General features: G+C 47.4%; 1 protein-coding gene across 1 annotated transcript; it reads left to right on the top strand.

Annotated features, from left to right (window-relative positions):
• Positions 1-36,947: 36,947 nt before the first annotated feature.
• On the top strand, positions 36,948-85,751 carry LOC146347836 (complement factor H-like). The gene is made up of 9 exons (XM_084851482.1): positions 36,948-37,108; positions 48,475-48,645; positions 49,853-50,041; positions 54,780-54,962; positions 55,759-55,971; positions 69,744-69,911; positions 75,764-75,964; positions 83,418-83,603; positions 85,575-85,751. The coding sequence occupies exons 1-9, from the start codon at positions 37,045-37,047 to the stop codon at positions 85,667-85,669; spliced, it is 1,470 nt and encodes a 489-aa protein (XP_084707608.1). The 5' UTR covers positions 36,948-37,044; the 3' UTR covers positions 85,670-85,751.
• The last annotated feature ends 20,461 nt before the right edge of the window (positions 85,752-106,212 follow it).

Below are 106,212 nucleotides of genomic sequence, written 5' to 3'. Positions count from 1 at the left end.
TCCGTACGCGCTTTTTTTTTTTTTTTAGTCACCCATGAAAGGCTACGTGATGATGTACGTAGCCTATCACAGGGCCTTTTTTTTTTACTTTTTAGTTCGCGGCTGGGCGAGGCGAGGAGCCTCCTCCCCGGCCTGAATTTCGGCCGGGCGAGGCAGGAAGCCTCCCCCCCGGCCTGAATTTCAGCCGGGCGAGGCGGGAAGCCTCCCCCCCGGCCTGAACTTCGTGGGGGGAGCAGCGAAGCGCCTCCCCCCCACCACGAAAAGCTTCGAGGACAGGTAAGGGACTTTCGTGCACCCCTAAAAAATAGTAACATTAACAAAACACTGTGCAATTTCCTAGGGCTGCGCATGGACCTCCCAATCCACTTTAGATGCCACTTTGGATCGTCCTAAGCGATCCAGATCCACTTTGTACAGATTCGGACCCCTCCCGCTCTGACTCGGGTCTGAATCCGAAGCGAGATTCGGATATCCAGATCACCCATTTTTGGCGTTTTCCCATTGACTTGCATGGGAGCATAGAAATGGTCATAAATTTTTCAGTTTTTATGATACAGGCATGGAATTTGGGGATCTCCCCAACCCCCTGTAGAGGTGGCCACCTGCAAAATTACAGAAAGTTGGTCCAGTGGGTTTTGTGCTATAAGGAGTTAAAATCTGATGTTTTCCAAAGAAACTCTCAAAGGAAAAAGCTGTAACTTCTCCCTGTTTCCACACATACACGTGACACCTTGGCCTCTCCCAGCCCCCCTCGAGATCATAGCACCCCCCAAAGCCCAGGCAGTTTGACCCACTGGCTTGTGTGCTAGGTGCTGGTGAAATTTGACTTTTCCCAGGAAAACTCCCAAAGCAAAGAGCTGTAACTTCTCACTGTTTCCAAGCATGCATGTGACATCTTGGTCCCTCCCAGCCCCCCTCCAGGGCAGCACCCCCCCAATAGGGATGGGGGAGAATTTCTCCCTGAAACTTCGGGGGGTCGAGTGCCAAGGCATTCAGCCCCCCGAAATCACTGGTGAAATTCTCCGCCCCCCCGCCCCACCCCAGGATGGGACTTACCTTTCACAAATGTCCCTCCCGGCGGCGGGTCCCGGCGGCGGTTCATCGGGTCTTCATCAGGGGCGGGGGTGGCAGCTGGTCTTTTGACCGGCTGCTGCCGCCGCCATTACAAGTGCAGTAAAAAACAACAACAACAACCTCGTGATAGGCTACGTAATGATTAACGTAGCCTATCATGGCTAGATCTCCAAAGTCAGCTGTGATAGGCTACGTTAATCATCACGTAGCCTATCACGGGTGACTTTGAAAAAAAAAAAAAGCACGTACGCAATAGGGATGTACGAAAGTCACTTACCTGGTCTCGCAGCTTGCTTCGCGGTGGGGGGGAGGCGCTTCGCTTCTCCCCCCGAAGTTCAGGCTGGGGGGGGAGGCTTCCCGCCTCGCCCGGCCGAAATTCAGGCCGGGGAGAAGCGCCCCGTCTCCCCGGCCGTGAACTTCAAAAGAAAAAAAAAGAAGCCCCGTGATAGTCTACGCTATTTGCGTTGCCCTTATTTTCACCGTAGTCTACTTAAATCCTTACGTAGACTACAGGGACCAAATAAGGAATGTGAATGGCGGCTCCCTATGGGGGCCACCATTACCATACGCGCGTCTTTTTTTTTTTTTAAAGTCACCCGTGATAGGCTATGTGGCAATTAACGTAGCCTATCATGGCTGACTTTGCAAATCTAGCCGTGATAGGCTATGTTAATCATTACGTAGACCTATCACAGGGGTGTTTTTTAAAAAAACTTTTCTTGTAATGGCAGCGGTGGCAGCTGGTCGAAAGACCGGCTGCCGCCCCTGCCTCTGACAAAGACCTGCCAAACCGCCGCCGGGACCCGCCGCTGGGAGCGACATTCGTAAAAGGTAAGTCCCATCCCGGGGGGGGGGCAGGGGGTGGCGGGGGGGTGGCGGAGAATTTCTCCCCGAACCTTCAGAGGACCGAATGCATTGGCACTCGCCCCCCCGAAGTTTCGGGGAGAAATTCTCCCCCATCCCTAGTACGCAAATGGCAGCCCCCATAGGGAGCCACCATTTGCGTTCCTTATTTGGTCCCTGTAGTCTACGTAAAGATTTACGTAGACTACGGAGAAAATAAGGGCAACGCTATTTGCGTTGCCCTTATTTTCGCCATAGTCTACGTAAATCTTTACATAGACTACAGGGACCAAATAAGGAACGCAAATGGCGGCTCCCTATGGGGGCCGCCATTTGCGTACGCTTTTTTCCCCCAAAGTCACCCGTGATAGGCTACGGGACGATTTACGTAACCTATCACGGCTGACTTTGGAAATCTAGCCGTGATAGGCTACGTTAATCGTTACGTAGCCTATCACAGGGGTGTTTTTTTTTTTTCGCGGCCGGGTAGATGGGGCACTTCTACCCGGCCTGAATTTCGCCGGCGAGGGATGGGGCGCCTCCCGCCCAGCCTGAATTTCGGCCGGGCGAGGCGGGGCACCTCCCCCCCTCGCATGAACTTCGGGGGGAGAAGCGAAGCGCCTCCCCCCCACTGTGAAGCAAGCTTCGAGGACAGGTAAGGGACTTTCATCCATCCCTACCCCCCAAAGCCTGGGAACTTTGGCCCACAGTGGCTTATGTGCTAAGTGCTGGTAAAATTTCACTCTTTCCAGGAAAACTCCCAAAGCAAAGAGCTGTAGCTTCTCCTTGTTTCCATGGATGGGTGTGAAATCTGGGCCCTTCCCAGCACCCCTCAAGGGCATCCCACCCACCAAAGTCCATGCACTTTGGCCTACTGGCTTGTGTGCAAGGCACTGGTGAAATATGAGATTTTCCACAAAAACTCAGAAAACAAAGAGCCATAACTTTTCCCTGTTTCCACAGATGTGTGTGAAACCTGGGCCCCTCCCAGCTCCCCTTGAGGACATCCCACTTGCTAAATTCTAGGCATTTTGGCCCACTGGCTTTTGTGCAAGGCACAGGTGAAATTTGATTTTTTTCCCCAGGAAAACTCCCAAAGCCAAGAGCTCTAACCTCTCCCCACCTCTGCCCCTGCCAACACCCTGAAGATGCTTCATATTGGCTAGATTGCTTTGCCACACAGTAGACTGTTATTGGAATAAGAAGGTAATTAATAAATACTAAGTGTCTTGTGCTTTTTCAACACTGCTTTGAAATTTGGACGTATAGTATTGGTGGAACTACAACCTAGCACACACGCACACACACACGGACACAGACACACAATAGCTAAAGAAAAGAAGAAATACCTCAGCAAATAAGGGGTGTCTTTAATTTATTGTTTTACATTTCATGTTCTTTTATGGAAGGGAGGCTAACCTCAAGAAATACAGGACAGTGCAGGCAGTAAGATAAGAGCAGAAATAAAACAAATGTTAACCCCCCTCTTCTTTAATTTCTGTTTGGGGAGGATCAACAGAGAGAGGAGACACAGACAGTTCACTTCAGCATGGTGGTGGTGGGGGACAAACAGTGCATAGGCTGCTATAATATGCCTTTCTTTCAGAATTTAGAAAAATAAAAGTAAATGATTGAATATGACTTAAAGGGGGGGGGCATGTCCAGAAGTCAGTGTTTGCTTTTAAAAATCAAAATAAGACTGAGTTTTTAAAAATGTAAAAGAGGCAGAGTTGACAGACAAAAACAACAAGGAAATAGAGTGGAGAAAGCAGAAGTGAGTGACGGTCGACCTTAAATAACAAACACAGCTTTTTCTGGAGTCCAAAATCGAGATAAACAAACACAGGAAAGGTGGGGGAGGAGAGAGCATAGCAGTAACAACTGAGAAAAAGTTAGGTTCATTTGAAAAATTATGGAAAGGAGAGATGAATCTAGGGATATCACAGAATTCCGCCACGGATCTTGGTGAGGCCGAATGCCAGTGCATTCGGCCCCCCAAACTCCGTGGCGGAACGGCATGCCACCCCCCCACCCCCCTGCGGATCCCCCCCAGGACGAGACTCACCTGGGGCAGATCTTCCAGGTGGCGGTCGCTCCGGCAGCGGCAGCCGGTCTTCTGACCGGCTGCCACCGCCACCATTTCCAGTCCAGGCTTGTGTAAAAAAAAAAAAAAAAGACGTGATTAGGGATGGCAGAGAATTTCACCATGAATCTCGGGGAGGCTGAATGCCAACACATTCGGCACCCTGAAATTGTTGGTGAAATTCTCCGCCGCCACCCCACCTCTTCCCGGGATGGGACTTACCTCCCTCGAATGTCCCTCTCGGCGGCGGGTCCCGGCGGGTGTTCGGCGGCGGTTTGTCGGGGGCAGGGGCGGCGGCTGGTCTTCCGACTGGCTGCCACCGCCACCATTACAAAATAAAGTAAAACAAACAAACACCCGTGATAGGCTACGTAATGATTTATGTAGCCTATCACGGCTAGATTTCCAAAGTCAGCCGTGATAGTCTACGTACATTGTTAAGTAGCCTATCACGGATGACTTTGGAAGAAAAAAAAAGCATGTACGCAAATGGCGGCGCCCATGGGCACCGCCATTTGCGTTCCTTATTTGGTCCCGGTAGTTTACGTAAAGATTTACGTAGATTACGGCGAAAATAAGGGCAACGTAAATAGCGTTGCCCTTATTTTCGCCGTAGTCTACGTAAATCTTTACGTAGATTACCGGGACCAAATAAGGAACGCAAATGGCGGTGCCCATGGGCGCCGCCATTTGCGTACACACTTTTTTTTTTTTGACTTTGACTTTTGAAATCTAGCTGTGATAGGCCACGTAAATCGTTATGTAGCCTATCACGGGTGGTTTTTTTTCCACTTTTTATTTCGTGGCCGGGGAGATGGGGCGCTTCTCCCTGGCCTGAATTTCGACAGGGCGAGGCGGAGCGCCTCCCCCCCCGGCCTGAACTTCGGGGGGAGAACCGAAACGCCTCCCCCCCACCGCGAAGCAAGTTGCGGGACCAGGTAAGTGCCTTTCGTACATCCCTAGACGTGATAGGCTACGTAAAGATTTACATAGCCTATCATGGCTAGGTTTTTTTAAAAAAAAGATGTTATAGGCTACGTAAATCTTTACGTAGCTTATCGTGGTTGGGTGGGTTTAAAAAAACAACCACCCGTGTACGCAAATGGCGGTGGCTACGGCCGCCGCCATTTGCGTTCCTTCTTTTTACCATCTTAATCTACGTAAATATTTACGCAGACTATGATGGCGAAAATAAAGGGGAGAACAAATACTGTAGTGAGCAGTAATTGCGTCCTCTTTCGATTTTCCGTTTTAGCCTACGTAAAGATTTACGTAGGCTAAAACGGTGAATGAAAAAGGGACGCAAATAGCGCCCGCTACACTATTTGCATTCCGCTTTATTTTCGCCATCATAGTCTACGTAAATATTTATGTAGATTTAGATGGCCAAAAAGAAGGAACGCAAATGGCAGCGGCCATAGCCGCCGCCATTTGCATATGCGTTTTTTTTTTTTTTTTTACCCAGAGCCCTCCGTGGCCAGAAATCCGGCTGCAGACGGCTCTGGCCTGGCCGGGCCGGGCCTGGCTGGCTGCTCCGTGGAGCAGCCGCGGAGCACAGCCAGCCATTCGAGTATTCCAGGGGGAGGAACGGAGGGCCTCTCCCCCGGCCAGGATTCTGGGGGGAGGGACGGAACGCCTCCCCCCCCCACCATCAACATAATCTGCGAAATGCAAGGCACTTTCATACATCCCAAGAATCTAATCAAATACAAACAACAAATGAGTCAGAGGTAGAAGGAAATAGGAGAAGGCAGCTGGGAGAGGTGCTGCAAAAGACAGCACCTCTCCATCCAAAAGGGGATGGAGTAAGGAGCGAGGAAACGCTCCCAGTACAACCAAGCTGTTTCCGTTTAATTTAAATTTTGAGGAAAGCCTAATGGCAATCAAAATCAAATGAATTGAGGGAGCGACTCTTGGAAAGCACGTGTATGTACTAGGGATGTATGAAAGTTCCGCCACGGATGTCGGGGAGGCCGAATGCCAGCGCATTCGGCTCCCCGAAATTGGTGGCGGAACGGCCCGCCCCCCCAGGCCGGGACTTACCTTGGGCAGATCTTCCTGGTGGCAGCAGCTCTGGCAGCGGCTCCAGCGGTGGTTCGGCGGAGGTTCGGCGGCGGCTGCAGCGGCCAGTCGTCTGACCGGCTGCCACCGCTGCCATTTCCAGGTTAAAAACAAAACAAAACAAAAAAAGTGATAGGTTACGTAAAGATTTACGTAGCCTATCATGGCTAGATTTTAAAAAAACACCGTGATAGGCTACGTAAATGTTTACGTAGCCTATCATGGCTGACTTAAAAAACACACAAAAAACCCCGTGTGTACATGGCCATGGCCGCCGCCATTGCGTATGCGCATTTTTTTTTAAAATCAGCCGTGATAGGCTATGTAAACATTTATGTATCCTATCACAGCTGACTGTAGGGATGCAAACGGCAGCGGCTACAGCTGCCACCCTTTGCATCCCTGCTAGCCAGTGGCCGGATGTCTGGCTGCTGGCGGAGCCGGCCGGTGGCTCTGTAGAATTGCTGTGGAGCACAGCCCGCCGGCCAGCATTCCGGGGAGGAGGGGGAGGAACAGAGCGCCTTCCCCCCCACCGTCAGCATAATCCCCGAAAGGTAAGTGATTTTCGTACATCCCTAGTATGTACACACACACACTCTCACACACGCTTTTTGCGTTCCCCTTATTTTCGCCATCTTAGTCTACGTATATGTTTACGTAGACTAAGATGTGCCAAAATAAGGAACGCAAATGGCGGCGCCCATGGGCACTGCCATTTGCATACGCGCGTTTTGTTTTTTTAAAATCTAGCTGTGATAGGCAACGTAAACATTTACGTGGCCTTTCACTTTTTTTTTTTAACCTGGAAATGGCGGCGGCAGCAGCCAGTTGGAAGACTGTCCGCCGCTGCCGAACCGCCGCCGGCGCCGGAGCCGGAGCCACCGCCGCCAGGAAGATCCATCTAAGGTATGTCCCGTCCCGGGGGGGGTGGGGGGAGGTGGGCCGTTCCGCCACCGATTTCGGGGGGCCAAATGCGCTTGCATTCGGCCTCCCCGAGATCCGTGGCGGAACTTTCATACATCCCTAGTTCTGGCTGAGAGATCCTATTTGCCAAAGCATACTCCCCCTTCTCCTGCGCTGGCCTTCCCCCCTCCCCCTCCTGCCCCTCCACATGAGCATTCAGAAGTGGATACATTTTGGAGACAGCCTGTCTTGACTGCTCAGGCATTAAGTAAAGCTCTGAATATATGAGGCAGAGGAGGCGCTTCGTGGGTGTGGGGTGCTTCGCCCTGGGGCACCTTGGTACTGCTCTGACCCACCTCATATCACAAGGATTTTGCTCTGAATAAGCCCGCTTCACCTCATTATTTGGGCTTTGTAATGAGGCGGTGCACAGCCCTACAATTTTACCCACTTCCCAACTGGGTTACTATGTTTTAAATGGTGGACTACCCTTTAAAGGGTGTTTTAAAGGGTGGAGCACCAGGTGAGCCTCTCTGGGGAGAGCATTCCACAGATAGGGCACTACCACTGAAAAGGCCCTCTCTCTTATAGCCACATTCCTCACCTCATTTAGTAGGGGCACCTGAAAGCTCGCTCGGAGAATGACCTTAGGGTCTGTGTAGATAGATACAGGAGATGTGCCTTCTGGTAACCAGGCCCCAAGCTGTTTAGGGCTCTAATGTTAAAACCAGCACTTCTACCTGGGCCCACAAATCGACTGGCAAACATTGCAGTTGGCAAAGTACTGGCATAATATCACTGAATCAGTTAACAGTTTAGCCACGCTGTTTTGCACCTACTGAAATGTCCAACCTGTTTTAAAGGTCAGCCCTATGTATAATGTACTGCAGTCATCCACCACAGCAGAGACGATAACTTTTTAGCTGGCCCTTATAGCATATCAAGTTGTTCTTAATGGCACAAGAGCAGGCTGAGTAGGATTACTACCTGGTGGACAAAAAACAGCCAAGTCTAGTCCTCTTCCTCTCCTGGAAGTGTGATACACAGAAACTGGCAGTTAAAGCTTTTCAAGGCATCAAAATACGCTTTATCACCTGCTAAATGCTCTAGATCAAACGGCTGTTAACAGCTGTTAACGGACAGCTGACACAGCTAGTTCAAAAATGCTTGTAACCTTGATAGGCAGGGATATTTTAAATTATTCTTGTTGTTCTTTGGCAACAGCACACCAAATTCAGGGCTATTGCTTTAACCATGGCTGCGCTGCCAGAATTACAACACAAAACCCACAAACCTTTTGCAAACATTCCCCATGGAGTTTCAAAGTTCATATACCTCATTCCAGTAATTCTCCTTCTTGCCAGGTTGTTATGTCAAATAACAGCAAAGGAGCAATGACATTGGGCTAGAGGAGGAAACAAAGAATACATACCTTAGATTGTTGGAAGTGAGGATTCTGTGGTACAAAACAGCTATAGGTTGCCTGAAGCGCTATGAAGAGCTGGCTGGTCTGTCTTGTCCCATTTCTTCTGTGGACATGCTGTGCCTCCCAAAATGGTAAGTTATGAATGGAGACAGGAAATTGTTGCTGCAGTATTAGATGATGGGAGTTAAAGTGAACTGCAGAAACAAAAGAACAGCAACAAAAAACACCGGTCATTACAAGATGCTCAAAATTTTATTGCTTATAAAAATGACACCTGTTGAACTCATTACTTGAAGCTCCAAGGGATTCCAACATTTTTTGGGCCCATGGGCCCATTTAAAATTTTGAAAAAGTGTCCTGGGTGCCACCACAAATTGCCATGGGTTGTGTGGCCACTCTGACCATCCCCCTTTTATGTGTGTATAGCTCTATCCATGTGAAAGAACTTTGTGTGTGTGTGTTGGAGGGTGTGTGCTCTCTCTCTCTCATTCACTCCCGGGCGGCTTCTCTCTTTCTCTCCCCTCTCCACTCTCACTCTGGTTTCATTCTGGGTTTTTCCTGTGCCTTTCCCTCTGGCTTTTATCTGAGCTTTTTCCTCTCCTGCCCCTTAATTCCCCTCCACCCTAGGGATTTCCCATCCTCCATTTTCCACACATTTTCCATCCTACATTTTCTCATACAACCTTCCCAGGACTTTTCAGCCCCCAAGCACATTTCCCACTGCTCTTTCCTGGGATTCCCCTAAAATCCTGGGATTCCCACATACTGTACACCTTCCTCACCACTCCCTGCCTGGCATTCCTCAGTCCATGCCTCAGATTCCCCACCACCCCATGAGCCATCCTCAGCTCCCATATGCTTTCTCAGCTCCCGCCTGGGGTTCCTTTCCTCTGTGCACCTCCCCACCCCCCAGATTCCCTCAGCTTATCCAGTGATAGAGGACTATGCTTCTTTTCTGCAAGGGATGGAGGGCACCCTCCCCATCTGGGTTCACCTGGCACTCACCCAGCCCATGGGCCTCATCACACAAGGCTAAAAGTCCTGCAATTTACTGGGGCTTCTGCTTCCAGAATCTTTGTGGGATTAGATCAGGTCCTTTCCACATGGCTTTAAAAAAACCAAAAACTAAACTTCTCAATGAGGTCTATTACAAAGCCACTAGGTGGCGCTATTGTTTTATTTGCAATAAAAGCAACTTTTAAAACTACACCCTCATTTATATCGACTCCATGGTGGGAGGAGGGAAAATGCCGGAGTTTTGTCATCATGGAAAACAATGCAATAGAGCTCACAAAGAGCCGGAGGTTCCCCGGCGGAGGGCTGCATCATGTACAGCACCCACAAACTTCTCTGCAATCTCCATAGCAGAATAAAAGCCCAGTGTGAAGGAGCCCCATGCCCCCACTCACGCCCATCTGGACCCACACTGGAGCTCCATGCCGCTCTCAAAGCTGCCCGCACTCTCCCAGGTGGCCTTGTCGAGCACCACAATCATCATTTTTTGAAAAATAAAATGGTGATCGCGAAAAAGCACATATTTGCATGTGTGGTGTACATCCTCCTCCTCTGTTTTTGGGTAGATGGGTGTGCTGCAGAGCAAAGCTAGGGATGGACGAAAGTCCCTTACCTGTCCTTGAAGCTTGCTTCGCGGTGGGGGGGAGGCGCTTCACTTCTCCCCTCGAAGTTCATGCGAGGGGGGGGGAGGCACCCCGCCTCGCCCGGCCGAAATTCAGGCCAGGCAGGAGGCGCCCCATCCCTCGCCGGCGAAATTCAGGCCGGGTAGAAGCGCCCCGTCTACCCGGCCACGAAAAAAAAAACACCCACCCCCGTGATAGGCTACGTAACGAGTAATGTAGCCTATCATGGCTAGATTTCCAAAGTCAGCCGTGATAGGCTACGTTAATCATTACGTAGCCTATCACGGGTGACTTTGGGAAAAAAAAAGCGCGTACGCAAATGGCGGCCCTCATAGGGAGCCGCCATTTGCGTTCCTTATTTGGTCCCTGTAGTCTATGTAAAGATTTACATAGACTACGGCGAAAATAAGGGCAACGCAAATAGCCCCCAAGCGTTGCCCTTATTTTCGCCGTAGTCTACGTAAATCTTTACGTAGACTACAGGGACCAAATAAGGAATGCAAATGGTGGCTCCCTATGGGGGCCGCCATTTGCGTACATGCTTTTTTTTTTTTTCCTCAACGTCACCCGTGATAGGCTACGTGACGATTAACGTAGCCTATCATGGCTGACTTTGGAGATCTAGCCGTGATAGGCTACGTTAATCGTTACGTAGCCTATCACGGGTTTGTTTTTGTTTTTTTACTGCACTTGTAATGGCGGCGGTGGCTGCCACCCCCGCCCCGACGAAGACCCAACGAACCGCTGCCAGGACCCACCACCGGGAGGGACATTAGTGAAAGGTAAGTCCCATCCTGGGGGGGGGGGCGGATAATTTCACCGCCGATTTCGGGGGGCCGAATGCGTTGGCATTCGGCCTCACCGAGATTCATGGAGAAATTCTCAGAAATTCTCCTCCATCCCTAACTCTGGTTTGTAACCACCCACCAGTTTTCTCTCTTTAGAAATGAGGCAATTTTGAGGGCCGTGGAAGGCACTGACAGACATTGTCTGTCTTTACCCCGCCTCTGTACCCTGACAGGGTGTGGGTGGGAAAAAAATCATAAAGTGTTTGTGTCCATGCTCCAGGTATATCTCAGCCATGATGAGGTGTGGATTGCCATGCAATGTTTCAGTCCTATCTCCTGAATCTTGTTATTTTTTAAAAATCCATATTTTTATCCTTACATCTTTTGGGGTTAATTCTACCTCAGCTGGAATTACCGGAAACTGCAAAGTCATGCACATAAGATGTTTGGTGTCAAAGTCTCCACATCAAATGTTATTTAAATTTATTAGGGCACAATCCTATGCATGTTTAGACAGTAAAAAGTCCTATAGTTCCAAGCAACTTCAGTGCTGGTAGATGTAGATCTTCTTTTCCATCTAAACATTCACAGGACTCTTAGTTATTCTTCATGTGTACAATTGCTTAGCCCAGAAACTGTTCTTTCCATTTCATGTCTATTTTTATTATAAATAAATTATGTGATTTCCTTAATATCACCATAAATGATATAAGGGGTCAGTAGCACCCCACAGGTTTACAAAATCCTTTTATGAACCTTAATTTGCAAAACATTCCCTCCCCAAGTTAGAACTTTCCTTGTGACTTAAACAAACCATTATTTCATCATAGCTATTGTATCCCACAGAGGGCCTTCTCTGTGGTGGCCTCCACTCTGTGGAACTCCCTCCCTAGGGAACTCCGCCATGCCCCCTCTTTAATGAGCTTCCGCCATGCATTAAAAACGTGGTTTTTCAAGCAGGCATTTGGGGTGGGTTAGGGTATTTTTATAATGTTTTAATGTAGAATTTTATTGTTTTAACTGTTTTGTTGTTGTACATTGCCCAGAGTGGCTGGGTGACCAGCCAGATCGGTGATTAATAAATTTAATAAATAAATAAATAAAAACCTACTGATCTGGTTTGGGGGGTCATTGCAACACCAAACAAATGAGAAACTTGCACCCTCACCTCAGCAGGTGGCCAGGCTTCATGGCAGCTCTTGGTCAATGACTTTTAGATGATCACTCTCCTCTGTTTGCACAAAAGCCTTTGCAAAAGGTTGTACTGAGAGCTTCCCTCACCCCCAGCAGCTCAAAACCTGGGCCAGACACTGGTTCACAAATCAACAACACAGTTTCATGTTTCTGGACAAAATATAACAACTGATCACCTTTTCACCAGTACGCCACTAGCCATGGGCTAGCTAAGAAAAACCTGGCTCTAGTTGGCACACTGAAAATCCAAACAAACCAGAATTTCCCACCCAGATCCTTGACCCAAAATCCAGATGTGTCAACAGCAGCCTATGCGATTTGACACCAATGACTTTTCTGCAACCATATTGCTTGACTGCAAAAGGAAAGTTCTCAACAACACCATGTTGTTGCTTTTTTACTTGCAAATATAAAATGTGACATCTTACCTTCCCCCAAGTATTTTATTTTAATGCCTTTCTTTGGGTACATTTCACTCCCAAACTGGATTGATACAGCATATTTTCTTACTGAGAAAGGGTTGTGCTACTGTCTTCAATTTAATGTATTGCATTTGTGTTTTATATTTTGAATATTTCTTTTTTTAACAACAGCAGTTTGTAATATTGTTTTTAAAAGTATTGATACTTTCCTGTGAGTTACTTTGTGGAACCTATTTGCCTGGAAAAGCAGGAGATATATATCCAGCATTATATTATCAGGTTAAAAGCCAATGCTCTAAGGGCATTAAGAAGAAGTAGAAAATAGTAAAGACTATTGGGGCAGTATTTCTCAGACTGTGGGTTGCCTCCGCTCCATTATCCCCATGTGTCACTGGCACAACATCCCAGGAGGGGGAGAGGATTCTGCAAAAAACAAAACAAAACAAAACAACAGCAACACACACACATCCCTTCAAAAACAGAAAACAGGAGGAGAGACAAAGGGTTGCAGCCATGCGCATTGCTTTCCTAATGAGAGAAAATGAGGTATCTTCTTCTGGTAGGTCCTAGTGGACACCACTTGCGGCCGTAAAACCCTTAGTTTTGCCATTTACAGCTGCATTTGGGTTAAACTAAGTGTTTACGGCTGCAAGTGGCATCCACTACGCCATTTGTGGCTCTATTCCTCACAGTGATACAGTAATGGCATCCACCATTACCGTATCTCAAGCAGTCCGGAGCCGGCGTGCCATTCTGGAGGGAATCCTTGGGAGGCGGAGGTAAGTGATCCATTCCGCCATGGATTCTGGAGGCCACATTCAAAAGAACCCGGCCTCATTTGGGTCTGCAGCGGAATTCTCCACCATCCCTACTTTTTACCAAAGCCTTTGAGGGCTAAATGCATTTCCTAGCACATTGTTTTAACTGTTTTAGATTTACATCTACGCTATTTGCGTTCCCGTTATTTTCGCCATCTTAGTCTACGTAAATGTTTACGTAGACTAAGACGTGCCAAAATAAGGAATGCAAATGGCGGCGCCCATGGGCGCCGCCATTTGCGTATGCACTTTTTCCCCCCTTTTAAAACAGCTGTGATAGGCTATGTAAACATTTATGTAGCCTATCACGGTGTTTTTTAAAAATCTAGCCGTGATAGGCTACGTAAATCTTTACGCAGCCTATAACATTTTTTTTTTAAACTGGAAATGGCGGTGGCAGCAGCCGGTCGGAACACCAGCCGCCGCCGCCCCCGCCGCACCGCCGCCACACCGCCACCGGAGCCGCCGCCGCCAGGAAGATCCGCCCAAGGTAAGTCCCATCTTGGGGAGTGGCAGGGGGGTGGCAGACCGTTCTGCCACTGATTTCGGGGGGCCGAATGTGCTGGCATTCGGCCTCCCCGAGATCCGTGGCGGAATTTTCTGACATCCCTAATCAATTCCGAACTTAATCGTGAATTTGTAAAATGCTGGTCCAGGCTCACTAAATAGGTGAGCGTTATGAAATTCGGTGACATCACTAGTCCAAATAGGCAAGTCCAATTCATGTACGATTTAAGATATCCATGTTCCTCTGTGACCCATGGGCTTTCTGCTACCTTTAAGCTTCCCATTTGTCTTCGACATCAGTCTGGAAATATTTGTGTATAATACCAAAGTTTTGATGAGTAGACCAACTCATCATTCTTACTGTTTTATTAATTACTAGGGATGTACGAAAAATTCCACCACGGATCTTGGGGTGGCCGAATGCCAGCGCATTCGGTCCCCCGAAAATGGTGGCGGAACAGCCGGCCACCCCGCCCCCCTGGGACGAGACTAACCTTGGGCGGATCTTCCTGGCGGTGGCTGCGGTGACAGCGGCTGCAGCGGCGGTGGCAGCGGTGGCTGGTCTTCCGACCGGCTGCCGCCATCGCCATTTCCAGTTTAAAAAACAAACAAACAAAAAAAGTGATAGGCTACGTAAAGATTTACGTAGCCTATCACAGCTGACGTTTTTTTAAAAAACTACGCTATTTTTAAAATAAAATAGATTTTTTAAAAAAATCTACGCTATTTGCGTTCCCTTTATTTTCACCGTCTTAGTCTATGTAAATGTTTACATAGACTAAGACATGCCAAAATAAGGAACACAAATGGCGGCAGCCGTGGCCGCCGCCATTTGTGTACGTGCGTTTTTGTTTTTTTTAAAAGTTGGCCATGATAGGCTACGTAAAGATTTATGTAGCCTATCACAGCTGACTGCAGGGACGCAAACGGCAGCGGCTACAGCCGCCGCCATTTGCGTCCCTGCTAGCCAGTGGCTGGATGTCCAGCTGCTGGCAGAGCCGGCTGGCGGCTCCGCAGAATCGCTGCGGAGCACAGCTGGCAGGCCAGGATTCCGGGGGGGGGAGGGACGGAATGCCTCCTCCCAACCATAAACATAATCCGCGAAAGGTTTTTCGTACATCCCTTTCATACATCCCTATTAATTACTAGAAAGAGGAAAAGACTGTAGCTGCCCGCCCACTCTTCAGAATGGAGACATTATTACCTTATCTCAGAAGGAGTATGCTTCTGGCTTTTTGGTAGAATTTAAATGGCAAAGACGTTACACAGGAATTTAGGGATGTCAGAGAATTTCGCCACGAATCTCAGGGTGGCCAAATGCCAGCGCATTCGGCCCCCCGAAATTGGTGGCAAAATGGTCTGCCACCCCCCCGCACCCCCGGGACGGGACTTACCTTGGGCGAATCCTAGGGATGTACGAAAGTCACTTAACTGAACCCGAAAGTTGATTCGCGGTGGGAGGGCGGCGCTCCGTCCCTCCCCCCAAAATTCTTGCCAGGGGGGGAGGCACCCTGTCCCTCCTGCTGTGAATCCTGTCCTGCCGGGATGCAAATGGCGGCGGCCGTAGCCGCCGCTGTTTGCGTCCCTGCAGTCAGCCGTGATAGGCTACGTAAATGTTTATGTAGCCTATCATGGCTGAGTGAAAAAAAAACAAAAATCACCGTGCGTATGCAAATGGCGGCGGCCATGGGCGCCGCCATTTGCGTTCCTTATTTTGGTACGTCTAGTCTACGTAAACATTTACGTAGACTATGGCGAAAATAAGGGGAATGCAAATAGCGTAGACGCTACACTATTTGTGTTCCCCTTATTTTCACCGTAGTCTATGTAAATGTTTACATAGACTAGACATGCCAAAATAAGGAACGCAAATGGTGGCGCCCATGGGCGCCGCCATTTGCGTACGCGCAGTTTTTTTTTCTTTTTCACTCAGCCGTGATAGGCTATGTAAACATTTACGTAGCCTATCATGGCTGACTGCAGGGACGCAAACGGCGGCGGCTACGACCGCTGCCCTTTGCAGCCCTGCCGGCTAGGATTTGGGGGTGGAGGGACAGAATGCCTCCCCCGCCGACCAGAATTTCGGGGGGAGGGATGGAGCGCCTCCCCCTCACCGTGAATCAAATTTCGATACAGGTAAGGGACTTTCGTACCTTCCTATGATGGACATAAAAGATCTTTTTGTGACAATGGGAACTCGACAAAAGTGCCCAATTGCCTAGGTAAGAACAAAATATAGTGGCCATACAATTTATATGAATTGTTTAAAAGTATCATTTCTAAAAAGTAATTGCTTTATTTCTAACTTCTGACTTGTACAGGGGTAGTTTCATTAATTCTGCAGAATATAGCATTATGGCAAGGCACATGGGGTGAGGAATTCCCAGGTTATAACTTACCTGCATTATGTTTGGATTTAAGCAAGACATGGTTCCCTCGGCTTCAGTCCCCCATCTATACGATGAATATAGTAAGAATCCTGACATACCTGTCAGAGAAGTTGTAAGGACTTCTGTAACTATTTATGTAAGGTACTTTGAATAATTGAGAAGCAATACATGAATGCCAAATATTAGTATATCCTTTGCAAGATAACTTTCTGGATCTATCAACACGAAAGACATATGTTGATTTTAAACTACCTTAATAGTTATGACTTCTTCCCAGGAATCCTGTGGAAATGGAGAATTCTTTGTTGCTTTTTAAAATTTAAAATCAATACGACTTGAGCAACCTGAAGAGTTCTGTACAACATGTATATGAACCTATAATCACATTCCATAATATTTCAGTAGTCCAATTTGGCAGTATGGAGTTGTATCTAATATTAGTCCTATTTAGAGTAGACCCATTGAAAAGAATGGGAATTCTGTTAGTCCTTACTAACTCTCTGTTGGGCTAACATTGGTTACAACCCAAAATGAGCCTGGATATGGCTGTCTTTGCTAACAGAACTAATTTTCTTTCTCATCACAGAGCCCTGCGTAATCTCATTGTCTGAAATGGAGAGCAAGAAGATAGAGGTGAAAGGGGGTTTGGATGAGAGTGGGTCTCAGAATATGCACCTCCGACATGGTAATTCTGTTGCGTTTACCTATAATTCAGGATACATCCTTTCAACAAATCCTTCCCAATCTGCTTTTGTAATCCAGTGTGATGGAAGGCCAGTTGTGTTCCCCGAATGCAAAGGTAACTCAAGATGGTGTGGTGTGACAGGGCCAGTCCTGACTGACTGGGACCTTGCAGGGAATTGTCACATGTCTCTGGGTATTCTGTAGTTGAATGGTAATTGCAACTACTTTGAGAAAAATTCCATTAGCAAAAACCCTTTCAGTTTAACATACTGGGTTAAGTGCTTCCCATCTTCTCTCATGCTCTAAAATGCTGGGGAGTTACTGCTGTTAAGGGCCATATCCTTATCATATATAAGCCATTTGGATGTGGTATGATATCCTATGCTGTGGTTAGTTAAAGTTTCCCCACTGTGTTGGAGCTAGATGACTTTCAGCAGCAGCAGCAGCAGTAAAGTGATGGCTCTAAGTCCCAGATTTGATGTTTTCCTGGAATAGGCAGACAGAGTCTATGCAACTGAGCCTGAGGCAGAGTTTCTAGTGAGAGCTTCATGAAATGCTTCATCTTATATTTGGCAAAGCCTGAGACATTTGCATGGCATGATAAATTTCAAACTGAATTCAGCCTTTGGCAACTATATTATAGTTGCATGTCTTGGACAGCATCAGGGTTTCCTCTTTCTCTCCAACCTTTTTTATATTCCCCCATAATTAACTCCCACCAGTAGTTAATGGCATCTTCCATCCTAATCATAATCAGTACGAATATGAACACATCATTCAAATATAGTGTGAGGCTGGGTATTAGCTTCCAAGAGCAGAGGAATTGGCTGGTCACCTGCTCCTATGTATGTATGTATGTATGTTGCTTTGTCTTCACAGTTTCAAAACCCAAACATTTAAAAGGTAATGCAGTCAGTTTGATTGTTTATGAATGAAATGCCCCTTGGATGGATGTGGAGGGAGGGCCTTGGACTCCTATCAATTATGCAGAAGACCAGGGCTGTGTGTAGAGATGTGTGTGGTCTCTTTGATGAATGCTAGGTTATCCTCTGTAAGGTAATGGCTGAGATTTTTTCCCATTCGAATGGGAGAAGGTAGAGATGCAGGGCACAAATGAAACAACCCCACCTCGTTCCCATGCCTGAAGGTAAGTGTTATAAGAACTAGGGCTGTGCATGGACCCCCTGCTCTGCTTTGGATGCCACTTTGGATCTTCTGAAGTGGCCTCACTCCACCTTGGACTGATTCAGACCCTCTCCGCTTTGACTCACATCTGGATCCAAAGCGGGATTCAGATGTCCAGATCACTCATTTGGGGAGTTTCCCCATTGACTTTCATGGGAAAACACAAATGTAATGTAATGTTTAATGTAATGCTTTCAGTTTTTATGATACATAGATGAAATCTGGAGAACTCTCAGCCCCCATGGAGGGGACTTCACCTGCCAAAGTTCAGACAGTTTGGCCCAGTGGCTGTGCTAGGTGGAGTTAAAATTTTATTTTATTTCACAAAACCTCTCAAAGCAAAGAGCTATAACTGTTCACTGTTTCCACAGAAGTACTTGAAACATGGGCCCCTCTCAGCCCCCCTGGAGGGCATCCCACCTGCCAAATCTCAGACAATTTGGTCTGGGATGTCTTGTGCTAGGCACAGGTGAATTGTGCTGTTCCCAGAAACTCAGACCAAACTCAGAAGGGATAGTGTGTTGAAGTGGAGGTCACTATCCCTAATCTCTGCTGTATGTTTCTTTGAAGTGCAAAAAACAACCCTTATTCAGAGGAATCACAGTGTCAGTCTCTCTTGGGCTGAATACACACATTATCTGGCAGGCAGGCTGGCAGAGCTTTTTTTAGTGATATGCTTCTTTTTCTAGCACACACAAAATGAATATTTTATATTATTTTAGATTTAATTTTTTAAAGGAAAAAATAAAGTTCAAGAAATACAGGAGGGTGGTGGGGTGGGAGGATAAAAGCCAAGAGCAAGCAAAGAATAGAACCCCCCTTTCTTTAATTTATGTTTTTTGAGCATCAAGCCAGAAAACAAACAGACAGTTCACTTCAGAAGGGGGGGGGGAGAGAGCCAAATAATAAGATAAGGAACAGGTAGGCTGATATAGTAGGGATGGCAGAGAATTCCACCACGGATCTCAGTGAGGCTTAATGCCAGTGCATTCGGCCCCTCCAAATCTGTGGTGGAACGGCCTGCCCCCCCGCCCCCCCCGTGGATCTCCCCTGGGACGAGACTTACCTGGGGCGGATCTTCCGGGTGGCGGCAGCGGCGGCAGCGGCTGGTCTTCCGACTGGCTGCCGCCGCCACCATTTGCAGACTTGTGGTTTTTTTTTTTTCCAAGACATGATAGGCTATGTAAAGATTTACATAGCCTATCATGGCTGGGTAGAAAACAAAACAAAACCGCGTATGCAAATGGCAGCGGCTATGGCCACCGCTATTTGCGTTCCTTATTTTTGGTGTCTTAGTCTACGTAAATATTTATGTCGACTAAGACGGCAAAAATAAAGAGAACACAAATAGCATAGCAGGTGCTATTTGCGTCCCTTTTTGATTCGCCATTTTAGCCTACGTAAATATTTACATAGGCTAAAACGGCAAATCAAAAAGGGATGCAAATAGCGCCCGCTACGCTATTTGCATTCCCCTTTATTTTCGCTGTCATAGTCTACGTAAATATTTACATAGACTAAGACGGCCAAAAACAAGGAATGCAAATGGCAGCGGCCGTAGCCGCCGCCATTTGAGTATGCGTTTTTTAATTTTTTACTCAGAGCACTCTGCAGCTGGAAATCCGGCTGCAGACGGCTCTGGCCTAGGCCTGGCCGGCTGCTCCGCAGAGCCGCTGCGGAGCACAGCCGGCCATTGAGGATTCCGGGGGGGAGGAACAGAGCACCTCCCCCCCCATCGAGGATTCCGGGGGGAGGAACGGATCGCCTCCCCTTCCACCATAAACATAATCCGTGGAAAGGTAAGTACATTTCATACATCCCTATGATATAGTAATATTTTATTATTTTAGAATTTAGAAAGAAGAAAAAACTAAATGGTTGAATAATAATTAAATAGGGTGGTGGTGGGGGGAGCAAAGGCACAAACCAAGAAGTAAAGGTTTCTTTTTAAAAACCTAGTGAAGACTGTGTTTTTAAAAATTTAGAAAAGACAGAGTTGAATGGAGAAGAACTAGGAGGACGGAATAAGAAGCTGCAGTGAGTGCCAAACTTAAAAAGCAAATATAGCCCTCTCCCGAGTCCTAACTGACCACTTCACACAATGAACAATTGAATGGTGGGGGGGAGGGAGAGCAGGAGAGCAAAGGAACGAGCCAAGAAGAAGCTAACTAGTAAATATTTTTTAAAAAATCTAGAAAAGACAGATGTGAATGGAGAAGGAAGGGATATAAGAAGAAGCTGCAATGAGTGCACGCAGACACCCTAGCTCTAACCACGCAAACTCAGCCCTCTCCCAACCAACCACCCTGTACAATGAACAAACACAGCCGTTCACCAAACTATATATATTCCCCTCCTCCACCATTGTCTCTGATTGGAGACTGCTGGCTTAAGTTCAGCCCTAGAGTTCCCATTTGCCAAAGCACACTCCCTCCTCCTCCTCCATTTGCCTTCCCCCTCCCTCCTCCTTCTCCTCCACTTGCCTTCCCCCTCCCTCCTCCTTCTCTTCCTGTCCCTCCGTGTGATCTTTCAGAAGTTGATAAATTTTGGAGATAGCCTATCTGGGCTGCTCAGAAGGCTTAAGAAGAGCTATGAATCTCCAAGGTGGACGGAGATTCATGGTGGGGGAGGGAGGCATTCCATCCCTCCCCACGGAATCCTCGACGGGGGGGAGGCGATCTGGTCCTCCCCCCCAGAATCCTCGATGGCCAGCTGTGCTCCGCAGCAGCTCCATGGAGCAGCCGGCCAGGCCCAGGCCACGGCCGTCTGCAGCCGGATTTCCGGCTGTGGAAGGCTCTGGGTAAAAAACAAAAACAAAACGCGTATACAAATGGTGGCTACGGCCGCCGCCATTTGCTCTCCTTATTTTTCGCTGTCTTAGTCTACGTAAATATTTACGTAGACTAAGATGAAGAAAAGAAAGGGGAACACAAATAGCATCCTGGGTGCTATTTGCGTTCCCCTTTCTTGTCTTCGTCTTAGTCTATGTAAATATTTACGTAGACTAAGATGGTGAAAAATAAGGAACGCAAATGGCGGCTGTAGCCGCCGCCATTTGCGTATGCGTTTTTTTTTTTTTACCCAGACGTGATAGGCTACGTAAGTCTTTACGTAGCCTATCACATCTATAGGGGGGGAAAAAGAAAAAAAACACAGACTGCAAATGGTGGTGGCGGCAGCCGTTCGGAAGACCAGCTGCCGCCACCGCTGAAGCCGCCGCTGGAGTCTCCGCCATCCGAAACATCCGCCCCAGGTAAGTCTCATCCCCGGGGGATCCGTGGGGGGCAGGGGGGGGGCAGGCCATTCCACCACGGAGTTCGGGGGGCCGAATGCACAGGCATTCGGCCTCACCGAGATCCGTCGCGGAATTCTCTGACATCCCTAGTACACAGGCATACCGCTTCTGGTACTGGAGGCAGCACATAGCCATAAAGCCTAGTAGCCATTGAAAGCCTTCTCCAGGGATTTGTCTAACCCCCTTTTAAAGCCATCCAAATTGGTGGCCTTGGGGCAATGAAAGGGGAAGGCAACAGTGCTCTGTGCGGCTGCCTGCAGAGTCCCTGAGAGCTGAGAGAGGGATTTTTGGCCTTGCTTTGTTGTTGTTAACTAGGGATGGTAGAGAATTCTGCCACAGATTCCAGTGAGAATCCGGCCCTCTGGAATCCTTGGCAGAATGGCCTCCTGCCCCCCCGCCCCCTGCGGAATCCACCAGGATGGACGTTACCTGGGGCGGATGCGGTGGATTCGGCGGTGGCGGCGGCGGTTCTGCCGGCGGCAGCGGTGACTCCGGCGGCGGCTGCAGCTGGTCTCCTGGGTAGCTGCGGCTGGGCTGCTGCGGCTGCCATTGCCGTCCTTGCAGCTGTGATAAGCTACTTAAGAATTTACGTAGCCTAAGACGGCTAACTCTCCCCCCAAAAAACCCAGTGTACACAAATGGCAGCGGCTACGGCAGCCGCCATTTGCGTTCCCTATTTTTCACCGTTCTAGCCTACATAAATATTTATGTAGGCAATTACAGCAAAAAAAAAGGGAACCGCAAATAATGTAGTGGGCGCTATTTGCGTTCTTTTTCCCCCCGCCGTTTTATCCTATGTAAATATTTATCCTACGTAAATACTTACGTAGCCTATCATGGCAGCCTGGAAGGATGCAAATGGCGGCCGCTACGGCGGCCGCCATTTGCGCCCGCAGCAGCCCGTCCGTGGATGGCAGTCCAGGTGCAGATGGCCCTGGCTGGCTGCTCCGCGGAGCCGCCACGGAGCAGAGCTGGCCGGACAGGATTCTGGGGGGGAGGACTGGATCGCCTCCCCCCCCGTCGAGAATTCCGGGAGGAGGGATGGAGCGCCTCCCCCCCCAGCAGATGCCCCGACCGGAACCAGGTAAGTGTTTCGTACAACCCTACTTTTAACAACAACAACAAAAATAATAAGAATAAGAACAACAACTCCTTGCTCAGCTTTCAGGCACTAGGGATGGCGGATAATTTCTCCCCGAATCTTCGGGGGGAAGAGCGCCAACGCATTCGCCCCCCCAAAATCGGCAGTGAAATTCTCTGCCACCCCCCCACCCCCCTGGGATGGGACTTACATTTGACGAATGTCCCTCCGGGTGGCGGGTCCCGGCGGCGGTTCGTCGGCCTTTCGTTGGGGGCAGCAGCCGTTCGTCTGACCGGCTGCTGCCGCCGCCATTACAAATTGTAAAAAAACCCCAAAACCCCGTGATAGGCTACGTAACGATTAACGTAGCCTATCATGGCTAGATTTCCAAAGTCAGCCGTGATAGGCTAAGTTAATCGTTATGTAGCCTGTCACGGGTGACTTTGGAAAAAAAAAAAGCGTGTACGCAAATGGCGGCGGCCTATGGGCGCCGCCATTTGCGTTCCTTATTTGGTCCCAGTAGTCTATGTAAAGATTTACGTAGACTACACCGTAGTCTACATAAATCTTTACGTAGACTACCGGGACCAAATAAGGAACGCAAATGGCGGCGCCCATAGGCCGCCGCCATTTGCATATGCTATTTTTTTTTCTTTTCAAAGTCACCCGTCATAGGCTACGTAACGATTTACGTAGCCTATCATGGCTGACTTTGGAAATCTAGCCGTGATAGGCTACGTCAATCATTACGTAGACTATCACGTTTTTTTTTTTTTACCCTTTGTTTCGCAGCCGGGGAGACGGGGTGCTTCTCCCCAGCCTGAATTTCGGCCGGGTGAGGCGGGAAGCCTCCCCCCGGCCTGAATTTCGGCTGGGCGAGGCGGGACGCCTCCCCTCCCTCACCTGAACTTTGGGGGGAGAAGCGAAGCGCCTCCCCCCCACCGTGAAGCACCCCTGCGAAAAGGTAAGTGACTTTCGTACATCCCTATCAGGCACTCAAGCAGGCAGCAGCACTGCAAAGGGAGGAAGTCCTGGCCAAGTTCTCTAGGGGGCTTTCCAAGCAGCCCAAGCAGCCAGAGATTCTGCAAGGAGGACAGAACAGGGGGAAATGGTAAAAGGAAGTGCGCACCCCCCGTCAGCCGCTTCCTTACAGTACGGTAAGCGCTGGAGCTGTGCACCCAGAGCAAATTCTCTGAAATTCTCAGCATCCCAACGAAAGAGGCAGACAACGACTGCCTCTTTCTCAGGCAAATGAAGAGGTTGCCGAAGGGCAGGCAGGGTTTCAGCACAGCACTGATGTGTACACAGTTGTACACACACGTGCTTTGTTCTGCATTTCACTTGAATGTGTAGAGATCATGGGCAGGGACAGCTGCTATGATACTCCTCTCAGGACAGAATGTGCATTCTGTCATCCATGACTGAACATCTGAAAAGCCCTAATGGTTGTCTTTCTCTCTGGTAACAGTTATTGAGTATTTATTCTGCAGAGCCAGGGGAAGGCATCATTTGGAAAAGGCCTTCTTTTTTGCATCATTTCCACATGTAGATACAAGTACCTGCAGAGAGCCCCCTGCGGTCAACAATGCTGATATTCTGGATGGCACAGCAGAGGTCTATCTGCCTGGCCACCGAGTGTATTATGAATGTGATGAAGGTTTTGAAATGTCTGGATCAGCCACTAACACCTGTGAAAATAAGGAGTGGTAAGAACAACCAAGGTGTGAAGGTAGGAATTTGTATTTCAAAGGATGAATTCCAGATCCTATCACTCAGTGCTGAAGGTAAGCATGGATAACACAAATAGGGACGAATTTGATGGAACAAGATGAGTACTGGTGTAGCCAGTGTGGTGTTTATAGGGATGTACGAAACACTTACCTGGTTCCGGTCGGGGCATCTGCTGGGGGGGGGGAGGCGCTCCATCCCTCCCCCCGGAATCCTTGACTAGGGGGGAGGTGATCCGGTCCTCCCCCCCGGAATCCTTCTCGGCTGGCTCTGCTCCATGGCGCCTCCACAGAGCAGCCAGCCAGGGCCGTCCACAGCCGGACTTCCGGCTGCGGACGGGCTGCTGTGGACGCAAATGGTGGCGGCCATAGCGGCCGCCATTTGCGTCCTTCCAGGCTGCTGTGATAGGCTATGTAAGAATTTACGTAGCCTATCACGGCATGCCCCCCCCAACAAAACATGGCATATGCAAATGGTGGCGGCTACGGCGGCCGCCATTTGCGTTCCCTATTTTTTGCCATTCTAGCCTGCATAAATATTTATGTAGGCAATTACAGCGAAAAAAAGGGAACTGCAAATAGTGTAGTGGGCACTATTTGTGTTTCTTTTTTTTCACTGTGAAAGCCTACGTAAATATTTATGTAGGCAATTATGGCAAAAAAGAAGAAGAACACAAATAGCGCCCACTACGCTATTTGCGATTCCCTTTTTTTTGCCGTAATTGCATACGTAAATATTTACGTAGGCTAGAACGGCGAAAGATAGGGCATGCAAATGGCTGGCTCTATAGCCCCCACCATTTGCGTATGCAGGTTTTTTGGGGGGGAGGTTAGCCGTGATAGGCTACGTAAATTCTTATGTAGCCTATCACAGTTGCAAGGATGGCAATGGCGGCCGCAGCAGCCCAGCTGTGGCCGGCCAGGAGGCCAGCTGCCGCAGGAACCGCCGCCACTGCATCTGCCCCAGGTAAGTGCCATCCAGGGGGATTCTGTGGGAGGGGGGAGGGGGGGCAGGAGGCCATTCCGCCTAGGGATGTACGAAAGTCACTTACCTGAACCCGATTCAGGTAAGTGGTGGTGGGGAGGCAGTGGGGGGGAGGCGCTCCGTCCCTCCCCCCAAAGTTCTGGCCGGGGGAGGCACCCCATCCCTCCCCCCTGAAATTCTGGCCAGGGGGGAGGCGCCCTGTCCCTTCTGCCACGAATCCTGTCCTGCCGGGATGCAAATGGCGGCGGCCATAGCTGCCGCCGTTTGCGTCCCTGCAGTCAGCCGTGATAGGCTACGTAAATGTTTATGTAGCCTATCACGGCTGAGTGAAAAAAACAAAAACAAAACCACATGTACGTAAATGGGGGTGCCCATGGGCGCCGCCATTTGCGTTCCTTATTTTGGCACGTGTAGTCTACGTAAACATTTACGTAGACTACGGCGAAAATAAGGGGAACACTGGAATTCTCTGCCATCCCTAGTGGTTAGAGTTTTGGACTGGGGCTCAGGAGATCCAGGTTCTAATCTCCACTCAGCCATGAAGCTCACTGTCACTGGATGACTTTGGGCCAGTCACCGACTCTCAGCCTAACATACCTAACAGGGTTGTTGTGAGGATAAAAACGAGAAGAGGAGGATCATATAAGTGGCCTTGGTTTCCATGCAAGAGGAAGAAGGCAGGATATAAATGTAATAAATTAATTGCTTTCCCAAATTCTGATGGCCAAGGCACATTTTCTTAATTTCCCAATTAAAACAGGAGGCACACTTCAGTATTACAACCCAAAATGTCTATTTGTAGAATACCAAGGATGAGAACTAGCCACCCAGAGAGGAGCTCACCCCCTGTGTGATTCATAGTTGTAGGTGTGCTTCCTTTAAGAGACTTCTGAGTCTCTTAGTTGGAAGGGATTGAATGAATCATAGCCAATGCAGATAGTCGTCTGATTTTACTAGTAATGTGGGACAAATGTCTACCATACATCAAGGTGACATTCAGTCTAGCCCAGAGGTGGGCAACTTGTGGCCCTCCAGATGTTTTGGCCTACAACTCACATCAGTCCTAGTTAGCATAGCCATTGGTGAGAGATGATGGGAGTTACAGGTAGGGATGGGCAGATTCCCTACCTTTCATCCCTGCTGGAAATCCACCCGCGGGGGGAGTCGGTTCATCCCTCCCCCTGGAATCCTCAGGAGCCGACTCTGCTCCATGGTGATTCCACGGAGCTGGCCACCAGCTCCGTATTGTTGGCAGCAAATGGCGTCCACTACGCCATTTGTGTCTGTGTTTTTTCCTGCAATAGGCTAGGTAGAGGGATCCTTTCTGCCACGGACTCCAGGCTAGCCTATCGCATGAAAAAAACAGATGCAAATAGCGTAGTGGACACCATTTCCAGCTGTAAAGCCCTTAGTTTAACCTAAGTGTAGCTATTTATGGCTGCATTTAGGTTAATCTAGAGCCTTACGGCCACAAATGGCATCCACTATGCCATTTGCGTCCAGAGTTGCAACTCAGCCAGCCATACAGCATGGCAATGGCGGCCATATTGCCAACGATATGGAGCCAGTGGCCGGCTCCATGGAATCGCTGCATGGAGGATCTGGCTGAAGAAGATTCCAGTGGGAGGCAGAGGTAAGGGATCCTTTCCGCCATGGACTCCAGAGGCTGTATTCTTTTGAATCCGGCCTCATTGGGGTCTATGGCGGAATTCTCCTCCATCCCTAGTTACAGGTGAAAAACATCTGGAGGCCCACAAGTTGCCCAGCCCTGATCTAGCCCTGTGCAAGTGTTCATTCTACACATGTGAAGGCTAAAAATGGGGAGGGGATGGGTGTGTATGCAAGCTCCACCCCCACCCCATATCCTCATCCCTTCAATCTTCAACCTCCCACATTCAGAGGTCTGAAAGGGGCTTTTTACTCATGTTGATTTGAACATGAGAAAAACATAAAGCCCCCTTCAGACCTCCCACGTCAACAAAGAAGGGTTGGGGTCTGAGCAGGCTGCAATGAGGATGTTAATTGAGGGACTTGCAGGTATATATACATCCCTTCCTCAATTTTAGCTCCCATGTGAGAAGGCTGAATGACTGCCCTGCAAAGGGCTTCTGGTGACTATGGATGTGAGATGACTTTATGATAGTATCTCATAGGAGGAGGCCTTATCCATGATTGAAACACAAACATCCTTCCACACAATTTGTTCCTTGTTTGGCTGAAGATTGCATTACATAAACATCATCATCATCATCTCATTATAATGGCAAATTGTACTGGCAATTTAAGGGGTTGCCATTAGATCTACCATGACTCCAGAGATAGCCAAACTTTTATATGGAAGACCAAACACATAAAAAAAAACAAACCCAACCATTTTTTTTCAATTGTTGCATGTGCTTGTGGTTGCTATATTGATGATGTATTCATTATATGGCAAGGGGATGAGGATTCTTTAAACAGGTTTTTGTTTTTAATGGGTCAGTCCCAGGAACATGAACATACATTTTGAGGTACAGAATGATGACATCATTATGGTTTGAGGGGTGTGTGTGTGGTGTTTTGGACTAAGGAAGGCGTACATTTAAGTACAATTAAAGTTCAATTTAACATTGAAAATCTACAGATAGGTGTTTCTCTCTAAGAGTTGCTTGTTGCATCCTTATTTTATCAGATACATGTTACCTTTGAGGCAATTCCTATGGCTTAGGTGGATTTTTTCTATTTTAAAGGAGGACAGTTCATAGGCCTCCTGACTACCCAATTCTCTTCTTGTGTGGTCATCTCAGGAACATTATTATATCAGCTACAGAAAAAGCTCTGAATTTAGAAAGGAATGCTATTGTAAAGAAATGACCAAAGCAGTCTCATAACATGCTCAATGCAGCTTGAATTTTGATTATCTGAGTAAATCTCACATAATCACATAATTGGGGGTTGGACTCGATGGCCTTGTAAGCCCCTTCCAACCCTACTATACTATTCTATGATCTTTACAAGAGGGTGGGCGACCTTTTTCTGTCAAGCACCACATTCCCTTGTAGGTAATACGTTGTGGGCCACATGTTGGTAGTGAACAGGGGCAAAGCCATGGTTGGGCATGGCCAGGGTCAACAGTGGGTGGGACACCTGTTTTCACTTCCTCTTCCTGCCATCATGTGTTTTTAAGAGTTATTTTTAATGTGGATACATGAGTCACTTGAGGGACCAGTAAAACAACAGCTGGTTTGCCATCTTTCCTGCTAGCCATATCTCATATTTTGTCCCTACCCTGCTTTTTCCTGCTTCTTCCTATGTGCAATGATGGGAACAGGATAATTCCCAATCACATGGAGAACGTCTACACCCAGACAGCTCCCACCACCACCACATCAGTGATCCTTGTTCATTCACATGTACAGGCCTGCTGTGTGAACTGAGCAGCTTATTTGCCTGGCTCATGTGCAGAATCTGGTTCAGGTAGGCTTTCCAGTGGAGGACCCTATTAAAGGGAAAGCCTGGCTACAGGATCAGAGGCAAAAGCTCCCGGGCAGTTGCTAGAGCTGCAGGCTCTTTGGGGTTCTATTGGACCTCAGTTCAATTTCCACTTCAGGAACTGGCTGGACCTTTCCCTGGCAGGAGAACTGCTGGTGTCGAAGGTATGTGAATGGGGAGGTGCATCTTTCATTTCAAGACATTGCCTTGCCCTGGGCATAGGAAGAGAGACTTTAAATAAGAAGAGGGCTTTTCTCTCTTTTTTTATTGCTTTTACCAAAAAGGAGACTTGCGGGCTTTTGTTCTGTGTGTGTCTTGGGTGGGGTGGGGTGCTGCTTTCAGACAATAAAACAGGATTTTGCATTACACCCTTAAATGATCTCCTGATAATAGCAGCCTTTTCAGGAACCTTTCCTCCTTTCCCCATAGAGAAGAAATGTGACACACTTGTGGCCTCTCACTTGGGTCAATAGGAATTTCATTTGTGCCTGTAACACTAACATTGGGGTTCCAGATAGCAGCCTGTAGTTGGAATCTAACCTGCAAGTGCTCAGTCCATTGTTATCTCCCTTCTATACAGGTTGACTGAGGGGCAAGTCTGGGTTAGGGTTAGTGTTGACAGGGGCTTTCTCCTAAGTACAGGTGCATTGGGTTGCAGCCTTAGTCAAGAGCCTCTACCGTGAAGGAAGCCCAGCCAATTCCCACAGCTTAGACAGCATCTTCTCTTGTGACATCTTTTGTCTATTTTTTTTAACATTTTGTAAGAATGTAATGGAAACCAAGTACATTTCAGGGCATCTTTCAAGGACTGTTTTATCTACCACTTCAGATGCAAGATGTCATCCTCCACCTCAAATTCCTAATGGTTGGTTTATGGGTTGGAAAAAACAAAGGTATTTGCCTCTTGAGAAGGTGCGCTATCGTTGTCTGTCACAACACAGTCTTTTTGGACCTTCTATAGTAACGTGTTTGAACAAACAATGGACAGAAACACAAGTTTCCTAAAAGTGACAATACAACTGGAAATTAACATCTTCTATTTTTACTTTGTATGGTCTTGCATGATGTCCTTTTAGAATGTGACCTCCCTGATTTTTAGTAATGGCTACAGCAGGCCTGTTCAGTGTATGCTCCACTAACCTGAAGGCAGTCCTCTCTAGGGATGCACAAAAGTCACTTACCTTTTCGAAGGGTGACATTTGCAGTGGGGGGGAGGTGTTCCGTCCCTCCCCCCGAAATTCTCTCCGGCCAGCTCCGCTCCATGGAGATTCTGCAGAGCCGCTGGCCGGGGCCACCTGCAGCCAGACATCCGGCTGCTGGGCAGCCTGCAGGGATGTAAATGGTGGCAGCCATAGCTGCTGCCATTTACGTCCCTGTATTTTGCTGTGATAGGCTACGTAAATATTTATGTAGCCTATCTGGCAAAAAAAGAAGAAGAAAAAATGGCAGACAAAAATGGCTGCGGCAATGGCGGCCGTCATTTGCTTCCCATTTTTTTTGCCGTTTTAGCCTACGTAAATATTTATGTAGGCTATTACAGCAAAAAGAAAAAAAAGAAACACAAATGGCGGCCATTATGCCATTTGCGTTCCCCCCCTTTTTTTTTTGCCGTGATAGGCTACGTAAATATTTACATAAATACTTACGTATATTTGCATCCCTGCATTAGCCGTGATAGGCTACGTAATTATTTACGTAGCCTATCACGGGTATAATGAGGAAGCAAATGGCGGCCGCAGATGCGGCTGCCATTCGCAAGTCAGTGCAGATGGCAGCCAGTAAGTGCTCCGTTTCGAGCACCTTTCGTGGGGTGGGGGGCAGGGGCTTTATTCCACCATGGATTTCGGGGGGCTGAATGCACTGGCATTCGGCCTCACTGAGATCTGTGGCGGAATTCTCTGACATCCCTACTCTTGACATAGCAGAGCACCAGGGATGCGAGGAAGCTTCTGGAAATCACCTTGCATTCTTTGCTCTGTAATCGCCTCCGTAATGATCTAGATCAGGGGTGGGCAGACTACAGGTTTGTGGGATCTAGTTTTTTTCTTTTTACTAGAACCTTGTGATGTGCCAACTAGAGCCAGGTGTAAAGGACATCCACTTAGAATTCAAGTTCTTTCCATACACTTAGAATTAAAGAATTCTGGATCCATGAATTTGTTTTGAGTATCAGAATGGAACTCAGCACAGAGTCATTCCAGGCATTTTGTTGTGGAGTCTTTTAGGAGTCATTTGGTTGTTGCCATTGTTACTGCCTTGTTGTGGCGAAGGGGCTTGCGTAACTCAGTGAAGCCATAAGCTATGCCGTGCAGGGCAACCCAAGATGGACAGGTCATGGCAGAGAGTTCTGACAAAACGTGGTCCACTGGAGAAGGAAATGGCAACCCACTCCAGCATTCTTGCCAAGAAAACCCCATGGAACGTATCACAAGGCTAAAAGAGATGACGCCGGAAGATGAGCCCCTCAGGTCAGAAGGTGTCCAATATACTACTGGGGAAGAGCAGAGGGTATTTCCAAGTAGCGCCAGAAAGAGTGAAGCAGCTGGGCCAAAGCCGAAAGGACACTCAGCTGTGGATGTGTCTGGTGGTGAAAAGAAAATCCGATGCCGTAAAGAACAATATTGTTTAGGAACCTGGAATGTAAGATCAATGAATCAAGGTAAGCTGGAGGTGGTCAAACATGAGATGGCAAGACTGAACATCGACATCTTGGGAATCAACGAACTCAAATGGACAAGCATGGGTGAATTTAATTCAGGTGACTATCATATCTACTACTGTGGGCAAGAATCCCTTAGAAGAAATGGAGTAGCACTCATAGTCAACAAAAGGGTGGGAAAAGCAGTACTGGGGTACAATCTCAAAAATGCCAGAATGATCTCAGTACGAATCCAAGGCAAACCATTCAACATCACAGTAAGTCAAGTCTATGCCCCAACGACTGAGGCCGAAGAAGCTGAGGTTGATCGGTTCTATGAAGACCTACAGCACCTTCTAGAACTAACACCAAAAAAAGATGTCCTCTTCATCATAAGGGATTGGAATGCTAAAGTAGGAAGTCAAGAAATCACTGGGATAACAGGCAGGCATGGCCTTGTTGTACAAAATTAAGCAGGACAAAAGCTAATAGAGTTTTGCCAAGAGAACACGCTGATCATAGCAAACACTCTTTTCCAGCAGCACAAGAGACAGCTCTACATATGGACATCACGAGATGGTCAATATCGAAATCAGATTGATTATGTCCTTTGCAGCCAACGATGGAGAAGCTCTATACAGTCAGTAAAAACAAGACCTGGAGCTGACTGTGGCTCAGATCACGAGCTTCTTGGTGCAAAATTTTGGGTGAAATTGAAGAACGTAGGGAAAACCACTAAACCATTCAGGTATGACCTAAATCATATCCCTTATGAATATACAGTGGAGGTGAGTTATAGATTTAAGGGATTAGACCTGATAGACAGAGTGCCTGAGGAACTATGGACGGAGGTCCGTAACATTGTTCAGGAGGCAGCAACTCAATCCATCCCAAAGAAAAAGAAATGCACAAAAGCCAAGTGGCTGTCTGATGAGGCTTTACAAGTAGCTGACGAAAGAAGGGAAGCGAAAAGCAAGGGAGAAAGGGGAAGATATATCCAACTGAATGCAGAGTTCCAGAGAATAGCAAGGAGAGACAAGAAGGCCTTCTTAAATGAACAATGCAAAGAAATCGAGGAAAACAACAGAATGGGAAAGACTAGAGATCTCTTCAAGAAAATTGGAGATCTCAAGGGAATGTTTTGTGCAAAGACGGGCATGATAAAGGACCAAGAAGGCAGGGACCTAACAGAAGCAGATGAGATTAAGAAGAGGTGGAAAGAATACACAGAAGAACTATACAGGAAAGATCTGAATGTCCCTGATAGCCATGATAGTGCGGTCACTGAACTTGAGCCGGACATCCTCGAGAGTGAAGTCAAGTGGGCCTTAGGAAGCATTAGTAACAACAAAGCTAGCAGAGATGACAGTATTCCCGCTGAGCTATTTAAAATCCTAAAAGATGATGCTGTGAAAATGCTGCATTCAGTATGCCAACAAATTTGGAACACTCAACAATGGCCGCAAGACTGGAAAAGGTCAGTTTATATTCCAATTCCGAAGAAGGGCAACGCCAAAGAGTGTTCAAACTACCGCACAATTGCGCTCATTTCACATGCCAGCAAAGTTATGCTCAAAATCCTACAACCTAGGCTTCAGCAGTATGCGAACCGAGAACTACCAGAAGTACAAGCTGGGTTTAGAAGAGGCAGAGGAACTAGAGATCAAATTGCCAACATTCACTGGATCATGGAGAAAGCAAGAGAATCCCAGAAAAACATCTATTTCTGCTTCATTGACTACGCTAAAGCCTTCGATTGTGTGGATCACAACAAACTGTGGCAAATTATTAAAGTGATGGGAGTACCAGACCACCTTACCTGTCTCCTGAGAAACCTGTACGAGGGTCAAGAAGCAACAGTAAGAACCGGACATGGAACAACCGAGTGGTTCAAAATTGGGAAAGGAGTACGACAAGGCTGCATATTGTCACCCTGCTTATTTAACTTATATGCAGAGTACATCATGAGAAACGCTGGGTTGGATGAATCACAGGTTGGAATTAAGATTGCTGGGAGAATTATCAACAACCTCCAATATGCAGACGATACCACCCTAATGGCAGAAAGCAAAGAGGATCTAAAGAGTCTCTTGTTGAGGGTGAAAGAGGAGAGTGCAAAAGCTGGTTTGAAACTCAACATTAAAAAAACTAAGATCATGGCATCTGGCATCACTTCCTGGCATAGAGAAGGGGAAGAAATGGAAGCAGTGACAGATTTTACTTTCTTGGGCTCCAAGATCACCGCAGACGGTGACTGTAGCCATGAAATTAAAAGACGCTTGCTCCTTGGGAGGAAAGCTATGGCAAACCTAGACAGCATAGTAAGAAGCAGAGACATCACCTTGCCGACAAAGGTCCGTCTAATCAAAACTATGGTTTTCCCAGTAGTAATGTATGGCTGTGAGAGCTGGACTATAAGGAAGGCTGAGCGCCGAAGAATTGATGCTTTCGAACTGTGGTGCTGGAGAAGACTCTTACGAGTCCCCTGGACTGCAAGGAGGTCAAATCAGTCAATCCTAAAGGAAATCAACTGTGACTGTTCATTGGAAGGACAGATCCTGAAGCTGAAGCTCAAATATTTTGGCCACCTAATGCAAAGAGAAAACTCTCTGGAAAAGACCCTGATACTGGGAAAGACTGAAGGCAAAAGGAGAAGGGGACGGCAGAGGATGAGATGGCTAGATAGCATCACCGATGCAATGAATATGAACTTGAGTACACTCCGGGAGAGAGCGCAGGACAGGAAGGCCTGGCGTGCTATGGTCCATGGGGTCACGAAGAGTCGCACACGACTGAACAACAACAACAACAATTGTTAAATATGCATTCAATGTGTGTGAACTGAACCCTTTGAAAATTATTTCATTTGTAGTAGCATTGGGTTATGTTGAAGAACTGTGTTTTTAGTGGTAGATCGGTGCTGAATCACTCATAGGAGTGCACGAAAGCCACTTACCTGGCCTTGCAGCTTGCTTCGCAGTGGGGGGGAGGTGCTTCACTGCTCCCCCCGAAGTTCAGGCCGGGCGGGGGGAGGCTTCCCGCCTCACCCGGCCAAAATTCAGGCCGGGAGGGAGGCTTCCTGCCTCGCCCGGCCAAAATTCAGGCTGGGGAGGAGGCGCCTCACCTCGCCCGGCCGCGAAATAAAAAGTTAAAAAAACCCACGCCCCCGTGATAGGCTACGTGACGATTAACGTAGCCTATCACGGCTAGATCTGCAAAGTCAGATAGGGGAAAGGCAAATAGCGTTGCCGTTATTTTCGCCGTAGTCTACGTAAAGATTTACGTAGACTACTGCGACCAAATAAGGAACGCGAATGGCGGCTCCCTATGGGGGCCGCCATTAGCCATACGCGCTTTTTTTTTTTTTTAAGTCACCCGTGATAGGCTACGTGATGATTTACGTAGCCTATCACGGCTGACTTTGCAAATCTAGCCGTGATAGGCTACGTTAATCGTCACGTAGCCTATCACGGGGGCGTTTTTTTTTTTTTTTTTACTTTTATTGGAATGGCGGTGGTGGCAGCCAGTCGAAAGACCGGCTGCCGCCCCTGCCCCTGACGAAGACCTGATGAACCGCCGCCGGGACCCGCCGCCGGGAGGGACATTCGGGAAAGGTAAGTCCCGTCCTGGGTGGGGTGCGGGGGGTGGGGGGGGCGGAGAATTTCTCCCTGAAACTACTTCAGGGGGCCGAACACGTTGGCACTTGGCTCCCCGAAGTTTTGGGGAGAAATTCTCCCCCATCCCTAATCACTCAGACATTCAAGTACCACTCTGCTGTCCTTTATAATCACCTAAGTGAAATTTTTATTTTATTTTAAACTTCTCATGTCACCAGGGCACATCATGCCTTACAAAAATGACAAAGGAGACAAATCTCAACAATGAGCACTTTACCATCTAAATTTCAGTAGTAAGGGGATATAAGAGCATGAGCTAGTCTGGATAAGACCAAAGGCCCATCTAGTGCATTGCCCTGCTACATAGAGAGGATAACCAGATGCTTTTGGGAAGCCCACAAGGAGGACAACACCTGGAGGGGAACAAGGCAGGAAAGAGAGAGGCAAAATTAATAGGGAATGCATATGAACAAATCATGTTACACATATGGACTTTGCTTCAGTTGCAGGTGAGAACCAGTGCCCAAGATGGTGGGAGGAAAAAAGATGTGGGATGGTTAGGCCAGAGACAAATAGGTCTGCCTGAAAAGAAGTGGGATTCCATCCCACCCAATTTTGAACCCTGGTGAGAACTAAGCCTCTTCATGGAAAAAGATTTTTAGAGGAATTGGAATTACTTGGATTTTCTGGGAAGGAATTTCAGGCAATTGGGGACACAAAGGGAGAATGGGCAGAGATGCTTAAGGAAGCAGATGACCTTCAAGCACTAACACCATGCAAAATTCTAACTTCTCTTAGAGTACAGGCTCTGCTAAAAAAATGGTAGGATTCTCTCGGAATTAGGGATGGGCAGATTACTTACCCCGTTCCGGGTGGAGGCATCTGCTGGGGGGGGGAGGCGATCCTTCCCTCCCCCCAGAATTGTCCCTGGTCACAGCCGGACTTCCGTCTGCTGCCGGGCTGCAGCCGCAAATGGCGTCCGGCGTAGTGGGCGCCATTTGCGTCCCTGCTCTTTGCCATGATAGGCTACTTGCGTTCCCTTTTTTTCGCCATAATAGGCTATGTAAATATTTGCGTATGCTGGTTTTTTAGGGGGGGTAGCCGTGATAGGCTATGTAAATACTTACGTAGTAAATACGTAAATACTGGCCGCTATGGTGGCCGCCATTTGCATCCTCAGCAGCCTGTCCGCAGCTGGAACTCTGGCTGTGGACGGCCCTGGCCGGCTGCTTCGTGGAGCCGCCGCAGAGCGGAGACGGCCAGGCAGGATTCCGGGGGGGAGGACTGGATCGCCTCCCCTCCCCACTGCAAATCACATCCGTGAACAGGTAAGTCACTTTCGTACATCCCTACAATGCACACCTGTTGCTAGGGAACATAGGTGGGAGGGTGCTGTTGCACTCATGCCCTGCTAGTGGATGTCCTGCAGGCAGCTGTTTGGCCAACAGAATCCTGAAATTATGTGTCATTTTTGTGTTGCTTTTAGTATTCAGGCCTGAGTGTAGCGAGGGTACCAGAGAGGAGTGCTGGAAGGGCAGACCTCCCTTTTTCCCTCTTCTCCATATGCTGGCCCTATGCCCAACTGGAATCTATGGGATTAACTGAACTCCCTCTGGTTTTGTACACACATGATTTATTGTATTTTATTTCCCTCCTTTTAGATGTCCCAATAGCCAGAGTTCTCTGGGTTGTGTACAAGTAAATTAAAATAATAATATAGAAACAATGATTAAAAACGGCACATAAAACACTATTCCTCTTCCTCTCCTGGAAGTGTGATACACAGAAATTGGCTGTTAAAACTTTTCAAGGCATCAAAATATGCCTGCTAATTGCTTTAGATCAAATTACTGTTAATGGACAGCTGACATGGCTAGTTCAAAAGTTAGTAGCCTTGATAGGCAGGGATATTTCTAATTGTCATTGTTGTTCTGATGTACAGTTGGCAACAGCACACCAAATTCAGGGCTATTGCTTTAACCACGGCTGCCAGAATTGCAACACAAAACCCACAAACCTTTTGCAAACGTTCCCCATGGAGTTTCAAAGTTCGTTGCCTCATTCCAGTAATTCTCCTTCTTGCCAGGTTGTTATATCAAATAACAGCAAAGGAGCAATGACATTGGGCTAGAGGAAGAAACAAAGAATACACACCTTAGATAGTTGGAAGTGAGGATTCTGTGGTACAAAACAGCTATAGGTTGCCTGAAGAGGTATGAAGAGCTGGCTGGTCTGTCTTGTCCCATTTCTTCTGTGGACATGCTGTGCCTCCCAAAATGGTAAGTTATGAATGAAGACAGGAAATTGTTGCTGCAGTATTAAAGGGGGGTGGGAGTCAGTTAAAGTGAGCTGCAAAAAACAAAAGAAGAAAAAACATACAAACACCAGCCATTGCAAGATACTCCAAACTGTATTGCTTATAAAGTGACACCTGTTGATCTCATAACATGAAGCTCCTAGGGATTCCAACATTTTGGGGGCCCATGGGCATATTTGACATTTTTTAAAAAGTGTCCTGGGTGGCACCACAAATTGCCAGGGGTTGTGTAGCCAATCTGAAAATGTTGGGAGCATCCCCCTTTTATCTCTGTGTAGCACTTTCTGAGTGAAAGGGATTTGTGTGTGTGTCAGTTGGTGGGTGTGCTCTCTCACTTGTTCATTCTCTGGTGTGCTTCTCTCTCTCTCTCTCTCTCTCTCTCACATAAAACACACACTCTCACTCTCCTCCCCACTCACACTCTAGCTTTGTTGTGAGCTTTTCCCACCCCTTTCCTTCTGGCTTTTGTCTGGGCTTTTTTCTCTCCTACACCTTAATCCCCTCCTGCCCCCCAGGATTCCCCATCCTCCATGAGAGTTTCTCACACAACCTCCCTGGGACTCCCCACCTGCAGGCACCTTCCCTGCGCCTCTTTCTCTGGGATTCCCTTAAACCTTGCATGGCTTCCCCAGCCCCTGTACACCTTCCTCACTATTTTCTGCCTGGGGTTCCTGAGCCCCCACCTCAGATTCCCCACCACCCCACAAGCTATCCTCAGCTCCTATGTGCTTTTCTGTGCCCCCACCTGGGGTTCCTCTCCATCCCTGACCAGGATTCCTCTGCCCCTGTCCACTTTCCTCACCCCATTCCACCAGATACCTTCAGCTTATCCAGTGATGGGGGACTATGGCTTTCTTCACATGGAGCTTTTATCCTGAGATTGAGATTGCTCTTTCATGGAAGTTTGCAGGCTCTTTACATGATGCCATGAACCGCCAAGGCATCTCCTGCACTAAATGCCCTTTGTTCCACTTTTAAATAGATCACAGATAATGAGCTATCAAATTACCCTGTTGTGTTCCACTTGAGTTCCCTCTGTGAAATGAGGCAAAGTGGCAAGAAGAGGAGGGAGATCATTGTAAGATAATGGAAGACTCAGATACAGGGAGAAGGAAGGGGAAAGGGGTGGGGGGAAAGGCAGCATGTGAAAAAGGGAGTCATTGTGATCCTGCATTTAAAATGGGAGCAGAAAGCCCTGTTTTAAATGCAGGATTTGTGGCTGGTGTAGAGATGCCCTATGTTTCTCTTCCCCCTCCATTTTTCAGTGGATAGATGTGCTGCACAGCAAAGCCTTAGCTTGTAGCCACCAAAAAGTTTTCTCTCTTTAGAAATGAGGTAACGTTGAGGGCTGCTATACAATGGCTCTCTCTGTACCCTGTCTCTGTACCCTAACAGGGCTGAAAAAAATAATAAAATATTTGTGTTTGTGCTCCAGGTATTCCTCCACCGTGATCAGGTGTGATTGCCATGCAATGTTTCAGTCCTACCTCCTGAATCTAGTTTTTTAAAATTGGTATTTTTATCCTTATAGCTTTTGGGGACAATTCTATCCCAATTGGAATTTAGGGATATGCGAAAGTCACTTACCTTTTCAGAGGAGTGATTTGCGGTGGGGGGGGAGGCGCTCTGCACCTCCCCCCAAAATCCTAACTTGGCCAGCTCCGCTCCGCTGCAACTCCACGGAGCCGCCGCCGGGTGCATTCACAGGCATGCGGAGCCGGCGGACAGAAATGGCAGCGGTTACGGTGGCTGCCATTTGCATTCCTGTTTTTTTTCCATGATAGGCTATGTAAATATTTACCTAGCCTATCACAGCAAAAGTCAGGGGTGCAAATGGCAGCCGCTACAGCATTTGTGCCCCTGTTTTTTTTGCCATGATAGGTTACATAAATATTTACATAGCCTATCACAGCAAAAAAACAGGGGCGCAAATGGCGGCAGCTACGGCAGCTGCCATTTGCGTTCCCTTTTTTTGCCGTGATAGGCTACGTAAATATTTATGTAGCCTATCACGGCCTCCACAGGGATGCAAATGGCATCCCTGCGTTAGCTGTGATAGGCTACGTAAGTATTTACGTAGCCTATCATGGCAAAAATGGGGAAGCGAATGGAGGCCGCAGATGCGGCCGCCATTTGCAAAGCAGCACGAATGGCGCCAGGTAAGTGCTCTGTTTCGTGCGCCTTTTGCAGGATGGTGGGGCGGGGGGGCTTCATTCTGCCACAGATTTTGGGGGGCTGAATGCACTGCCATTCGGCCTCACTGAGATCCATGGCGGAATCCTCTGACATCCCTATTGGAATTATCGGAAACTGAAAAACCATTCACATAAGATGTTTGGTGTCAAAGCCTCCACATCAAATACTGTTTAAATTTAGGGTGCAATCCTATGCATGTGTAGACAGAAAAGAAGTCCTACAATTCCAAGCCACTCCAGTGTTGGGAATTGTGGGACTTTTTTCTGTCCAAACAAATATAGGATTGCACCTTTAGGGCACATTCCTATGGGGATAGTCGGCTGCCTCCGAACTGCACTCCAGCCTAGGGATGTATGAAAGTAACTTACCTGGTCTCGCAGCTTGCTTCGCGGTGGGGGGGAGGCACTTCACTTCTCCCCCCGAAGTTCAGGCCGGGGGGGAGGCTTCCCGCCTCGCCCGGCAGAAATTCAGGCTGGGGAGAAGCGCCCCGTCTCCCCGGCCGCGAACTTCAAAAGAAAAAAAAAAAGCCCCGTGATAGGCTACGTGACGATTAACGTAGCCTATCATGGCTAGATCTGCAAAGTCAGCCGTGATAGGCTACGTTAATCGTCACGTAGCCTATCACGGGTGACTTTGGAAAAAAAAAAGTGTGCGTACGCAAATGGCAGCCCCCATAGGGAGCTGCCATTCGCGTTCCTTATTTGGTCCCTGTAGTCTACGTAAAGATTTACGTAGACTACGGCGAAAATAAGGGCAACGCTATTTGCACTCGGCCCCCCGAAGTTTTGGGGAGAAATTCTCCCCCATCCCTACTCCAGCCACGCTGCACTTGTGGCTAGATGGCCGATTTCAGCTGTCTAGCCAGGGTACCTTGGAGCTGAGGGGGTGGGGAGACCGAACGGTGCATAGGAAGCATTGTACCTGTGCTTCCACCCTCCCCACCCCCAGGACCCCCCTTTCCCCTGCTCCATGGTGCTCTCATGAGTTTAGAACTGGGGATGAACCGTGCTGACTACGAAGCAGTGGGGGAAGGGGCAGGGAGTCGGTTTTCTGGGAACTGGCTTCAAAGCACTGTCTGAGCTCGGTTTCCAGAAAATGAAAAATCCTATGGCCATCTAGCCGCTGTCTAGCAGCCATAGGATTGCGCCCTTAGTTATTCTTCATGTGTATAAATGTTTAGCCCAGAACCTGTTGCTTCCATTTCTTGCAAGAGGGTAAAAGTACAATATTTTGTCTATTTTTATTACAAACAAATTATGTGATTTCCTTAATCACCCTCCTTAGTATGTTTCTGCAGGCAGGCAAAAACTTTTTTTGTTCCAGTAGGCCTTTGGGGATAGATAGTCTGGACCTGTAAGGATATGATGGGTTGGCACTATTGTCTATATCATTGTTGTTTTTTTAATTCTCATATTTTATACAATCTTAATACTATTGATGATTTAATTATATTTTAAACTTTTGTATATTTCTATTTATATATTTTAATTGTACAAGTTTTAAATGTTGTAAAGCCACCTTGAGTTCCAGTATCGGGAAAAAGGCAGGATATTAATATAATAATAATAATAATAATAATAATAATAATAATAATAATAATATTAACCATAAATGGTACAAGGGATCAGTAGCACCCCACAGATTTACAAAAGCCTCTTTAATGAACCTTAATTTGTACATAAAAAATAAAAATAAGGACTTAGACCTTTCCTTATGACTGAACAAAACCATTATTTCATCATAGCTATTGTCTTCCACAAAACCTAATGGTCTAGTTTGACCACAATGGTCATTGTAACTCCAAACAAATGAGCAATTTGCACCCTCCCCTCAGCAGGTGGCCAGACTTCATGGCGGCTCTCGGTCAACGACTTTTAGATGATCATATTCCTCTGCTTGCAGAAAGGCCTTTGCAAAATGTTGTATTGAGAGCTTCCCTAACCCCCAGCAGCTCAAAACCTGGGCCAGACACTGGACCACAAACTAATAACACAGTTTCATGTATCTGGACAAAACATAACAACTGATCACCTTTTCACCGGTACGCCACTAGCCATGGGCTAGCTAAGGGGAAAAAAACCTTGTCTCTGGTTGGCACACTGAAAAAGCAAACAAACCAGAAATTCCCCCAGAGATCCTTGCCCACAAATCCAAATGTGTCAATAGCACCATGCATGGTTTGACACTGTTGACTTTTCTGCAACTATATTGTTTGACTGGAAAAGGGAAGTTCTCAATGAAAACATGGGGGCTGGGGTTACTTGCAGTTGGTGCCATGATTCTTAATTTCCCCGAAGTATTTCATTTTAATGCCTTTCTTTGGGTACATTTGATTCCCAAACCAGACTGATACAGTATATTTTCCTACTGAGAAAGGACTGTGCTGCTGTCTTCAATTTGTATTGTGTATGTGTTAAATATTTTGAATAGTTGTTTGTTGTGATAGTTTATAGTATTGTTTTAAAAGTATTGATAATTTGTGGAACCTATTTGCTTGGAAAGGCAGGATCCAGCATTAAACTCTTAGGTTTAAAAGTCAATGCTCTAAAGCCATAAATAAAGACGTAGCAAAGACCATTATGTAGGGATGGACTGGAGGCGGAATGGCACTTGGCTGCTTCTTCCCACTCAGAGCCGTTCGCCTCCTCCCTGTCCCTGCCAATTGCCTTGTCTTTAAAAAAAAAAAAAAAAAAGGTGATCGGGTGATCGCATGTGCCTATAGACTTATACGCAAAATAGAGCCGTGAATCTTGCATATAAGCCTATGAACATGTAGACTTATATGTAGGGATGGCGGAGAATTTCTCCCTGAAACTTTGGGGAGCCGAGCGCCAACGTGTTCAGCCCCCCGAACAAGTTTCGGGGAGAAATCCTCTGCCCCCCCACCCCCCCGGGACGGGACTTACCTTCGCCGAATGTCCCTCCCGGCGGCGGGTCCGGCCGGCGGTTCGGCGGGTGTTCGAGTGGGGCGGGAGCGGCAGCCGGTCTTCTGACCGGCTGCCGCCGCTGCCATTCCAATGAAAGAAAAAAAAACCAAACGCCCCCGTGATAGGCTACGTGATGATTAACGTAGCCTATCACGGCTAGATTTGCAAAGTCAGCCGTGATAGGCTATGTAAATCGTCATGTAGCCTATCACGGGTGACTTTTTTTTTTTAAAAAAAAGCGCGTATGGATAATGGCAGCCCCCATAGGGAGCCGCCATTCGCGTTCCTTATTTGGTCACTGTAGTCTACGTAAAGATTTACGTAGACTACGGCGAAAATAAGGGCAACGCTATTTGCGTTGTCCTTATTTTCACCGTAGTCTATGTAAACATTTACGTAGACTACAGCGACTAAATAAGGAACGTGAATGGCGGCTCCCTATGGGGGCCGCCATTAGCGTACGCGCTTTTTTTTTTAGTCACCCGTGATAGGCTACGTGACGATTAACGTAGCCTATCACGGCTGACTTTGCAGATCTAGCCGTGATAGACTATGTTAATCGTCACATAGCCTATCACGGGGGCGTTTTTTTTTTTTTAAAAAAAACCCTTCGAGTTCGCAGCCGGGCGAGGCGGGAAGCCTCCTCCCCGGCCTGAATTTTGGCTGGGGCGAGGCGTGAAGCCTCCCCCCCTGGCCTGAACTTCACGGGGGGAGCAGCAAAGTGCCTCCCCCTCACCGCGAACAACCTTCGATGAAAGGTAAGTGACTTTCGTCAACCCCTACTTATACGCAAGATTCATGACTCTATTTGCGTATAAATCTATGCGCACATCCTCCAGATCGCCTTTTTTTTTTTTTTTTTTAAAGACAAGGCAATCGGGATGCACAGGGAGGAGGCAAATGGCTCTGGCTGGCAGGAGGAAATGTAAGCACCCCCAAGCCAGCCCCCCCCCGAAACCAAGTGGAGCGGAACCGCTCTGGAGGATTCCCGGGGGGGGGAGGAACAGATCACCTCCCTCCCACGGATTCCCCACCGGAACAGACAGTGGGGAATCCGTACACCCCTACCATTATGGCAGTATTTCTCAGACCACTGTCCCCATGTTTCAGTGGCCCAAAATTCCAGCAGAGGAGAGGATCCTAAAAATAGGGATGTATGAAACCACTTACATTTACCTGTTTCGTAAGTGACATCCATGGTGGGGGGGGAGGTTCTCCGTCCCTCCCCCAAGAATCCTCCCCAGCTGGCTCTGCTCCATGGTGACTCCGCAAAGATGCCAGCCGGGTGCATCCGCAGCCGGACATCTTGCTGCAGCAGGTCTGCGGATGCAAATGGCAGCCAGTGTAGAGGCCACCATTTGCGTCCCTTCGCTATCACAGCTCAGCGAAGGGATGCAAATGGCGGCCGGTGTAGCAGCCACCATTTGCGGCTGCAGCCCGGCAGCTGCCAGAGCCACCGCTGCTGGAGCTGCAGCCAGCTAGGCTCCATTCCAGGGGGCTTCCGTGAGGTAGTGGGGTGGGTTGCTCCGTTCTACCATGGATTCTGGGGGGCTGAATTCACTGGAATTTGGCCTCCCTGGGATCCATGGCGGAATTCTCTGACATCCCTACCTACAAATAAACAGACCCAGAGGCATTTTCCTTCCAGGAACAGAGAGAAACAGTCATGAAAATTGCTCTCATAACTAGGCATGGCGGAGAATTCCACAATGGATCTCAGTGAGGCTGAATGCCAGCACATTCAGCCCCCCTGAAATCCATGGCGGAACAAAGCCCCCCACCCTGCGAAATGGGCCCGGAACGGAGCCTACCTTGGTCGGCCGTTCTGGTGCTCCTTGAATGGTGGCCACGTCTGCCGCCGCCATTTGCATCTTTCAAATGGCCGTGATAGGCTACATAAATACTTAAATACGTAAATACTTATGTAGACTATCACGGCTAATGCAGGGATGACATTTGTATCCCTGCGGAGGCTGTAATAGGCTTAGTAAATATTTACAAAGCCTCTCACGGCAAAAAAAGGGAACGCAAATGGCAGTGGCTATGGTGGCCGCCATTTGCGTTCCCTTTTTCACCATGATAGGCTATGTAAATATTCACCTAGCCTATCACAGCTAAAAAAGGAATCCAAATGGCAGCTACCATAGCTGCCGCCATTTGCGTTCCCTTTTTTTTTTTGCCATGATAGGCTACGTAAATATTTACGTAGCCTATCACGGGCCGGCGTAGGGATGCAATGGCAGCCCCTACACAGGACGCCATTTGCGTCCGCAGCAGCCTGGCAGTGGCTGGAGCCCCCACTGCGAGTTGGCCCGGCCAGCTGCTCCGCGGCCTGGCCATGGAGCAGAGCCAGTCGGGCAGGATTCTGGGGGGGAGGGATGGATCACCTCCCCCCACCTGCGGAACCCGGCGGAGCCAGGTAAGCGGGGTTTCATACACCCCTACTCATAACCAGGGAAAATAAAGGATCTTCTTTAGGGATGTCAGAGAATTCCGCGACGAATCTCGGTGAGGACGAATGCCAGTGCATTCGGCCCCCCGAAATCCGTTGCGGAATGAAGCCCCCCCAACTCATGAAAGGCGCATGGGACGAAGTCCCCACCGCCCCCAACCCCACAAAAGACACGTGAAACGGAGCACTTACCTGCTCCCATCTGCGGTGCTTTGCGAATGGCAGCCATCCTGCAGCCGCCATTTGCTTCCTCCTCTTCATAGCCATAATAGGCTACGTAAATACTTACTAAATAGCCATATTAGGCTATGTAAATAGCCATACTGGCTACGTAAATATGCTGGGTTTTTTTCCCCCTGCCATGATAGGCTACATAAGTATTTTCGTAGCCTGTTATGGCAGGGGGAAAAAGCCCCAGCGTACGCAAATGGCGGTGGCTACCGCCATTTGCGTATGCTGGCTTTTCCCCCCCCTGCCGTGATAGGCTATGTAAGTATTTAAGTAGCCTATCACAGCTAAATACAAGGATGGTACGACAGCCGCCATTTGCGTCCTTGCAGGCCTGCCCAGGGGGCGGATGTCCGGCTGTGGGTGGCTGGAGCCCGCTGGCAGCTCCGAGGCTTGGCCACTGAGCAGAGCTGGCCGGGCAGGATTCTGGGGGGGAGGACTGGATCGCCTCCCCCCCATCAAGGATTCTGGGGGGAGGGACAGAGTTCTTTCCCCCCAGCAGAAACAGAATGGAACAGAAGGTAAATGTTCCGTCCATCCCTAATCTTCTTCTCTCAGCAGTTCCTTTGCCTCTCTCTTCCTTTCAGGAGGGCTGATTAGGAGGGTATGAGTAGGGATGTGTGAATCAGCAAAACCAGAGCACACTGAAGTTCTCCAAATTCCATCTCAAACCTCGTTCTGACTGGAGTCCATATCAGATTGCAAACGTTGTTATTTTTCTTCTCACAAGAAAATCCACATGTATTTTTGTGCCCATTTTTCCAAATGCATGTCTCAAATGTGCGTGTTGTTGAAATGTGCACATTCCCATTGATTAAAGGGCATTTGTGCACATTTTTCAAAAGTATGCATTTTGTCATGCGCATTTTTCTAGGAATGTCAGAGAATTCCGCCACGGATCTCGGAGAGGCCGAATGCCAGCACATTTGGCCCCCCGAAATCGGTGGCGGAACGGTCTGCCCCACCGCCCCCCCCGGCACGGGACTTACCTTGGGCGGATCTTCCTGGCGGCGGTGGCAGCTTTGGCGGCGGTTCGGCGGCGGCCGGTCTTCCTACTGGCCGCTGCCACCGCCATTTCCAGTTAAAAAAACCAAACAAACAAAAAACGTGATAGGCTACATAAAGATTTACATAGCCCATCACGGCTAGATTTTTTAAAAAAATCATGGCTATCATGGCTGATTAAAAAAAAACCCAAAAACCACGTGTACGCAAATGGTGGCGCCCATGGACGCCGCCATTTGCATTCCTTATTTTGACACATCTTAGTCTATGTAAACATTTACATAGACTAAGACGACGAAAATAAGGGGAACACAAATAGCGTAGACGCTACACTATTTGCGTTCCCCTTATTTTCGCCATCTTAGTCTACGTAAATGTTTATGTAGACTAAGACGTGCCAAAATAAGGAACGCAAATGGCGGCGCCCATGGGCACCGCCATTTGCGTATGCGCGTTGTTTTTTTAAAAAAATCAGCCGTGATATGCTACGTAAACATTTACGTAGCCTATCACGGCTGACTGCAGGGACGCAAACGGTGGCGGCTATGGCCGCTGCCATTTGCATCCCTGCTAGCCAGCGGCTGGATGTCCGGCCGCTGGAGGAGCTGGCCGGCGGCTCCGCAGAATCCCTGCGGAGCGGATCCGGCCTGCCAGGATTTGGGGGGGAGGGACTCCGTCCCTCCCCCCCAGCCAGAATTTCGGGGGGAGGGATGGAGCGCCTCCCACCCACCGCGAATGTCACCCTTCAAAAAGGTAAGTGACTTTCGTACATCCCTACATTTTTCAAATTTATGCGTGCTATCCAATGCATTCTTTTTGGTCCATGAATCGCATTGTAAGCTTGGCTATGTACGGTCTGGAAGGTGCAAACTGGGTAAATCCTGATTAAAAAAAATGAACAGAAATGAATTTCTCATGCATCCACAGGGAACAGAGATACCCTGCTCTAGTTCTGTTCCAATGCCATGGTTGGATTAGTGCTAGAGATCCCAGGTCCCTATGCATATGTAGCGGTGGGCTGTGTGCAAGGATTCTTTGTGCTTGACTGCCAAAGAGATGGCTGTCAGTGGGTTGGTGGATGAGGAAATATGTACTGCTGAGCCAAAATATGAGTTGCTGAGCCACATATTACATACTGCTGAGCCAAGGCCACACACTTTGGTTGCCTCAATCACAGGTTGCAAAGTTCACCTCCTCTCCTAGCAATCCTGATACTGGTAGTTCTTCATTGCTGCTAGCAGCAACAGAGAAAGAACAATCTGTGTAAGGTGGAGAGGGAATGGGGAATTTGGGAAGCGGCAGGTGGGCTGCAGGGAGCACAGTTAAGGCCTAGTGGAGACTGGGTTGTGCACCCCTGGTGTGAAGACCACAGTTTCATGGAGGATAAGACTATCAATGGCTATATGCTTCCTCCAGTATCAGAGGCAGTATGCCTATGTACGCCAATTGCTGGAGAACATGGGCAGGAGGGTGCTGTTGCACTCATGGCCTGCTCGTGGGGTGGACTGAAGGCTGAACTAGGTGGACCCTTGGTCTGATCCAGCATAGCTCCTCTTGTGTTCTTAAGGGTGCAATCCTATCAGAATAGTTGGCTGCCTCTGAAGTTGGAGGAAGCTGACTATTGTATGCAGGGTGGGTGGAGCATGGAGGGGATCCTCTCCTCCATGCTCCACCCACCCTGCTTTTGTGGCTAGATGGCCCATTTTGGCTATCTGGCCAGGCCGCATTGGAACAGAAAGGAGGGATGCTGCACAGTACATAAAGGTAAAGGTAAAGGTGTCCCCAGCCAGTCGTGTCCGACTCTAGGGGGTGGTGCTCATCTCCATTTCTAAGCCAAAGAGCCAGCGCTGGCCGAAGACACTTCCATGGTCATGTGGCCGGCATGACTGAACACCGAGGTGCACAGGACGCTGTTACCTTTCCTGCCAAGGTGGTACCTATTTATCCACTTGCAATTTCTTGCTTTCCAACTGCTAGGTTGGCAGGAGCTGGGACCGAAGATGGGACCCCACTCCGTCACGCAGCACTTGGGTCTCGAACTGCTGTCCTGACGACTTTCCAGTCTGCAGTTCAGTGTCCTAACCACTAAGCCACCACGGCCCCACTGCACAGTACATAGGAAGATGTATAAGCAGATTCCATACTCTCCTCCCCTCCCTGCCCCCAGGAATGCTCCCTAATCACCTGCTCTGCACTTCATTTCCAAGAGCGGAGACCAGCAAGAACCTGCTGCCTATGAGGCAGCAGGGGAGGGGTTGGGGAGTGTGGCTCCTGGCAACCACGGTTGGACTGCTGGGTCCAACCTTGGTTCCAAGGAACTGGGAAATTCTACGGCCGTCTAGACACTGTCTGGTGGCCATACAATTACTCTCTATGTTCTTATTTAGTTCCTGAAATTTAAAATATAATCTTGGAAATGTTTGACATGCACTCAGTTTCAGAAATTTCAAGCTTTAATTATGCACTGTGCTCGTGTAACAATGAAAAAAGAAGTTATTGTGATGCTAAATATAATTGCAGTGTGTAAAGAACCACCTGATGTAGATTTTGGGGAAATTGTAAGTGGTGAGAAGACCGAGTATCTGGAAAGTGACAGAGCACAGTACAAATGCAATCCTGGATATAGCTTGGAAGGGAATGAATGGATAGTATGCAGAAGACAAAAGTGGACACCTCCCCCAAAGTGTTTAGGTAAGAGGATTAGAGGACACATTCTGTTTATTTTGAATGCTACAAACTTAAAATCAGAATGATATTCTGAAAACTTGTTTGCATGCAAAGTTGTTTTATCCTGAATTCCATTAATGGATTGTATCAAGAGGCAATTTTGGTAAGGTATTGTGGATGTGGGGCTCCTTGAAAAATCCACAGCGAACTGGGTAATTAACACTTTTGAGAAACATCTGGATCAGAGTTATTTAATGCAAGAACTACAGGGAGACAAAAAAAATTGAAAGCTGGACTGAATCTGGATTCACATCCTCTCTCCTCAAGGTGTCTCCTGGTGTCAGTTTCATAACTAGAAATACCAGAAAATGGCTAAGGTTACTGGGTAAATGAAGAAAAGAATGGCCACAATCCAGCCACATTCAGGCTGCAATCTGGGAGTAAGCTTCACTGAACTCAGTGGGACTTACTTCTGAGCATATATGTACTGGGTTGTGCTGTTAAACACTTGTCCCCAATTGGGAGGCAACAATTTTAACAAGTGGTATTTTCAGTGCAGCTCTTTTTGTCCATTCATGGCGGGGGGGGGGGGCAAGTGAATGCCTCAAATAAATTCCCTGGAAAATAAGGAAAGTATAGGAAACATTCCTCAGAGTATTGTGGGAGGGCGGTTGCCATCCCATACCTTTTAGGACAATGTGCCTCAAGGTTTTCTTCTATTCTTTCTTTCTACATTTAAACAAATCTCAGTGGTTCCTCATCAAAACTGGGAAGACTCTCGTTTCCACAGCACCCTCCTAAATTCCTCACACTATCTATTATTTTTTAAACCAGAGTGGAAATTGGGATTGGGACCAAAGTATTGGGGGAGCCTTTCTGTGATCCTGATCCCTATTGTCATTGTCCTCCCCCAAACCATTGCAATTATACTAAGGCACGGGGTTCCCATTGCTGCCAGGTGGAACAGCATACAATCTAATATATGGATTTCAGTATAGCATTTATTGAGTAGGGCACTTATTGGCCAACAGCTAATCAGCAGACATTTTCATCTGCCAAAGGCCAGATTTCAGACAGTCCTCCGAATGCAAATAGGGAAAACCCAATGTAGTACTATGTAGGGAGAAATGAGCCCCATGATGATTGCTGCCTTATGGTTTTCTTCTTCTTCTTCTTCTTCTTCTTCTTCTTCTTCTTCTTCTTCTTCTTCTTCTTCTTCTTCTTCTTCTAGCACCCTGTGGTATTTCAAGAGAAGAGCTAGATGCAAAAAACCTGCTTTTGTCTGGAGGCCGCAGACATGCACAATTGATTCAGAATGATCAAACACTGCAATTCCTTTGCAGGGAGGGATACATGCTCACACCTCCTTCAGTCAGAAAGTGTATCAATGGGCACATGGATTTGCCATTCTGTATCACTGGTAAATATGCTGTAAATATTGAAAAATTCCTCATGGATTATTTAAACACTGAAAGGGCCTGATTGCAGGTTTAAAGCAGGTGTTTCCAGGGCTCCTTTTCTCCTTTACTCACAGAGTCCCTAATTCTTTTGAAGGAGATGTCATACCCCTTTGAATTGCTACTATCACCGTATAATTACCCAACTTGAGATGGTCTTCGATATCAGGTGGGTGTAGGGGTGCACGAAAGCCACTTACCTGGTCTCTCAGCTTGCTTTGCGGTGGGGGGGAGGTGCTTCGCTGCTCCCCCCGAAGTTCAGGCCGGGGGGGGGAGGCTTCCCGCCTCGCCCGGCCGAAATTCAGGCCGGGAGGGAGGCTTCCCGCCTCGCCCGGCCGAAATTCAGGCCGGGGAGGAGGCGCCTCGCCTCGCCCAGCCACGAAATAAAAAGTTAAAAAAAAATGCCCCCATGATAGGCTACGTGACGATTAACATAGCCTATCACGGCTAGATCTGCAAAGTCAGCCGTGATAGGCTACGTTAATCACCACGTAGCCTATCACGGGTGACTTAAAAAAAAAAAAAGCGCATACGGCTAATGGCGGCCCCCATAGGGAGCCGCCATTCCCGTTCCTTATTTGGTCGCTGTAGTCTACGTAAAGATTACGTAGTATGGCGAAAATAAGGGCAACGCTATTGCAAATGACTTTGACTTTGCAAATCTAGCCGTGATAGCCTACGTTAATCGTCACGTAACCTATCACGGGGGTGTTTTTTTTTTTTTACTTTTATTGGAATGGCGGTGGTGGCAGCTGGTCGAAAGACCGGCTGCCGCCTCTGCCCCTGTCGAAGACCTGATGAACCGCCGCCGGGACCTGCCGCTGGGAGGGACATTCGGGAAAGGTAAGTCCCATCCCGGGGGGGGTGCGGGGTGCGGGGGTGTGTGGAGAATTTCTCCCCGAAACTACTTCAGGGGGCCGAACATGTTGGCACTCGGCCCCCCGAAGTTTTGGGGAGAAATTCTCCCCCATCCCTAGGTGGGTGTCAGGGTTGGAACTAGGGATGGCAGAGAATTTCTCCCCGAAACTTCAGGGGGCCGAGCGCCAACATGTTCGTCCCCCCGAACAAGTTTTGGGGAGAAATCCTCCGGACCCCCCCGCACCCCGCACCCCCCCCGGGACGGGACTTACCTTCGCTGAATGTCCCTCCCGGCGGCGGGTCCGGCCGGCGGTTCGGCGGGTGTTCGAGCGGGGCGGGAGCGGCAGCCGGTCTTTCGACCGGCTGCCGCCGCCGCCATTCCAATGAAAGAAAAAAAAAACGCCCCCGTGATAGGCTACGTGACGATTAACGTAGCCTATCATGGCTAGATTTGCAAAGTCAGCCGTGATAGGCTACGTAAATCATCACGTAGCCTATCACGGGTGACTTAAAAAAAAAAAAAGCGCATACGGAGAATGGCGGCCCCCATAGGGAGCTGCCATTCCTGTTCCTTATTTGGTCGCTGTAGTCTACGTAAATCTTTACGTACACTACGGCGAAAATAAGGGCAACGCTATTTGCGTTGCACTTATTTTCGCCGTAGTCTATGTAAACATTTACGTAGACTACTGCGACCAAATAAGGAACGCAAATGGCGGCTCCCTATGGGGGCCGCCATTAGCGTACGTGCTTTTTTTTTTTTAAAGTCACCCGTGATAGGCTACGTGACGATTAACGTAGCCTATCACGGCTGACTTTGCAGATCTAGCCGTGATAGGCTACGTTAATCCTTACGTAGCCTATCACGGGGGCGTTTTTTTTTTTTTAAACTTTCGAGTTTGCGGCCGGGAGAGGCGGGAAGCCTCCTCCCCGGCCTGAATTTCAGCCAGGGCGAGGCGGGAAGCCTCCCCCCCGGCCTGAACTTCGCGGGGGGAGCAGCGAAGCACCTACCCCCCACCGCGAACAACCTTTGACGAAAGGTAAGTGACTTTCGTCCACCCCTAGTTGGAACTGAGCCCATAGAGCCCCAAAGCAGCTCTGATTCTGAGGAAGAGCTACAACTTGTGGGAGAGGAGCCCACTCATCTCTCAGAGGTGCAGCTTCAGGGAGAGGCCCCCCTTTCTGCATTCCTGAGAGAGATAGTGACCGTGGCAGCAAAAGAGCAGGAGATCAGTTGTTGCTAGATGCAAGGCGCCGGCGCAGAGAGAGGCGTGAGGTGGAGGGCGCCGAGAGGAGGCGCTCAGTCTGCTTGGTGCTATGACAACGGCTGCATCCTGATGCCCCATGGGTAAGGGGGGAAGCCTCCCCTCCTAGCCCATACGTTTCAGAGCTTTTCCCGCCCTTCTCCAAATGGGGACCAACAGCGTACATGGACCTTAGGTTACTCTGCTATTATTAGGGATGTAGAAATCCCTTACCTTGTTCCATTGTGGGGCTTCCACGGTGGGGGGGAGGTGCTCCGTCCCTCCCCCCAGAATCCTCCCTGGCTGGCTCCGCTCCACGGCAGCTCCGCGGAGCCGCTGGCCAGGTGTCAGGGTGGACACTGAGCCCATAGAATCCCCGAGTAGTTCTGATTCTGAGGAAGAGCAGTTGCTCCTGGGAGAGGAGGGCGCTCCTCTTTCCCAGGGCCCACAGCTGACAGAGATTCCTCGCACCAGCATTCCTAGATTAGATAGCAGTCCAGGCAGTGACCGAGGGCGGATAGCAAACTTGGTGGACACGCGTTGCCGATGCAGAGAGCGGCGCCAAATGGAGGGTGCAGAAAGGAGGCGTAGTGCCCGGTTGGCGCGCAAACAACGGCTGCGCCCAGAGGATCCAAGGGAAAAGGGGAGGGACTCTCCCTAGTCCTTAAGTTCAGGGGTCTGCTAGTAATTCCCTTTCAAACGGGGACCAACTGTTCCAACTTAGGGCATAGGTTCGGTGCTGCTCAGATCTAGTTGCAAATGGTATAGTTGTTAAGTTGTAAAAGAAGAATAAAGCTTTGAAAAGAATCCCTTCGTCTGTGTCTGGACTTGGCTACTGGATTAGACAGAGAGAGGCCTCCAAGGAGCCCTTGACACCAGGGCTGTCCGCAGCCGGAGTTCCAGCCACGGCCGGGCTGCTGAGGACGCAAATGCATCCAGCCAGGCTGCCATGATAGGCTACATAAGTATTTACGTAGCCTATCATGGCAAAGAGCAGGGACACAAACAGCGGCCGCTATGCCGTGTGTGCCACTGCTCTTTCTGTGATAGGCTACATAAGTATTTATGTAGCCTATCACGGAAAGAGCAGCAGTGCAAATGGCGTAGCGGCTGCCGTTTGCATCCCTGCTCTTTCCCGTGATAGGCTACGTAAATATTTACGTAGCCTATCACGGCAGCTTGGCAGGGTGCAAATGGCAGCCACAGCAGCTGGCCAAAAGACCAGCCACCGCCGCCGCTGCCGCAGGAGCCCCAGGTAAGTTTCGTTCCGGGGGGATTCTGCAGGGTGGCGGGGGGTGGCATGCCTTCCACCATGGATTTTGGAGGTTTTGAATTCCAGTGCATTCGGCCTCACTAAATCCATGGCGTAATTCTCTGTCATCCCTAGCTATGATACACTATGCAGTTTCTTGCTTAGTCGATGGCAATTAGCATCTGAAAGAGTCATTAGGTTATAAAGGAATAAAGCCTTGGAAAGAATCCCTTTTGTCTGCGTTTTGTTTTGGCTACTGGAGGGGATTTTAAGAGTCACCTAGGGCGCTCCTGACAGTGGGTTACTTTTCCCATGCCTGATGAAACATGCTGAAGAAGCAAACAGAGAAGAAACATTATTATTTCTTTAATTTCTATACTGCCCAAATTGCCAAAGCTCTCTGGGTGGCCCCCCAAATTCACAAAAATTACAAGCCAGAGATAAAACATTATAATAAAACATAGTGTAAAATTTCCAACATACAAAATTTAGAATCATTTAAATATTCTGGAGGAGGAAGATAAAATCAGCCCTGCCAATCTAGAGGAGGGGTGGGTATGGGGTGTTGGCTGTGTGGTCAGAGGCTGCACACATGTGTCTTAGGGATGTTGGAGGAATCCCATTGAGAGGGGAAACTCGAGGAGCTTTCACTGGCTCAGCTCCCCAGACTCCGTTCCATCTCCCACCAGCTGACCCAACTTGGTGTGCAACAAGTCAGTCCAGCTGGCAGAATTTCCAGCAATGTTTTTGTCCACAAAAGTTGTGCAATTTGCAGCCGAAATTTGCACAAATCATGCAAATTTGCACATTTTGCAGCTGTAATTTGTGCAAATCTTTATTTGCTTGACCTACCAGCAGAAGTATGTAAAGTACACATTTTCTTACCAAACCAAATAAAAGAAGTTACTGAATGAGCAACAGCAACAGAAATCCGATCTGACAAGAGTAAGAGATATGACAGTCTCACAGTTTACCACAGGCAAGGAAAGGGTTAATCCAACAACTTAGCTCATGCAAAGAAATAGCACTGTTTAGATAATTGCATATGCTCAGAAACTGGCAATCAATTCCAAACTTAATCGTAAATTTGTAAAATGCTGGTCCAGGCTTGCTAAATAGGTGAGCATTATGAATTTCGGTGACATAACTAGACTTAACTAGTCCAAATACATAAGTCCAATTCATGTAAGGATTAAGATAGCCATGTTCCTCTCAGACACATGGGCTTTCTGCCACCTTTAAGCTTCCCATTTGACTTGCAACATCAGTCTGGAAATACTTGTGTATAATTCCAAAGCTTTGATGAGTAGACCAAGTCATCATTCTTATTGTTTCATTAATTACTAGAAAGAGGAAAAAACTGTAGCCGATCACCCACTATTCAGAATGGAGACATTATTAGCTTATCTCAGAAACAGTACACATCTGGCTCTTCGGTAGAATTCAAATGCCAAAGATATTATGCCATGGAAGGACATGAAAGATCTTTTTGTAACAATGGGAACTGGACAAAAGTGCCCAATTGCCTAGGTAAGAACAAGATGTAGTGGTCATACAATTTATATGAATTGTTAAAATATCATTTCTACAAATTAATTGTTTGATTTTGATTGTAACTTCTGACTTTCACAGGGATAGTTTCATTACTTTTACAGAATATACCATTATGGTGAGTCTCATGAGGTATTGGACAAGGGATTCCCAGGTCATAACTTGGCTCCAATGCATTACCTTTAGTTGGATTTAGGCAAGCTATTGTTCTATCAGCCTGAGTCCCCAGTCTGTAAGACAAAGATAGCAATAAATACTGACATACCTGTCAGAGAACTTGTAAGAACTTCTGAAACTGTCTATGTAAGGTACTTTGAATAACTGAGAAGCAGTACATGGGTGCCAAATATTAGTATACCTTTTGCAGGATAACTTTCTGGATCTATCAACACTAAACACATATACTGGTTTTATACTACCTTAATTGTTATGAATTCTTCACAGGAATCCTCAGGAAACTGAGAATTCTCTGTTGCTGTTGTTGTTTTAAAAAGAATCAGTATGATGTGAGCAGCCTAAGAGTTGTGCACAATGCTCAAACAAACCTATAATTACCTTCCATAATATTTCAGTTGTCCAATAAGGCAATACGGGCTTCTAGCCAATGTTAGCCCTACTTAGACTAGTCCCACTGAAATGAGTGGAACTTATGACTAAGATAAGTCTGATTCATTTCAATGGTCTACTCTAAGTAGGGTTAACATTGGCTACAAGCCATAGTGAGTATGGATATGGCTGTCTTTGCTAACAGAACTAATTTTCTTTGTCATCACAGATCCCTGTGCAATCTCATTGTCTGAAATGGAAAGCAAGAAGATAGAGGTGAAAGGGGGTTTGAATGAGAGTGGCTCTCAGAATATGTACCTCCAACATGGTAATTCTGTTCAGCTTACCTGTAAACCAGGATATACACTTGCAACAAATCCTTCCCAGTCCGCCTTTGTAATCCAGTGCGATGGAAGGCCAGTAGTGTTTCCTGAATGCAAAGGTAACTCAAGATGGTGTGGTGTGACAGAGCCAGTCCTCACTGACTGGGACCTTGCAGGGAATTGCATGTGTCTCCGGGTGCTTTTCTGTAGATGAATGGTAATCGCAACAACAATGTGAAAAGTAATGCAAACTAGGGATGGCGGAGAATTTCTCCCCGAAACTTCAGAGGGCCGAGCGCCAACGTGTTCGGCCCCCCGAACAAGTTTCGGGGAGAAATCCTCAGCCCCCCCGCCCCCCCCCGGGACGGGACTTACCTTCCCTGAATGTCCCTCCTGGCGGCGGGTCCGGCTGGCGGTTTGTCCGGTGTTCGAGCGGGGCGGGAGCGGCAGCCGGTCTTTCGACCGGCTGCCGCCCCCGCCATTGCAATGAAAGAAAAAAAAAAAACCGTCCCCTGATAGGCTACGTGACGATTCACGTAGCCTATCACGGCAAGATTTGCAAAGTCAGCCGTGATAGGCTACGTGAATCGTCACGTAGCCTATCACGGGTGACTTTAAAAAAAAAAAAAAGCACGTACGCGAATGGCGGCCCCCATAGCGAGCCGCCATTCGCGTTCCTTATTTAGTTGCTGTAGTCTACGTCAATGTTTACGTAGACTACGGCGAAAATAAGGGCAACGCAAATAGCGTTGCCCTTATTTTCGCCGTAGTCTACGTAAACATTGACGTAGACTACAGCAACTAAATAAGGAACGCGAATGGCGGCTCCCTATGGGGGCCGCCATTCGCGTACACGCTTTTTTTTTTTTAAAGTCACCTGTGATAGGCTACGTGACGATTCACGTAGCCTATCACGGCTGACTTTCCAGATCTAGCCGTGATAGGCTACGTGAATCGTCACGTAGCCTATCAGGGGACGTGTTTTTTTTTTTTTTTTACTTTCGTGTTCGCGGCCGGGCGAGGCGGGAAGCCTCCTCCCCGGCCTGAATTTCGGCCGGGCGAGGCGGGAAGCCTCCCCCCCCGGCCTGAATTTCGGCCGGGCGAGGCGGGAAGCCTCCCCCCCGGCCTGAACTTCGCGGGGGGAGCAGCGAAGCGCTCCCCCCCACCGCGAAAAAGCTGCGAGAAAAGGTAAGCGACTTTCGTTCACCCCTAATGCAAACAATGCTGTTAAATTCCATTAGCAAAAAAACCTTTCAGGTTAACATGCTGGGTTAAGTGCTTTCCATCTTCTCTCAAGCTCTAAAATGCTGGAAAGTTACTGCTGTTAAAGGCCACATCCTTATCAGATGTGTCATTTTGGCAGTGTGGATATGGTAAGACACCTATGCTGTGTTTAGTTACAGGTAGGGATGTCAGAGAATTCTGCCACAGATCTCGCCCCCAAAATCCATGGCAGAACGAAGCCCCTGCCCCCCCACCCCACGAAAGGCGCTCGAAATGGAGCACTTACCTGCTGCCATCCGTGCTGACTTGCGAATGGTGGCCGTGCTGCAGCCTCCATTCGCTTCCTCATCATAGCTGTGATAAGCTACGTAAATAATTACATAGCCTATCACAGCTAATGCAGGGATGCCATTTGCATCCCTGCGTAGGCAGTGATAGGCTACGTAAGTATTTACGTAGCCTATCACAGCAAGCTAAAAAAAAAAAAAAACAGCATATGCAAATGGCGGCAGCTCTGGTGGCTGCCATTTGCATTCCCTTTTTTTTTTTTTTGCTGTTTTAGCCTACGTAAATATTAACGTAAGCTATTATGATGAAAAAAAGGGAATGCAAATGGCGGCTGCCGCAGCCACCGCCATTTGCGTACACTGTTTTCCCCCCCCCCTGCAGGCTGCCCAGTGGCCGGATGTCCACGGAATCTCTGCGGAGCCGGATGGATTAGGATTTCGGGGGGAGGTGCAGAGTGCCCCCCCCCACGAATCACCCCGTCAAAAAGGTAAGTGACTTTTGTACATCCCTAGTTACAGGTTCACCACAATGCTGGAGCTGGATGGCTGTCATTGGCAGCAGAGTGATGGACTGAAGTCCCAGAGTTGCTGGTTCACTGTAATAGGCAGACAGAGGCTATGGAACTGAGCTCGAGTTTCTACAGAGAGCTTCATGACATGCTGCACCTAGGGATGCACAAAAGTCACTTACCTGGTCTCGCAGCTTGCTTCGCGGTGGGGGGGGAGGCGCTTTGCTGCTCCCCCTGAAGTTCAGGCCGGGGGGGGAGGCTTCCCTCCTCGCCTGGCCGAAATTCAGGCCAGGGGGGAGGCTTCTGGCCTCGCCTGGCCGAAATTCAGGCCGGGGAGAAGCGCCCTGTATCCCCGGCCGTGAACTTCAAAAGAAAAAAAAAAAAAAAAAGCCCCTGTGATAGGCTACGTAACGATTAATGTAGCCTATCACGGCTAGATCTACAAAGTCAGCCGTGATAGGCTACGTTAATCGTCACGTAGCCTATCACGGGTGACTTTGAAAAAAAAAAAAAGCGCGTACGCAAATGGCGGCCCCCATAGGGAGCCGCCATTCGCGTTCCTTATTTGGTCCCTGTAGTCTACGTAAAGATTTACGTAGACTACGGCGAAAATAAGGGCAACGCTATTTTTTTAAATAGCTTTTTTTAAAAAAATGCTTTTTTAAAAAAAAAAAAGTCACCCGTGATAGGCTACGTGACGATTAACGTAGCCTATCACGGCTGACTTTGCAAATCTAGCCGTGATAGGCTACGTTAATCGTTACGTAGCCTATTACAGGGGTGTTGTTGTTTTTTTTTTACTTTTCTTGTAATGGCGGCTGCGGCAGCCGGTCGAAAGACTGGCTGCCGCCCCCGCCCCTGACGAAGACCTGCCGAACCACCGCCGGGGCCTGCCGCCAGGAGGGACATTCGTGAAATCTAAGTCCCATCCCGGGGGGGGGGGGGCGGGGGGCGGAGAATTTCTCCCCAAACAACCTTCGGAGGACCGAATGCGTTGGCACTTGGCCCCCCGAAGTTTTGGGGAGAAATTCTCCCCCATCCCTAGCTGCACCTTATATTTGGCAAATCATGAGCCGTTTGCATTACATGATGAATTTCAGAGTGCATTCAGCCTTTAGCAACTGTATCGTAGTTGCACATCTTGGACAGCATCAGAGAAGATAAAGGTTTCCTCTCTGTCTTCCCTTTTAATATCCCCCCATAGAATTGGCATGCCTCCCATCAGAAGTAGTTAATGGCATCTTCCATCCTAAGCAGAATCAGCATGAATGTGAATGCATAATCCATGTAAGGCTGGGTATTCACTTCCAAGAGCACTGAAAATGGCTGGTCACCTGCTTCTAAATGTATACATAAGTAGCTTTCTCTTGGCACGTATTGTTTTTGAATGAAATGCCCCTTGGATGGGTGTGGAGGGAGGGCCTTGGGCTCCTGTCAGTATTTATTTATTTATTTATTTATTGCATTTATATCCCTCCTTTTTTCCTCTTGCAAGGAACCCAAGGCAGCTTACATTATTCTCATCCTCCATTTCATTTTATCCTCACAACAACAACCCTGTGAGGTAGGTTGGGCTGAGAGTCTGTGACTGGCTCAAAGTCACCCAGTGAGCTTCCAGTTATGGGGAGTACCAGGGCTGTGTGTAGAGGCACATGGGGTCTCTTGGTGGATACTAGGTTGTCCACTCTCATGGCAATGGCTGGGATTTTTTCCCACTGGAATGGGATAAAGTAGGGATGCAGGGACACTTAACTGAACAAACCCCACCTGCCACCTCCTTCCCTTGCCTGAAGGTAAGGTTCTGGCTATGGAGAAAGGAAAGGGGGAGGGAACAGTGGCTCACAGAAGAGAGGCAAGTACAGGTGCTGCTTACTGCCGGGTGCAAGCAGGGCTATGTTGATCCTGCATCTGAGCAAGTTGATGTGCAGGGACCCCCTGATCTGTCTTGGAGACCACTTATGGGCTTCTGAGGTGGGCCCAATTCCCTTTGGGCTCATTTGGGGGGGGGCAACCCACTTCCACCTCCAGAACAGAAGCAGGATTCAGATGGCTGAATCCTGCATCCCTCCCATCCACCATGCGAGCCTTCAGCTCCTTACTTGGGCCCTTGGGACCGACACCGACAGTAGTTTTCCTGTTCCAGGGAGCCACTATTTTTAAAATGGTGCCTCCCTTTATTTCTGGAAATAGATCCTGTGATGGTGCATGTCCTGAGAGCCCAGGTAAGGAGCTGGAGGCTGAGGAGCAGTGGCAGCAGTGAGGGTAGGCTTCCAGATCACTCTGAAGCACCGCTGAAGTGCTTCGGAGCAACTCAATCCTCTTTGTGCCACTTTGTGCCTTTCCTCAGAAGGGGCCCAAAGCAGCCCTCTTTGGCTCAGAACTTGGGCTTCAGGCCGAAGCAATGCACAGCCCTATCAAATGATCATTTCAGCCCTAAATGAAATTAAAGCAGTGAACTGAAAGATACCACAGGGTAACCCCAGTGTCTGGACTGAAGAGGCAGGTTTATTCCCACCCTTCACCACTAAGTTTTTCCTGATATTACAACCCTTTACTTTTGGCTCATAGAACTTAATGGGAGCAATTGAAAATCAAACCTGCTATGATCTACAAAAATGCTTGGTTAGGTATTTGGCCCTGTGATTTTCTCAGGTTTCTTGTCCTGCAATTCTCTCCAGTTTCAGGGACAAAAATTCCCACTGAAGGTGTGATTTTGGAGGGCGGGAGTAGGGAGCATTTTAAGAATGTTCATCATACCTTAAAGAAGAGGTGGACCCAATCTTTCCCCACAAGAATTCCTCTGGGAATCATGCTACATTGTGATGCAGTGTAGTTCCCTGAGGTATTCTATTCTAGGAACACAGCCGGAGTGACCAACCCACCTGTTGAAGTGACAGCAAGGCTTTTTTGTTGTAAAAACAAAGTAAGATACTCCTTGGCCTCCTCATAAGTAAGACAAAAAGACTTGAAATTCAGCCACTCCCCCTGAAAATTGCTGAACGTCTCCCCAACATTCATGGAAGAAGAGTGTCCCCCTGAAAATAAAGGGATATTTCCCCCAACTTTATTCCATAACCTCATTTGGGGGTTTGTTTCTTGGTCACAGTGGTGTATAAAATGAGAGTAGGGATGTAGCGGGCACCCGACTGGGTCAGGGAGTCCATTGGGCCCCCTCCCCCACCCACGACCCCCAGACTGTGCACACCGAGACACTGTCCTCACTTGCCCCCCTCTCGCGCCCACTCGTGCCCGCTCGCGCCCTCCCAGACTCACCTCAGTCCCATCCAGTGAGTGCCTGCCATTTTCCCGCCTTTGTTTTCTGCATAAAAAAGGAAGTTTTAAAAATGTGCATATTTAAATATGCACAGTTTGGGGCCAGGAAAGCTTAATATGCACAATATTAGCGGTATAATGCCTCTAATATTGCACATATTAAGCTTTCCCAGCTCCAAACTGCACACATTCAAATATGCACATTTTTTAAGCTTCCTTTTTTATGCAGAAAACAAAGGTGGGGAAATGGCAGGCACTCACTGGATGGGATCATGGTCAATCCAGCCAACTCACCGAGCTCATGGGGCCCCCTGAACATGGGTCCAGGAGGGGTGAGTGTGGGCAGTGCTTCAGCAGGCGCCCAGAGAACCCGAGCTGGGGTGGGTTCTCACATCCCTACTTGAGAGAGAAAAGTATATATAGAGAATTTTTTTAAAAAGCAGTTATTTTTAATATAGAAAGGATCAGGAGTCTTTTTGCAGTTTTGCATCAGAACTCCATCCCTCTGCCCAACCTACCCTACTCCATGAGGCACAGGGCCAGCCCAAGACATTTTGCTGCCCGAGGCAGAAGAGCAAATGACACCCCCTTCCCTAGGTCCACAGGTGGCTGAATGGCTTTGGCATCTGATAGAACACATCCCACAAGCAATTCTCCCTGGGAGTAAAAATACAATAATTAATAAATACATGAATACATAAATACATAACAATTTGCTGTCCTTTCATGACACCCTAAATCAGCTTCCCAAAGAACCACTCACTCTGTGTATTGATAGGTTTTGCATCACAATCTTCAAGCGGGGAACTTTGGACAGTCGTGAATTGCTGCCCCAAAATTCTGAAGTGGTACCCTTAACTATTTTCCTAATCAGATGCAAACAAAAGTTGTAGCAAAGACTGAGTGTTCCTACTGCTCTTATAACTCCAGTTGGGTACAACAAACTTCATTACATGCCAACCATGTACCAAAAAACTGTAGCTGACAAAGCAGGTTGGATTTGGCAATTCCGCTTACTGTAGAAATTAATGCCCAAGAGTAGGGATGGGGGAGAATTTCTCCCCGAAACTTCGGGGGGCCGAGTGCCAACGCATTCGGTCCTCTGAAGGTTGTTCGGGGAGAAATAGCGTTGCCCTTATTTTTGCTGTAGTCTACGTAAATCTTTACGTAGACTACGGGGACCAAATAAGGAACGTGAATGGCTGCTCCCTATGGGGGCCGCCATTTGTGTACGCGCTTTTTTTTTTTTTTCAAAGTCACCCGTGATAGGCTACGTTAATCGTTACGTAGTCTATCACAGGGGCGTTTTTTTTTCTTTTGAGGTTCGCGGCCGGGGAGATGGGGCGCTTCTCCCCGGCCTGAATTTCGGCCGGGCGAGGCGGGAAGCCTCCCCCCCAGCCTGAATTTCGGTCAGGTGAGGAGGGAAGCCTCCCCCCCTGGCCTGAACTTCGGGGGGAGCAGCAAAGCGCCTCCCCCCCACCGCGAAGCAAGCTGCAAGACCAGGTAAGTGACTTTCGTGCACCCCTACCCAAGAGTTAACAGTGTGATCCAATGTGTGTTTATTTTGAAGTAACAGTTCCATTGTATCCAATAGGGCTTGGTCCAAGATAAATATACACAGGTTTAAGAGGAGCCATCTCAAAACTGTAGACGTTTGGGGCGGGGGAGCAGAATTTTCTGCTTTCATTAAAAATAGGAGTCTACAGCTCTTATATGTAGAAATGTAAGGAAATGTATACAGTCAGTATTCTACCCAAACTGCTCAGTAAAGCATAAAATCTGCTCTTACTTTCCAATGTCCTGTACAGAATATATGCAAAGACATTGGATAACTGATGGGAAATTATTTTTAAATGTTATGGAAACATTTTATTGTATTCATATTTAACTTAAATATATCAGTATTTTATTTCTATCCTGATTTTTAAAATAATTTTAAATCTATTGGGCTATCTGTTTTTAAGCTCTTTTGCATTTATACTGCCCCCCGCCATGAAAACCGGGCTCCTTTCTTATGAAACAGTTGTTTCATGACTCCAAAACTGCAATCCTACATCCATTTTCCTGAGAGTAAGCACCATTAATCTGAATGAGACTTACTTCTCAGTAGATATGTATAAGATTAAGTTAGCTAGAGTACATATTTTCAGTAAAAGCTTGGACTTCAGCTCCTGTTAGGGATGTCAGAAAATTCCGCCATGGATCTTGGTGAGGCCGAATGCCAGTGCATTTGGCCCCCCGAACTCCGTGGCGGAACAGCCTGCTCCCCCCGCCCCCCCGCGGATCCCCCCCAGGATGAGACTTATCTGGGGCGGATGTTCTGGACGGCGGCGGCTCCAGTGGCAGCTGCGGTGGCAGCTGGTCTCCCAACCAGCTGCCGCCGCCGCTGCCATTTGCAGTCTGTTTCCCCCCCCATTCGTGATAGGCTATGTAAAGACTTATGTAGCCTATCACGGCAGCCTGGCTGGATGCAAATGGTGGCTGCTACGGTGGATGCCATTTGTGTCTGCAGCAGCCCGGCCATGGCCGGTGGCTCTGCGGAGCTGCCACAGAGCGCAGCTGGCCAGGGAGGATTCCGGGGGGAGGTCACCAGTGGGGAGGGGGAGATTCTTTAGCACAAGCCCAAATTGCCCCAATGTAGTATATGTAGAACACAACTTCCATGAGAAGTTGGAAAGATACATCCTAATTGGTAGGAGAAATGAGAGGGGAAAGCAAACACCTCTTTAGGACCTCTGGTGTTTCCTTCCTACCCTTTGCTCTCCAAATCACTTGCAGGGATGGGCAGGGGACTAGAAAAGGAGCAAGAAAGGCCTTTGTTACACTCTCTGCAAAAGGAGCAGAGAAAGAGAACAAGCTCACCTATGCTGCTTCTGCCTCCACCCCATGGAGCAGCACAAGGAGAAAGGGGAGGAGGAGGAAACTAATAGGGCTTTAGGACCCTGGGGACTTCCTTCCTACCGCTTGCAGCTCTTCAGAGAAATTAGGGAAAGGGAATTGCCATGTTTCCCAGCCTTGACCTGTCCTCTGGCTCTGAAGAAGACCCAGAGGCAGAGGAGACTCCCTCCATTAATCCAGTCCCTGCTAGGTCAGGGCATCCCAGACCAGAGGATGTGCCTCTACCTGACTCCTCTGGTGCAGAAGACACTCCCACATTACAGCCTTTACCACCCCCACCCCGTAGGAGCCAGCGGCTACAAATCAGGCAGTAGCCTTTTAAAAGGGCCTTTTCTGTGGTGGCCTCTACTCTGTGGAATTCCCTCCCTAGAGAACTCTGCCATGTCCCCTCTTTAATGAGCTTCTGCCGTGCATTAAAAACGTGGTTGTTCAGGCAGGCATTTGGGGTGGGTTAGGGTATTTTAGGAAATGTTTTTATTGTATAATTCTATTGTTTTAAACTGTTTTAGCTGTACATCGCCCAGAGTGGCTGGGTGACCAGCCAGATGGGTGATTAATAAATTTAATAAATAAATAAATAAATAAAATTTAAGAAACAAACTACTTCTCTGAGGGGGTGGAGTTAACTGCAGGTCTTGAGCTGCTGGCCTTTATAAGGCTTCAGAAAGCCTTCGACTGTTGCTGAGTCAACAGTTCTCCTTGTTTGAACCTTAGCTAACTGGGAGCTAGCCAAGGTCCTGGAAGACCCTGCTTGGTCTAACTTGCCTGGAATTGGATTTTATGTAGAACTGATGAATATGTCTCAACATACTTTTTTCTGACTAATTTCTAAGGATCTTTTCTCCCCCCCCCTCAGAAAAAGGCCACTTTGCAGAATTTTATTCCAATATACTCTACCATTTTGATTTAGCCACCTTCTCACCCCACAATGACATTAAGTCTGAGGCACTGTGGAGGATACAAAATGGTAGTCAGGCAGCTCCTGAAGAAAAAAAAATCCTCAGCAAGCCACTCACACAAAAGAGGTCTGCCATTATAACCCTCATTTTCTATTGCTTAAGAAAATGTAACTGTTGTGTTATGAACATGAAACTTGGCATCCATGCCGTATTTAATGGGTTCTACAAATGTGCTGAATTTCAAACTAATCCAGTAAAAATCACTACAGGACAAGTACAACAACTTAAAAAGTGCTGAAATAGACACATTTACAATGCAATCCTATACACATCTCCTTGATGTGTTCTCCTTGTCCGTTAGCAGGGTCATTGAGCAAAGCCAAAGTCAAATACACAGGAGAAAGCCAAGGGACACGCGTGGCTTTAGGAGCCAGGTAAAGCTGGTATCTAGGAATCAGAAATATGCGAGTTTCATGAGGCCACTGGATTATACAGAACATAGGACTTGTGTTGTTCCACCAGCAGAGAAACAAGAATGGTAGGGTTATGTAGCCTGATTTTCAGAGCCCTGCCCAGATGCAGCTGCAGTTAGCCCAGTTCTCCAGGCTTCCTGCTCCTGAAGAGGCCCCTACTCTTGTGGAGCCCTCCTACTTCTGAGAAGACTTCTTATCTGGAGGAGTCTAGGTTTCTTTTGGGATGTCAAGTAGGGATTTGAGAGAATTTTGTTTTGGTAAGAATTTGCCAAAATTTTCAAAGTTCTCTGTATTTGGGAGAAAAAGAATTTGAGATTAAAAAAAATGTGAATGCAGGAGAAACAGAAAATGACAGATTCATCCATCCAGGCTCAGGAGTTTGAGTGCTTAGTCTGGGTTTGAATCCCTGTGTATTTAACCACATTATTGCTTAGGGTTGCCACCTCTTTTTTTCTGACAGGCTTCTCTTCAGCAATCAGGCAGGCAGGCAGGCAAGCAGGCAGGCAGGTCCCCCATGGTCCTTCCCACGCTAGGAATAGCTGTACCTATTGAATTTGGCTGGAGCAGATGGGTGAGAATTTCAGTTTGGTTCATTTTTGATAAAACTTCAAAGTTCACAAAGTTCTTCATATTCAGGAGAGAAGAACTTGAGTTTTTTTTTTTAAATGAATGCAGAAGAAAGCAAAACTGACAGATTTGCTCATCCCTAGCCTCAAGGTTGCCAACAGAAGACCATCTGTGCCTGCCCTTTTGGTGCTCTCTAGGGCAGCATGGTGCTCAGTCTCCTCTTCTGACCCCACAGGTGAGGTAGATTCATCAGGAGTCCCATCTCTGAGTGCCTCAAGGATAAGTGTTGCCAAAGGCTCTGATGTAGCCTCCTTGGGAATGTGAGGTGTGTGTGTGGGAGTGCTGGAATCAGGGGGTCTCATAAGATCTTCAGCCTCAAAATCTTCATCACAGGAGACTTCCTGGCCTGGACCTGGGTCAGGCATGACACTGGGGAAGTAAGTCCCATGGAGTTAAATGGGACTGACTCCCTGATAAGTGTGTATAGGAATGCAGGCTTATTCTCTTTGCTCCAGTTTTTAAAGAGGCATATCATATATTTATTTCTAGTTGAAATAAATGGTGAAAACTGCTAATGTACTTTATTCCAGCTTGTTGGGGAAGACAGTCCTTCATTGGTTTGGTGACATTCTGAGCAGCAGTTCAAAACTGATTAAGGATTTCCTGTCCCATCAAAGCCTATGACACCAATGTTTGGAGGCAATGTTTTTAGTTTTAGTTTTTAATTATCTCTAAATGACATATTTTTATTATGTTGTGCACCACCATGGGCTTCTTTCATAGGAAGGGCAGTATATAAATAAAATTAACAACAACAAGAAGTACTACTGCTGGCAAAGCTATGCAGGGCATACTGAGTTTCATTATGAAGCTAGAATGCTTCTAGCACTCCCATGTTTGCAGGGGGATTCTACATTGTAGAGGGAATCTATATAGCAACTGGGTTCAAATGATTGCATTGGTAAAAGAAGCCATCGTGTCTTCTCCCCCACCCCCATGCATGCTGTGCAGGAGACCACTATTTGCATAATTCCCTGCAATGCAGGTTGGCATGTCATCTGAATCCAGTGCGTGATGGGGAGGGGATGGCTTTCTACCCATCCTACAACCTATGACTTGCAGTAGGTATTGTAGAGTGGGTACAAAGCCCAATCCATGTGCCAGGTTTGGACGACATGCCAAACCGCAAAGTCTCAGTCTGCCACCTTATAGAAATGGTGTGTAACTGCTCTTGTGTTTTTGGCTTTGTTTTGCTTTAAACAAATGCAGCTACTATGGCAGTGTCAGCAGTGCCAGAATGTTTTTCAAAAATGTCTTTTAGACAGTCTATATAGTTTGCTGTAGTCTCACTTTTGTTTTGTTGACAATTGATGATTTTTATCTTAATCAGTTTTCTGCAGACAAATTTCAGGTATTGCTCCTAGGAGTCTGATGTGTGCTCGATCTAAAGTATCAAGATCAGCTGGTTCTTGATTTGGCCAGTTTGCTTGTTCATATAATCTAGTGCACACTTCTTGCAGAAAAATAACTCACAGGAGTTAGTTCATGTCAGCCAATTATAATAAGTGTATCACTGTTTGTAATTCTTCTCTAAATTTCTGTGGTTCTTCCCCGATGTTTCAAAATTTGTCTTGGTCTCTCCAATTTTCTTGAGAGTCCTTAAGACTACTCTTCCTGGGACTTATATAACCTCTTTGATGTCTCAGCATACTAATCAAAGAATGCATCCACATATTGTAAGCCTAACCTCTTCAGGGCTCCCCTGAAGGGATTCTGATGCCTAGACTCTTCAGGGCTCCCCTCAGCTGCACCAACTTGTCTATGTCAAATGTCCTGGTTACATGAAATTGTTTGCTTGGATTATCTCTTGTATACAAATTCCATTTTCTTAACTATTTTCAATTTTTGGGACTACATGTTTTTATATATATAGGCGGCAGGGTTTTTTTGGAGTGGTCCCAGGATCTTTTTGGATGATCTGGCACCCATTTTTCTGGGATTTCACACACACAGAAGACAATACAAAAACAACATGGGATTGAATCAGGAGTGGCTTCTGATTTTCACTATGGAATAGGTTTAGGGCAAGATCAGAAGGGCTCTCACTCACAGCATAGGAATGGTAGTCACAACCCTCTGGACAGTAGGGTTAGAGACCTTCTCGGTCTGTTTCTGAGACCAAACACTGCAGACTCTAAAGTCTTTTTCCAGACAACCAGAGGTGGTTCTCTTTCTCACATTTGCACTTTCAGGACCTTGCTCCTTTATGTATTCCCAATGAATCACTCACACAACAAACAAACACGCATGGCTTCCAGACAGTACAAAGGAGTCATTTCAGCCTGTCATACAGGACTTACTGGGACATGGGGAAAAGGACTCCACCATACACACTTCAGTCTTTAACCGCTGGACTGGAGTCTTTCATGGCAGGCAGCCTAGGTAGGCTGATGGATGCCCTGGGGAATGAGACCTCAGAGTCTCTTTGTCTTTTTTGCTCTCATTCACTCATGCAAACACACAGATACATACCATAAGGAGGAATCCAGACCCAGGGTCTAACAATTTGGTTTGGATCGCAGTCTGACCGCCCTGCTGGTAGGCACTTAGAGTCTACCCTGTTAGAGATTTCAAAAGGTCTCTTACTTCTGTGATGGCACTGGGGATGGAGTCTCAGCCCTTCAGGGAGACAGCTAAGAAGTGAACTGAGTCATCATGGCACCAGAACTGTGGAGGAATTTAAGATGTGACTCCCTGATTCTCTCAAGATCTGGTTTATTCACAAAACAACACCACTGAGTGGTGGTCTCAGACTTGGCAAGAGAACACACCCCACTGCCACATTCCATGAGGTTATATACTTTTCTTTACATAGAAAGTGAAGCAGTTCAGTATCCATTGGCCATTTCTTGTAGTCAAGCTTACCATCAGTAAAAACAAAAGCACATATTCTTAAGCAACTTACTGAACTGGAATTTTCCAGTTTAGGGTACATCTTGACTTGAAAACAATTTCTGGTTATCAGTTCTACACACAAAGGAGCGCCTTCTACACTCCCTATGCAGCTGTTGCTTGGCCTTCATTTAGTTCACCATGCTTTGCAACATTTCTTATTGCACTCTGGTCTTGAGATCTTTCCAGTACACACTTCTCCACAAGCCTTTACTAACTTTAGCTTTCTCTAACCTCACGTCCACTTTGCTGTAAAACTTTAAAAGGTTCCATGAATGCAGCTTTGAGGGTGTTACCACTGGCTTTCCTACACCTAAAAACGTATCATTTGACATCAGCAGGTATATTAATATGCGTATTGAACAGAGTTGTGCACTGACTTCTAGATTCAGTTTGGACTCTGATTCAGCCATTTGGAAAACAGCCCAACTGGACTTGGACTGATTCAGAGTTCATGGAATTGACTCAAGAGCTAAATCTGAATTTTCCATTGACAGTTGTTCATGGAAATTGGAAACCAATGAACAAGTACAACTATTACAGCCAGTTACTTTGACTGTGGCTGTATTCTCCCCTCAATCAGTTGGCCATTCCTGTTTTAGATTAAACATAGCCTGTGGCTTTAAGTTTTCTTCATACCTATGCACTGAACCTTATTTTATCTGCTCTGCTCAAAGTATTGTAAAAGCATGCATTCTCCCAGCAGCTTCATCGTACGAATACAGGCACTCTCATAAAAGCAGGCTGAGGAAGAAATTTGCTGCCAGTTTCATTGTTGGCTAAACATCCCTATTTATATTCCTCCATAGGAATTGTATGCCTCCCTCCACAACTACAAAATGGCACCTTCCTCCCTAAGCGGAATCAGTACAAATATAAAGAGACAATCCAAATACAGTGTGAGGCTGGAGCTCAGAGCCACGAAAGTACTTCTAACTGTACTGAAACTGGCTGGTGGCCTCCTGCAGTGTGCAGACGTAAGTAGCTTTCTCTTTGCAATATCGATACACAAGCAATGGAAAATTAATAGGGATGTATGAAACACTTACCTGGCTCCATGCCAGGGCATCTGCAGTGGGGGGGAGGCACTCCGTCCCTCCCCTTGGAATCCTCCCCAGCTGGCTCTGCTATGCAGTGGCTCTGCAGAGCTGCCAGCCGGGGCCGGCCGCAGCCGGAGTTCAGGCCGCGGCCGGGCTGCTGTGGCCACAAATGGCAGCCATTGTAGTGGCCGCCATTTGTGTCCTTGCAGGCAGCCATGATTTGCATGGCTGCCTTTACTGTGATAGGCTACGTAAATACTTACATTGCCTATCACGGCAAAGAGCAGGGGTGCAAATGGTGTAGCGGCTGCCATTTGCGTCCCTGCTCTTTGCTGTGATAGGCTACGTAAATACTTACGTAGCCTATCATGGCTGCCTGCAAGGACGCAAATGGCAGCTGCTATGATGGCCACCATTTGCGGGCAGAGCAGCCTGGCAGCGGCCGGCCAGGAGACCAGCCGGAGCCACCAGAGATGGAGCTGCTGGAGCTGGAACCACCGCCGCCGCAGGAACCGCTGCCGCATACGTCCCAGGTAAGGTCCGTCCCAGGGCGATTCTGCGGGTGGTGGTGGGGGGAGCCTGTTCAGCCACGGATTCCGGGGGGCTGGATTCTAAAGAATTTGGCCTCACTGGAGTCGGTGGCAGAATTCTCTGACATCCCTACCCATGACTAGGGATGTACGAAAGTCACTTACCTTTTCGAAGGGTGACATTCGCGGTGGGGGGGAGGTGCTCCGTACCTCCCCCTGAAATCCTACCCTGGCTGGCTCCACTCTGTGGTAACTCTGCGGAGCCGCCGGCTGGGTGCATCCACTCAGCAGGTCTGTGGATGCAAATGGCGGCCGGCGTAGCGGCTGCCATTTGTGTCCCTTCGCTGAGCCATGATAGGCTACATAAATATTTACGTAGTCTATCATGGCAAAAGTGGGGATGCAAATGGTGACCGCTACACCATTTGTGTGTCCCCGCTTTTGCTAATCTGATTTTATGGGGCAATCCAGATCTAAGCATTGGTAAGAAATGTTTTTGTGGCCAACATGGGTAGACAAGGCAATTTATACTTTGGATCAACTGGTGGGTGCAGATGAGGAGTTCTTGTCATTTTCTGTGCCAAATATGACTTGCCAGCTATGGCTGAATGGCAATACTGGCGATTGCAGTATTTGTTAGTGCTTTGGACCAGTTGCTTTTACTGCATTACAGTCTCTGTCATTATTGGAAGCACTTTGCTTGAGGCTGGTCAGGCAAAGCAAACCATGATCCATGTGTAGAAAGACTTGTTACTGGTGAATAAATATGACATACAAGGTTTTAAGCAGGAATGGAATAGGGAATTGGAGTGCTGATTTGGCATCTATACCCATCACTTCTATGAATCTTAGGCAATGTTTTACTCAGCAAAAAAAATGTTTCATGTCTACTGGACACCACACATCTCTTTAATAAGGGATTGTCTAATTTGAGTAATTTCTGGCAGTGCAATGCAGCTAGTGCTTCTTTTAAACATGCTTTGGCAATGTCCAGTAGTTAGGGATGGCGAAGAATTCCGCGACAGATTCCAGTGAGGCCAGATTCTGTGGAATCTGGCCCCCTGGAATCTGTGGTGGAACGGCCTCCTGCCCCTGCCCCCCCTGCGGAATCCCGGGATGGCACTCAGCTGGGGTGGCTCCGGCGGCGGGTGTGGCGGCGGATTCGGCAGCGGGTGTGGCAGTGGCAGGGGTGGCGGGGGCAGCGGCGGCAGATGTGGTGGGGTGGCGGTGGCAGTGGATTCGGCAGCAGGGCGGTGGCGGCAGGTGAGGTGGGGGCGGGGGCGGGGGCGGGTGCTGCGGTGGGGCAGCGGGTGCAGTGGGGTGGTAGGGGCGGCGGGGCGGTGGCAGCAGGTGCTGTGGGGCGGCGGCGGGGCGATGGATGCAGAGGCGGTGGCAGTGCAGCAGCAGTGGGGCGGCAGGTGCTGTGGTGGGGTGGCGGGTGCAGCGGTGGGTACGGCGGTGGTGGTGGCAGTGGCTGGTCTCCTGGCCAGCTGTGACCAGGCACAGCTTACGCAAAGGGTGGCGGCTACGGCGGCCGCCATTTGCATTCACTATTTTTCGCCGTTCTAGCCTACTAAAATATTTACGTAGGGTAGAACAGCGAAAAATAGCGAATGCAAATGGTGGCCGCTGTAGCCGCTGCCATTTGCGTACGCATTTTTTTTTACTTTGCTGTGATAGGCTATGTAAATATTTATGTAGCCTATCATGGTTAAGTACAGGGATGCAAACGGCGGTGTCTATGGCCGCCACCATTTGCGTCCCTGCTGCCCAGCGGCTGGATGTCCGGCTGCAGGCAGAGCCGGCCGGCGGCTCCACGGAATCCCCGCAGAGCGGAGCCGGCTGGGCAGGAATCTGGGGGGAGGGATGGAGCACCTCCCCCCCTGTTGAGGATTCTGGGGGGAGGGACAGAGCACCTCCCCCCAACCACAAAGCAGATCCGCGAAACGGTAAGTGACTTTCGTACATCCCTACCAGTAGTTGCTTTCTTTTGGAAGGAGGTTATTATATGGATACATTTTGTACTGGAACTGTCTTTAACATTGGCTAATGTACATGCTCTTTTGAATTACTTATCTGCTTCATGGAAATTAACATATGGTCAATGTAAATGGATTCTCTGCACCTCTTTGACAGTTATAAAACTGATATTACAATACTGGAAAGATAAATGTTCACCTTCTTTACTGCATTGAATTGAGGACCTTATAGCACTTTTAATATTTGAACAGGTGGCATATAGATGCCACCATCAAATGGATACTTATTTGGATATCTGGTCTGCTTTTGTTGAAGCCTATGTATAATTGCTTCAAAGTTGTATTTTCGTGTGTGTGTGTGTGTGTGTGTGTGTGTGTGTGTATATATGCATGCATTTAATATATATTCAATGCTATGGATATATATATACAAATTCATGTATGTATATATATTAAAAAAAGGAATTAAAAAAAATAAAGAGAGAAGATTTCACAGGACATGGCCATGAGATCTTGTGGGACTTGGACAAGATCACGATCCAGATCCCCAGAGTAACAGAGGGCCAGCAGAGGCTGCTCTAGACAACTCTACTGGCCACTCTCTTGCTGTAGGAAATGCCACAGCAGGAGAGCGGCTGGCAGGGCTCTCTAGAGCATCTGCTGGAGGCAGCAGTAGGTTGTCCTGGCTGGGGCTCGGCTGGGGTGTGGAGCAGTACAATTTGCTGCTCCTCTGCATCATATGGGTGCCTCACCCTGCTTCATGGGTGGGCTGGCCCTGCCAGCAAGGGGCACTCAGATTCCAAGTCCCAGCATCCCTGGTGGACAAGTAATGCCAATGGCAGAAATGGACACAGATGCTGCTGTATTTCCATCAGGGATTCTGGGAGCTGGAGTGCCATCATCTCAGTCCCCTCTCAACAGGAGAGGCCAAAGGCCACTCCACTGTGTGCCTGGAATGCCTCCAGTACCACTGCCTTCCCCTTCCTGTGAACTCAGTAAGTGTGGTGGGCTCCTGAGGGAGCATGGGAAGGATGAGGGAGAGTACACTTTGGGCCCCCATGAATGTTTTTTGCCTGCCCACTTGGAGCACGTGCAGAATTTCAGTCATTTGCATACACACACTTGGAACGTGTGCAAAGCATCATGCCCCTTTCAGGGTGAACAATAGGTTGCATCCCTAAACTATTGTGTGAGGATCTTTGAATATTCTTGCTGTACCAATCACTCGATTTCACATGAGTAGTGTAGCTGGACATGGCTAGTTTCCCTAACTACTGGGCGATCCTTCCCCCCTGCTCCCCATACAGCACTGATGTTAGCCTAGTGACTAATACTTTGGTTGTAGGTAGTGCTCATTGGGATTTACAAACTTACTCCTGTCCAGGGTCTCTGGATGCCCACCCAGCCCCTGCCCCCACTCGCCAGTCCCTGGACCACGCTCGAGCCCCTCCCATGCTTGGCGAGCACCCCACACTCACCCCAGCAGCCTTGTCAAGCTCTGCAGTCACCATTTACAAATAAAATAAAATGGTAATCACAAAAATGTGCATGTTTTTGTAGGCGCAAAATGCACATTTTTGCGAATGAGCATATTCTCATGTGTGAAATGCACATTTTTGCAAAAGCATGCTAGTGTGTGTGTATGTGTGTGTTTGTGCATGTGAGAAAATGTGTCTTTCTTGGAAAATGTGCATTTTCTCATACATGAATATACGTATTCTCAAAAATGCTCATTTTTTGCTTGTGCACAAATATACGCATTTTTGCAATTGCCATTTTATTTCTCAAAAAATGGTGACCACAAAGCTCGACGAGGCCTCCGGGGTGAGTGCAGGCCATTTGCCAAGCACAGGCAGGGGGAGGGGCTCAATGAGCGGCACTCAGGGGTGTCCGCCGGATTCCCTGACTGAATCAGGTGCCCGCACTGTCCCTAAGCTCAGTCTGCACTAAGATCGTAGGCCAACAGGAGTTCAAAAAGTAGGAAAATTCACATTTGCTGAATTTATTTCTCAATCCATTCCCACTCCTGGTTCTCTGTTGCAAGGCAAAGCAAGCTGTCATTGTATAATAATGAAATGTGACAGAGTGAAAGAGGAGGAAGCAGTCACAAGAACATTTGGGCATCATTTTCCTAATCTTTGATTGGATTGGATTGGATTTTGTCCTCCTTTTTCCCATACCAGAAGAAATGAAAGCAGAACAAATTGGTATAGGGGGTTTCTATCCCAGCTGTTGATTTCTGTTTATTACTGCACGCAACTCAAAGGGAGGAACCTCAGGATCGTATTCTTCCATGGCTACACCTGGGCTAATAATGCAATATCAAACAAACATGGTTAAGAAAAATAGCTGACAAGTGCAATATCCTGATATTTTTAGGGATGGCAGAGAATTCCTCCACGGATCTCGGTGAGGCCGAATGCCAGTGCATTCGGCCCCGTGAATGCTGTGGCAGAATGGCCTGCCCCCCCCGCTCCGGATCCCCCCGGGACGAGACTTACCTGGGGTGGATCGTCCGGGTAGCAGCGGCTCCGGCGGCGGCTTCGGCAGTGGTGGCTGCAGCGGCTGGTCTTCCAACTGGCTGCCTCCGCCGCCATTTCCAGTCTTGTTAAAAAAAAAAAAAGACGTGATAGGCTACGTAAAGATTTACGTAGCCTATCATGGCTGGGTTTTTTAAAAACACACACGACGTGATAGGCTACGTAAATCTACGTAAATCTACGTAAATCACTACAGGGACCCAAATAAAAAAACAAGAACCGCGTACGCAAATGGTGGCGGCTATGGCCGCCACCATTTGCGTTCCTTATTTTGGGCTGTCTTAGTCTACGTAAATATTTACGTAGACTAAGATGGCAAAAATAAGGGGAACGCAAATAGCGTCGGCTACGCTATTTGCGTTCCCCTTATTTTCGCTGTCTTAGTCTATGTAAATATTTACGTAGATTAAGAATGCAAATGGCGGCGGCCATAGCTGCCGCCATTTGCATACACGGTTCCCCCCCCCCAGAGCCCTCCGCGGCCGGAAATCTGGCTGCGGATGGCTCTGGCCTGCCTGGGCCAGGCCGGCTGCTCCGTGGAGCTGCCGCGGAGCACAGCAAGCCGCAGAGGATTCTGGGGGGAGGAATGGAGCACCTCCCCCCCATCAAGGATTCCGGGGGGAGGGACGGAACGCCTCCCCCCACCATCAACATAATCCGCGAACAGGTAAGTGACTTTTGTACATCCCTAGATTTTTTTGGTGGCTTAATGTTTCACTCTCTCATCTTTTCCACATTAGGGGGCTGTGACTATCCCCATATAGAAAATGGAAGACTAGGTGGTATATATGAATGGCGGAGAACCCTCCACGTTAGAGGAAGGGTGGGAGAAACAGTTGACTTCAGATGTAATCCTGGTTTTCTACCAGAAACTAAACATAGAATGAGGAGTACGACTGTGTGCACCAACTTTGGCTGGGATCCAGAACCAAAATGCTTCAGTAAGTAAAGTTTCTCCTTACATTTCCCTCACTTTAAAGGAATCAGCATTATCAAATAAAACAAAATATGCAAGAAGGTTTTGTGTGTGTGGGGAGGGGAGTTGTAAAGAAGGCAAAAAAAGTAATACACAATAGGAGTAACTGATGTGGCCCATTGTGTGGGCTGCTACTTAACATTCAATTTACATTTTAGAAATTGTAAGAGTGAATGAGACAAATATGTTTTTGGAAACATGTATCATGAGGTATTACAAGCTAGGCTTCAGCAGTATGTGAACCGAGAACTACTGGAAGTACAAGCGGGGTTTCGAAGAGGCACAGGAACTAGAGATCAAATCGCCAACATTCGCTGGATCACGGAGAAAGCAAGAGAATCCCAGAAAAACGTCTATTTCTGCTTCATTGACTATGCTAAAGTCTTTGATTGTGTGGATCACAACAAACTGGCAAATTCTTAAAGAGATGGGAGTACCAGACCACCTTACCTGTCTCCTGAGAAACCTGTACGAGGGTCAAGGAGCAACAGTAAGAACCAGACATGGAACAACCGATTGGTTCAAAATTGGGAAAGGAGTACGACAAGGCTGCATATTGTCGCCCTGCTTATTTAACTTATATGCAGACTTAGGGATGTCAGAGAATTCCGCGACGGATATTGGTGAGGCCAAATGCCAGTGCATTTGGCCCCCCGAAAACCATCGCGGAACGAAGCCCCCTCCCCCCCAACCCATGAAAGGCACGCGGGACAAAGTGTCTGCTGCCCCACCCCACGAAAAGCGCGCGAACTGGAGCACTTACCTGCTCCAGTCCGTGCTGCTTTGCGAATGGCAGCCGTCCTGCGGCCACCATTCGCTTCTTCCTCTTCAGCCGTGATAGGCTACATAAGTATTTACGTAGCCTATCACGGCAAGGGGAAAAAAACCCCAGCGTACGCAAATGGCGGCTACCACCATTTGCGTACGCTGGGGTTTTCCCCCTGCCATGATAGGCTACGTTAATATTTCCGTAGCCTATCACGGCTCACTACAGGGATGCAAATGGGTTGGCTACAACAGCCGCCATTTGCATCCCTGCAGGGCTGCCCAGCGGCTGGATGTCTGGCTGCGGGCAGCTGGAGCCGGCTGGCGTCTCCACAGCTTGGCTGCAGAGAGGAGCCGGCCGGGCAGGATTTGCGGGGGAGGTATGGAGCACCTCCCCCCCATCGAGGATTCTGGGAGGAGGGACGGAGTGCCTCCCCCCACCTGCAGAGCCAGGTAAGCGGGGTTTCATACACCCCTATGCAGGGAACATCATGAGAAACGCCAGGTTGGATTAATCACAGGTCAGAATTAAGATTGCCGAGAGAATTATCAACAACCTCAGATATGCAGATGATCACCGTAGACAGTGACTGTAGCCAAGAATTTAAGAGACGCTTGCTCCTTGGGAGGAAAGTTATGGCAAACCTAGACAGCATAGTAAGAAGCAGAGACATCATCTTGCCGACAAAGGTTCATATAATCAAAGCTATGGTTTTCCCAGTAGTAACGTATAGGGATGTACAAAACACCTACCTGGCTCCGGTCCGGGCAATCCACGGTGGGGGGGTGGCGATCCGGTCCTCCCCCATGGAATCCTGCCCAGCTGGCTTCACTCCGCAGCCAAGCCGCGGAGGCACCGGCCAGCTCTGGCCACCCGCACCCGGACATCCGGCTGCTGGGCAGGCCTGCAGGGATGCAAATGGCAGCTGTCATAGCCCCCGCCATTTGCGTCCCTGTATTGAGCCGTGATAGGCTATGTAAATATTTCTGTAGCCTATCACGGCAGGGGGGAAAAAAACCAGTGTACGCAAATGTCGGTAGCCACCACCATTTGCGTACGCTGGGTTCCCCCCCCCCGCCATGATAGGCTACGTAAATACTTACGTAGCCTATTACAGCCTCCGCAGGGACGCGAATGGCATCCCTGCATTAGCCATGATAGGCTATATAAGTATTTACGTAGCCTATCACAGCTATGAAGACGTAGCAAATGGCAGCTGCAGGTCAGCCGCCATTCACAAAGCTGCGCGGACGGGAGCAGGTAAGTGCTCTGTTTCGCGTGCCTTTTGTGGGTTGGGGGGGTGGGTGATTCGTTCCACGACGGATTTCGGGGGTCCAAATGTACTGGCATTTGGCCTCACCAAGATCCGTCATGGAATTCTCTGACATCCCTAGTAACGTATGGCTGTGAGAGCTGGACTATAAGGAAGGCTGAGCACCAAAGAATTGATGCGTTCGAACTGTGGTGTTGGAGAAGACTCTTACGAGTCCCATGGACTGCAAGGAGGTCAAAGACAATCCTAAAGGAAATCAACTCTGACTACTCATTGGAAGGACAGATACTGAAGCTGAAGCTCAAATATTTTGGCCACCTAATGCGAAGAGAAAAGTCACTGGAAAAGAACCTGATGCTAGGAAAGATTGAAGGCAAAAGGAGGAGGGGATGGCAGAGGATGAGATGGCTAGATAGCATCACCGATGCAATGAATATGAACTTGAGCACACTCAGGGAGACAGTGCAGGACAGGAAGGCCTGGCGTGCTATGGTCCATGGGGTCACGAAGAGTCGGACACGACTGAACGACTGAACAACAACAAATCATAAGGTATTCTTAGAGAGCCAGGATTTGTTGTTGCTTCCTGCCAGATACTGTACCCTGTCTAAATTTACTGCCATGTTGTATTATTATTATTATTATTATTATTATTATTATTATTATTATTTTATTTAGGCACATTTATACCCCACCTTTTCCTCGAATGAGCCAAAGGCTGTATACATGATTACCCCCCTCCTTGCTTTATCCTCACAACAACCCTTTGAGACAGGTTAGGCTGAGAGTCAGAGACTGACCCAAAGTCACCCAGTGAGATGATGCTGAAGTGAGGACTAGAACCTGGATCTCCGGAGCCCCAGTCCAAAACTCTAACCACTACACCACACTGGTTCTACACTATGTGGAATGGCCTGGAGTAGGGGAAGACCATGGAGGGGGGGCTGTTCTTGTTTTGCCCTCTGCTATGCTTAGGGGATGGATCTTTTTTCACTTCCATAATGAAGCTAAAGTTCAAAGCATTTGTACAGCACTTTGTAGTCAGGGAATTGATGTGTGTCTGTGCATTTTTCCTTGGCTAGAGTGAGTGCCACTCCTGTGGCAATTTTTGGTTTGGTATAGGGATGTCTGAGAATTCCGCGACGGATCTAGGTGAGGCTGAATGCCAGTGCATTTGGTCCCCCGAAAACTGTCGTGGAACGAAGCCTCGGCCCCCCCAACCCATGGAAGGTGCGCGGGACGAAGTGCCCACCGCCCCCACCCCACGAAAGGCACGCGAAACGGAGCACTTACCTGCTCCCGTCCGCGCTGCTGTGTGAATGGCGGCCGTCCTGCAGCCGCCATTTGCTTCTTCCTCTTCAGCCGTGATAGGCTACGTAAATACTTACATATTTGCGCCATCTGCGTCCCTGTGGAGGCCATGATAGGCTAAAAGTATTTACGTAGCCTATCATGGCAAGGGGAAAAAAAGCCCCAGCCTACGCAATTGGCGGCGGCTACCGCCATTTGCATACGCTGGGGTTTTCCCCCTGCTGTGATAGGCTATGTAAATATTTACGTAGCCTATCATGGTTCACTACAGGGACCCAAATGACAGGGCTACAACAGCCACCATTTGCATCCCTGCAGGGCTGCCCAGCGGCCGGATGTCCAGGTGCGGGCGGCCAGAGGTGGCTGGCAGCTCTGTGGCTTGGCCGCGGAGCGGAGCTGGCTGGCCAGGATTCCAGGGGGAGGCACAGAGCACCTCCCCCCCATCGAGAATTCTGGGGGGAGGGACGGAGCGCCTCCCCCCACCTGTGGAACCTGGCAGAGCCAGGTAAGCAAGGTTTCGTACACCCCTAGTTGGTGTGAATTCTATGAATTCGGTTTGCATTATGGGTGCCAAAACTATTCTGCCACTTCAGGAAATAAAGTATTCCTGCAGAATCGAGAGAGGAGAGGCAGCCCTGGGAAAAAGGAAAAGAAGACTACCTCTTGTTAGGGTTTTCTGTAGTTTAATAACGCAAGAGAGAAGCCAGGGGTCCAACAGTGATCAGCCAGAAACGTCTGGAATGCCCATGAGCAGGTCATGAAAACAGAGTTCTTCCTTTATGTTTATTTGATATTCAGGAGTATTATTTCTCTGAACATTAATACACCATATAGGTCTCAGTGCCAACAGTCAGTCCTTCTTTAAAGCCATCTAAGCTAGGGGCTGTCACCGTATCTTGTGATAATTCATAAATGAATTCTGTAAATCAGGATATATCTGAAGTTGCGAGACAGAAATTTGTCACAACAAACATCGTTTTACACCAAGAGCTTTTCTAGATGAGGTTTTTACTGAATGCTCACCATTCCTCACTTATGGTTGTTCCTGGGTACTTTAGACCCTCAAATTTTGCTCCTGCATTTAAAAAGCATGCTCACTTTGAGAGGGGGGTCTCGTAACTTTTCAGCATCACAAAACAAAATGCAAGTCTCCACTAGCGTAGTTGTGTTACTTTGCTATGCCGCAGTGTCACCTAGAGGTTATGTATGGAAAGGTAGGAAAGGAAAAGCTAATTTTTTTAGATCGAATCTTCATACTGCAATGAATCCAGAAGAAGAAACAGTGGGTTAAACAGCCTCATCGAGAAAAGCTCCAAGGCTGGCGAATCATTTTCCTTTTGAGGACCGCATCCTTTGGGACTAATTTGTCAGGGCCTCATCACCACTGTTGCTGGGCAGAACCAAAGCTGGCGGTGGGCAGGGCCGGAGCCAAAAGTTGTCCTCCAGTCTTTCTGCCCCTCCCATTTTTTTAATTCCTTGCCACCCACAGGAAATTAGGGTGAACGGTTAATGAAATGCCCTCCCCCTTTACATTTACATGCAGTTCGATCCAAAGTGGGGGACAGAATGTTCGTGGCAGGTGATTTGACACTTCAAGAGCAAAGTGGCTCATATTGCTCACTGAGTCACTTTTCTGAATGTGGGGGTGATTTATTTTTCCATCTTTTCTCTGGGAGATCTTTGTTTTAAAAAAATTCCCTTCCCATTAAAAGCAATGAGAGGAAAATGTCTCTAATAGTATGATGAGATCATAGGTTGGAGGACTGATCAAGGGAGAAAGGGGCTTTGGATCCAACAGCTCCATTTTGAGGATGATGACTCACCTCCCCCCGCCCCATAACTGTCCTTCAGATAGTTCTGGGGACAGGGGAAAGCTTACCATTCTCACCCAGTGGGTTCTTCCCTTACCCTCTTTTGGCCCTCTTTTTTCTTTTTCTTTTTAAGAACACTTTTTCTTTTTAAACAAATAAAGCTACTGGTTTTGGCAGTTTAGAAACAGCAATGGAACTAAGGATGGAAGAACCAGGAATGCTTGAGCTCACTGAAATTCTCCGAACTTTACTCCAAAGCTCGGTTCAGCTTACTCCTGTTCTCATTTGCAATCTGGTTGGGTTTTTTGTTTTGGTTCATTTGAATGGGAAAAGTACACATTTTTCAAAAGTGCATACTTTCCTGCCATTGACTGAAGCATAAAAATGCAAATTGGTAAAAATGCACCACTTTAAAAATGTGGCTGGGGGAGAGAATTGGCAACCTGGCAGATACTGCAACCCACCATGGCTTAAATGAGCTAGGATGGGCTGCATGGATTGTATGAATCAGGTCAACGTAGAAGTGGATTGATGGATCATAGTGTGTAAGCTCACCGCACATTGCTGAACTTGTGCTGGTCATGCCCTGTGCAAGCTACGCATTCAGTAGCTTTATGACGGTACCCTGAACATGTATAATACATGTGTAGAAGGCCTTCATGAAAGGGGGTTTCTTGATTGGCCCAGAACTGCCTTTTGTGTGGAGGCCACCTATGCACATACATCTGTACATAAGTAGTGTCCCTTCACATAGCCATTGAATACATGATTGGCAGATGTGTTAGCAGGGGCAAGGCAACACAGCCTGACTGTACCCCTGTTCAGGCTTTCTGTACCTGAATATGACAATGCACGAGGAGAGGAAGTGCACTGCTCTAGGCCTGTCCCACTCCTTCATCGCATTCCATAACCACAGAAGGTGACTGTCTGAAAGGATAACTTTTTCTATCTGTGGAGGATCTCCATGGGGACTCTCCTCTTCAGACAGTTGCCCTCCATATGTAGAGGGTGATGAAAAGCGAGGCCGGGACACTCCCTCTCCTCACATGTTGTCCTGCTCAGGTACAGAATGCCTGAATTGGGCTTATGTGACTCCCTCATGCATTCTTTCAGTGGGAGAGGGGATTCGGGTGAAACCTCCCCTTAGGAAATGGAATGGTGGGGGGGGGAGTGTGAAAGACAAGAGGGAACACTAGGGGATACAGAGAGAAAATATGGAGTTAAGGAGAGCTATGGAGTGGGGGAAAACAAAAGAGAGAGGGAGGGTAGGATGATAAAGGGGCCAGAGACATCTGTGAGGCTCTGAAATAGCTCTCTCTCTCTCTCTCTCTCTCCCCCCCTCCCTCCCTCCCTCCCTCCCTCCCTGTGTTTGTGTGTGTGTGTGTGTGTGTGTGTGTGTCTACCAGATTTTAAAATCACTTCATGGTCAGTCTCTAGCAAATGAAAACGTATTAAATTTGTCAACCATTTAAAAATTGTTAAAAGAATAATGTTAAAAGGATAAAATGGAGAGGAGGAGGACTGTGTAAGGCACCTTGGGTTCTTTGTAAGTGAAAAAAAGGTGGGATATAAATGTAATAATAATATGTATCAATAGCAAGCAATAGCAAGCAATAAGAACACTTTTTTGTAGTTAATGCTGCAGTGCAGCTGACCTGGGTTGTTAAAAATGTAAAAGTAGCCCTCAGTCAAATGTGAATTATGCACCTCTGTTCTTACATTACATTCCTGGAACTCAGTACATTAGACATGTTTCTTAAAGATAGATAGATAGATAGATAGATAGATAGATAGATAGATAGATAGATAGATAGATAGATGATAGAATCAGATCTGAGTCCTCACAAGATTGGGGACATGGTTGAAATTTTATTATTCTGTCCTGTATTGCTGCTAACGGAGCATCTGTGCATTGCACAACTTTTGTCCAGTCCTGACATGGTGTTACTCTGTGCTGAGTTCACCTGCCTCAGCCATCCTCCTCATCCTGCTGCTATTTTGCTCCTATTACAAAAAAAGAAGCACATGTGATTTGTTGCATCAAGTTGCAAGACTTCCTTCGCCGTTTTTCCCCCTAACAACATTCTAGTCGGCAAATATTTTCATTCCACATTTCTTTTTTAAATTTCAAAAGGACATGTACAAAAAGCTTTAAAACATATCACTTCTAATACACCGCCTATAGTAAGAATATGCTTATAATCACCATAACATGCTTCCATGCATTAAGCAATATGGTTATTTGTCTTGCTTTTAGAAACATGTGATCATCGTATTCAGTTGCCCCATGGTAGATTAATTTACAATTTTTGGAAACGTAACTTCATAGAGGGTGACGAAGCTTCATATTCGTGTGATGAGGGATACTCTCCTGTATATCAGCAAGCGAAGGCCAGGTGCACAAACGGTGGCTGGTCACCCATTCCAGTTTGTGCCCCTGTAGGTAAGTTGTTGTTGTTGTTGTTTTAATGTCATCTTACCTGTCAGTGTGCAGTCTGAGAAACTAAGTGTTGTCTTCCCTGTTCTGCTGTAATTTTTGGAAGTTGGGGCATCTCCCAGCTAAAGGAGAGTTTAACTAAGTATATATACATGAGTGGAAAGCCATGATGATTTGCAAGGAGGGGTCACAGGGGAGGTCCCTGCAGCACCCACCACCTCTACGACATCCTCTTCACATGAGAATGCAATCACTAACATACTGGGGAGTGGGGAGAGCAAGGGGCACATGCATGCATGCACGCGCGCACACACACACGCACACATGGGCAGACACGTGTGTAGATATAGCTGAGCTTGGGAGCCAGCACAGCTCCCTCCTTGCTGTTCCAGTTGCTGCTACCCGGCACTAGCCCAGAGGAGGAAGGTAGAGAGGAGGAGTGGGCTGCCCTTTCTCAAGAGCTTGGTGCCAGTGTGAAACACCAGTTTTCATAATCCTCCCTCACTCCACTGTTCTGGTTGATACTAACAGCAACCTAAACAAGAAGGGAGAAGGAGGATTATGGAGGAGCCTGCTTCTTTTTACCCAGCTTCTGGGTAGTGCTTCTTTTGACCTAGCTTCATGGGTAGCGCTGCTCTCCATCCCTTCCTCTCTGCTCATTGCTGTTCAGGCTGCCACCACTTCTGGCCCAAACCAAACCATAGAGGGAAGGGGAAGCTGTGGAGGGTGGTGCTTCTCTGGAAGCTGAGCTGGGGAAGAAGTGACATCCTCCATAACCTCCAGCCTCCAATCTGCCCCACGCTTGCAGCAGAAGCAAATCGAATGGTGACGGGGAAGGGGAGGTTACAGAAGATGGCAGTTCTGCTGTTCCATATTTTTGGGGAAGTTCTATTTAACTTCCACATTCAACAAACTTGGCACTGCAGAGAGCTCTTTATAACACTGCGAGCTTTGTTGTTTAACGGCCTTTACTGGCTGCCCAGAGCACAGCTAACTTTAACCCACAAATTGTTAGGCATTTTGACAAGGGAAGGTGGTGGCCACCTGATCCCTTTCCTGTCTATTTGGCCTCTCTCATTTTTTTAACAGACCTTGGCTGGCATATTTGTGCTGGGATAGTCCTGGACATATTAGGTTAGTGCCTGTCTATCACTAATAGCTGTTTGGATTAGAGAGGAGTGGGTTGATTCCCCTCCAAGAGTCTCTACTCTTAGCAGAGATTTTCAAATACCCTACAAGTGCAGAATTATATGCACCAAAGTTGACAAATCTAGCCATGGGTGAATCGGTCTATGTCCAGACTATGTCATATGTGTATATGTTCACCCATACATGCATTGAGTCCCATTTCATCATTAATCTCTTCAGTATATCTTTTTAAATCAGCATGAAAATTCCCATTTAAATGTGCACTTAAATACAAATTTTCAATGTATTTTCTACTAAAATATGCATTTTAAAATGTATTTTAATTAGAGGTGTCCACCATCCACAAGATTTCACCCAGACCCCAATTCAGCACTGTTGAAAATGGCACAGTTCTGGTCAGACTGACTGGGAGGCCATCTGCTTTGACTCGGGGACTGAAACCGAATCAAGATTTGGAAATGCGAGGAGCCGTGCCTCCCATGGGAAATTAAAAAATGGCTGTAACATTTTTTCTGTCTCTCAGATATGAATGAAATGTGCAAACATCGTAGCCCATTAGCGGGGGGGGGGGAATTACACCTGCCAATTTTCTGAAAAATATACATACATTTGAAAACTGTTGCTTCTGATAATGTCAGTGATAGTTATATGCACACTGGCTCTATTCAGAGGCACATTGGCATTCTGTCACCCTTGACTGGAACTCTGAAAAGCCCTAGCATAGCCTAATGCCTGCTAACAAATGAATAAGGAATATTTATTATGAAGGGCCAGTGAAGGCATAATTTGGAAAAAGCTTTTACTTCTTTGCATCATCTCCCCATTTAGATACAAACTGCAGAGAGCCCCCTACAGTTGCCAACGCTGATATTCTGGCAGGTAGAAGAGAATCATATCTGCCTATCCACCAAGTGCATTACTGATGCCATGAAGGTTTTGAAATGTCTGGATCGGCTACTGTAACATGTGCAAACAAGAAGTGGTCAGAACCACCAAGGTGTGAAGGTAGGGATTTGTATCTCAAAGGATGAATTCCAGATCTTCTTGTGAGGGCCAAAAGAGAGCCTGGAGAACACAAAAAGAGAAGCTATGAGCTGGTTAGGGAAGACCGCAAGATCTGGATAGGGATGGGGGAGAATTTCTCCCCGAAACTTCGGGGGGCAGAGTGCCAACGCATTCGGTCCTCCGAAGGTTGTTCGGGGAGACATTCTCCACCCCCCGCCCCCCCTGGGATGGGACTTAGCTTTCACGAATGTCCCTCCCGGCGGCGGGTCCCGGCGGCGGTTCGGCAGGTCTTCGTCAGGGGCGGGGGCGGCAGCCGGTCTTTCGACTGGCTGCTGCCGCCGCCATTACAAGAAAAGTAAAAAGAAAACAACGCCCCTGTGATAGCCTACATAATGATTAACGTAGCCTATCACGGCTAGATTTGCAAAGTCAGCTGTGATAGGCTACGTTAATCGTCACATAGCCTATCACGGGTGACTTAAAAAAAAAAAAGCGCGTACGGCTAATGGCGGCCCCCATAGGGAGCTGCCATTCACGTTCCTTATTTGGTCCCTGTAGTCTACGTAAAGATTTACGTAGACTACGGGAAAAATAAGGACAACGCAAATAGCGTTGCCCTTATTTTCGCCGTAGGCTACGTAAATCTTTACGTAGACTACAGGGACCAAATAAGGAACGCGAATGGCGGCTCCCTATGGGGGCCGCCATTTGCATACGCACTTTTATTTTTTTCCCAAAGTCACCCGTGATAGGCTACGTGGTGATTAACGTAGCCTATCACGGCTGACTTTGCAAATCTAGCCATGATAGGCTACGTTGTTAACAGGGATGGCGGAGAATTTCTCCCCGAAACTTCAGGGGGCCGAGCGCCAACGTGTTCGGCCCCCCGAACAAGTTTCGGGGAGAAATCCTCCGCCCCCCCGCCCCCCGCCCCCCCCCCGGGACGGGACTTACCTTCCCTGAATGTCCCTCCCGGCGGCGGGTCCGGCTGGCGGTTCGTCCGGTGTTCGAGCGGGGCGGGAGCGGCAGCTGGTCTTTCGACCGGCTGCCGCCCCCGCCATTGCAATGAAAGAAAAAAAAAAAAGTCCCCTGATAGGCTACGTGACGATTCACGTAGCCTATCACGGCAAGATTTGCAAAGTCAGCCATGATAGGCTACGTGAATCGTCACGTAGCCTATCACGGGTGACTTTAAAAAAAAAAAAGTGTGTACGGATAATGGCGGCCCCCATAGGGAGCCGCCATTCCCCTTCCTTATTTGGTCGCTGTAGTCTACGTCAATGTTTACATAGACTACGGCGAAAATAAGGGCAACACTATTTGCGTTGCCCTTATTTTCGCCGTAGTCTACGTAAACATTGACGTAGACTACAGCAACTAAATAAGGAACGCAAATGGCGGCTCCCTATGGGGGCCGCCATTCGCGTACGCGCTTTTTTTTTTCAAGTCACCCGTCATAGCCTACGTGACGATTCACGTAGCCTATCACGGCTGACTTTCCAGATCTAGCCGTGATAGGCTACGTGAATCGTCACGTAGCCTATCAGGGGACGTTTTTTTGTTTTTTTTTTTACTTTCGTGTTCGCGGCCGGGCGAGGCGGGAAGCCTCCTCCCCGGCCTGAATTTCGGCTGGGCGAGGCGGGAAGCCTCCCGCCCCGGCCTGAATTTCGGCCAGGCGAGGCAGGAAGCCTCCCCCCCCGGCCTGAACTTCACGGGGGGAGCAGCGAAGCGCTCCCCCCCACCGCGAAAAAGCTGCGAGAAAAGGTAAGTGACTTTCGTTCACCCCTAGTTGTTAATCACGTTAATCACAGGGGTGTTTTTTTTTCTTTTGAAGTTCGCGGCCAGGGAGACGGGGCGCTTCTCCCCAGCCTGAATTTCGGCCGGGCGAGGAGGGAAGCCTCCCCCCCCCAGCCTGAACTTCGGGGGGAGCAGTGAAGTGCCTCCCCCCCACCGCGAAGCAAGCTGCGAGACCAGGTAAGTGACTTTCGTGCATCCCTAGATCTGGATTCCTGCATAAAGACCTTCTTGGCCAATTGTATACAGCTGCAAAGATATGTATAGCTAGTAACTGGTAGTCTCCAAAGCAACCAACTAAGGAGCAGTGGATTAATAAAATTTGAGAGACTATGAGCATGTATAAACTTACTCAGCAAGTGCAGCGAGCAAGGAATCCTAATGTGAAGAATGATATTATGACACCATGGTTTCCATTCATTTCCTTTGCTGAGGCAGTTCAAACTTTTGATAAAGTTCCAACAAAATAGTCACCTATATTTTTTTCTGATTACTGTGCACAGACACACAAATTGGCATACACCTGCGCATACTCCTTTCATGTTGTAGAACTTGCATTTTCACTTTCATTAGAAATTTAACTCCTACTTAGATTTATAATTAGTGAATCCCTTTCTTTCTTTAGTCATGGTGATGTATATCGTGCACATTATATTATGCATATTCTTCTTCTTTTTGGTGCCTTTATTTTGTTAACCTTGTTTTAAAATAAAATAAAATAAAATTTCATGATTAAAAAGGAAGACTGACAGAAGCAGTTCAAGATTTTATTGCAGTCTTCAGTCACATGGACACGTTAAACCACTTGGAAACATTAAACCACATGGACACATTAGAATTAATAAAAATAATCAATGCATTTTAGAAACAAAACCAATTAGCCCTAGAGTCCCCATAGAATGAATGCCGAATTTCAGGAGTGTAAGTGTGATTGTCTTGGCACTGTGGCGCTAATGTGCATGCGCACTTATGCACACACCCCTCCTTTATTATTATAATGAAGAATGAGAACTATCTAGCTTGAGAGGAACCCATCTCGTGTGTTCCTGTCCTGTGTGAGTCACTGTTCTAGGAGTGCCTCCTCTGAGGGTAGACAGTTCTGTGTCTCTGCATTGGGAAGGCTTACCTGTTAACACTTTGCACCTGGTGCAAATACATGGCTGAGACACGCACTTCCAGCACGGGCAAGGAAAGATCATCCATCATGCAGAAATGCATTGGGCTAGGGATGTCAGAGAATTCCGCCATGGATCTTGGTGAGGCCGAATGCCAGTGCATTCGGCCCTCCGAAATCCATGGCAGAACGAAGCCCCGGCCCCCCCAACCCATGAAAGGCGCATGGGACGGAGCCCCCAAACCCCAAAAGGCGCGTGAAATGGAGCACTTACCTGCTGCCGTTTGCGCTGATTTGCGAATGGTGGCCGCTCTGCGGCCGCCATTCGCATCTTCATCATAGCCGTGATAGGCTACGTAAATACTTACATAGCCTATCATGGCAAGGTTAAAACTAAATAAAACAAACTGTGTACACAAATGGCGGTGGCTACGGTGGCCGCCATTTGCGTTCCCTTTTTTTCGCAGTTTTAGCTTACGTAAATATTTAAAATAAGCTTAGGGATGTCAGAGAATTCCGCCACGGATCTCAGTGAGGCTGAATGCCAGTGCATTCAGCCCCCTGAAATCTGTGGTGGAACGGCCTGCCATCCCCCCACCCCCCACCCCCCCATGGCTCCTCCCTGGGACGAGACTTACCTGGGGCAGATGTTCTAGGCAGCGGTGGCTCCAGCGGCGGCTTCGGCGGCTGGTCTTCCGACCGGCTGCTGCCACCGCCATTTGCAGTCTGGTCGTTTGGGCTTTTTTTTTCTTACAGAGACGTGATAGGCTACATAAAGACTTACGTAGCCTATCACATCCCAGTTAAAACCCCCCACAAAACACGTATGCAAATGGTGGCAGCTACGGCCGCCGCCATTTGCGTACCTTATTTTTCACCGTCTTAGTCTACGTAAATATTTACGTAGACTATGACGGCGAAAATAAAGGGGAACGCAAATGGCGTAGTGGGCGCTATTTTGTCCCTTTTTGATTCGCCATTTTAGCCTACGTAAATATTTAGGTAGGCTAAAACGCCGAATCAAAAAGGGACGCAAATAGCGCCCACTACGCTATTTGTGTTCCCCTTTATTTTTGCTGTAATAGTCTATGTAAATATTTATGTAGACTAAGATGGCGGAAAATAAGGAATGCAAATGGCAGCGGCTGTAGCCACCACCATTTGTGTACGCCTTTTTTTTTTACCCAGCAGCCACCGCAGCCTGAAATCCAGCTGTGGGCGGCCCTGGCCTGGCCAGCTGCTCCACGGAGCCGCCGCGGAGCAGAGCTGGCCGTCAAGGATTCCATGGGGGAGGACCGGATCGACTCCCCCCCATTGAGAACTCCAGGGGGAGGGACAAAGCGCCTCCCCCCCTCCAGCGGATGCCGTCACTGGAGCAAGGTAAGGGATTCGTACATCCCTACATAAGCTATGACGGCGAAAAAAAAGGGAACGCAAATGGCATAATGGGTGCTATTTGCGTTCCTTTGTTTTTCGCCGTAATAGCCTACGTAAATATTTACGTAGGCTAGAATGGCAAAAAATAAAAGAACGGAAATAGCGCCCACTACGCTATTTGTGTTCCCCTTTTTTCCTGCCATCATAGCTTACGTCAATATTTACGTAAGCTAAAACTGCGAAAAAAAGGGAACGCAAATGGTGGCCGCCGTAACCGCCACCATTTGCGTACGCGGGGTGTTGTTGTTGCTTTTTACCTTGCTGTGATAGGCTACATAAATATTTACATAGCCTATCACGGTGAAATACAGGGACGCAAACGGCGGCGGCTATGGCAGCTGCCATTTGCATCCCTGCTGCCCAGCGGCCAGATGTCTGGCTGCGGGTGGAGCTGGCCAGCGGCTCCGCGGAATCCCCTCGGAGCGGAGCCGGCCATCGAGGATTCCTGGGGGGAGAGACGGAGCACCTTCCTCCTGTCGAGGATTCCGGGGGGAGGGATGGAGCACCTCCCCCCCACTGCGAAAGATTCCACGAAACAGTAAGTGACTTCCATACATCCCTACATTGGGCAGCCACTTCTATGTAGGTGTATGTGTGGGGGGGTGAGCTATTTGGGGCACACAGAAGGCTTTAATTGTAAATAAATGTATTTCCTGCCATATGCAAGCAGTTATCTTGCACGATGATATTGTGCCAAAAGACTCCGTTTGGGAATCACAGTTACAGATCACAATTGATTATGCAGATTTACCTAGAATTCTGTGAAATTACATAATGTGAAATCTCACTGACATTCTCCTAAGTGGAGGTGCATAGGACGGCAGTCTTGGTCAGGAGCCTCTACCTTGAAAGAGGGTGAGCCACTTTCCCCAACTTGGACAGCATGCTCTCTCATGACCATCTTTTCCCAGTTCTCAAAATGTTGTAATAATAAATGAGTAGGCATTACTTTTGGAACACCCAGTGCATTTTCAGGGCCTCTTTCAAGGACTGTTTTATCTACTATTCCAGATTCAACATGTCCTCCTCCACCTCAAGTTCCTAATGGTTTGATTTGGGGTCGAAGAAAGGAAAGGTATTTGCCTCATGAGAAGGTGCGCTATCGTTGTTTCCGACAATACAGTCTTCTTGGACCTTATATAGTAACTTGTTTGAACAAACAATGGACAGAAGCACCAACATGCATAGGTATTTGTTCACACTTAAATATCCTAAAAGTGCAGTTAAAGTTGGAAATTAAACTCTTTTCTTTTCTTTTTTCTTTTCTCTTCTTCTTCTTCTTCTTCTTCTTCTTCTTCTTCTTCTTCTTCTTCTTCTTCTTCTTCTTTTCTCTCTCTCTCTCTCTCTCCCTCTCTCTTTCTCTCTCTCTGTAGCTTCTTGCATGTCCTTCTAGAAAGCAATAATCTTGATTTTTGGTAGTTGGCTAAACTATTCTATCTTCAGAGCTGAGACTCTGCTAGGTAGTGAGCATTATCCAATGAGGTCATTGTGCAAGCACTCCCTCCCACTACGGGTGTGTGAATCAGCCAAACCTGAGCTCATTGTAGTTCTCTGAATTCCATTTCACAGCTTGTTCTGACCCAAGTCCATATCAGATTGCGAGCTTTGTTTTCTTAACTTTTGCATGAAAATCAGTGTGTATCTTCATGCATGTTTTTCCAAACGTATGCATCAGTTGTGCACATTTTTGAAATGTACACATTTTTCTCCCATTGATTAAATCATATTTGTACGCATTTTTCAAAAATATGCATTTTATGTGCATTTTTTCAAATGTATGCAAGCTGTTGAATGCATTTTCTTTCTTCTTCAAATCACATTGCAAGCTCGGAAATGTACAGACTTTGACCACAGATTGCATCCAAGTCTGTGTTTGGTCCAGAAGCTGGGTAAAATCCTGATCGAAAATGAACTGAAACAAATTTCTCATACATCCCTACTTCCCATCAATTCTGTTGCGTGCACAGCCCCTCCCACCGATTCCATTGTGCGAGCGGGACCAACCGCTTATGCAACAAAGATTTAATGCTTCCTATAGGAAGCCCTCAAATTAGCAGAAATGCTCATTTTTGTCTCAGGTAGGGATGTATGAAAGTCACTTACCTGTTCGCGGATTATGCTGATGCTGGCGGGGAGGTGCTCCGTCCCTCCCCCAAAAATTCTGGCCAGGGAGGGAAGCGCTCCATCCCTCCCCCTCCCGAATCCTGGCCGGTCAGCTCCGCTCCGCAGGGATTCTGCAGAGCCGCCGGCCAGCTCTGCCAGTGGCCGGACATCCGGCCACTGGCTAGCAGGGATGCAAATGGCGGTGGCCATAGCCGCCGCCGTTTGCGTCCCTGCAGTCAGCCGTGATAGGCTACGTAAATGTTTACGTAGCCTATCACGGCTGAGTAAAACAAAAAACAAAAAACGCGCGTACGCAAATGGTGGCGCCCATGGGTGCCGCCATTTGCGTTCCTTATTTTGGCATGTCTTAGTCAAAGTAAACATTTACGAAGACTACGGCGAAAATAAGGGGAATGGAAATAGCGTAGCGTCTACGCTATTTGCGTTCCCCTTATTTTCGCCATAGTCTACGTAAATATTTACGTAGACTAAGACATGCCAAAATAAGGAACGCAAATGGCGGCGCCTATGGGCACCGCCATTTGTGTACGCATGTGTGTTTTTTTTTTACTCAGCCGTGATAGGCTACGTAAACATTTATGTAGCCTATCACAGTGTTTTTTTAAAATTTAGCCATGATAGGCTACGTAAATCTTTATGTAGCCTGTCACTTTTTTTTTTTTTTTTAAACTTGGAAATGGCGGTGGCGGCAGCCGGTCGGAAGACCGGCTGCCGCCGCCGCTGCACCGCCGCCGGAGCCACCGCCACCAGGAAGATCCGCTTAAGGTAAGTCCCGTCCCGTGGGGGCGGGGGGCCATTCCGCCACCGATTTTGGGGGGCCGAATGCGCTGGCATTCGGCCTCCCCGAGATCTGTGGTGGAACTTTCGTACATCCCTAGTCTCAGGACATTTTTTGATCAAGATCTGCCCTGTTTCAGAAACAAGTGTTTTGGGTTGCTCCTGGAATTGCTAATGATCTGTTGCACTAGCAGTAGGTCTTTCTTGCACAACAGAATCAGCACAGATGCAATGAAATTGATGGGGGCACAGCACCCTGTTTGATACTGTCCACTGATAGAATTCTCCAAAAGCTGACAGAGATAAGAAAATATTGACAGAATATGGTTAAGAAAAAATCATATAACCCCAATGAGATCCCATCAATGCCAAAGCAAGTGCTATTAATTTAATCATTGCTCTACTTAGTCTACTAAGAAAGTGATGATGAAATGTCATCCACACTTCAAGAGATAATAGCAATTACTCCTTATTGATTATTCTTTCCTACCAGTTATTCTTGGCTCGTTAAACAAACCTTAATGAATTGTTTTCATTTTTTAAAATTATTTTTTGGCATGGTATTTTCCCTATTTTCCAATTCTATAAATTTGATTAAGCGTAAGGATATGTACAGAGATATTGATGTGCAATAATTGTATTAATAATAGCTGTCATCTCATAGATTGTTACTCTAATTCAATGTGATACCATAGATGCTCCAGTAAGATGTGGTCGCCCACCTCCTCTGGAAAATGGAGATGTCATGGACAGCCTCAAGACAGAATATCTGCCAGGTGAATCAGTGCGATATCAATGCCAAAATCTCCACAGAATGGAAGGATCTCCATTAGTACATTGTGAAAATGGTCGCTGGACAGAAATGCCAACATGCAGAGGTATAAGAAACAGTTATAATCCCCAACTCTCTCATTGTATTAAAGAAGAAAAATCTAGAGATGGGTAAATTTCATGTTTATAGCATGACTGTGATGGATAGTTAAAAACTGAGTTGTTTTTTTTTTCCAACTGAGTGAAGTGGTACTACCATGAGGCAAAGTGAAGGAGCTGCCTCGGGCAGATGATTTTGGATGTCATTCGTGGTGGTACATTGACAGACATACTGGGCTGAATTATGGGCAAATATCACAAGACTTTCTCCTGTGCAAACCCCAATAAATTGACTGAGAGCTGCACAAGTCATCTTGATCTGTACAAATCCTTTCTCCCAGACAAGCTGGCTTTCAACTTTTCATCCGGCAACCGAATTGCCAGATGTCGAACATTCTGTGACATCAGTCAGTAGTTCAATCAATGGCATGAGTAGAGAAAGGGATGGAGGAGAGGTTCCCAGCATTCATATTCTAACTGTATACAAAAAAGATCTTGCTGCCTATTGTCCATGTGTGTGAAAATTAGTACTCCTTAAATTGAGATGTATGACCAATCTGATGTCAGTTTGGGAACTAAACCACCCAGAAATAAGGGAGTGGTGTCTACATGCATAGGAGGATTTCCTACATTCATGGAGTTATATAAATTCACTAAGATTTACAAACCAAAATAAAATTCCGACAATCACCTGTGATGTCCCAGGACTTCATAATTGATAGTAGTAGAGCCTATAAAGCAGGGGCGGTGAACCTGCGGCCCCCCAGAAGTTGTTTGACTACTACTTCCATCATCCCTAACCATTAGCCATTCTGGCTGGGGTTGACGTGAGCTAGGGATCTGATAGCATCTGAAGGGCCACTGGTTCCCCACTCCCACTATAAAGATAGAGAAGAAAGATTGAAAGCAAGGCCAGGCAATGTCCAGAGATCTGCAGGCCAATTCCTCCCTCCGCCCCAACCTGGAAACCACTGGAGGCTGCATCCCTGCTGCTGACTGCAATTTGGCAGTACAGTGACATTTTTAAAAGCGGCAATTTTGTTGTGAAATAAAATAAGGGGAGCACACACCTTGTTTTAAAGCAAAATTGCACTCCCGGAAGCCTCCTGGCGGCACTGTGTAAGGGGCTGCAAGAAAGGCCAGGGTGCTCATGCAGTTCACAGGGCATATGTTGCTTGCCCACCCATGATCCGAAGGAACAGGAAGTCTAACAGACTGTGGGTCAGTCAAGTAAGTCTATGGTTAACAGCAGCTGAGACACAGAACATTATGGTGCCAGTTGAGAGAGGAAAAAGAAAAATGGTGGGTGGGAAACAGGAAACTGTCCTGCCCATGTCTCCAACAACTTGTAGTAAATATCCAAGAGGGCAGATGGGAGGGGGAATTAGGATTGGCTGAGGTTAAAAAAACAAAAACCTGTGACCCCACATGATACAGGTGTGTTTCAGGAGGAAGGAAAGGAAAACAGACACCTCCCTTTCCCACTCTCCAGAAGCCCCACTATATTGCCATAAATTGCTTTGGTTCCAGGCTGAAAGTCCCCTAGCCCTATATATCATAGCAGCTGAATGGGAGATGGGGGTAGTAGGGATGCCTGTCGCAGGGAAAGCCATTCTCTTGGAGCTTGATGGATTTCCCCAGAGCGCCCAGCTCAGATTGCATTCCTGAGCCAAGCTGTGAGCTTCCAGCTGGAACTTGTGGATTTCCACTTTATATTTTTGCTGCAAAAACAGCAAGATATGCAAACCGCAGCCACAGTTTGTGCAGCTTGGGTAAATTGCAGCTGTAAAGTGCCTAGTCATGCACAAATTGCAGCCAGGAGAGCGGAAATTGTGGCAGGGAGAGAGGGAGAGTTGCGTGTGGCAGTGGCGATGCCATTGCTGCCACCGTGCACAGCTCCCCCACTCTTCCTACCAGTGTTAGCAGAGGCAAGGAGAGCGGGAGGGTTGTGCATGGTGGCGGCAACACCACCACCGCTACTGTGCACAATTTTCCTGCTCAGCCTATCAGCACCAGCAAGGAGAGAGAGAGAGGGTTGTGCATGGAAGGGGAAGTCCATGAGCTGGCCCAGCTTGCACAAATCAAGTTGGGCCAGCCCATGGCTGACAAGTCAGAGTCCAGGGGACTGAGCTGTGGCAAATTTGTCAGATTTCACCCCCAGACAGAATCGTCCAACAACCTTAGAGGAGGGGAAAAGTGTCAATTTTCTCATCTCCCCATACCAGAAATTCCCCTGCCCTTCCCTCTGGGGCCTGGACAAGACTACAAGGCTCCTGTTAGTGGCTGGCTGGGGACCTAAATAGGAGCACTTCTTTTAGGTCCTGGAGACTACAACACTTCTTGCAGATCTCTCTCTCTCTCTCTCTCTCTCTCACACACACACACACACGCTCAAGGTATTGCGCATCCTCTAAACATGTGAGTCACCAGATCAGTTCAAGTGCAGATTAGACCTGCTGATCTAGGGGCATGATTCTCCCTTTGAGCTGGAAAAATTCCTGGTACACATCCTGGAAGAATCCACTCAACCAAGCAAATTAGGACTGGGAACAGTGGTAGTGTGCATAATATGCATGCAGAAAGATGTGGGTTCAATCCATAGCATGTCCAGTTAAAAAGGATCTCTGGTAGGGGAAGATCTTAGCCTGAGATGATAAAGAGCTGCTGCTGGTTGAAGTTGACAGTTCTCTGCTAAATGGAAGGACAATCTAATGATGCTACATATGTAGCCTTGCAGCTTAGTAGTCTATTGCATCGTATACATTTCCATACCTAATTGGTAAAGACTTTTTGTCAAATGTACTCCACAGTGTCAAATTAATCTCCCAAAGATTAAATGACTTTTGCCTGTCTGCAGTTCCTTGCATAGCAAATGAAGAAGATCTGGAGCATAACAATATAGAGCTGAGGTGGATATTAGCTTCAAAACTATACACAGCATCTGGAGACGCAGTGGAATTTCGCTGTAAAAGGGGCTACGTGCCGGATCCAACCTCCCATCCATTCAGATCATCATGTGTCAATGGCAAACTGGAATATCCAAGATGTATACTTGTATGTATGTTTAGGGATGGATGAATTTCAGGTTCTCTCAGGTTCAGGTTCTCTCAGGTTCTCTTTTTCCAATCTTAAGTTCAGTTTGTCTTGTATTTTGGGAATTTTTCCAGTCTTACATTCAGTTTGTCCCAAACTTTGAGATATTCTTCTTTAAACTTTGCATGAAAATTGATAAACATTTTTGTGCAATTTTCTCCTAATGTATTTTTATGCATTTTTGCCTGGCAGCAACACTGTCATGTTTTTGGCACCAGGCAAAGGTACACTTATTAGTGCGGTCCTGAAAATTTCTCCCACATTTTCCCCCCAACCATTTTCATTCAATTTGATAGAAAAGAAATTTATTTCAAAAATAAGATAAACATTTTGGAGAAATTCTCATGGGTTGGCTTCTTGTGCTTACCTTACTTATGAGTTGGTTGAAGAGTGTGTGTGAGTGTCCTGACTTCCATTGTACAATCATTTCTCTGGTAGCCCATAGCTTTCTTGGCTTCCCACACTTCAATTAAAGCCCAGGGGAAGAAAATGGTAGCAATGGCTCTTCAGTCGCAGGATTGCTAGTGTCTATTGGGTCACTTTCGACAAGTGACTTAACAGCCGAGATAGTGAAACCATATTTTAATATTCCCATAGTATTGCTTGTGTGTGAGGCAGTTTAATATCATAATTGTATCAAACACTGTATTCTGTTGCAGATCACAGGTCTCCACACAAAACATAGTTACACAAAATCTATGCAAGTAACCTTATCTCTTCATTTTTTGCTTTCTATTTAACAGGAACGATAAGATGAACGGGAAGACGCGTACAGTTGATGGTTTCTTTTCATCAGCATGTGGTTGAAGGATAATTAATCACTTACCTTTAATATTTTCAAATCAAGCTAGATGATTTTTTTTGTCAATATATTTTTTCTATCGACTATATGCAGCTGCTTACACTGGATCATGGATCTAAAATTGGAAATCTACTTCATGGAAGCCACACCTGCAACTTTTATCATGGGGGTTTTGCATACACATTTCTGGCTCTAGACATTTGAACTACTAAGGAGAACTATACATCAGCTTCATCTAACTGCAATGGAGGTGTTGTTGTATTTTAGCATATTCATTTTAAATAAATAAATAAATAAATGAATTGATAGCACTTCTTTGCAAAATGGTTCTCTTTATTGGAATATAATACAAAAAATAACCTGCAATATATTTGTGAATGGTTTCACGCTCCAAGCATGCATGCTTTCTGAGCAGTCAGACCCATTGAACATAGTATAGATGAGCTAACATGCATAGCACTGCACAGTTAATATAGATGTTGCATATTCTCATACAAGTGTTTTGATCTCATGGGGATATAATCATCACCACTTTATCTGTGTGCCACTAACTTTCCCATTGTAAAACCATGCTCAAAGTGGCATACTGCATCAAACAAACAAACCATAAAATATAGTAATATTTCTAAACAATTCACAGTTAGAAATCATAACAGGATTTAAATAATCATACCCATAAAAAGCATCTCACATTAATAAATATACAACAGGATTAAACAATCAAATAATAATTATATAAGGTCAAGCAAAGGAGAAATAAAAAAATTCAAACAGGAAAAATAACCACAGAGCCAGCAGCCTTCACAACTGGAGTCAGTCAGTCCCTAACCTCCCAGGCCAGGTGGAATGAGTCAGAAAATGAGGAACCAAGTCTTGGAAGACTCAGCTAGATCTGAGCATATTAACATCCACAAAAAATCGATATCTGTGGCTGCCTTTTTGTGGTTACAAATGTGGGAGCAAAGACCTGTGTCTTCTGTTCATACATTCTAGCATTAAAAAAAACCCCTTCAGTTTCAGTGAGTTAAGGCAGCTACAAATTCCGTTGCACTCTGAAAGAATGTGCATAGTAAATTCTGGCTGTTGCTAGGGTAAACACCTGGAATAGAAACTCTTTCTTTTTAAGGGAATGGGTGCCTGAAACAATGAGCAACAGCAGCTCAGACAGAGTCATGAGAACAAAAACCAAGGATATGCTAACAGAGCATGCTCAGTGAAGAAAGGTAAAAAAGTGGAGTGATGGGTGTAGGGAAAAGAGACAAGTTGTCAGGTCAAGTCAAAGAAAGATAGTTAGAACTGGAGTGTGAAGAAAGCATTGGGCTGGATCTAGGAGGGAGGGAGAGGAAATGAACAGGAAGAGAAAATAAACACAGAAGAGCAAGCAGATGTGTCAAGTTCTTTGGTCCTCTCTGTTCGCAGTCACACTCTCCAAGGCATTAGGCTCCAGGCTCACTACTTTATTAGTTAGCTACCAGGTTCTTTACAAATGCAAATCCTCAGAGACTCTCAGGCTACAAAGGAAAACAGCTACTCCACACAATTATGAATATCAATAGAGGAGCCAAGTGGGAATCAGAGATGTTGCTGGCAGTTTGAACAAGAACTTTCCAGCCAGAATAACTACAGGGCCGTTAATAATAACGGCCTCTCCCTTACCGTTGTGCCCCGCTACGTAGGCTATCATGCATAGCCAACCGGGTGGAACGTCTGAGCTCTGCCTCTAACTTTTCCCACTTTGCTCTGCGCTGGACTCTAGCATCCCTCAGGTCCCACCATGCACTCTCCTCCTCCTCTGAGACCCGGGTTCTCACAGGGGAGGAAAGGGGAGGGCCTTCAGGTTGAACCATCTGCAAGCCGAGTTCCTGAGAAGAATGCCTATCCATATCTGAGCTCAATAGGGAGGAAACCTCCCCCAGTTCTGACTGTTCCCATTCTGAGTCTGAGCTGCTAACTATCTCCACATGCTCAGAATAGGGGTGTACAAACCCCACTTCCCAGTCTGCTCTGGGGTCCGCTGAGGGGGGAGACAATCTGGTCCTCCTCCCCCCGGAATCCTCCCCGGTCGCTGCCGGACTTCTGGCAGCGGCTGGTCTATGGACGCAAATGGCATCCGGCATAGCAGACGCCATTTGCATGCCTCCCTTTGGCCATAATAGGCTACGTAAAGATTTACGTAGCCTATCATGGCAAAAAGGGAGGCATGCAAATGGTGTAGCAGATGCCATTTGCATCCCCTGCCTTTGCCGTGATAGGCTACATAAATCTTTACGTAGCCTATCATGGCCAAAGGGAGGCATGCAAATGGTGTAGCCGATGCCATTTGCGTCCTTCCCTTTTGCCGTGATAGGCTATGTAAATCTTTACGTAGCCTATCATGGCAAAAGCAGGGGATGTAAATGGAGTCCCCTAAGCCAGACACCATTTTGTTCCACAGCCCGGCAGCGGATGGCTGCGGAATAAAGACGGCGACCCAGACCAACCGCTGCCAGGTAGGTTCTGTCCCGAGGGGATCTCGGGGGGTAGCTGGGTGGGTAGTCCTTTCTGCCACAGACTCTGGGGGGGGGGTGGATTCTAAAGAATCCAGCCTCACTGGAGTCCATGGTGGATTTCTCCACCATCCCTAGCTCAGAATCATTCCTGACAAGATGTGCGGAAGAAAGGCATCACACCATTAATGGTGGAAGAGTTCAACTCATTTGGAGGGCCCCAGGTTGAGGAAGGCTGCTCTAAAGAAAAGATAGAAGCAAGTGGTACCAAATTGTTCGCCAACAGTTTTCCATAACCTCACAATCACCTCTGCGTATTGCATTCTCCATCCGGTCCACATGGTTTATCTGCTTTGGGGGAATGAGAGTTTCACTTGCACATTCTGCCTCCTTAGGGGAGGATGTGGCATTAAGGCTTGTGAACCTTAGCTTACCATTTCCCTGCTTTTTGGTGCTTGATTGAAAACTGTATAGCCTTAACTTTTTTCGTGGTGTGTGTGCAAACCATAGCTTTATTGTCTATAATTATAATTGGAACCGTAAGGGATTGCCTGACTGGATCACATCAAAGATATATCTAGATCAGCACTCCAGAAGTGGTCAGCCAGGTGGCTTTGGGAAGTCCAGAAACAAGGAGTGAAGGAATATCAACCCTTCCTTATGGACATAGATTGGAGCATGGAGGTTTTATCTAGCTGCTATGGCACATGCCTGATGATGGAACTCTACTGTATTGATTTCCTTACTTTTTAAAAACAATAGTCTACACTGCAGTTAATCTTTCTCTCATTCTCTCTCAATTTTAACTAAAGAGTAGTAGCAGAAGGCCCAGTATGGTGTCCCAATGATAAGGGTAGGGGGATTTAACTTTTTCCTACTAAGCCCAGTCTCGATTCCCCTTCCGCCACTCCTGTGTTTACAATGTCCATATACCTGTTTAAGGGCACAATCTTATGCATGTTTAGACAGAGAAGAAGGCCTACAACACCCAGCATTCCTCAGCCAGCAGGCTGGCTGGGGAATGCTGGGAGTTGTAGGGCTTTTCTCTGTCTAAACATGCATAGGATTGCACCCTAACTGTCTTTTCAGACTCAAAGCCTCCAGTTCCACTTATAGCAACTAATGAAGTGGGTTTGTAACCATAACATTTATTATGTCTGAACAACTAAAACAGTCTATAACATATCCCTTGATATTGCAAAACAGTGACCCATAAAGCAAATGGATCACTATTTTTGCAATAGAAATTGCAGATCCCCAATCTGGATCAGGCCCAAAGTGGGGGTGGGTAAAGTTATCTACACACACACACTAGGGTCACAATCCAGACTGGGCCTCTGCATATGCTTTAGAATATTTGATTTTAAAACATAGCTTCTAGCTACATTTTTAAAGTGATGTCTATTTTGGCCCTGATTGATTATTAATTATGATATTTCTTCCTTTTCCTCCAAACTGAGTTTCTCATGTTCAATTTCAACTTTGCTTGATCAGAGAGTTGTAGGCATAGGCTTGTCAAACATAATCCAATTGAGTTAACAAAGACATTTCAGTTTAACAGGTTATTGTGTTAAAGGGTTTCCCATGTTCACGCGAGCTTTAAAATGGTGGCAGAGTACAGCTGTTAAAGGTCATGCCCTCAACAGATTACACAATTATAGTATGTGAGTATTGCAGCTTGTACAGGAGACTTGGCACTATGTCTGGTGCTTGAATTGTCTATATGTGGGTAAAGGCTGCTATATTATGATGGGAGACGACATAGAATGCCTTGTGTACACATAGTGATGTGGGAAGACTTATCTTGAAAGCTTAAAGGATGGGTTATGGGAACTATGAATCTGCCTAACGTTCACTCCACTTGTTCTTGCTTCACCAGCCCCCTTTGGATCACAACCCAGGACTGGTTAGGTGCAGCAATGTATGAGAATTTTGGTTTTGCTCACAAAACAGGTGAGCATGCCCCTTTTCACTGCCTTATTGTGGTGAAGGGGCTTGCGTAACTCAGTGAAGTCATAAGCTATGCCGTGCAGGGCCACCCAAGATGGACAGGTCATGGCGGAGAGTTCTGACAAAATGTGGTCCACTGGAGAAGGAAACGGCAACCCACGCCAGTATTCTTGCCAAGAAAACCCCATGGAACGTATCACAAGGCTAAAAGATATGACGCCGGAAGATGAGCCCCTCAGGTCGGAAGGTGTCCAATATACTACTGGGGAAGAGCAGAGGGTATTTCCAAGTAGCGCCAGAAAGAGTGAAGCAGCTGGGCCAAAGCTGAAAGGACACTCAGCTGTGGATGTGTCTGGTGGTGAAAAGAAAGTCCGATGCTGTAGGAACCTGGAATGTAAGATCAATGAATCAAGGTAAGCTGGAGGTGGTCAAACATGAGATGGCAAGATGGAACATCGACATCTTGGGAATCAGCGAACTAAAATGGACAAGGATGGGCGAATTTAATTCAGGTGACCATTATATCTACTACTGTGGGCAAGAATCCCTTAGAAGAAATGGAGTAGCACTCATAGTCAACAGAAGGGTGGGAAAAGCAGAACTGGGGTACAATCTCAAAAACAATAGAATGATCTCAGTATGAAACTAAGGCAAACCATTCAACATCACAGTAATTCAAGTCTATGCCCCAACCACTGAGGCTGAAGAAGCTGAGGTTGATTGATTCTATGAAGACCTACAACACCTTCTTGAACTAACACCAAAAAAAGATGTCCTCTTCAACTAGGGGATTGAAATGCTAAAGTAGGAAGTCAAGAAATAACTGAGATAACAGGCAAGCATGACCTTGGTGTACAAAATGAAGCAGGACAAAGGCTAATAGAGTTTTGCCAAGAGAACACACTGATCATAGCAAACATGCTTTTCCAACAGCACAAGATGTGACTCTACACATGGACATCACCAGATGGTCAATATCAACATCAGATTGATTATGTCCTTTGCAGCCAAAGATGGAGAAGCTCCATACAGTCAGTAAAAACAAGATCTGGAGCTGACTGTGGCTCAGATCAAGAGCTGCTTCTTGCAAAATTTTGGCTTAAATTGAAGAACATAGGGAAAACCACTAAACCATTCAGGTATGACCTCAATCATATCCCTTATGAATATACAGTGGAGGTGAGGAATAGATTTCAAGGATTAGACCTGATAGACAGAGTGCCTGAGGAACTATGGACAGAGGTCCGTAACATTGTTCAGGAGGCAGCAACTCAATCCATCTCAAAGAAAAAGAAATGCAAGGAAGCAAAGTGGCTGTCTGATGAGGCTTTACAAGTAGCTGAGGAAAGAAGGGAAGCAAAAAGCAAGACAGAAAGGGGAAGATATATCCAACTGAATGCAGAGTTCCAGAGAATAGCAAGGAGAGACAAGAAGGCCTTCTTAAATGAACAATGCAAAGAAATCGAGGAAAATAATAGAATGGGAAAGACTAGAGATCTTTTCAAGGGAATCGGAGATCTCAAGGGAACGTTTTGTGCAAAGACGGGCATGATAAAGGACCAAGAAGGCAGGGACCTAACAGAAGCAGATGAGATTAAGAAGAGGTGGAAAGAATACACAGAAGAACTATACAGGAAAGATCTTAATGTCCCTGATAGCCATGATTGTGTGGTCACTGAACTTGAGATGGACATCCTAGAGAGTGAAGTCAAGTGGGCCTTAGGAAGCATTAGTAACAACAAAGCTAGCGGAGATGACAGTATTCCAGCTGAGCTATTTAAAATCCTAAAAGATGATGCTGTTAAAGTGCTGCACTCAATATGCCAACAAATTTGGAACACTCAGCAGTGGCCACAAGACTGGAAAAGGTCAGTTTACATTCCAATTCCGAAGAAGGGTAATGCCAAAGAGTGTTCATACTAGGGATGTACGAAAGGCACTTGCCTTTCGCAGATTATGTTGATGGTGGGTGGGAGGTGCTCCGTTCCTCCCCCCTCTGGAATCCTGGCCGGCCGGCTGTGCTCCACAGGGATTCTGCGGAGCCGCCGGCTGGCTCCGCCAGCAGACAGACATCTGGCCTCTGGCTAGCAGGGACACAAATGGCGGAGGCCCTAGCTGCTGCTGTTTGCATCCCTGCTGTCAGCCGTGATAGGCTACGTAAATGTTTACGTAGCCTATCACGGCTGACTTAAAAACAGCAACAACAACAATGCGCGTACGCAAATGGTGGCGGCCATGGCTGCCACCATTTGCATTCCTTATTTTGGCACGTCTTAGTCTATGTCAAGATTTACGTAGACTAAGACGGTGAAAATAAGGGGAACGCAAATAGCGTAGTGGACGCTACGCTATTTGCGTTCCCCTTATTTTCTCTGTCTTAGTCTACATAAATCTTGACGTAGACTAAGACGTGCCAAAATAAGGAACGCAAATGACAGTGGTCATGCCCACCGCCATTTGCGTATGATGATCATACGCCATTTGCGTATGATTACGTAGACTACGGTGAAAATAAGGGCAACGCTATTTGCATTGCCCTTATTTTCGCCGTAGTCTACGTAAAGATTTACGTAGACTACAGCGACCAAATAAGGAATGCGAATGGCGGCTCCCTATGGGGGCCGCCATTTGCATATGCGCTTTTTTTTTTTTAAGTCACCCGTGATAGGCTACGTGACGATTAATGTAGCCTATCATGGCTGACTTTGCAGATCTAGCCATGATAGGCTACGTAAATCGTCACGTAGCCTATCACGGGGTCGTGGTTTTTTTTAACTTTTTATTTCGCGGCCGGGCGAGGTGAGGCGCCTCCTCCCCGGCCTGAATTTCGGCCGGGCAAGGCGGGAAGCCTCCCCCCCGGCCTGAATTTCGGCCGGGCAAGGCGGAAAGCCTCCCCCCCTGGCCTGAACTTCAGGGGGAGCAGTGAAGTGCCTCCTCCCCACTGCGAAGCAAGCTGCGAGACCAGGTAAGTGGTTTTCATGCACCCCTAGTAGTAACGTATGGCTGTGAGAGCTGGACTATAAGGAAGGCCGAGCGCGGAAGAATTGATGCCTTCGAATGGTGGTGTTGGAGAAGACTCTTATGAGTCCCCTGGATCAGTCAGTCCTAAAGGAAATCAACCCTGATTGCTCATTGGAAGGACAGATACTGAAGCTCAAATATTTTGGCCACCTAATGCAAAGAGAAAACTCCCTGGAAAAGACCCTGATGCTGGGAAAAATTGAAGGCAAAAGGAGAAGGGGACGGCAGAGGATGAGATGGCTAGATAGCATCACCGATGCAATGGATATGAACTTGAGCACACTCTGGGAGAGAGCGGAGGACAGGAAGGCCTGGTGTGCTATGGTCCATGGGGTCACGAAGAGTCGAACACAACTTAATGACTGAACAATAACATGCCCCGTTTGAAGCTCCAAATGTGTGTACCTGTTTTTTGACATGTTAGCGTAGCCTATTTTGCGTACTTTTAAAAATATTGTTAATTTTTTAAAAAATATTTGCGTAGCCTAACACGTCAAAAAACAGGGACGCAAATGGCATAATGGACGCCATTTGAGGCTGTAAAGCTGGTAGATTAACCTAAATGCAGCTGAAAATTGCTGAAAACCAATATTTATTTTTGCTGACCAAAAAAATGTACATTTCCCCCAACAGGCTTGTGGAGTTCTAGTTCCTGTTGTGCTCATGGTGGGTCCTGCTAGTGTAACAGAAACCTCAGTAGTGCAGTTGCCTTACTGGATACATTGCTAACATTTCAGCATGAGGCAAAATCCTTTGGTTATCTTTTCAGCATGCAGCAAAGAACTTCAGCTTGTAAAAAATGCACTTAAAAAGATTAGTACAACAAAAAGATCTTCACCTCATGCTGAAAAGATGCAATGCTGTATCAAAGTCTATTTCTGTATTTATGGTGACCATCTATTTGAGAATAATTTCTCTAATTGTGATTAGTTTTGGCTGACTGAAGCAATGATTCCATGAGTCATTGAATGTATTGATTGTCTCACTGGATTG

Source organism: Heloderma suspectum, chromosome 4 (assembly GCF_057233095.1).
Source record: "Heloderma suspectum isolate Gila_16-S chromosome 4, 16-S_ref, whole genome shotgun sequence".
Classification (NCBI taxonomy): Eukaryota; Metazoa; Chordata; class Lepidosauria; order Squamata; family Helodermatidae; genus Heloderma; species Heloderma suspectum.
Note: the sequence above shows the minus strand (reverse complement) of the source record. Positions and strands in the feature narration are given on the sequence as shown.

Excerpts from the sequence above, each read along its gene's own strand:
- LOC146347836 (XM_084851482.1), top strand. The coding sequence starts at position 37,045 with ATGAAGAGCTGGCTGGTCTGTCTTGTCCCATTTCTTCTGTGGACATGC. Across the intron at positions 54,963-55,758 it reads AAAAGTGCCCAATTGCCTAG|ATCCCTGTGCAATCTCATTG; the intron begins GTAAGAACAAGA and ends TTGTCATCACAG. Across the intron at positions 69,912-75,763 it reads GCCTCCTGCAGTGTGCAGAC|GGGGCTGTGACTATCCCCAT; the intron begins GTAAGTAGCTTT and ends TTTCCACATTAG.